The sequence below is a fragment of the Sinohyriopsis cumingii genome, chromosome 11 (genome assembly GCF_028554795.1).
Source record: "Sinohyriopsis cumingii isolate HCF-2022 chromosome 11, ASM2855479v2, whole genome shotgun sequence".
Taxonomy (NCBI): domain Eukaryota; kingdom Metazoa; phylum Mollusca; class Bivalvia; order Unionida; family Unionidae; genus Sinohyriopsis; species Sinohyriopsis cumingii.
Genome location: NC_142971.1, coordinates 74,350,242 through 74,494,420, shown reverse-complemented (window position 1 = coordinate 74,494,420; position 144,179 = coordinate 74,350,242). Strand labels below are relative to the sequence as shown.

General features: G+C 35.5%; 1 protein-coding gene across 1 annotated transcript; it reads left to right on the top strand.

Moving 5' to 3' along the window:
- The first annotated feature begins 33,086 nt into the window (after nucleotides 1-33,086).
- On the top strand, nucleotides 33,087-129,007 carry LOC149788755 (uncharacterized). The gene is made up of 14 exons (XM_089974842.1): nucleotides 33,087-33,198; nucleotides 37,732-37,887; nucleotides 60,814-61,581; nucleotides 67,939-68,205; nucleotides 73,387-73,920; nucleotides 74,446-75,035; nucleotides 81,496-81,744; nucleotides 83,171-83,292; nucleotides 86,864-87,027; nucleotides 89,662-89,789; nucleotides 110,120-110,701; nucleotides 111,674-111,698; nucleotides 119,645-119,872; nucleotides 124,421-129,007. The coding sequence occupies exons 2-14, from the start codon at nucleotides 37,821-37,823 to the stop codon at nucleotides 125,086-125,088; spliced, it is 4,392 nt and encodes a 1,463-aa protein (XP_089830968.1). The 5' UTR covers nucleotides 33,087-33,198; nucleotides 37,732-37,820; the 3' UTR covers nucleotides 125,089-129,007.
- The last annotated feature ends 15,172 nt before the right edge of the window (nucleotides 129,008-144,179 follow it).

Here is a 144,179-nt window from a genome sequence, read left to right as displayed (position 1 = left end):
AACTACTACTATCATCTGATTCATTCTATCACTACTACTGTTATATCTACTACTATCATCTGATTCATTTTATCACTACTACTGTTATATCTGCTACTATCATCTGATTCATTCTATCACTACTACTGTTATATCTACTACTATCATCTGATTCATTTTATCACTACGACTGTTAAAACTACTACAATCATCTGATTCATTCTATCACTACAACTGTTATAACTACTACAATCATCTGATTCATTCTATCACTACGACTGTTATAACTACTACTATCATCTGATTCATTCTATCACTACTACTGTTATATCTACTACTATCATCTGATTCATTCTATCACTACAACTGTTATAACTACTACAATCATCTGATTCATTCTATCACTACAACTGTTATAACTACTACAATCATCTGATTCATTCTATCACTACAACTGTTATAACTACTACAATCATCTGATTCATTCTATCACTACGACTGTTATAACTACTACTATCATCTGATTCATTCTATCACTACTACTGTTATATCTACTACTATCATCTGATTCATTCTATCACTACTACTGTTATATCTACTACTATCATCTGATTCATTCTATCACTACAACTGTTATAACTACTACAATCATCTGATTCATTCTATCACTACAACTGTTATAACTACTACAATCATCTGATTCATTCTATCACTACGACTGTTATAACTACTACTATCATCTGATTCATTCTATCACTACTACTGTTATATCTACTACTATCATCTGATTCATTCTATCACTACTACTGTTATATCTACTACTATCATCTGATTCATTCTATCACTACAACTGTTATAACTACTACAATCATCTGATTCATTCTATCACTACAACTGTTATAACTACTACAATCATCTGATTCATTCTATCACTACGACTGTTATAACTACTACTATCATCTGATTCATTCTATCACTACTACTGTTATATCTACTACTATCATCTGATTCATTTTATCACTACGACTGTTAAAACTACTACAATCATCTGATTCATTCTATCACTACAACTGTTAAAACTACTACAATCATCTGATTCATTCTATCACTACTACTGTTATATCTACTACTATCATCTGATTCATTTTATCACTACGACTGTTAAAACTACTACAATCATCTGATTCATTCTATCACTACAACTGTTATAACTACTACAATCATCTGATTCATTCTATCACTACGACTGTTATAACTACTACTATCATCTGATTCATTCTATCACTACTACTGTTATATCTACTACTATCATCTGATTCATTCTATCACTACAACTGTTATAACTACTACAATCATCTGATTCATTCTATCACTACAACTGTTATAACTACTACAATCATCTGATTCATTCTATCACTACAACTGTTATAACTACTACAATCATCTGATTCATTCTATCACTACGACTGTTATAACTACTACTATCATCTGATTCATTTTATCACTACTACTGTTATATCTGCTACTATCATCTGATTCATTATATCACTACTGCTGTTATATCTACTACCATCATCTGATTCATTCTATCACTACTACTGCTATAACTACTACTATCATCTGATTCATTCTATCACTACTACTGTTATAACTACTACTATCATCTGATTCATTCTATCACTACAACTGTTATATCTGCTACTATCATCTGATTCATTCTATCACTACTACTGCTATAACTACTACTATCATCTGATTCATTTTATCACTACTGCTGTTATATCTGCTACTATCATCTGATTCATTCTATCACTACTACTGCTATAACTACTACTATCATCTGATTCATTTTATCACTACTACTGTTATATCTGCTACTATCATCTGATTCATTCTATCACTACTACTGCTATAACTACTACTATCATCTGATTCATTATATCACTACTGCTGTTATATCTACTACCATCATCTGATTCATTCTATCACTACGACTGTTAAAACTACTACTATCATCTGATTCATTCTATCACTACTACTGCTACTACTAATTACTTTTAAAGGTGCCTCAATAATACAATTTTTTTTATCATATTTTCTCTTTGCTGAACAACAAAACAAACACATCACATAATAAAAAATGTACATATTAGGAAAAATGTACAATAAAGATTGTGGGGTCTCAATCTACTTCTACAGTTGGAGAACGTGTGTATAAAATAGCAGTTTTAAAAAAATTCTTGTACAGTCAGAGAAATTAGATATATCAATGTCTGCCTGAAGGTTGACATCCATTGAATGCATCCATCACGTCATTTCCCTGGCAGTCAGATCCAGCATTCCAGTTCTCAGAGCGATAAGACTGATGCTGCATGAGATACACAGGCTCGGTCCTATATATGTCAGAGGATTTGTTACAGTACATGGAGGGTTTAAATTAATATTCACCAAAAAGCAACAAACCCAATCCCTAATGCTAGATCCCAGATCATATCTATTTTGTATGTTATATAACAGTGAAACATCATCAAAATATTCCCATGTATTGTATTTTCTTGCCTGTAAAAATAACAATAAATTATAAGATAGCTATTGTTTCTCTGCTACAACATTATGATTTTCTGGTCCCCAATCCAAGTGAAGCATGAGCAAAATTAGAAAAGGTGTTGTAGCACAAACAGGAAGTGTTCCTTGAGATGTCGTGTTTCACCTTTTAACATTAGTATGACTCAGGCCAGGTACCTTTAATTCTGGTTTATAAAGGTACAAGTGTTCACTGAAATATGGTGTCTCACATATGAACATTATTATGTTAACATGTGACAGACATCTGTACTCCTGGTTTTTAAGCATACAAGTGTTCCTTTATATGGGTTTATGGCGCCTCATACAATTCAATGTAAACCAATTGCCTATCCAGTGCAGGAGACACTTCATTCCAGACTGTGACCTCATTTCTCTTCATGGTAACTGAAGATATGACAAATAACAAGTCTCATCATATTCACTAAAACTAGGAGTCACTGTGGCTCAGTGGTTAGAGTATGAGATTTGCAATGGACAGGATGTGGGTTCATATTCTACTGTTTAATTAATCTGGGCTGGCTAACATAATATACCCTTGTGCAAATTGCTATTATTCCAACTGCGTTGGGACTAAGACACATGCTTGTTTTGCCATTTTGTAAGCCACCAAAAAAAAAAAAATAGCCATAAATTGAAACTATAGTCAAAAACCAACTCGCGTTGCCTTGGTTCATGTGCTATTAACATCAGCCATAGCATGCATCTTTTTATTCCCTATTAATCACAGGCTTTTCACATGAGCTAAATGTTGCTTGAGCTTGCCCAAGCAAATCTGGTCGGTGAATTTGTAAAGCTCTGTAAAAAGAAGTTTCATGGTGAAATTAGTAGTTTGTTGAAAAATCCATGTTGATAATGACCATCTATTCAACAGTGACAATTTTAAGGTATTACTGCCCAAAAGAGTTTTATTTTGTTGCCTGTATACATTGTTATTTCAAACCTTAAAGAACAATGGATTACCATATGCCTCTTGTTAATGAGTCTTTGGGGCATTTAACTGCAAAACCAACAATTTGTCCTCCATGCCGCCAAAACCAATTATCTTGTGGCCAATCAACTTTTGAGACAATTAGCTCCAAAATATTAAAATACTTTTCAAACCAACAATCTTTCTTCCATGTAACTAAAGTCAATGGTCTCAATGTAAGACAATAGAGAAGGAATGAAAGAATATATATATATATATATATATATATATATATATATATATATATATATATATATATGTGTGTGTGTGTGTGTGTGTGTGTGTGTGAGCGCAAGTGTGCATGTATGTACGTATGTATGTCGCAATCCATGTGTTAATATGTATATTACATACATTTTTGTCAATCTAAACAACAAAAGTCACTGTGCGTTTAGATAGGTACAACTTTATTTGCTTTTGTTTAACCCTTTGACTGTGGAGACATCTATGCAAGAGTTCCATATTATATGTTTGAAGTACGTAGAGTACTGGGGTAAGTTTTAAAACATTATTCGTATTATCAAATTGTTTCTAATTTTCGATGGTAAGAACTTAAACATGAATACTTCTTAATTGATACAGCTGTGATATAGCAACCAGCACGAATCATAACTTCTCTTGGGGATTGAAGTGCAAAACCAGATTAGGAGATGTCTATAAAGAAAGGACCCATCGTTCACATACATTGGACAATAAATCTGAAGAAAGTAGAAATTCTCCTTGGTGTAACACAATGAAGCCTAGCACCAGTTTCAGCTATGAACACATTTTATGTCACTTATGAGACAATAACAAGCAGACAAAATTCTTTTCTACGATACAAACTCGTTTTAAACAAAACTCCAATAGTCGAATAGATTATTTTCTGATTCTCTTTTAATTTTTTTAAAATTTTATAAACTGGTTTATTTGTTTAATTGTAATGCCGATTTAATAATATTTTATAAATAATTTAATAATTTACTTCATGATCTGGTAGAAATATATTTTCATGTTGACGTAATTTGGTTCTTTACGCCACATCAACCCATGCATTCCCAGGCAATGCGAGTAAAATATCTGGCCCAAAACAGTATACCCCCATCGTGGATTGGTTACGTGCCTGTAACTATAATTAAGAGTCAAATTCTGTATTCTGAACTACAGAGAGAGAAAGAGTGGGGGCAATGATCCTATATTATCTGACATATTTTGTATCGTTTGGATGTACTCTCTCTCATTCTTGTGCAAATAAAGAGTCAACGAGACAAAGAGAAATAGATTGATATAATGTATGCCTTGGTTTGCATGAGACAAGGAAATACCAGTCATGGGGTTGCATTTTTGTTTCCCTGCGAGACTCTGTAACTCCGTGACTAAGATGTTCTTGTCTTTGTACAAACAGTGACATAATATAGATTTCTCTCCCAATTTGTTTCCAATTAAATTGCAATAACCCGTCATTTCTGCAATATATTCATCAGATTCAACACATACAATATTAGTCAGCTAATATTAATGCCTTCGCTTTATATCATGTTATCGGGTCTTGCACTCTTTTATGAAAATCTGAGTATTTATTTAAGTAGAATCTAGCTATACATACCATTCTTAGTAAAGGAAAAAAAAATTACAAGAAAAAATTAACAATTGTTATATGCTGGAAATATTGCAACATGATCTACTATGTGCTATTGTTGTGTGATTACCGCGCATTAATACGAGCATGTTAATGAGGGCTATGCGGGTGACCTGTCTACCCCAAGTTCACAAGTTCTGTGCATGAGAAAATAGAAACATCAGCCATTTGATATTATTACTGTACTATGACATTATTCCTGTACATTGGGAAGGTCCTTCAATTCAAGTATTATTGATTTTTCTTTACAGGTTTTGACTCTGTGTCTACCAGTAAATCTTGTCTCATTGACTCTGTGTCTACCAGTAAATCTTGTCTCACTGAAAATATATATATATATATATATATATATATATATATATATATATATATATATATATATAAACACATACAATATTACTTCAGATGAGGAAACAAGATGGCCGCTATCGCTTAACCGGCTTGAAGCAGCTGTTCCGTGTTTTTAGTGCCGTTTTCGCGATATTTGTGCTTGTTGCCTGTCGTCATCCACGTTATTGTGTTCATTATGTATTGGCTGTTCAATTCGTATGTGTTTCTTCCTCTCCTTGTTTTGGAAATGAGAACAAATAGACTTTTTCTCAGCTGTCTTGCTCCACTATTTTTGAACAAACCGCCATTACGTGATACTCGCCACTCAACCAGTTTATTCTATAATGGACCCTCATTAATTGCTTTAAATGATGACCCCATTGGCTCTCCACACAACATTGTGCTCTAGACTAAACGAACTAGGACTACATTCATTATTACCTAAATGTAAACAGAAGCGAAAAAAGAAATGTTGTTTCAAAGCTGGCCGGCGTAAAACAGGAAGAAGAATTCCATTTATCCCCCTTATTTCGGCTCAACAATTTAAAAAAAATTAGTCCATTAATTTATTTATCCTAATTCAAATCCCTATTAATTCGTCAATCTTTATGTCAACTATCCAAGAGATACCTCTGAGCATTGCATTATTCAATGCCCAGTCAGTAGGACCACCGGAAAAGCGCACATAAATAGTTCATTTTATCAACGACCAGAATATTGGCGTCTTTTACTGACAGAAACATGGCTAAAAACATCAGACGATGAGCCCAAGTGTGCCGATCTAACACCCACTGGTTACTCCGTCAAATCGTTCCCGCGTAATTCTGGCGGAGGTGGAATTGCTGTCATCACAAAAAACTCTATGATCAAACGTCTTAACCACACCACAACATTCAATTTCGACCACACATCGTTTGAACTAGTCCAAACCACACTCACACTGGAGCAAAGGTCACACCATTTTATCTCCCTCTACCGCCCTCCTCGTAGTAGAGAAAACAAGCTAGCTGAATCTCTCTTTTTGGAGCAGTTTCCGAATCTCCTGGAGCTTGGAAATTCGATAGGTGGCAACCTGATTATTCTTGGAGATTTCAACTTTCACTTTGACCGTCCCGGAAACCCAAACACATCAAAACTCATAGATTTCATTAACGTTTTCAACCTCAAACAGTTAGTTAACCAACCCACCCATAAACATGATGATAACATTCTACGGTCCTCACTAGTATCCCATGACCTTGCATCAGATCACCTCTGCACTATATGCCATCTTGATGTATCAGTCCCTAACCCTCCACCTTTATCTGCTACTAAGAGAAACATCCGTATGATAAATAGAACCAAACTAATGCACGACATCCAAGCAAACCTAACAACTTGCTTACCTACTACAGCAGAACAACTCGATAACTTCTGCGTTCATTGCTCGACAAACATGCCCCAGCTACCAAGTGCAGAGCATCAATTCAAAAGTGTTCTCCATGGTATAGCAGTGTTAGGGACCAGCTTCGCACCGCTAAAAGAGACTGCCATAAGGCTGAGAGGCTTTGGCTTTCCACCAGACTCACTATTCATAAGCAAATCTATGAAGCCGCTAAAAAGAATGTCACAAATATAGTCCATGCAGCGAAATCAGCCCACTACACTACTAAGATCATGGAAAGTTGCAGCTGCAAAGAACTCTTCGAGATTACTAACAAGCTAATGTCAAGGAACAAATCTACACCACTTCCCTCTACCTTCTCTCCAGTCGACCTTCCGGACATGTTTGCAAATTTCTTCCGTGACAAAGTACAAACCATTAGATATAAGCTTGACACCAGAATTTCAATTGACTTGTCGTCACCATATAGTTGGGATACAGAATTTCAGCGGCAACTATTAACAGCATTTGAACCTGTCTCTATGGATTTCGTACGTACAATCCTGATAAAGAGTGCACCAAAGTCATGTGAACTTGATCTAATTCCAACATCACTGCTGCTTGAGAGCTTAGATCTAGTATTGCCTTCACTAACTAATGTTATTAATACCTCTCTCTTATCCGGGGAATTCCCATCATTTTTTAAACTGCCATTGTAAAGCCTCTGCTGAAGAAACCAACACCAGACCATAATGACTTAAAGAACTACCGCCCAGTTTCTAATCTCCCATTCATATAAAAAAAATCTTAGAAAAAGTTGTTCTATCCCAGCTTGTTTCTCATCTGAATTCAAAGTCTTTTTAGCAATGTACAATTAGGATATCGCCCTTGCCACAGTACTGAAACTACTGTTCTAAAAGTAGTTAATAACGTTCTCTGTGCGTTGGATAGCGGTAATGTTACAGTTCTCACACTCCTTGATTTGCCTGCAGCATTTGACACAATAGACCATTATATATTACTTCACCATCTCCAGCATGTATTTGGCATTCATGATACAGCCTTACTGTGGTTCAGGTCCTACTTGGTCAAAAGGACACAAATTGTATCTGCAAATAGAATAAGCTCCAGCTCAGTTAATCTACGTTGTAGTGTTCCACAGGGGTTTGTTATTGGACCTGTTCTCTTCATTCTATACACTCAGTCGCTTTAAAGTGTCATAGATCATCATTCAGTGTCTCACCAAATATACGCTGATGACACCCAAATATACAAATCAAGCCATCCAACTGAAGTTGATGCCACCATCCAAGGTGTAGAGAGGTGCATTTCTGATGTGAAATCATGGATGACATGTAACAAGCTGCAGCTGAACGATGATAAAACTGAGGCCATTCTGATCACAACACAAAGACTTTCTCATTCACATCCTTTAACTCAAATAATAAATATCAGCAACACCAACATTAAATTCACATAATCAGTACGAAACCTAGGTGTTACTCTGGACAGTGCTCTCACATTGTACCAACATGTCATGAACATATGCAAGGCTGCATATCTTGAACTGAGACGCACCAGCTCCATTCACAAATATCTGTCAGTTAATGCCACTAAAACACTTGTGTGTTCATTAGTACTTTCAAGACTGGACTATTGTAACTCAATTATGTCTGGCTCATCTCAATATCATCTGCAAAAACTTTAAAAAGTTCAAAACACAGCTGCTCGGATCATACTTAGAGTACCACGACCAGAGCACACCTCCCCGCTTCTCTGTACCCTACACTGGCTATCCATTCGATCCAGAATCACAAAATTTGTGTATGTGCTACGTTTCACTGTCGGACTCTAGTCCAACATACCTATCCGATCTCACCCATGTGTACACACCAGCAAGATACTTACGCTCCTCTTCTGACAGTCGTATACTCATTATTCTCACTATGAAGCAAAGTCATATGGACAGCGTTCTTTTGCATACCAGGGCCAAGCAACGTGTAATGAATTGCCCACTGAACTTAGACACAAGACACAGTGATCCCAGTCAAAAGTGCTCTCAAACCTCACTTATTTCAACTGCAAGTACAAACTTAAAGACCTAATAATGTGTCCTACCTTAAATATTCTCAGCATGTTTATTTTTTTAATTATTTTTTCTAATTTCATGGTGTTTGTTTTTGTAATCATATCATTATATGTTTTCTTATTATCTTATAGGTGTTGTCTAATGTTGTAAAGCGCTTAGAGCCTCTAAAGATTAGGCGCTATATAAAGTCCTCATTATTATTATTATTATTATTATATATATATATATATATATATATATATATATATATATATATATATATATATAGATAGATAGATAGATAGATAGATATAGCATGTACGCTGTATCAGAGATATACCATGGGATGTATAAAAAAAAATTACTGAAAGGAAACCAGGCTTGCCCGAGTTTCTTTTTACTGAAAAATGTATACAACATGTGGTGTATCATTGATACAGCGTACATATTATACATATATTTTATTTGTACCACATACAAAATTTCATTTTATATGGGAGATAAAACTGACGGCCAGAAACAGTGCACTTTAGGGGGGTGAACATTTCACAACCCCTCGCATGTATGCACGCTCAAATAAGAAGTTCTGTCGTGATTCATAATTTCCTGTACACTTTATTCATATTAATTGCTGTATGTTTGCTTTAGCAATATTATATGAAATGAAAACACAAGGCTGATAGTTAACATCCAATTTTCTTTATAATAATGTGCATGCAAGCATTGAATTTGCAGCTTTCGTTGTCATAAACAATAATATGGCGTCCATTTGCGTCCATAGCAACACTACGATTCGAGCCAGAAACATCAAAATAATGAAGGAACAAGAGGTAATCAAACAAATTAACCATAACTACATTTCATTGATATCGTTTATATCCATATTTCACTATTCCTACTGAATGTCAGTGTCGCTTACAATAACTCTACGTTTCCACTGTGTGAGAATTCGCCCTGTTTGAGAATTCGCCTGTTGAAAGAAGTTGATCACGTTAGGGATCTCGTTCACGTTTTGCGGGAGGTTCATAACAAACATATTTTGTATGGTGATGTTTGATCCGTAGAATGGGTTGCTGATAATCTGATTCTGTTTAATATTACACATTTGGGAACATGATATACAAAAGCCTGTTTTTGTGCAGTTTGAAATTTCTTTGTTGTGGGGGTAAGGGTTGGCAGCATCATTACTTGGGTGACGTGTGTTGCTCAGGTAATTGGTGTACGTCTGTTGTTGCTTGTCACTAATGTTTGAATAGCTGTTTATAGACTGTACATTTTTGTGGCCTGAAATTTGCATGATATCAGTTGGGGGAATGTTTTTGTCTCTTCTAAATTAGGTACTTTCAGCTACTAGTGTTTGTTAATTTCTTTCTGTCTGTAATATTTAACTTTTCTTTCATTTTTTTCATGATGCATCTAAGTTTGTTAATTCCAATGACTTGTTTCCTAAGCCATTTTGGGTTTGTCGCTGAGATTGGCATAGTGTTAGGCGAAGTATAGAAACGATCTTCACATTGTCAAAAGTCTACTGGTCTTAGCTCAGGATACCGTTTGTAGATAATAAGTGGATCTCTCTCTTTGTTGTTTCTGTTTTCATACATCTTATGATTAATATCCCTGATGTCCTTGACATTGTCTCCTGTTCTTGTTTTTGTCTGCCTTTCTTTGAGTTCAAGATGCTCGAGGCCATTCACATCTTTCTTTAGTGTAACATCCCCCCATTTCAGATTGTAATGTTCAGTCACTCCCCTCCAACCAAAATGCACAGAGTTGTTAAACCAGTGTGTTAACAATGGCTTTAGGTGTTTCCATCACCAATAGTTTTTGCTATACAAGGCATTTAAAGGCATTTATTTTTTCGTCTGTGATTGGCTGATTCCGGTTGTTTTTTTTTTTTTTTTTTTTTTTTTTGTTTTTTTTTATCCTTTTCGTTTAGATTTTAAATCATTTTCCTTACCCTGAAGAGCTTCCCTTGTTAAAGCAAACTGTGTGTCTTTTCCTCTCACGATTGTACTTAAATATTTCTTGATTTTAAGGTGGCGATCAATGGAGCTGATGATGCTTCTTAAGCTGTTCGGTTCAAACTCAGATCCATCTTTTCTCCTAACACTGAGTATAAAACCAGCCAGGTGCTGATCCAATTCAGATGGGTGTATCTCATATAAATTTCTGAATTCATTTTTTGACTGCAAGAATTCTGTCACTAGCCTTACATCAAAAAGTGTTTTTATTTAAGTGTTTGTATTCTGCTTTATATAAATTTCAGTATATCATCAGACTCATGGCATACAAATCTGTCTTCCCTAGAAAGCTCACATTTGGACACAGAATGATAATTTTTATTTACAAATGTCTCAGCCATGTCTCTATCAAATTCTCCAATTAACTCACAGTTTAGTAGATCAAATGTTGCTTCATCATCTTGCTCCGTATCTGATGTCATTGTTTTCTTTTTTCCACAGAGTTGCAGTGTTTGATTTTTGCCAGTGGGAGAGACTGGAAACAGCAGTGTTGACAGAGATGACACAAGGTGGAGCTCAATAATATTTATTTCCTGGATTGAATATGGTTGATTTTTTTTAGGTTTTTTTTTTGTATAAAAATATTAGTTTCTATAAAAATATTTTACATCAAAATCATTTTCTTCTTTGTTTTTCCTTTTCAAATGTAATATTCCAAGAAATTCATATCATGTTTAGAGAGTATAATAACAATAAAAACATCATCATTATGCATATTCATAATCCATGGGCAAAATCACAATTTGAAATACCAATACTATTGGTATATTAAGTATACATACACTTTAAATGCCATGTTATTTTTAATGCATGTGGTATATATATATATATATATATATATATATATATATATATATATATATATATATATATATATTGAAATTTGATACCAAGAATATAAATGATAGTTTTCCATTCATAGATTATGTATACGCTTCGTGTCAGTGTGTGTACCATTCATTACAGTAGATCTTGTTTATATTGTTTAAGTATATATTGAACTTTTTAATTTCGTTAACCAAATTTTGGAAAATGCCAGTCTGAACATTTCTAGTGACGGTTATATAGGAATATCACTGCTTATCACGCCATTGGATGTGGGCACATTTTCTGAGGTAGATACGTATACCTGTGATAAAAAAACTTTTGTTGTGCTACGTGAAATGCTTACACACATGGACTTGGTTACATCTCATTGTGCCTTAAGCACATAGTGACGTGCTTATTTTGCTTGTTTGTACTCCTAGAGAGATTACTCTATAAGCATAATGAATGTGTCACCCAGCCCTCCTCGTACATTCTTCGTTGGCATTCATTGATCAAATCCTTTCCTTATCACAGAGCTTAACTTGAGCGCAAAGGATATTTCCTATGAAGTGGCAGTCTATACTACAGCTACATATTCCCTAAGTAAGCATCAAAGCAGTTAATTATGCCTCCTTAGATGCACTATGAACTATAGCCATCATGACTTTACTTATTTTCACTAACCGCTCCAGTGGCCTAGTGGTTAGAGCATCCGCCTTGGATGTGCGATGTCATGGGTTTGATCCCAGGCTGAGTCATACCAAAGACTTACACAAATGGTACTAACAGCTGCCTTGCTTTGAGCTCAACATTAAGAGGTTGGTGTTAGGACTGGTCGGCCTGGTATCAGGATAATGTGGCTGGGTGGGACATCATGCTGCATGTCTGCGGCATAATGTCCCAGTACTAGATATCATGATATACTGCCACACTGCAGACATCGTAGCGATATACTGAAAAATTGTTAAAGGAACGTTAAAAATCCAAGTCACACACACACACATGCTCACTTATTTTCATATCCATAAGTGTACTGTTTATTTTAGTCCGATTTCAAAACAAATTATTCTCTGTCACTCTATGCAGTATAGTTTGAAATGGTATCAAAATATATTAACTCGTAATGCAAAAGTAAATTGTATGGAACTATAGTAAAGTCTAAGGTAAAATAATTGTATTGTCAATAATTTGGACAATTGTCTATAATAAAATATTTTTTGTTTTTTACACACATAACTATTATATATCTTAATGAATTGGATTAGAATCTAATACAAAGTTTCGTCATTGCTAATTGTTCAGATCAGAGTCTATATTGGCATATTTATTGACATAAATCTTGTTGCAGACAGAAAAACCTAATCTGCCATTCAATCTACCTATAAATGACAGCTTTCGCCAGGTCTTCTGGAAGGCAGCCGATATATCATTATATTTATCTGCTTACAAACTCCTATAACAAACAACATTGCTTATTTACTTTCACTTCAATTTGAGCGGTAATTTGAATGCTATTCTACATTTGTCAAATTAATCATCGTCTTGTGATTTTCAATTTTGATTTGTAATTCTGTTGTAGACACATGTTGGAAAGGAAAACAAGAGTGGCACATTTACAGTGCTAATTGTAGTCGTTGCTGGCTGGACTTTTCAGCACTTTACAGATATTATCTAAATGATGCCACTGAAACAATTCTCTTGCCAAGAAAACACCATGGGAGCAGAACAGGGTTAACTACTAAGGCTCGTATTGTTGCTTGCCGTGTACCTATAAATTTACTACATAACACTACAAGGGATGGCCATTCTCACCATTTTTGAGCGGCCTAATTAAGAATCAAAGCTGACATTTCAAGCTACACTTCTTGCAGCGTGATAAATTTGATATTAATGATTAGCACAGGTGTTCTAATCTATGGTTACACAAAGTTTGACTTATTACTGCACCATTTCAGAATTGCCAGGCCATTTTCCGAGTTATCAGTAAGAGCACTACATCATTTTCTGTTCGTGTTTACGTTCTTATTAAGAGTGGCCAATCATGATTATGTTGACCAATAGTGTTGTAGCAATACCTGATGATTTTAACAAATGATATCGTAGTATCAGCACTAGTAGTAATATTAGTAGTGGCAGTAGTTGCTGTTGTTGCAGGGTTTAACGCTATTTTTCAGCACAGGATAGGCTATACATGGCGGCCAGTATTAATGGTGGATGAATAACCTGGAAAAACCCCGGATAGAACCACCGACCCACGAGAAGCTACTGGCAAGCTTTCTCACATAACCACACAGGCTGAACGTGAGACTCGAAACCACACAGGCAGAGGTGAGATGGCAGTGATCCGTAACTGTGAGCACTTTAGACCACTCAGGCACTCAGGGCCCCCAGTGGTACTAGTAGTAGTAGTAGCTGTAGTTCTTGTGGTAGTAATAGTAGTTGTATAAGTAGTAGTAATAGTGATTGTTGTTGTTGTCTTCGTATCATTAATAGTACATGAGAAAGTGTAAAGACAAAGCGGCATTAAAGGCAAAGGTAATATCAATAGTAGTTGGAATAATATTGCAGCATTAGCGCTAACAGTGAAAGTACAGTAATCTTATATAAGGGGGTTTCTGACCCAAAATCTTATTTTGTATTGGACAATAACGTCCGTTTTACCCCCTTCCATGCCCCCTCAAGTTAGTCTAATCAACTACAAAAACAACTTTGTTGAGACAAAAATGTTTATTTCGTTATTGTTTACCTGTCAAGAACATGTTATTGACTCGTTGCCGTCGTCAGATAAAATAGCTCTTGATTAAGAAACACCCCTTATACAAGACTACTGACATCTTCACTCAATATTTTACTACGTAATTTTTAGCGATTTTTATATCTGATATTTCACACAAAATTGCTAGTGATTCACTGTAGCAACCAACTTAAAAAGTCTACTTTGCTAAAATCAACATCACATTTTTTATATCCCAACGCGAATGTATTAATATCATCAGAACATTATCGTTTATCATCTAAATTACAAAGGCCAGACTTTATGATAACATCAGTCTCAGTTTTATGACAGTTAGATTTTAGTGCCATTAAAACCGTCTAACGCCGACTTCTAATTGTCAAATCCTATTACCTTACCAGCCACATTTCTTTTTATTTCCTTGGCTCATTTCGTAACCTTATTATTTGATAATCATAGAGAGTATATTTTGCCATGCAATCCAATGAACTTTTCATAGCAACCTCATCATTAAACTTTTCCATTACTTTTTATTATCATCGCAGTGAAATCCAATATTTGCTGGATAATCTGAAAGATCAAATAGATCCCGGTGTTCGTAACATTCTCTGCAAATATCATGAGACTCTGTCTTGAACATGAGATTATGTCAGTAAACAGCAATTTCGCATCTGGCCACATAACCTGAACAAAATCGTAATGAAATTTGTACATTAACGTCTTTGATATTTCAAGTACTGCCATACCAACATAAACTTTGTTTATCTTTCACTTATGTATCGCGACAAGATTTTCATCAAAAATGTTCATGCTAACAAAATTAGTAGAGGCTACAAGTTTATTATGACGCTCAGCGTTATTAACAGTATATTGACTTGCTTTCACATTTATTTTTGATGGTCTTTTCGAAGACGCTATTGTTCATGAGCTTAAAGAAGTTTTTCTTAAATTCTGTTGTTGCAGTTGTTCTTCGAGCAGTAGATGAGTCGATATAATCTTTCATCCAACGTGATAGATTAAACTTTAACACGCTATGAACTTTTCTTAGTATCAGACCAGCGTCGACTGCTTGTTTAAGATTTTTGTAATTCAAAATATATCTCCGTTTGTCAAGAAGATTTGTAACTAGCTTTCGAACAACAGATTTTTCTTTAGTGCTAACACTCGACGATTAATTGCGTTGTTGGTCTGATAGCAAATTATAGTCGCTCAACATTGAATCGGGACAAAATGGATAATCGTTATGATCATCATGTAGTTTAACAGATCAACTTCAACAGAGTAACTAATATCATCAGGAACAGTTTTATCAGTTTCTCTGAAAAACGGCTCCATACTTATCCAATAAAATGCGCCATGCGGCATCGGCTCAGACGTTGCTTGTTAATAGAGATTATGCGGGTCATGATAAACTATGAAGCCCAATGGCACTATCTTATCATGCACATATTGTTGGCTTTTGCATATTGTTTAAGTATATATTGTTTTGTTAGTACACTAATTCCACCTCTCATCTCACGTTCGATAAAGTTGAAGGTGTCAGGATCTGTCAGCGATTCCAGTTTTATTTTGCTGTGCTTGAGTAATGAGTCTCAACTTAATCCCGGTGCTGAGTAATACCAAGCTGGGTCACGTCCGTAGTTATTGAGCACTAACATCACTAAAATTATCAAATATATCTGTGATCAGATATAGGTCATGATAATCAATAAAGGTTTTACAATCAAATTCATTCAAAATTTACTTAGCGTAAGCATACTCGTCATCGCTGATGCTCTCACGATTTAATCGAGGATAAAATCTTTCCTGGTCAGGTAAACTTGTCCCATTAAATCTGGCATCAAATTCGTTGAAAACATTTTTTAACAACCACAGAGCAGGACTTTCTTCCGATGTTGACATCTGGTGGTAACGTTTAAAGGGTTTTGATAAACGTATATCAACAGCAGATAAAACGCTAGATGAAATAGATTTGGTAATATGAAAATTGTTAGTGAAAATTGATTATCAAATATAAAGCTGTTGTCAAATCCAGCAAATGATGTTGCAGTTTATTTTGGCTGATATTTTGTCACGTACAAATTTCGTTTTGCGATATCTGAAAGTTTCAACATCATGTGTGTGTTGGCATCCGTTAGTCTCGAGAGACGATGGAATTGCGCCCATGAGAGATGTCCCGGTTGGTGGTTGTGCAGCGTCTGCTGTGGCTAAGTAGTCCAATGTAGTCCAATGCGGGAGTGGCAGTCCCTGCTGCACTTGCTGCACTTGAAGGTTTTGTCAGGTGTTGGTTGGACTGCTTCTTCCTCTGCGATCGTCTTTCATCAGCTAGCAAGCGTTGCTTGTCCTCTCCGGCTTTCAGACCAGTGATCAGAGTATGTCGCCAGATTCATCTGTCTAGAGCGAGCTCTTCCCAGGTGTTGACATCGATATCAAGGGCTTTCATGTCATGCTTACAGACATCCTTGAAGTGGAGATGTGGCCGTCCGATCGACCTTTTGCCAAAGGCGAGTTCCGAATAAAGAATATCTTTGGGGATCCGTCCGTCAACCATCCGACGTACATGGCCCAGCCATCTGATGCGGCGTTGGCGGAGGAGTGTGATTATGCTGGGAATCTTGGCACGCTCGAGCACCTCGTTGTTTGTTACTCGATCTCTCCAGGTGCTCCCGAGTATGCGTCGGAGGCATCGCATGTGAAAGACGCTCAGTCTTTTCTCTTGTGAGGCGTACAGAGTCCAGGTTTCACGCTTAGCACGCATGCACGGTATACGGTGATCTTAGTGTTCATGGTCAGCATGCTGTTGTTCCACACTCACTGAGACAACGTGGAGAGAGTTGTTGATGCCTTTCCGATTCGCTTGTTGAGCTCAGCGTCGAGCGAGAGGTTGTTGGTGATGGTAGATCCGAGGTACATGAACTGACTCACCACCTCAAGTTCGTAGTTGTTGATGATGATACTTGGGGGTCCGCGTCCTGAACCATCACATTTGTTGTCTTTAGGCTTATGATTAACCCAAACTCATCGCATGCTTTAGCAAAGCGGGCCATCAGGCGCTGAAGCTCAGCTTCTGTCTGGATGGCTAGAGCATTATCGTCTGCGAAGAGCATGTCCCTGATGGTTACTTCACGCACTTTGCTCTTTGCCTTCAGTCGTGTCAGGTTGAACAGTCTGCCGTCTGATCGTGTGTGCAGGTAAATCCCTTCTGTGGACGTCCCAAAGGCGTGCTTTAGCAGGACTGCGAAGAAGATGCCGAAGAGCGGGGGGGGGGCTAGGACACAGCCCTATTTAACTCCACTGCGGATGTCAAAGGGGTCGGATGTTGAGCCATCGTACTGCACTGTGCCTTTCACGTCATCATGGAAGGACTGGATCATGCTTAGCAGCTTTGGAGGGGAACCAATTTTCGCCAGAATTGTGAAGAGTCCGTCTCTGCTGACCAGATCGAATGCCTTGGTGAGGTCGATAAAGGCCAGAAAGAGGGGTCTGTGTTGTTCTCTGCATTTTTCTGCAGTTGCCTGACAGAGAAGGTCATGTCGATTGTGGACCTCTCTGCGCGGAACCCGCACTGCGACTCTGGGTGAACTCTGTCAGCAGGTGTCTGCAGTCTGCTCAGGATGACGCGTGCGAAAACTTTACCCACAATGCTGAGAAGTGATATGCCCCTGTAGTTGTTGCAGTTTCTTCTGTCGCCCTTGCTCTTGTACAGGGTTATGATGTTAGCATCTCTCATGTCCTGAGGCAGTGCCCCCTCATCCCAGCACTGGCAGAGGAGGTCGTGCAGAAGTGTGAGCAGCACGCAACATCCACACTTGTTGAGTTCTGCTGTGATGCCCTCCTTCCCTGGGGCTTTATCTAAGGACAGTTTTTCTAAGGCCTTCTTTAGTTCATCTACAGTAGGTTTCTCATCCAGTTCGGTCATGAGAGGGAGGTTTTCAATGGCGTTGAGGGCATCATTGGTCACGTGGTTCTCTTTCGAGTACAGTTCGGAGTAGTATTCCACCCAACGCTCCTTGTTGTGGATGGTATCGCCTGTGGCAGACTTCAGTGGTGCTGTCAGTTTCTTCGTGGGACCCATTGCTTTCTTTATACCATCGTACATGCCTCTGATGTTTCCAATATCTGCTGCTGACTGGATACTCTGACAGAGCTGAAGCCAGTATTCATTGGCACACTGCCGTGCTAATCTCTGCACTTTGCTTCTGGTAGACCTGTATGCCTGTAGTGTCTTCTGACAGGGGGATCGCTTGTATTGTAGGTGAGCACTGCGACGGTCTTCTATGGCTGGCATGAGTGTGGCAGAGTTAGCCTCAAACCAGTCATTGTTCTTTGATTGCTTCTTACCAAAGATCCGTGTGGCTGTGCTGTATACAGTCTCTCTGATGTGATCCCATCTTTCTTTGGCACTGCCGTTGGGGGTTCTGAGTCAAACGTCTTGGAAAGAGCATAGGTGAATTCCTCAGCCTTGTCTGGATATGATGTCTTGCTCACATCAATGCGTGGTTGACCCTCTTGTCAAGAGCGGTGGATCTTCTTTGGCTAAAGCTTCATTTTGCAGCACACCAGCGTGTGGTCGGTGTCGCAGTCAACACTGTGGAAGGTACGGGTAAGAAGCACACCCTTCATGGCTAACCGTCTTGTAATGATCAAGTCCAGCTGGTGCCAGTGTTTAGACCGGGGATGACTCCAAGACACTCTGTGCTGTGGCTTTGTCTTAAAGAATGAATTAGCGATGCTGCATTCGTGGTAGGAGAACATTCTCATTCATCTTCCCAACGCCAAACTTGCCAACACAGGAGGGCCAAGAGTCATGATCGGCACCCACCCTAGCATTGAAGTCGCCCATTAAAATCAAGTTCTCTTCCTTGGGAACTTTGTCGATGAGCGAATTTAACTCATCATAAAACTCATCCTTGGTATCTGTGGAGGATCTTAGTGTGGGAGCGTAAACGCTGATCAGGTTGACAGGCCCGTTTGAGGTGTGGAGGCGGATGGATAGTAGTCTTCCATTTCCTTGTTGGCAGGGTTCTATCATCCCAACAGAGTGTTCCTGACAGCGAATCCAACACCAAACTCTCTGGCTTCATCTGCTCTCTTACCTTTCCAGAAGAATGTGTAGTTCTTTTCTCTGAGGGACCGAGAATCTCGTAGTCGTGTCTCCTGTAGTGATGCGATGTCGACCTGGAGCCTTGCACGTTCGTCGTTGATGACTGAAGACTTACGAACATCACTGATTGTCTGGAGATCATCTGAAAACCCAGTCAGCATGGTCCGGACATTCCAGGTGCCAAGCTTGACGATTGAAGTCTTCTTTTTATTTTTATTTTGTTATTTCTTGGTGCAGTAGTTGCAGTCCGCTTGTCAGGTACTCGCGTACCTTATGCCTTACGTACCCAGCAAGGCAGGGGAACTGTGGCGGGACAGCACCTTATTGGCTGGGGGCTGCCCAGTTTGAGGCGGGCGGTAGCTGTTTAGTGAAACCTGTTGGTCTCTTCCACCGTCAGAAGCAGCCCCTGGCGTCTGGTTCTACGCCAATCGAGCGGTGACTTATAACCGGTAAACTGCTGCATCCCGTGTTGTGTCGACGCTATGGAGCGAAGCTGGAGTGTCCTCTCCTGGGCGCAAGCCTTGGCAGGTTGATTTGGAGAATCAACTGTTGCCCATGCAGATGATCCCCCCTCTCCACGCAGCTGATGGATCCAAGGGAAAGGACAAGCCGATACGTCAGGGCACCAGCTGCGTCGCATGAGTTGCCGAGATGACACTGAAGTCAATGCCAAATCGCCTTAGGTCTCCGGATTTTCTGTTGGGGTTTACTCCCTTAGATATTTCCCAAGAGAGGGTATAGTCGCAAGGCAGCGAAGGTTTGAAATCGGAGTTTACCTTCTCCTACATGCGAGACCACCCAAGGTTAACGAGCCCCATCTGCCCGAAGCATCTGGTTTTGAGGCGCCAGAAGATCGCCTGTCATCCCTCCTCTAGTCAGTTTAAACAGGTTCCGCCACTCGTGAAGGTCTGGAGCCGATTTTGGTTGTCAGAGGCTCTATCAGACGCAAGCCATTGAGTTTCAAGGGTTGTCATCGCCGAGGGCGGATGTGGGAGATAAGCACCCACTTCCCTTGGAAATCTCCCAACATCATGTAATACTATGTTTTATATTTTTCTAATAGTACGATACTAAATTGCTAAAATACAGAAAAACGTACCGTTTATGATGGCAAATTTATACAACAAACCCATTATCATGAGTAGTCTTGCAAGGTGTCAGGAAATATTCTGGTTTCATCCAGAATATAACTTGTTCGCTGGCAATGAACTTGGAGTTATTATTAGCTTAAAACAAAAGCTTCATTCGGGATACACCAGCTGATTATAAGATAAAAGTAAAGTCCAGCCATGATGCTAAGCACACCGATATGTTTTTGCATGAATTTATCTGGACATTGTTCAATGATGATTTTTCAGCTTCAGTGTTAGTTCATCATGTTAATGATCAAGTCACCGACAATAACACTGCATATTTGTCTTTGAGAGAGGAAGTTAAACCACATATGATATATGATTTGTATTTGGCTTACAGAGGATGTGTTGGCAGGAACATTAGAACAAAAAAAAAGTTCTGGTCGTGTTGGTAATACCGGTTATTTGATGGTCAAGGTTAAAGGTACAAAGTTTTTCATGGTTTGATTCCTAGTGGCTTAGGTATCGATCATATCAACAAGAATAAAGTTGATAATCGTCTCGAAAATCATGATTTTGTTACCTCAAAAAAAAATAACAGGATAGGTAAAGGAAAGTTTATTTTTAAACAACCTGCCAAGCCTGTTACATCAACTAACTCTGTCACAGGAGATACACCATTATTTAAATCAATCTCATCAACGGCGAAGTATTTTAACATTAACCTAAAATCAAAAAAATATGCCCCTGATGGCGCCACTAAATCCGCATACTCAACAACAACTTTTCACAGTATTCTTTCGATATTCATTGACTGTCTTGGATGGCGACAACATTGCTTTTGGGCAAACAGCAGTTGACATGTTTGCTTAGAGGTTCTGTGTCATACCCTAGTCAGATCTTACCATAATTTAGCATGTGATCTTGTTCAATGCAACTGAACAAAATAAGATTAGTTTTTTTCTCGTTCTACTTCGAAACTGGCCATCGTATTAATATTACCATAAAACATGGTCCTCTTCAAGTTGATATGTGTTTACAACATTAGCTCGAGTAGCAAACCGTTCCATGTTATTCAACTATTTAACATAAAAGTGCTGATCACAAATCAATTTTTAGAATATCCGTAAGCTTTTCTCTTGTCAAGCCACAAAGAACCATTTCATGACAGTTTTCCTGTCATAATTGACAAATAGTTTTTCATCTTTATCAAGTTCCAATACCTCAGAATATGTTAATAGTACCGCAGAAACCGAGTAAGGATCGTATCCAACGATAAGATTAACATGCTTGAGATCCGTTTTCCATCGCTCATAAAAACTTTAACCGAGTCAAACAGCAGGATAATATTTAAGATTTTAGCTTTGACATAATCCTTATTTCGTCTGAAATTTTTATTATTGATATTAAATAAAAGTTTTATGTATAATGTCGCTGAAAAAAAATGATATCTTTCAACGATTGTTTTATCTTCAAGCTGATCTTGATAAAATTGAAGATTGTAATCGACTGACAATAGCGCATCAACATGCAGAACAATCACAATTTGATCTAGAAACATATCTGTTTCCTGATGATCAGCTTGTTGATTAACCAGGTATTATGCTTCAACACGAACAAGAATATATCACAGCGCAATCACAATATAATGTCAAGTACCACCTTGCCAAAAAGATAAAATAATTTGATTTTACTGTCACAGAGCTTAAGATATTTTGGGAAATGCTCAAACCGTTTATGTGTATTGGACAATTTGAGGTTTATATTCGTTAAACAATGTAAAATTTTGTTTTTATTTTTGTACAGATTTTATTCCATGGACCGGTATATTTATGTCCTGGCAACGTCCAACCTCCCTTTGGTTTTGGTTATTTGCCAATAATTTTACGTATATCCAATCCTTGGCCGATGGCAGCTCTCTGATTGCAACGCTGGCAATAAGTAACTATCTTATTGTGTTCAAGGCACAGATCTTCGTTTACGTCTTTGCACTTACATAATATTTATTTTTAGTCGCTTACTAAAATAACTTTATCGTCAGACGTTATTGTCGGAGTGCTAGCACTCTTGGTTTGCATCGCACAACCACCAGTGATTGTATCACCCGATTTTTTTGTTTAAGGAACATACTCTTTCTTTTACCATGGACATCACAGATACCTCTTAGCATTTTACTGTTCGTAAAGATCGTTTCTGTAGTTTCATCACTGTTATTGGTTTTGGTTCTGCATTTGAAACAATATGTTGTCATAAAAAATTAATGCTATATCGTTTACAATCCTTGTACCGCTTTACGATCCTTGCTGACATTAGGAAACGGGTCAAATTGCAGACTAAACATTAAAAGTTCACCAGATGACTAGGACACTTGCGTCCCCGACATCTGCAAAATAAACATAACGCAATAATAACCAGAAGTTGAAGTTCCAACTGGCTGAAGCTGATTAGACTTATAGGTTTTTGTAAATATATTTTCGTAGGATGTATTGCTTGATAACATCACTCGGACGAATACCAAACGATTCAAAATAATTGTTGTTATAAAGTTCTACCCAATGTGTTCCAGACTCATCATTGAAATCTTATATTGATGACACAGCTTTGATCAGCAGTCGGTGATCTATTTGCTAGTTTGTCTTTTGAAAATACTCTGATAAATCTCATGAGATCATTAAGTTTATCAGCAATCTCAAAATTATTTAACGCGAATGACTTCATATTCTAGCTCCCTGTAGCATCAGTCCTCAGCAAGACCTCAACGAGTCCGTCTTCGCATTGGTTATGCCTGCATTTCGCGTCCTATCTCTAACAGATTTGGTAATAAACTTCCCGCTCTCCCTGCTACCAGCGGGCCCATGAACCCGCCCCCGTTTTCGTGTGGTTCTTCTTTTTTTTCTCATAGGAGTTTTTCGTACTCGTGTTGTCGGCATTGTTATAATTATCGATCAGGTACGATTTTGATTTTATAGCGACCCCTGTTACAACAACTGTTTTATTCCGTCACCGGCGACTCCGTCACCGGATAAAGTAAAGTATTTGTATCGTTCCTGATATTGCACCTGAAGCTGCGGCTACACCTAACGTTCCTAACACAAGTAATATCTTTGGAAGTAATGTTCGTGCTAAAGTAGCTATCGTTGATCCGACTGATCCACCAAGGATAACTTTCGATCTAGGAAATGCTGTTATTTTTGTCACTGACAGACCATTTATACAAGGCTTACCTTTTAACAATGTGTTTATTTTCGTTATGTAAGAAGTAATCTTGTTAATATTCCTTATACGAGCTGAGTTTTGAAATCCATTTTTAGTGAAACTGCGTTTCGTTTAGCTATAGCACTTCCTAGGTTTGTATTTGTCCCTGCGAAAAATCATTTTCATGTAAAATATATTTCATTTTGTTATATCGTTTGCTTGGATAAAATTGAATGTTTTGTTTTAACAGTACACCTGTACAGTCATTCTACCTTTATCGGCGTCAAGTGTTATGTATCTGTCAGATTTTACAAAAGCATAAGCATACTATATTTTATCTGGAGCAACAGGTAACACTCCCAATGTCCATGTTACTTCGATATCAGATGTTGACCGACCATCTAGTTAGCTGTGCTTACCAACATCATAATGAAATTTATAGTAAAGAGATCGAAACTCTTCGAAATATATTTGAGATCCAGTATCAGCGTGCAGATATTTCTGCAACTCCATCAGATACATATGAGATACGTTTCTATTAGCATTATTTCCGAAGTTGCATTCGATTGCTCGTTCAGGATACTGCTTAGAATTAATTCTATCAGATATTCATCTTTCGTTTGCGTTATCAAACATCGAGTTATTTTGTAGTCGATTTTGCGTTTATTTTGTCGCTGAAACAAAACAAAACAAATATATGTCTTGGCAACTGTTCGAAGCCTCAATTCAAAGTTGCTTATGTTATTGCTAGTTTCATTATTATTAGTACCAGCAGCTCTTGATTCACCAATTTGAATCAGATATAGATCAGCAGTATTTCCTAGCGATTTATCATTGATCCATATCATATTTATTACAACAGTTCTCGAGTAATCATCGCTGAACGACACCAGTGAATTGTACTTGCTATTGGCATGTGCATAGAAATAATGTGCTACTGTTTGATTGGCGAGTTGACATCTGGCGCATTTGGCGCATTAAGCCAATGTTGACTAATGTAATATTTGCACCAGAACCAGCATCACCATCCGCAGCTCTTCTTAAACTTCAAGTACGTCTTTGTGATGCAGCAAAAACTTATCTTCGTCTCTCGTATTAAACGTTCTGATAACGACCTTGTTTGACTCATTAGAGTTTTGGTCGATATATTCTATATACTCAACTCCAGAGTCGTATGTGGCAAGGTCAATATAACTTTTTAATAAACATTTTTTATTGCAATCGTCTGACAAAATAGTGATTATTGTACACTCACCTAAAACGCAGCAGTTTCTTGTTTTGTTCTAGCTCGTGTTATTAACTTTCTAATAATATTTTCTCCTGCCGGAGACAACTTTTTTTGTTGTTATCATCGCACGTGCTGTTTCCGATGATCGTGCTATTTCAGAAATAACCTGTTATCCTTTATTGTTGCCAGAGATAGATGTGAGACCGCTTTGTGGTCCACCTTTAATTTTCTCAATGACTGTTTTTGTCCGACAGCTGTTCCTGTTGCAGATGCGATTCCTATTGCAAAAGCTTTTGGCACATCTAACGCGATTGGTGCTACTTTGTGAGCTATCCCAGCTGTACTTTCAGCTATCTTTGGGAGGATATTCCAGAAAAACCACCAATGTTTTTGTGAGCTATTTTCGCTGTTTTATCTTGTTATACAAATTGTCGGATAAAAAAATGAACTTGTTCAGCTACTGACACATAGATGCAGCTAGTAAGTCACAGTTTTGTTCTGGAGATCAATCTGACGACCTGATTGATCGGTTAGAGTCGTTGTGATAGGTGATATTTGATTTTCGACACTGATCAGATAGTATATTATTTGTCTCGGATTTTCTTGCATTAATGAATCATGGAACATCCTTATTAAACCATTAAATTGTCTATCTTTAGCTACCTTGTGCTGTGTATGAACCACTTGCAATATAACAGTTTGCCAGTATTTGCATACGTGATGATCCTATTGTGTATTGGCTACTAAGAGTAATAAACATTTCTTTTTTTAATGTTATTCTTGCTCGTAATGTGTTATAAATAGGAATGATCTCATAATTATCAGATGATATACCGTGGCTGCCAGCGGTTATAAGATAATTTATTGTTTTGCTGCTATATGTTACATTGCAGGCACCTTGTGGTATCTTAATAGATTTCCACTCAATCATGCCATTATTTTATTTTATTTGCCAAATGTAAAATCGTTATGGATGTTAGTTATAACATTTGCCATTGATTGCAAGACAGTACCAGATCTCATACTGATCAATTCCAAGTTCAATAAAAGGGTTATAAAAAAAACTGAAAAGTTTGCGTTGTTAGACGTTGTCTGAGACGATCGAAGTAGCAACGTCATCGACGACATTTTATTTATTATTCAAAGACAAAAACTATAAACACGGTGTTAGCGAATTAATTCGCCACGAATCAAGTCGCTGTGCAGCACATAATACTCGTCAGTCGTTAAACAGCTACTGGGTGGTAGAGGATAAAGTATTACAGCTATTTCATTGTCTTTTTCTGTGTTAGTACCTCCAGCTTCGTTCGATGAGATTATCAACATCAGTCGATCAACGATATCAGCTGCTAAGTTAAAGATCTTTAATCCTTTGCCAGAAGATATAAGTTTCTCACGGCTAGCTTCAAAATTCCATGTTTTGTAGTATGGTTGTGGTCTTGTCCTAAAAGCTTCAGATGTTATAATCATTAGATTAGCAATAATTCCTTCAAACATTGATGTAAAAAGTCCCATAATTTCTTTTTCGACATTTCCTTTTGAAAACAATTCCGCTTTTATACCATATTTATCAATTTGTTGCATTTTATCTTAAAAGTTTTCATATTTCCCACGTTCCCACTAGCATCATCATCAATTGTATCTATTGCTAAATTTTTGAAGTTCTTCATCTGATATTTTTTCTTCTGAATTTTTAAGGAAACTTTTATTTTAATTTCCAGTCCTAAAATATAAGCTTTGGAAATATCTTTATGTTTTTTTTTTAGCAATTTCTTCTTGACGTAACCTTATTTCATCAATTTTCCTTTCTTCTTCCGGAACACCAATTCACTCAACAATGTCAGCAGCAATTTGCGTTCTCCTTCTACAAGTAGCCCTCGCAAACCTTGTTCTTATAAGTATTTCTGTATCTTCCGGTGATACTTTGTCGATGCTGGGTTGTTTGGCAAGTAGACTCGCTGATCGGTTTGAAGAGTCTTCCAGTTTTATTCTGCTGTTTATTATTGTTCAGCACGTTTTGCTCAACTTTTGTCTTAAACGCAGATCATATTGCCACATATTTATTTAGAAGATTTATCCGCGCCTTGTCCATTATTGTAAATAACACATTAATTTGGTAACTTAGAATTGTGTTTATTTTTTATTACTCGTTCTGTGTCAACGTTTATTACGCTAATCATATAACACGTGCACAAAATTGTATCCCGATAATTTTATCAGCAGCATACAATAAACATGAGTTACTACACAGAATTTAGTATGTTTGTAAGTTGTTCATACGGTGAAATAACAATTTATCTCAAGACATCTGGTGACATAATGACCGGCAACATTATCATGTCAGAACAATGAGTGTTAGATCTAGAAACAATGTATTGTCCTGTCAACGCCAATAAGACACAAGCCGTTAGTTATAATCAACAAACCACAGCTGTATCTGAAAAATGTTTACTTGCCGGCGGCATAATGACCGACAACATCAACATGAGCAACAATAAGATAAAAAATATCAACACCTCATATCCGTTAAACAACGTTGGAATCACACAAGAGGTATTTTATAATCAGCTAACCAAAGAAGTATCTGATAAACGCCACTCGCAGGTGCGATAATGACTGGTGACATCAATATGACAGCTAAACGAATAATGAATCTGGAAATAACCTATCACCTATGTAATCAAAATCTTTCTCAGGCGGTAAGTATCAACCAAGTTAACACAGTAGCAAATTTAAAAAAAAAAAATTCTGTTGATTTTGTACCAGGTACTATTTCATTTATCAACGGTGGTAAGATAACAGACTACCAACAGACTTTCCTCCGAGCGGAGAATCGGATGCAGTATCGTATGATCAGCTGAAAGGATCATTACCTGAAACTTGCTGCAGGATCGATGACAGGTTTGTGAGACATGGAAGGAAAAGTGATATAAATATCAGAAAAACCAACATTAAATTCACACAATCAGTGCGAAACCTAGGTGTTACTCTGGACAGTACTCTCACATTGCACCAACATGTCATGAACATATGCAAGGCTGCATATCTTGAGCTGAGACGCATCAGCTCCATTCGCAAATATCTTGCAGTTGATGCCACTAAAACACTTGTGTGTTCATTAGTGCTTTCAAGACTGGACTATTGTAACTCAATTCTGTCTTGTTCATCTCAATATCTGCTCCAGAAACTTCAAAAAGTTCAAAACACAGCTGCTCGGATCATACTTAGAGTACCACGATCAGAGCACACATCTCCGCCGCTCTGTACCCTACACTGGCTATCCATTCGACCCAGAATCAAACACAAAATGTGTTCTCTGTGCTACGCTTCATTGTTGGACTCTAGTCCAACATACCTATTCGACCTCACCTATGTGTACACACCAGCAAGATACTTACGCTCCTCTTCTGACAATCGTTTACTCATTATTCCCACTATGAAAACAAAGTCATATGGATGGCGTTCTTTTGCATACCAGGGCCCAGCAACGTGGGATGAATTGCCCACTGAACTTAGACACAAAGACACAGTTATCCCATTCAAGAATACTCTCAAAACTCACTTTTTTATCTTTTCTAATTTCATGGTGTTTGGTTTTGTAATCATATCATTATATGTTTTTTATCTTATAGGTGTTGTCTAATATTGTAAAGCGCTTAGAGCTTCTAAAGATTAGGCGCTATACAAAAGTCCTCATTATTATTATTATGTACAACACAACTCGTTCGTTCTCCACTCTCCAAAGATAGTTGGGTAGCAAACGTGAGATTTGTAAAACAAAATGTTGTGATAAAATCCAGCGACACACTGACATGTAATCTTGACATGGGCGTCAACAATATATCATCAACTGCGTCTCCAATAACAACTTCAGATCTGATAAACAAGAACTACGTAGATGATATGATCATTGGTTATTCCGCAATACGAGTAGCAAAATCCGGAGACACAATGACAGGCACGTTAAACATGGGATCAAATAAAATTACAAAACATATAATCCAGTAGCCGCATTTGATTTGACAAATAAGTCTTACGTCGACGTGGCAGGAAATAATACAGTTGCTGTTGCAGGTACATGATCTGTGCTCCTTTTGTTAACAAAACAGGAGGTACAATCAGATGAGACATCGACAGGTAATCAAATAAAATAACGTCAACATACGTTTCTATTGCTGTATTTGATATTGTAAATACACTTTATGTTGATATGGTATTGGCAGCACAAAACGAGCTCGCAATAACGTCGGTAATAGTCCACATCTTGTTAATTTGACAGATAATTGTTGAGGTTTTATTGCAACAGCGTCAAAACAATATGCTTTGGATAATCCAAATAATGCTTTCGCGTTAACAGCGTCATATCTGGAGGTCCCGAGTGGACAACATATGGATAAACAACTAATTTGTTTTTATAAAAATACAATCTTCAGCAGCCGTTACAATTTGGAAGTGTCATTGACTAGGACGATTAAATGCTGGTGTCAGCCACATATACAACTTGACATCAGAGAAATCGACAGATAATACACATGGACAACTATGTCCAGCTCATCAGGTGTTTATATCTCAACGAGTCAACAGTTTAATATAGCTGATGCTAACACGGTTAACAAGTACATTTACTTTTGGATACATGTTGTAAACACAGAAACCCCTTGCCCTGGTTTGACAATGTTTCAGATGTACACGTTTACTGATTTAGTTTGTATGTAATTTATAAATGACTATTGATTCTCAGTCGATCAGATTTACAAATGAGTTTTACAGCGTTATATTTAATCTGGAATAGAACTATTGGTGGTAGCTATTATTGATCAACTAGACTCAGAGGATGCGGATGAGGCACGTGCAGCAAGTATAATTTCTAACATGAAAAGTATACCTGTAGAATCACCTGACCTAACATATGACGAAGACAATTATTTCAGAGTTGCAGGTATGAGAGGTTCACAGCCATAAAACTATCCTATAATTTGATATTATCAGAAAATACTGTCATCCATAGATTTGCAAGGAGCATAGACTAAACTCTGAGTCGCTGTTGGCAAAGACGCTGCTCTGGATTAACAAAGACAATTCAATAACTTTTAACAGATCTGACCTTACGCAAGACAAATCTTATAGTGGTAAAGAACCAGTACAAGATCGAATAAAACAATTCATGATGAACTTAATGAACTAGCAGAACTTAAAAAAATCGACTCACAAAAATATCGCAGGATAAGTGACCGTTTTGCAAAATATTTCGCGAGCTAGGTATGGACTATCCTGATAAAAATGCATTACTCGACGTAGCAGATTTTCACGATGACACTAATTCGCTAGCGACAACATATCTGATATTTGTTGACTGGTTGACAAACAGCGATTATTAAAAAATATTCTGAGCAACAGAAAAATGCGGCGCTGAGAGTAGTAAACGCAATAAAGTCAGCGCTTGAATCTTACAGCGATGCGGAACGAGATTTATTTGATCAAACACCAGATGTCATAACACGTGCCAGCAATATTATCAAACATGTTGATGTCGGAGATTTTAACTGTCTTACAATGATTTTACTAAAAGACAGAAAAATGAAGCTAGAAAGCTGCTGACAGAAACAAAATACAAAAATATAAAAGATTTGATTGTCTGGTGTCTAAATCTAACCGCAGATAATATCAACTTAATCATAAACGTGTACATTTGTTTCATGCAAAGGCATATGCAGTACTCGCACAACATGTAGCGCATAACAATGTTAAAACTGATCATTTAAGATCTGTACTAAATTACTACAAATCAACAAAAGATCTTTACCATGACAGTGTAAACGATACTTCCGAAACGTCAGCGAATTTTGATCCCACATTTGTTGCTGAACTTCATATAAAAGATTTTGATACCGATTATGAGGATACATCTTGTAAAGTATACAATGAATATAAAAATTTCTTCCTGGTCCTGCTGATAGTAATTTTTGTCTGCTACTTGATAAAGCTGTTGCTAATAAACCAGTTATCTTTTATGAAGAAATCAAAGTAAAAGATCCCTCATAATTGAAACGAATAACAAGAAAAAAATTGTTAGTGTAGATCAAAAATGACTAAAATGATGTGATCGACTTCAACCATATATCTTCCAGTCTCTCAGACAATGAGATTAATGAGCTGATCAAGTACTGCAGGTACTATAATAATAATAAAATTGTATCAGACGCGCCAGTAAATATTGCAGCATAATCATAAGCGTGTTAAACTATGTTCCAATGGTAGTAACAACAGCAGGAATAGCATCAGCAGGAGGGACAGCAAATCCATCATTGCTGATAGTGTTAGGAGCAGGTATTGCGTTATCAGCGATGACCAAAAAAATAATAGAGCCAAAATATGAAAACAAGAACGCGTCTTGTAAGATAGCAACATCAACTTATAATGAAATATTAAATCAACTTCGAGCTTATCTCAGAGGTGAACAGTTTAAAATGTTAGAGCAGATACAAGAGCTACGAATCAAAGACGATTTACTTGTTGATATGATACCAAATAGAGTTCTAAAATATGAGAAACAGCATTCGGTATATTTTGTGTGAATTTCAAATATAATGGAAGATAGTTTTCTAAAGAAACCACGTAAAATATGAAGAGAATTATCTTTCAAGGTAACAATATGACGATTGTACTTAACAACGAGAGGTATAGCACGTACTTAAAAAGTAGGAAAAAGATAAGATGTCTCTTGTTTGCAATCATTATTCATAATATTTTGATAAAGTTGCTTTGATCACAAAAGAACTCGTTAAAACTTGTATAATCTTTATAATCCAATATCGCAAAACAAATGCACAAAACGTACAGTTGATAAAGAGCTGAATAATGTTAGGTTAATAAGACAATAGTTCCTCATGGAAACTTTATAAAAATGTTAGAACCGGATTCTCTTATCAGCGGTAAATTAAACACGTACTTGTTCTGTCATGATATTGAGAGTTATATGATAGCAACATATGAGGTGTTAAAAATATCTCGAGAAATCTCTAGCAATTTTGTGTGAAATATCAAACATAGAAATCGCTAGCAATTACTTAGTAAAATATGTGAAATATATCAGTAGTCTTGTATAATGGGTGTTTTTGGATCAAACGCTATTTTGTTTGACGACGGCGACGATTCAATAACATGTCCTCGACGGGTAAACGATTATGAAATAAACTTTGTTGTCTCCACAAAGCTGCTTTCGTAGTCGTTTTGACTAACCTGAGGGGGCCATGGATGGGGGTGGGGTGTAAAATTATGTTGTCGTCCAGTGCAAAATAGGGTTTGGGCCAGACACACCTTTACAAAAAAACTACTAGGATCAGTTACATAATTTGCAGCATTAGATGTGTAGTAGTAACAATAGTAGATGCAACAGTAATAGCAGCACCAGTTTTTACACTATAAGTAATCTTTTTTCAGTAGTATTGGTAGTAACAGCAACAACATAGCAGTAATATTGTGTGGAAAGTACAACACACCTAATCAATAGTAGATAAATTTCACCATTAATACCTTATCATTTTGTTCAGTACTTCTCAGCAGTGGTTGGTTGCTTTTGTTTACAGCAACAAGACTTCGGCTGGATGATTTAGGCACTAGTATTTGGTATTACAGGGAATACGTTAACTTGGGAAAAGTACGTTGTAAGGGATTAATACGAAAGTCTGTAAGGATCAATCTCCTATATACATTAATATACTACAAGCGTTTCGTATAGCACCACAAAGTTATATATTAACAATAGTTGTGTTTACAACTGTGTGAACTCCCACCGAGTCAGTTTATTAAAAATGCTTTGTAATCACGTTGCCAATTATTGGATTTATTCATATCAAGATAAATGAACGCGAGTTGTGTAGATAATGATAAACATGTAACTGATTTCAATATTACATAGTTGTCTCACCTTCGTCACTGAATATGCAGATAGTTATACAATGACTCACACCTAGGTCGTTACCTGCGCATATTTGTACAGTGACAAAATCAATACTATTTTGCGCACGGCTGGAGGTATATTATGAGCGTGTTTGTGAACACAAACACATTCATACATGGATAATTTAAAGCTGAGAAAGGTACATTTTTCAGTGAGTCATAGAGGGTAAGTACCAAATGCAGTTTGTTCTTACAAGATCATTTAGTTTAAATAACGTTGTGCATTTTCTACGAATGTGATCATAAGGAAGTAACTGTCCAATAAACGTCGTTACCTTTAACTGTGAGTCAATTATGTTAGGCTAAACACCTTTAGTAGAAATCGTCCATGTAATATAGCCAACCACTAACGTCCCCATCCATATTATGCTAGCCAATAACCACAATATTTCCAACCACCACTAACATCATCATCAAATTATATTAAAGACGCATTCGCCCGGAGCGTATGAGCGTGTAGTTAATGTGTGAAGTTAGACTATTTAATTAGTTGTGGGGGACGGAATGGTGCCACAGCCCCCACACATCAAGCGAGAACTAATTAATTAATCCATCAAGTCTGGTTCAATAGGAATAACTCAAGGATCCCGGTGACTTGAATGTAAGGCTGTACCAGAGTGGGAATAGATCTAACACACACTCATGGTAAAAAGTTGGATTTCATTCTGCGATTGAATGCATCGAGTGTCGACCCAAGCCGTATGTAATGTCCACTGCGATTGGTCGCTGCGATGACGTCACAACAGGACACCTGGTTTTTGACGGGTGGAAATGGTTCCACATCTCCGTAAGTGTACGATGTCCGAGCGAGGGAAGATAGCAAGGAACTGGGCAAGCCGGCCATGGATATCGTGTACTCCCAAAACGCCATCCCGTTCTTAACCAAATTCAGTCCAGTTTTACTAATGGACAATAAAAAATGCCACTAATGTGTAAGCCACCTGTGCAATTCGATGAAATCAAACATGTCTTAAAAATTTTCATACTTCCTAATTTATCCATTTAATACTAGTACATAGTGTACATTTGGAATGCCCTACAAATTCCTAATTACTAATATGTCTGAGCGACTTAAAAAAGTTTGGTCACTATTAGGTAACATGGTTAGAATGTTGAAGCGGTGGTCTAAATGATCAAGTCTGTGTAATGGTTTTATCGAATTGGGATTCCAAGCCAAAAATGGAATTTCTAGGTAAAAGGTAATTTATTTTTAGTTCTAAGAAGGGCTTTTATGTCAGCAGTCGGAAGGTTTTATGGCGGTTCTCGTAGTCCCAAGTTTCTGCAGCCGTGTGTTGTTTCTCGTATGTCTCTTCGGGAAATGCCTCATACCCATATATTTGTGACAACTCGGCTGCATAGTCCTCAAGGATAGTAAGCGGGTATTCCTGGTATGCTTTTGGGTAGTATTGCGATAGGATACGCTGTGCAAACAACCATTGCTGGGGGTTCGGTTTCTTCTTTGTCCTAAGTGACCTCCACGCCATGTACTTAAATGAACTAATATAGTTATTTGCCTTTTTGGGATCACTTAGGATTTCCTGTATTCCTAACTCTTCATATCGTTGTTCAGGCGTAACCTCCTATCCATTGTCCTCATCAGAGTTTTCTTCTTTCGCTACTGCTCCTTCTTCTTCTGAGTTGTGATCTTTAGTTTCTGGCGGTATCTCAGTTTCAGTAGTAGCATCGTTTGTGGCTATATCAGTCTCAGTTTCTGCTTCCTTCCTTTTTCCCTGCTGAGTACTGGTCTTGGTGGATGTTGTTATTGTTGTTGTTGTTCTAATCAACATTTGGGGGGGTCAGTATCTGGTCTGGGTTTCTTGGAATACTGCTGGAATTACTAGCGGTCGTATCAGAGGGGTATGCCGTTCTCACTTGAGCAGCTTTCCTCCTCTGCCTACCTTTCCTGCTACTATTATTCCGAAATAAGCCTAAGTCTCCCAGTTATTCGATATTCAAGTCCTGTCCCTCGGTGTTGTTATCCCAAGTTAAAAGTAGAGTGGTTCTTTTTGCTCCAGCTCTCAAACTCCAGTTGTTAGCTTGTTTTTTTTTTTTTTTGTAATTTCCCTTAGGGCTGGAGCAGGAATAACTGTGATAGCGGGCAACCATCTTGGCACCACGCCTTGTTTTGCATTGTTGAGTTCCATCACGACGTGCACTGCTCGCTTGATTCTAGATGACTTAACCACCACTAACCTCCCATTCATAGTATTTATAACAGCCACAAGCCAGTCCATCCACAATATTTACATCAATCACTAACCTTTCCACCCACAGTATTTATACTACTACTAATATACAATTCACAGTATTGAAACCCACCACTTACCTTCCCATATACAGCGCTCTTCTCCCCGTCCCATCAAAATGGATGTACTAGTTTGTGTTATAAGCACTGCAAACATTTAACCACTTTTAGGCCCCACATAAAATCACCAATCAAATATACCTTTGACATGTGTATTCCCGTTAATTCTTCTATGTGTTGGTGACGTATATATTCAATTGCACGTTATATCATCATGATTCTCTACCTTTGCTCAATGTTATTATCAAAATAGGAAATAATGTTTGATGAAACAAATGAGTAGTTGTATTATTAGTAGTCGTAGTAGTAGTAGCAGTAGCAGTAGTTGTAACAGTAACAACATTAACCTCATCATCAATAAAATGGTAGTAGCAGTACTTGCATTAAAGTATAGAAGGAAGAACAGCCGTACAGAAGTAGCAATATATACCGTGGTTGCAGCCCCATTACTAGATGTCATAGCAGTACCAGTGGTTGTAATATCAGTAGGCGATGGAATTCCTTTAACATCAGAAGCACTGGAAAGACAAAATAAACAAAGAGAGAGAGAGAGAGAGAGAGAGGAGGGAGGGAGGGTGGCGGCGGTTGTGATGTTAAAGAATGGACATATGTTACAGCATTCAAACAAGAATAAATGCCATCACTTGAGTTTGTCCTCATAATTTGAAATTATTTATATTTCACATTTTTCTCTATCAGTCATAGCGTATGTAGAATTCAACGCGATGAAGGAGATATGCATATTGTATCTAAAGTCGTTTGCAAAGTAAAACACGGATAAACGTACCAGGTGAGGTCAGCTGTGAATGATTTACCTTGCGTTCTTCAGTACTTCAGAAAGTATCTGTCATCAATGGTTGGTTTTGTGTATAACAAAAGGATTGTGTATGGGCAAGTTAGATAACTGTTTGCCAATAACACATAATAGACCAGACAACCTGGGATAGGTATGTTTAAATGGATTTATTGACATTGTATAGTATCGATCTATTTTATACGACTATAAAACTACGTATATTTATTATATAACACTACAAAGGCATACTTTATATTACCCGTGTTCGCAATTATATGAACTTCTCTTCAGTAGTATATGGAATGAACGGTGTCCAAATTAATCGAGACGAACCGTTCGTTACCCATATCACGATCCCTGAAAGTGCGAAGAACTTTACAGGTAATCATACGTAAGGAATTGAGTACCAAATTTTACACTTTATCACAACTAGGTTATTGAATATGCTTAGAAGCTTATTCAATGACTGACACACATGTCATTGAATACACAGATTTGTACAATGATTAACATCTATATTATTTTTGCTTCCCGATCTACAGTAAATGCTAACCACTATGCTTTCCAATCTTCTGATCCAAAGTATGTACATCCACTAATAACATCCCCATCAAGACTATTCACACTCACCATTAGCTTCCTAATCACACACACACAAACACAATTATATACATGTTCCTATTGCAGTCATCACACTTATTTAACATTTCTGACGCCCACAGGATTTCAACAATCAAATATATGAAAAATGTGTATTTTCGTTTATTCGTATGTGTTGATGATTTATATATGCAATAGTACTCCATATCGTCGGGATTCAATAGTACTCCATATTGTCGGGATTCTTTACCTTTACTCCATGTTATTATTAAAATAGGAAATACTGCTTAATGAAAGAAATGATCAGAATTTATCCAACTTGTAGAGGTCGCAACAGCAACAATAACATTGGTCTCATCATCAATATAATGGTAGTACTAGTAGGTGTAATATAGCTTAGAATTAGGAGCAGCAGAACAGAAGCAGCAATATATGCCGTAGTTGCAGCAGCATTATTAGATGTCATGGTAGTAGTAGTTGTAGTAGTGGTGGTAGCAGTTGTAGTATCAGGAGGCATAGGAATCCCATTAGTGTTATGAACACTGAATATACATAATAAACAAACATAATCATAGCCACAGATTGACAGAGACAGAGACAGAGAGAGACTATGAATTCGTTACATCCAGATATGGAGTATTAAGTTCATTAACTTTTGTATAGTAATGGTTATCATTAAAGACCATACCAATGTCCTTCCCCGAAAAATTACAAAAGCAGGTACATGATACCTACAAAAACATCCATGTGTACTTCTCAAGTTCTAGGTATTCATTTGGCTTCACAGTATTTGCTGCTGCAGTCGATTAATGATTAACAAGTTTAACAATATTAGTTGTACTGTCTTTCCAATCTTTCAATACTCTTTCTTAGATAATAAATTGTACTTGCAACTTTTAAGACCTTTGTTTTACAAACTAGCTACTATAATATATAAAGTAATAGTAATTATGAATTTGAGAGGAATACAGCTAGAAATTTGATCCTTACTTTTGCAGCCCAGTCTTTAAGTCAGCGGTGCGTTAAGATGACAGCTATCACCACTTGGGATCAATAGATCTGACCTACAATCCGTAATAGCGATACCATGGCCACAGGAAGTAGTAAAGACATTACCTGCCAGCTGGTTAATGTCGGCACTCTGACACTGGAAGGTAAGTGATAGATAGGTTTCACATATATACAAATCCCCGTTTTAAATAACACAACAAAACATACCATTTTGCTCTTTTGGCTCTTTTTGGTGTACTAAATGCAGTAGAGGCAGAGAATATACCATCGTGAAATTATCAATAAGATTTTAAACTGATAGATAACGCCGCATCTCATTTGCTGCTTAAATCATGAAATTTAATGAAATCTATCTGTAAATATCTTTTCACTCTGCATACAGGCTGGAATAGCAATGTTTTTTCGGACAATAAAACCGATTGGACACACATCAAAACTGTTAGCGCTCAGTATGGAATCACTAAGTAATATTAAAGTATTATATTAATCGTTTTGTGTAATTGCTTTAAATCAAAAGGAATATAATATAATAGCACATATTGATCATATTACCAAAGAGTGGCTGGTTTCTGCAAATATTCATACCAAGTGACAATTTTAACGGAAACCAGTCACCTAATTGAAAAGACATAAATTCACTGTTCCTATTGAAGTTAACAAAATCATAACTTATCTTATATCAGTTTAATATTTAGATAAATTGGTAAACCTTAGCAACGAATCACAATATAAAGTATTCAAACAGGTTAATGCAAAAACTATAATATATCTCGATTTTCCGCGAGGAAGGAGACAAAGATGATTTGTATGCCAATTTTCTGTTTAAAACGTCACTCGTCGATATCAATACCTTCTCCCCTGTCCCACCCGCATCACCACCACCTCATCCACACCATATCGCTACCCTCAATCAACAGTATATACCTGGGAAGAAGACAAAGTTTAAATTGTGAAAATTAATTTGCGTATCACACGAATGCTTCTTGATGAGCTAACTGGTCTGCGTCAACCCTCACATATTTCTTTACACATTAATTCACAGTACCTGTCACCTATTTGTAGCTCCAGCAAAGACATATGTTCCCATATTCTTAATAATAATTAGCATATACACACTTGGTTCCTACTAGTTGTATTGCATGTTGGTACTTATTCTTTTAATGGGTCTATAGTGTATACCATCACCGAGGTCAAGGCAAAGGTAAAATTTCACATTTTTAAAACCTGTTCGACTTAATGAATTCACGTACTTGGTGTAGGATTTGTTTTACTGTATTAAACAATTTCCATATCTATTGAAAACATGTTGAATACGATTCCAACATTGGAGCAACGAATCATTGTAGTTACATTTAATTACGAAAGGGAAAGTCCTTTGCTAAATTATCGGCTGAACTGGAGTTTTACTGTACTTGTTTCTTCTTGAAATCTAGGTTTTAGTTGCCAAAATGTTATCGGAAAAATACACTCACAATCATGTGGTGATATTGACATGCGACTCTTCAATGTAATCCATATGTGTGTCTGTGCATCTCTGTGGGTGTGCTGTGTGGAATAGTTTGCTGCTGTACTATCATCACCCTCACCCACCCAGTCGCCTAAGAGTGGATGTTTTGCCCCACTGGCCATCTTTGTGGCCAAACATCTATCTTCGTTTCTAACCCCATAACATATTTAGCCCGCAAATGATCATTGGTATGTTTACCACTTTCAGTTTTGCACACATGTGACTATTCATCCGGGAAGAGTAACGTCCAGATAAAAAAAAAGCCGACAACGTTTTCCCCAAAAAGAGCGAAATCTGATATTTAATACTGTTCTTCTAATCTGCTTTGATTGTAAGCACGAAATCCCACAGAGTATTCTTATTTCCGACAAGCCTATGGTAGCGAGCAATTCACTCTGCTAATGTGTTTTCGATCAAAACTTGAGTTTTTCACAAAACTGTATCAGCTGTAAATCTGCGGTGTTTCTTTTTGTCAGTTGGTTTCATATTTGTCTCGTTTCTGAAAAGTCTGTTATTTCCCATGTCTTCCAGAACTGTTTCAAACTCAACTGCACTGATTAGTGTATCTTCGATTGAAACTGAATACAGTTTATTGGTCGTATTTGGGCTGCTCTGTGTGGCCGCAAATAATTCGGAATAGATGCGCATTCTGGAATGCAGCCGCATGAAACATTCACCGCCAGTGACACCAGTTTCTATCGATATAGCTCAGATAATAATTCCATTTGTTGCAATTCAATAGTTGATATTGTCGTTATTAAAGTCACTTAAAGACTCACAACTGCTGCCACAGAATCCCCGCAAATATCATCTCCGATCAAACACGTGCGTTTGTATTTCATGATCAGCATGGTTCTCATGGTAATTTCATTTCACAGCTGTTGTTCCGCCTTGCTTTTTTTTTCACGCCGTTAAGATTAAGGGTCCGTCATGGGGTTTCTAATAATAATTCAATCGCGTATTTTAATTGATGACAGACAGATCTTTTCTCGTCTTACCTTCATGCACAGGCGCAATACTTCTAGTCATTTTCCATTTCTTACTGGCACAATTGTCATAGAGTTATAAAAAAAGCTCATCATCGTGAATACTTAGATTTCCGACGATTGTGTTTTCTGATGGCTTGGAATCACACTCATGTAAAAACACATCGATTACGCTAGCACGTTTGAATGTTACCTTAACATGTGCGTTTTGCCGAAGCACAGTCGTTTTTTTATGTCTCAACTGAGCCAATGTTGGTATAAGATATTGGCTGGCAAACATGACTGGGGTGTATACATCGGCATATGCTTCTTCGCCATTCTAGAAACACTCCCAGAGTATTTTTGTACCTGGTGCTGTAGTTAAGGCTTGATAATTTTCACGTGCATGGGCGATGATTCCAAGCTGGCAGCGAGTTGCTTGTGATACACTGGGGTGATATCAAAGTTCAATTTTTACTTGGCCCTTATCAAAATTATAATACAGTTTATACGAAGATTAGATAATACAATTTTGATGCAGATATTCATCGAGAACTGGAGTAGTTTTATTAAATCGATGTTAACATCTGCTGCCAGCTGGTCCAACTCTCTGATGGAGGTAAAGTCCGCAACTTCTTCACCGCTGTCAGCTTCCAGTACGTACCTAATAATGATAAAATCTAATCTTAAACACAAACACCATATACGGTTAACCATCCATCCGGATAAACGTTTCATCCACAGTGATTATTGATGCATATCATGCAACTGTGTAAGATTTTAAATTATCTCTGGACGGACACTCAATAAATGACATTAGTATTTACGTACCAGTTTTCTCTCATCATCGAATAATGACTCACATGAAAGGCAAAAGTAAATATGTCTTGTACTTGCAATTCTATTTTAATTTTAATTGATTGAGCTCCCTGGCTGGATATGATTAATACTGGGAATCTGTCTTGCTTTGATCAATTAACACTTGATCAACGTAATGCCTGATGAAATATATTTTAAAACTGTGCCATTGCTAATACTTCAAGTATCCACTTATATATAATTGAGTTTCCTTTATACCACTGCATGACTGCTTTAAGACATATGTCCGAATCCACTCCCCATTGCCAGACTTGCAATAAATGGTAAAGTAATTTATCCTTTTCTTGATGTTGTGCATGTCATTAATCGACGTAATTTATCTCGAAGCGACTGACCTGACAACAAACCCAGTTTTGTTTTAATCCGCCGTAGTAACTGTAAAACTGTGCTGCTAATTTGTTTAGCGATTTGTGCAGCGCGCGATTACAATCTCGCAAGTACTTTTGATGCGTCTGCAAAAATAATCCACGAGCAATATCACCGAGCTCATTTCAGTAATGCTTCATGTTCACAGGTTTTTTCTCGTTAACTACGAGAGTGGGTTTTACACGTCCTCGTACGACTGACATTGTAATTGTTATTAAATGTCAGGTCGCTCTCTAATAAACAGTTTTATTGTCAATGTTTCAGCGGTCAGATCAACAACGTGTCCGTCATCTGGTTTCACAGTTGCTGGGAAGCGCAAAAAATAAATAACTACGACTGTCGTTTCGGACTATCTTTCATAACTACCACTGATAGCGCCATAGGTTAAATTGACTTGTGTTGTTGAAATAGTTCTCACAATGTCAGGCCCTACATTATATTCGGTTCCTTCAGGGCGGCACGCAAAGTTTGCATATTTTTGGGAAGAACTTTGAGCAACCCAATAACTGTTCTCTGCTATCCAATGTTAATCATATATTGTGGATATCTTCATCTTGTCATCCGTCCAACTACGGGATACGATGGTGTAACTCCAATGTAAGTTATTGTTTCGCCTCTTCCTGGCTTTCTTTTCAGCGTGCTTTATGTTCCTGTCTTACTCGGCTTTTTGAACTCCATATCTATTGGCCGTCTTCATGTCCTTCTTGCCGACATCTTTGTAACGCAGACGTGGCCGTCCAGTCGGTCGTACACCTTCTGCTAGCTCCCCGTATATCATGTCCTTGGGAATGCGGTCTATGTCCATTCTCTTGACGTGGCCGAGCCAGCGAAGGCGCTTCTCGCTGAGGATGGATAATACGGTGTTAAAGTTGTCGCGTTCCAGAACCTCTGTGTTAGGTTCTTTGTCCTGCCACTGGATATGCAGAATGCATCACATGCATCTCAGGTGGAAGTTGTTGAGTTTCCTCGCTTGTCTCGCATAAGTGGTCCATGTCTCACTTCTATAGAGAAGTGTGCTGAGCACGCAGGCGAGGCAGACGCGCAGTTTGGTCTTCTCAGTGAGGTTGGAATTGTTCCAGACCCTCTATTTCAGTTTGGCCATCACTACTGGTGCCTTGGCAATCTTGCTCAAGATAGTTCTCGACCTATCACTTTAGCTGTTTCCTCTGGTTTGTGATGACTTAGCCCGTCTTGGACTTGAGGGGGCGGTCTTGGAGATGGAGGGCCTGTCGAATTCTTGATACCCTCATACATGCCTCTTGCATCACTGGTTACGGGAGCTATCTGTACACTGGTGCACAGGTTCAGCAAGTAGGTGTCGGCTCAGTGGCGGACGGTCTGCTGGGCGTTGTTCCTGACAGTCCTGAGGGCTTGTCTTGTACTATTGTTAGGTGCAGCCTTGTATGTCAGGAGGGCTTTCCTCTTTGCCTCAGTAACAGGCTCCATCTTCTCCCACTTGACCTCATACCAGTCGGCATTTTTTCGCTCCTTCTTCCCGTAGGCAGTGGTGGCTGAATTGTACTAAGCGTCACGGAGGTGCGACCACATAGAGTCGACGGTGTCATCAGGTGTCGCTTTTGTGAGAGCTTCCTGCAGTTTTCTGATGAACTGCAATGTTTTCTCTGGGTTGCATGAACAGCAGGTATTGATGAGTGGGTGACCTTTCTTGGCGTGGTGTAGCTTCTTGTGAATTATTTGCACCTTGCTGGCTACGAGAGTATGGTCCGCGTCGGTATCGGCACTGTGGTAGCTGCGGTGGAGGATGACACTGGCCAGTACCACACGCCTTGTGATGACCAGTTCTATCTGGAGCCAGTGGCGTGAACATGGGTGTCTTCATGACACCTGGTGGATCTCCTTGCATTTCAAGAAAGTGTTGGTCATACATAGGCCGTGGGAGCAGCACATACCCAGTAGTCGCTGACCATTCTCATTGATCTTGCCCCTTTAGTGAGAGCTGAGACAGGTGGGCCAGGCCTCGTGGTCATCTCACACTATAGCATTGAAATCTCCTAATAGGTAGATGTCTTTAGTGTTGGGGATACTGAATATTGCCTGATCCTGAGCCTCATGGAACTTGCCTCGTACGTGGATCAGAGGGTTTGTGAGTACACGTTGAAGACTGGGTATGAGGATGTTGACAGCCATAGGGCAAGGATTCTCTCAGTACCTGATGACGGAGGTTCAGTGAAGGTGACTAGCGTGTTCTTTACAGAGAAGCCGACACCGTGCTGTCTAGATTCATACGAGGGCTTCCTTTGCCAAAAGAAGGTGTAGTTGGTTTCTCTGATGGTGCCGCTGTCGGCCAGTCGGGTCTTTTGGAGGCAGGCAATGTCGACATTCAGTCTGGAGAGTAATCTGTCAATGACGGCAGTCTTCCGTGCGTCGTCGATCTCCTCAAGGTCAGTGGTGAATCCAGGACACATGGTCCTGACGTTAAAGCTTGAGAAACGAAGAGGTGGGGGTCTTCTTATTTCTTCTTTGAGTCTTGCCTGGTACGGTATTTGTATCCCACTTGTCGAGATGGTTCTCTAAGCTCCACGTACCAAGTGAAGCAGGCATGCCGTGGAGGGCAGCATCTTGCAGACTGGGGGTTGCCCAGTTTGAGGCGGGCGATAGCTGTCCAGTGAGAAATGATTTTCTCTCCCACCGTCAGAAGTAACCCCTGTCGCCAAGCTCTACGCCAATCGAGCTTTGACTTAGAACCGGTAAATTGATACTTCCCGTGTTGTCCCGACATCTTAAGACGACGTTGGAGTGTCCTCTCCAGTGGAGCTACAAAGCATGGGCAGGGTAGTATGGAGAATCAGATGGTTCCCATACAGCAGATCCACCCCTCCAAGCAGCTGGTGGACCAAAGGGAACGACGATTGCCTGTAGAGTTTGGCACCAGCGGCGTCGCAAAAGTTGCCGGAATGACGTTGAAGTCACTGTCAGACCCCTTAGGGACTCCATCTTGGGATTGTCTGTCGGAGTTTACTCCCTTAGCCTTTCCCGTGAGTGGGTATAGCCGCAAGGCAGCAGAGGTTTGGAATCGGAGTTTTTCTTCTCCTAGATTATCTACCATCCAAATTATGAGTCCCATCTACCCGAAGCGACTGGTTTTAAGGCAGCAGTGGTCCCCTTGTTGCCTACATATATCCCTTCACCTGCTAGCTGGAACATGGCCTGCTGTAATTCGAAGCTAAGCCACTCGCGAAGGCCAGGAGATCGATTTTAGTTGACAGAGGCGATAAGAGACACAAGCCGTATGGGGAATTTCTGGAAGAGTGGGGAGCTTGTCTCCTACTCCCACCCCGGTAATGTCAACCTTGGACATTGTGGATATATAAAGACAATAACGGAGCTGATTGTGCGCTCATGTTCATAAAAAAATTTGGATTCCTTGCAAGTCAACACGGAAATTCTTCGTCGATCCTTATCGTTGATTGGGTCAGTATCATAAGCGCTTGTATGAACTACAATACTATCCCAGGTGGCATCATTATCTGACCAAAAAAAACACAGGAAATGTGTTATTTACGGGCAAAGCAACATACATTTGGGATCGAATATTAGGCCAACTGTAACACAATTGCAACACTGTTAGGCGATCTCAAGCGTGCAGCAGTTGCCGGTGCAAAGAAAGTCACACTTAATTTTGGTTTGGTGGATGAGATAGCGATCATTGAGGTAACGCTCTGGGCAGTATTTGCAAACACCTGCTGAATTGATGTATATATTTAACGCAAACGCAATGTATATCACCCGCTGTTTTTCCCCATGCAGCGTCTCAATTGTTTCAGGACTCATTATCGGTGTTGTTTATGTCATGAATATCTTCAACACTTCATGCAAAAACGGACGATATGTGTCTCTATCCATAAAATCTTTAGTGACAAGCGTTGACAAAACGATGCAGCTTCTTTTATTCCTTTGGGCGCATTGTTGTCCGCACGAATTTATCCTACGAGTATTTCTAAACGATCAGCAAGATCGTTAGAGTAGCATAATCTATTAAGGTCCTATGCTTCTTCGACTTTTTGTGTTGTTTTGCTTGTTGTTGCTTTTCTTTTCTTTTTAATTATTTATACCTTGTGAAATCTTCGTTTTTCCATTTCTTGATGCTTTCTAGAGGGTGTAAGGTTGTCTCTTTACTTTGTTCCATAATAGAAGGAGTTACGTGTTAATGTTTTTGAATTTGGATCTACAATAAAATGTTGTATAATATTATCTACGTATTGTTTAGCCTTTTCTGCACATATAAGTTTATAGATGTTAAGATTTCTTTTTCAATCTCCGGCCACATAAAATCGCTTCTGCTTTGTATGACAATTCTTGAGAGAGTTTTTCAAGGTAACTGTTACCTTTATTCGCTATTACTTCATTTTACAAAATTTTCTCAGTCAGGTGCCTTTCTTTAGGTACGAAAGAGCAAATTGTCTTTCTGTAGGTAGGAAAGAGCATATCTTATGAGATCACCATAAATTTCCGGCCTCGCTGGTTCTTTTTTTACTATTGGTCCTTAAATATTGATTGACAGTCTGGTGGCGTTTCTTGTGGAATGTGCATTAGCGTCTCTTCAACATCTTCTTTGACTTGAACCATTTTCAGCGACAAGCGTGTGATAGTAGCTGCAGTTGCTCTTGTTACACTTTTAATATATTTGGTGTGTTTATCTATTTTACTAACTGGTCGCATTTTTCTTCTGTTCCAATTAGGGATGCCATCCTCTCCACGGTTGTACGGATGGCTATCTTACAAACTAGACCAGGTACATTCTCTGTTGCAGTAAGCGCTGGCATTTCTTCCTCTGTAGCGGTTGTAGTTTTTTTAATTTCTTTGACACGTTGACGGCTATTTAGTTTGTGGGTTTAATCAGCGGTGCACATTTTTGTTCAAGCCCCGTTGTGAGATCTTTTCATTACGTCTGTCGCGACTGTAATATATGTTTTCAGCCTTCTATCACATTTGGAAGCGTTGCTGTGCAGTTTCATTTTTATCCATGGTATCACTGCTGGATATTATTTTATATTTGAAAACTATACGGATCCTTTGTGATCCGCGTAAACATGTTACAATATTCACCCCACGTGTGATGGGCGGCATACCAAGTTCAATTAATGTTTCGAAGACCATGCTCGTCAATGCCACGAAATATCATTAAAATGTAACAGTTGTTGTGGATCAGTTTAGGCCCTTGTGCTTATCGCTGAGTCAAATAAATCTCGTCTGAGTTTATGGGCTGACCTCGTTAAAATATTTATTCAACACTTACTTGATTTTCAAGCATCGCAATATCGTAAACCACAAGATTGTTTTCATTTGCAACCTTATCGTTAATGATAGGGTCTTAGTGATTGGTGGAAAATAAATCGACGTTAGCGTTGTTACCACTTCTGAATGATCTTTTATTATTCAGTGTTTTTCGAGCATCTTTAAAAACATTAGGGACGGTTGATCATTAGGTCGATGGTGCAATAATGTACAGCCCCCGGGTGACCCATGTTACAACCATATTCAGCAACAGTTGTGTTTCGTTTTTCTGTTTCAGCATGGCCAACGATTAGCGCACGAACTGAGTTTGGAAACACAGTTCCATCGCCATACTTGGACAAAACACTGTGACAGAAAAATATTTGATTTTTCGAAAATCATGTTAAAATTTTCTTTTCCATGATGCCATATAATAATTGTCTGTTCTATAATACGATCTTATCTTCATATTGTGCGCTATGTCACACAAAAACACGTCGCAAATCCAGCTCAAGTTCGAACAAGATGTGGACGATCTGCGGTTACAGACACTTGTGTTGGTCGTAGAGCAAGTAGGTGCATATTGAACAGGAATGCCGCAATTTTTATTTAAATTTGTCAGCTGTCATATCGTGGTTAGATTACCTGGATACCATTGAGTACATATCCTGGTGAAAAACATGATCCTGGATGTAATTACTGTGGGTCTGGTTCAAGTTTTGATCTACGAATCTATTCTAAGAACCATCATAAGTCTGGTGAAGAAGATATCAACCGTGTTGATACTTCGTGTTACTGACATGACCTGGCCGCCTAACAAGCATCCAATGATATCTGTGGACACCAAAGCGCTAATGCCGATCATAATAATGACTTAAATACTATTAATTTTAAAAATCCGTACATTATCCAAAATTTGCTTCAGTCGTTGTGGTTATTGGAAAAAGCAAAGCATACATGGAACAGTTAGCCAGTGCCGCCAGGTCACTCACTGATTGCTCGATCACCTTTGGCTAAACAAGCGCTGTAATAAGTCTATTTACCAGTACCAAGGTTAGATTTCACCGGCTTGTTTTATTGCCCCGACACCAAATTTAGTGCATAATGCAGATTTGTTGTTTGTTAAACATGAACGTGTCCGTCATCGACAAGGCCGATTACTCGCCAATATGTACGAGCTAACCATTGTTGATGTAAATAGCAGATGCAAAGAAGCGGAGCCGTTAACTCCAAAAGACTCTGCCAGTGTGGCAGATGCGATGGAGCGTAATTATGCACGCGGACCACTCACAAAGCCACAAATAGTACAGGTGGATCCTGAAAAGATTCTCTTGGATCCGTGGCTGTGATGCTGGCCAAACTACATGTACAAGGACGTCTATGGATTGCCAGAGTACCCCAAACTCTTGTGGAACGCTTTAATCGCACTCGAAGGATTATTCGGTCATCTTTGTGCACGCGAAGTTTTGATGAGGTCAGAACGGTCCGAAAAATGGGTAACATATCTTCCATTAATCATATCAGCATAGAACAGTTAAGTCTTACGCATAACTGGATTAAAACAACCCAATGCGAGTCGACAAAATACCGTCACTGTTACTCATAAAAAGATTACATAGCCAGCACCGTTACAACTACTCGGAGGCATGTTTTTCCATATTGACACCGGAAGAGTTGAATAAAAACGTTTTAATTCTAACCGGTATGGTCGGTGGATGTATAAACGATTTCGAAACGATTCATGCTCAAAGAAAACTAGCCAGTTACCGATTGGAACCGCCATCTGGTGAACAGAAATCTCCCAGGAATGCATATGTGCGAGCGGAATTGCAAGTTGTTCCAGCAAATACAGATCTACCACAGGGATTTGTGTTGCCACGTAGACATATTAACTAGAATCAGCCGTAAGTTTGTTCTCTACAGCACGATGACCAAACGTGTACGTGGTGATTCCATCGGGGAAAATTCATGTCTGGTATCAAGCCGGGACAAATTCATTTTAGTGCATAAGTATAAACCAATACGATGTTTCTTCGATTGGATCATACTTGCGATGTGTGCATATTCACGTCAGTCTTGAAGACATTCAAGGTGCAGTTCGTACTCGAGATCTTTTTCTTCAAAATCACCATTGGAACATCTTAGGCCTTTTGATGTTTTTGGGCCCAGCCACAATCGAGTATATTTTTGGTCGCTGTCCCACATATTATTCGATTAGTTTACCAGAGCATTCGTCTTTCAACGTGCCAACAACATTTATTATTGGCATTACTAAACAACATATTTATATTGGATACTCTCTGGTATCACATTCGTTGACCTGGTTGTGTGATGTCCGAGTACACATCATCGCTGGTGACATGCATCAGAAGCGAATCAATGTCTCTGTGCAGCGTTTTAAATCGATCGTAATGCAACGGTTAGATAGGGTCATAGTAACATTGGTATATGAGCAGCTTGGCCAAGTCCATCACGGACGAAATAACAAAGACTAGTGTTATCAACGTTAGTTTTGTAAAGGTCACAAAGTCCACCATCAAAGTTTTCTCTGGAGCAAAGGCTGGGTTCGCAGTGAGCCTTCGAAAATTGTCTTGCTTACTATCTCGGACAAGATCTACTCGAACTTATTTCGCAGATTTTGCATGGTTTTACCATGCCATGGCATTGTTCATGAGTTAAAACTAATCTTTTTCAAGGTCATTGTTCGCTTTTGACCGTGGGTCACTATCCATCTGAAGGTACGGAGCCATCCAGGCTTGCTCAAAATTCAAGCACGTGATGGATCTTATTTTCACGCAAACCCAACCGCAGAGACTACTGCAGATTTCCTACGTGTAATGCATAAACGCTTTCGGTTGGAAGAATTGGCACCAGTTTGGTGCATCTAGTATATTTGCATCCGAACTCATCGGCAATCGAACAGTGATATAGGGAACAACCAGGCACAGGGTACGACAGAGGTTCCGGGGCCAGAGGATTATCGTTATGTGCCTTGCGTAAATAAATGCTCGGGATATTCCAGATCAACTTGTAAAAGGTATCCGAGGTCACTGCTGATTTTATGCTCATGCACATATGTTTGAAGATCGATTCACTGAAATCCGCCAACTGGAAGTGATTGGATCATGATATATATATATATATATATATATATATATATATATATATATATATATATATATATATATATAGGTTATTCGCGTTATATATATGATGACACAGTCGGGGACAGTGGGGTCATGCCCTTCAACGTTTGGGTTGTTGGCCCGAGTGGGTCTGTGACTTTACATTTGTATTCTGCCAAGAAATGATCGCTAGATAAGCAGATGCTGATCAATGTCAAGGAACAATGCCAACTCTATTTTGGCTTTGGAAAAAATCCCAACCCATACCCGGTGACAAGTAATTATGCGCGGGATCGAGCTTGTACAAGTGCGTAGCACTAACACTAATTTTTCAAGCATATCAGCGACCATCGAAACATTAGTGCGCATATACCGATCATGATCAATGTGGTTTTGACCTCCAAGTCTGATCAAACTTTCTTTGCATGCTCTTAAGTTTCTTCTGAAATACCTTCACCTGTAAATGTTGAATAAAATTCTTCGATCTGTGGCAACTGAGTTTCTTCTAATTTGTTCCAGTCGTTTATGTTTTGGTATAGATAGAAACTTTTTTTTCCTAAGCAGGCCTGTATTAGTCGGTAAATATTGACGTTTGATTTTGAAATTCTCCGCCGTCAGCCTGTTTGCTAATTTGTCCAAGGACAAATTTATAAACTGTTTCGAATCGATAAACTGCAATTGACCAAGCCTAAACTTCGTATATTTTTACATGTTGTTTGAGATCACACTTATCGGTGATTTTGATGCCGTGACTACTTCTTGCATTATTAAGTGGCCATTGTACCCAAGCACCTTATGAAACACCACAAGCATTTTGGTTTTGTTGGGAAAATACTCGGGTGCAAATTTCATGCGATGAACAAGACGCCTGTGTACGCACCAGTAATATGAATAATCACGAATGTTATCACCAGTCATAATTATGTCGGCTGGTAGGTAGAGCTGCTGCCTAATCCAGTTTGCCGTAACTTTCATCGACTTTAGAAACACCACAACTGTATTTGAAGTACACTGGGCGCTTTACAGGACTGGCTGGTCTGTTTTTCTATCACATCGAACCAATAAGTAACAGGACCCGCATGGGATTTGTTCAGCGATCGTTAACAGACGCTTTTGTTTCTTTGTTTTTAGAACTTGACGTATAAGTGAATGTAAAAGCTGAGCTTTCTAATGAAACATTCAGGCATTCAAAATCTGCGCAGATAATATACCGGACTTTCCTCTTTCGTTGTACTGCAGTACATGTGACACTGTTTTTGCCCGACTTTGGCATATATTGTGAGCTGTGGTTTTCACTGATACCACCTCAGTTAAAATCAGTTCTTGAGCCTTAAATACATGAATGCAACGACTGAATGCATATTTTACCCTGGTACTTACTGTGTCTGTTAAGTTGCCGAGCAAGTTTCTTTATCCATACGTAGTGCGATATGGATTCTGATTCTTTCATTTAACTCAGCAACAACAAATCAATCTGAGTTTGGTCCTTTTCTCCAATAGGAATACTGCATATGGATAAAAAAAATTGTCTTAACTGAACTCGTTAACAGCGATACTTGGGTTAAGTGTTTCACATTTATTAAGTTTGGCTTTTCTAATCTGCACCGGAGATTCGATATCACCAAAATTGAGTTCACCCAGGTATTGATGATATTTCCAAGGCATATCTTGTCCTATTTGGTACATCTTTATGTTACTTATAATTATTGCTGCTGTTGTTGCTGATGCATTACCATCTGGTCGTGGTGGTGGATTCAGTACAAATACTAGTCAATACTTCAAGCATGTCTGCTTTTCTCATAATATTTTGGATGTATATTCTATGCTGCCGCACGTTTTTAGTTGTGGCACAGGAAGCATGTTTATACGAAGCGAAGGGTACTGTATCTTTCTAATTTAGAAATGATGTCAATGGCTTGTTTTACTTTCGGTATTTTATCTGGATCGGAAACTGCGATCGTTTCAGTCCTGGTTATTATTGTATTTATTTATGTTTATTTCTTGTTTTGTTGTTGAATATGTTTATACTTGGATAGCGATTGTGATTTTGGTTGATTTTACGAGCTTTATCGTATTCACGAACAGATCCACAAGTCTGACAAAGTTTATTACGTGATTTGACACCAATGTCATTTTTATGGCAGAGACGTGCACATAATCCATTATGTAATATCTGCCTATTTGTTTTACAGTACTCAAAAACACACGACCTGCCACAGAGTCTGTATGTTCCAAGGCATGCATCTTTGAATATGTTGCCTACCAATGCCACGGGGATTCCAATACATTCGCGTGAGCGTATTTAATTGAAACGACCTTGCTTGTAGCGCAGATTTGTCTCTCGCTGTTTCACTATCTCCTCCGCTGCAATGTCTTTTAGACTGGAAAACATTAAAATATCCATCTTCCAATATGTATATGGTACATCGAAGTTTTAAAGATGTTATTCTCAACAACAAAAATCCCATTGCTTTTGACATCATCGAAAAGATATTGAAAGTCGGACAAACTCATATCCATCTTAAATCCAGACCAACAAGATCAGATCACAAGTAACTGAATATTATACCAAACCGGGATGCATAAAAAGCCATGCGCAAGTATTCAATAACGTTGAATTTCCTGGAACGCAGGTAAATATAATCGATATGTTTCGCTTCGTTGCCGTTAGCAATATTTTCTAAAACCTGTTATTGACACTCACGCTTCCGCAACTCTGCAACATCGTATATTGCTTAATACAAAACTTTCTCTTCTCGGTTGGGACTCGATTCATTTTTCATTGTGATATATTTGGATACATCTAGGTCTGCGTGGTATTTCCATTGCCAATATTATTACCATTCTTATACTTATGTCCCAAAAGCATTTGCTTCTTTAGCCTACTCTGGAACATCCTCGTCACTGACCTCATTGAAAACGTTACCTGCTTCAGACATAGTGGGCGAGGTATGTTTCTTTTGAGGGTGTACTCTTTCATGTACAATATTCTGCAGATCTTTTTAGCTTTATTTAATCAAAAAACCTGCCCAAGTCTGTTTCACTCTGTTTCTAAGGTCTCTCCCAGATTCAACAAATTTATAATGTACTATGAATTTGCTTTGGAAATAGCGTACATCTTTTGTGCTTCTTTAATGAACCTGAATGATCTTAGTCTCTCATTCCAGTCATTAGACATGATTATGCTATTGTTACAGACTTCCATAAATTCCTTCAGTATGCTTTGAGAGTCCACAACTAGGCTCCCAATCGACGTTTGAATATAAAACTCAAAAGCTTTTCTTCAGTACAAAAATAGTCAACTAATATATTTTTCTCTCCCGTTGTCAGTAAAAACATAGCTGTGGATAAAATTCACTACATAGCTTTTTGTTGACAGAATAATATCAGCCTGTCTGTATGCAGCAGATTCATTAAGTGTGTGAATTGATCGCTACCACAGGCTTACCTAAAATGAGTACTCATTGCTGTATTTCGTTTCTATAATTACAACAGAGTAGTAGAGTAGTATTAAATGTCGAGTGTAGCCTATTTTAGGAAAACCTTTGAGGGAACTATCATTCGGACGAGAATCTACCCCCTTTGACTGGGTCACGTGTGTTCAAAAGTAAATTTGATAAAAATACAACGATGACATATGGGCAAAATATGTAATGGGGTTGGAGATTATGACATTTTGCAGAGCCACAAAGAGCGCCAGTGGTACAAAAGGACCACTCCCATACTAATCACCCGTTACTCTAGTTCCAAATCGGCACATATTATAGCGCTGCAAACAAAATAGATGTTAATGAAGCCAGAGTTTAAGCCAATCACGAAGTTGCTAGCGTTATATATTACCTGTTGAACGAAACGGGTAGGTAGCAGTTTAATTCTTCGGAAAGTCAGACAGAGGCTTATATGCAAATTCACTCATTCACAAAAACGAATGCAAGCAGAATTACAAAGCATAACGTACGCATGCATACGATACAGGATGATCTTAGCTTCCGTACCTTACAAAAGAACAAATTAAACTATTGTCAAAGAAAAAATGATGACTGCAGTTAAAATCTACTACCTAAGTAGAGTTATGTTTATCAGTACGTTTAGCTAACGATAAAGTTAAAAAAATAACATTTGTCAGATAAATAATTGGATGCGTGAAGATCATGTTCAAATTTTTATAATATGTTTAAAAAAGCGCCGGGTGTGAAACACACTCGGTAGCTCCATTGATTCACATAGGTTCATGTTTGTACCCCTTCCAAGAAGTAGGGGTGCTAATATTATTACACACATACATACATACATACATACATACATACATGCATGCGTGCGTGCGTAAGTGTGTTTGTGCGTACGTACGTACGTACGTACATACATACATGCAGACATACTTACATACATACAGACATACGTACGTACGTATACGGTCGTGTGTGTGTGAGGGCGTGCAACACTTTCGCTCTGAGTTACCATTTATCTAGCATGATTGGCATTATGAAAAGACATATACAAATATTTCGTGTTCGATTTGTCTTTTCTAAGTGCTTGAAATTAATGTTACATATTTTGCTACTGTCTGAGGCCTAAACGTACCAATCCATGTAATACCCTTAGAAAGTCAGCTCGAGTGTTGTTTGTTTCTTCTAGTTCTCTGTTCTCTTGCTGTTTTATTCAGTATTTTTGGAGGAGTACACTTATACTGAGATTTGTGATTTTCATTTACAAGTTTGGTATGTACATGTACATAACTGCAATGCCTGCCACGATATGGATACATTTGGCACTGAAGCAAAGGAGGTTAGCCCTATTTACCATTGTTACCGACAGTTAACATATTTTGTCCACATTAGCTGTGTTAACCCGTGTGTCTGTCAGTTTTACCATGACAGTTCTAGAGACACCAACGCATGCCACTGGTAAAACTCAACTAACCCTTTATTCACTGATTTTCTCCATTTGAATTTGTCATTTTGTATCGCAGGCGCCCCACTGAACATATTATTTTTGTTCTCTCTCTCTCTCTCTCTCTCTCTCTCTCTCTCTCTCTCTCTCTCTCTCTCTCTATATATATATATATATATATATATATATATATATATATATATATATATATATATATATATATATATATATATATATATATATCCATTTCTCTGTTGGTCGTTTAGCCTGTTATTGTTATCCTAATAGATCACGAAAGAGAGAGAGAGAACCTTTAGCAAAACTGACATACCGGCTGATCATCCAACAGTTGTGGGCGATAATGCGAGACTGACAGAGGGGCGGCCTTCAGACAGTTTAACATTTCAGACTGATTTGTATTAGAATCTTACAAGTTTTATAAAGTAACAACGAAACATTAACTAGAATATAGTATGTGTGTGCCGCCCAGTCAAGTAAGTTAAAATACGGATTTCTGGTCTCGGCATGCTATTGCAACTTATAAACATTGGTATCATATAAAACTAGAGAAAGACCGTTGAAAGTACGCATATATATATATATATATATATATATATATATATATATATATATATATATATATATATATATATATATATATATATATAGAGAGAGAGAGAGAGAGAGAGAGAGAGAGAGAGAGAGAATATTATGACTACCATGGTTCCTGACGTCTTAAAAGTTCAAGCTCAGTGCTGTACTCCACTGAGTATTTTGCCATCATTCCAGGATATTTAACGCACGATTTAATTGTATGGCACTTGGGAAAGGCTGAAGGTCAGCGTAACTTACTTAAACGAAATTTTGTTTCTTTGTTTGTTTTTCTTTATTTTAAACGTGAGGATTATTTATTTTTTCCGTTATTTTCTTATTTTATGAATGATTCATGAGTAATATTTGTCAGTGCTGTAGAGGATATACAAGCAATATCTCACTATTGAAATAAAAAAATTTTATGCGTACTCATACGCCACAGGAAAATCATATTTTGAACTACCAATAGTACTTCTATACCAACACTTTTAAAACAACCAATCATTCTTACTTTAAAGGTATTTCAACTTATTTTTGTGTTCAATGCACGAGTCAGAATACTAGTTTAGTTTTTGGTCATAATTAAACTTGCTGATACCCAGGTTTACAGCTGATATTGCTGTTTGTGGGTTTAACGCCATTTTTAGCGTAGGATAGGTTAGACGTGTGAGCCACTATACACTCCCCACCAAAAAGAGCAGCAATTAAAATCACTGCCTCTCGTACAAAATGGGCCATATTCTTGAAAAAGCTGAAATGTTATTGGTATCTACGCAAGGTTATGAAAATTTAATATATTGTGAAGAACATTACATTCACCTAAATGACAATTTTTGGAATAACGAATTAATACTTTATTTTTATTGAAAAAATATTTTGCACTATTATTTACTTAAATAGTTTTTGCCTTAAAGAAATAACGAAAATGTATCCTTGCTTAAAACGAAATAATATTTCGATTAATCAAAATTGTATATCTTTATTTCGAAATAGTTTTGCATTTATTAAAAGTATGAAATAAACACATATATCAATGGTCAAATAGTCACACGAATAAAAAAAGGATTTGTGCTTGATATACCTTTGTCTGGAGTAAAATATGATGGGTTAAACTGCAGTCCTAACACTGACCTCTTAATGCTGAACGCCAAGTGTGGCAGGTGCTACTTTCATGTTTTATAAGTCTTTGGTATGACACGGATGGGGTTCGAACCCACGCTTCCGAGGCGTACGCCTTAACAACTTAAGCCAACGGAGCGGTTCGTACAGAACGGTAATAAAATGTATGTGCTATCTGCGGGCACGTTGTGTGTGTGTGTGTGTGTGTGTGTGTGTGTGTGAGAGAGAGAGAGAGAGAGAGAGAGACAGACAGACAGACAGAGAGGGGGATACCCGCCTTTGAATAGTTTCAACTCTGTACTACCTCTTAAAGAGTGAAAACAATCAATAAGACTTAAATTTTCTATTTTACTCCCATTAAACATTAACTTGCCCCAGAAATGCGCCTTTCATGAAATAGTGACAATATATGGTACATCTTGAAAATAATTTGGTACATGAATGTTTGATTTAAGGACTCAGATTGAAGACTTAAACCATCAAAAATATCTGCAGTTAATTTTCATACTCGCACAATGGTCAAGTATAAACCGGTTTGAATGGCGTACCAATGTTAAAAATAAATTATTACATCCATGTTACAAGTATTTTTCATAACAGATGTGACACCCTCTGGATCCTATTTAGGACAATAGTAAACTCCATTATATACCAAAAAGAGCGAAAATCGAGTTTTGCAAAATTCAGCAAATTATTTATATTCCGAAAATACAAAGTGAACATTTACAGCATTCCGAATATTTTCAGATGTGTTTCTGCCTGAATTTTAATCTTGAATGTAATGATATACCAATAATATGGATTGTATTAATGTACATCAGTCTTGATGTATCACGGTAATATAATCCAAATGTCTTTGAATGAATTCAAAATAATCCTACAAACAACGTGTATGTTTGACAATTATTAATAATCACGTTGTAATTCAAAAGAATAATTCCTCTATGATTAATTCCTCTCAAACAACTTAAATTGATTTCACTAAGACTGGTTTTACGATATGATTTTAGTAATTCTGAAGTAATCAACATTTATGTAAAGTAATAAAGACAATAACTGAATCAGGATGATGATCATTTGCCATCGAAGTCGTAAACAACCTTTACAACATTCCTAATTTCGCACTAAAAGCTAGGTCTTAAACTCAACATCAATAAACATGCTTACTTTCTAATAATGTTGATCAAACAATATACTATTAAATCATATACATGCATTAGCTATGTAATATATTGTTTGTCAAAAAGACTCAAACAAAAACCAAACAAAAACCCCCAAACATTAGGCCCAACTCCTATCATCAATCATGAATTGCACAATGAAAATATTACTACTAATAATAATAATATTACTACTGCTATTACTACTACTAATACTAATGTTTATTTGTAAGATAGGCTATGGGCCCAAATGATTTGCATGTATTAAAAAACAAAACAATTATAAGATTAACACTCCGACTCTCTTTTAAAGCTTTTGCTAGATGAAAAGCAAAATTTTGAAGGATATTAATATCATTATTCTTTCTCTGGATAAAGTTATAATATATGATGCTATCTGCATTATAATGAACGCATTAAGGTACATAGTCCTTTCTAAAATTACCACAGTTGGAGCAGTATGCCATCAAATGAAACATATATTCCATATCTGCACAAAATGTTCACAGTCTATCAACAATGGGTATACTCTACATTTGGCAAAATAGGAAAGCTTATATTTCTGAACATCCTTTGCATACTAACACTTCACGAAGAGTTCAAATAATACATGCTGTACTAGTAACTAAGATTCTGCTCTTATCATGGAAGCGAAATATATACCTTAAATTTTATTATCCATTTAGTTCTTGTTGACAAAATATCTTTACAATGTTTTAAAAAAAATAATGTTAAAGAGTTTTTATTCACCCACCTTTGATTAACCCAAAGTTTCCTTTTTAGTATGAAAACAGTAGATTCTTAATTTTAATCGCCCAACTTTATTTACCCAACAGTAACAGTGTTTGGCACAAGGCTATTGAGGGTTATAATCTTGTTTTGGGAATCGATTACCAGTCATCTTTAAAAAATTGAACCTCTACCTAAAAATCCTTTTATATGTTAGTACTTGCATTGACATTATCAAAACCTTATTATAGATAAAAGAGTTTTTGTGTATTTTGTAATACAGTAATAAATCTGCAAACTGGCGCATGAACTGTTTCGATGGTATTTGCTTTTGTGAAAATCCCAGACTACCGACACATAATTCAAAATTGTTGCTTTTATATACTTTGAATAGAGCTTTAACATATAATTTAGGAATTAAGTCTCATCCTCAAACTATAATTAGCATTTGTCTCTTGTGTTGTTGGCGCTTCTTCTCTCGACACATACCATGAATTGTTAAAAGAGAATACACATCCAATATATCTTTATAAGATACTGTGTCTATCTATTACGCAATCACCAAAATATTAACATTCATATTTCTCATATATTTCTCTTTTTCGAATCACTAAAATTTTATTTTTTCCAGGTTTATCTTTTACTTTCAAATGATGTAGTACCCTTTAAGTTAATGTATAATTCTTTGAAGCTGAGTAGCATTTTCAGCAATGGCAATCGACATACAATAGTGTAGAACCAATTATCAGATTCTAATGTTGAAAGATTATTCTGTTCAGATATGTGTGCCTTGGAATCACTTAGAAACAATGCAATTCAAATAGGTGCAACCATGCCTTAACACAGCCGGGCCGATAAATAATTATGCCAAACCATTTGGCGTTTTCAAACAAGCTTCGATATTTGCATATCTTAATTTTAGTATTGTAATGATGTTACTGCTGACATTTGCATTTACTAATTTATGTGAAAATATGCTCATGTTAATATGATTCAAACGATCATTTTATAATCAAGAAAAGAGCGTAAAACCTAACGTTTCCTCAAATATTTACATATCAAATAGCTTGGGGTAAATATATTATCTACAGTGGCATATCCACTTTTAAATCTTCTACTCAGGACTCGTGAAAAGACCAATCCCGCTATAATTTTAAGGCATATTTATAATCCCATTTATGTGCAAGGGTATGATAACGGCTATGGACCAATACTTTGGGAAGTATCCAAGATCAAAAATGTCTTGAACATATATATCAAGATAGATAGGATAATATTTCCATTTGCAAGAAAGTTACTAAATGATTTTCCCCACTTTGTACTTTTAATAGGACGTTGCACGTCTGATTCAGGTTATTGTACCGTCCTAATTTTAATGGACAATATTAGCTGTTCTATTTAATTTGAAATTTTGGTCGGTTTTTTATTATATATTTAATAACTTTGGAAAGTACTGGAACCGTCCTGTGATGTTAACTATTCCTTGAGTGGTGCATATGCTTTTTAAAACTCTCCAGAAGCGTTTCGAGCATTTATCTGATAATTGTTTTTCAGCACTTGCCTTTTCTTTGTTTTGTATAGATTGTGTCTTGGACCTAGACAATTCAACCTTTGAATTAATTCCCAACTACACTTGAGTTCATTCAGAACACTTCATACTTCTGGACTTGAGATTTAACTTTTAGTATTATTTGTGGCTTAGTTCACCAATATATTACAATGGTATTAGTTCCCTTTTCATTTTCACAGTATAAAATACAGAAAAAATGTGCATTTTTATTTTGAATAAATTTTTTGTCTAAATTCGTTATGTCACTAAGTTTAAAAACATTATAACAACCCAAGATATTGCAGCTACAACAACTACTACTACAACTACTACTACTAATATTAATGAAAATTAGAGCGTCTTCGTTGGATCCATGAGGTCGCGATTTAGAACCCCGGCCTAGTCATAAAAGGGACTTATAAAAATGATAATAGCTCCTGCCTCGCTTTTCGTTCAGCATTAAGAGGTTAGTGTTAGGACTGGTTGGCCTGGTGTCAGGATAATGTGACTGGGTGGGACATCACGCTACATGTCTGTGGCATGATGCCCCAGTGCTAGATATCACTATAAACTGTTATACTGCCGACATCGAGCGATATGACTGAACAATTGTTAAAACCACGCTAAAATTATGACGATGATGCAATTACAAACATCATTTTGTCATTTGTGTGTTGTCCTTATTAAGCGCTTATCGGCTTAGGGAAAATTTATGTAATTAGCCTCGTCCCAAGTTAGCCATTTTCGCTGATGTTGTGTCTGTAGACACGCCGATGTCAACATAATACGATGTATGAAATGTCCAGTGATACAGATCGTTATGGTGATGGTAAAAAGTTATGACAGAAGAAATATAATGGCATTTATTTTATGTTGATGAATATAAGATATATCGCATTTAATTTTACGTTTACATGTCGTTATTGATGTTTATAACATTTTTCTCCACAGCGGGCCTTAAACCCTGGGGTATTTTTGTGTCTGGAGACATACTGATGGTCACAGACGACAAGGCAGATAATGTCCATGTTTATAGACTCCGTGACGGCATGTTACTTTCCATATCAGTGCAACTGGAGGCAGGTCCCCGTGGCATATGTTATGTAAACGACAACGAAATATGCGTGGCCCTATCTAACGGTACGATAGAAATCATGTCAATAGAGAACACAGGTGTAATAGCAATGGTCAGGAAATTGCACCTTAAGACAGCCTTTAATAGATGCTATGGAGTTGCCAGAATTATTGATAAAATTGTTCTATGTGGTGTCAGAAAGGACACAATATGCTGGTGTATAGTGTCTCTTCAAGATGGACAAGCTGAGACAGTTCACGAGATCTGTAATGGCTGGTATTGTCACTTGTCCACAAAAGACAACATGATTTATGTCGCGTGTAATTCTGGTCATAACGCACCTGGTCATGGTGTATATGGATATAATATTCGGAACCCAACTCAACAGCCATTTATTTACAAACACAGGGAACTGAATTTTCCGTCTGGAGTAACTGTTGATGGCAATGGATTTTTATTTATTTGTAGCTGGATCCCTCCCTGCATACATCACGTGACAGATAAATGTGAGTTAGTAAACATATACCGGGAAGGGATACCACTTCGTCCCAATGCCATATTATGGGACAGTGGAATTTTGTATGTCACAAGCTGGGAACATAATGTGATAACTCGATACAAACCAGAGTATTCACCTCACCAAGGTAATTATTATATTTTTTATATTATTGACATCAAACATATAATCATAACTTCATTATCAACATAAACAATTCATGCAGATATAAACTAGATTGAAAATTAAAAAATAAAAATAAAACATAGTATAAAGTGTATTCAGCATGGTGATGTGTATGAGTCTCTATTGGTCTTAAATGAAGCATAAGTAAAAAAAGTCTATCTAACTATATATTTATCTCTCTCTCTCTCTCTCTCTCTCTCTCTCTATATATATATATATATATATATATATATATATATATATATATATATATATATTGTTACGAGTCTATGCTCTTAAAATAAACAAAAGAAAACAGTGAAAACCATGAATCTTGTAAAATTCAACAAATAATTTATTTCTCTAGAAAATAAAATGAAAATGAGAAAAAAGAACTTTTGTTATTGCGAATCAAATCCCCAGATAATCCAAGAATTACAGACACATTTCCTAGTATTTTAAATTCCTGAATAAATTCCAGTAAAAGTCTAGAATAAATTCAAAAACGGAAGCCGATGATGTGTCTGTGGTAGCATATATAGTGTTGATGTGTCAATAATCTTTTGTTGAATCACATTAATATAATTCCTGATTTGCATTCACTATAAATTTCAGTGAATGTCTCTGTCCTAGACTTTTATCAGAGCACTTTTGTATTTCCGAGAAAATAATCACTACAATTCGATAATTTGAAGAAATTAAATTCAGTCTAGCTGGACACAACATATAATACAACTTTGAAGTGATAGATCTTATAGGACGACCGATAAACCATCTCATTTACAAGATGATATTGTTTTGTAATTGACATGAGGTCACAATTATCATTTTCTAAGAAAAGATATTACTTAAATGGAACATATCCTTCTAGAATGATCCTGAAGTTTGCAAAATAAAAACTTAAAATTGGATTTTGTAAAATACAGTACGGATATCCCTAAATCCAGACCTAAACCCAAATAAACATTTATTTATATTAATAATAATACTAATATATATATATATATATATATATATATATATATATATATATATATATATATATATATATATATATATATATATATATATATATATATATATATAGATATAGTTGCAACTCTGTGTTCGTAAATTAAGTAAAAGGAAACAGAAAATACAACGGGTTTTGTAAACTTTTATAAACGATTTATTTATCGAAGTTATCCGATGAAAATTCAAGAAGAATTTCCATTATCATAAGCTGAATCAAAAATAATCCCAAAACGTTCTGTTAAAGTCCAAAAGAATAAAATGTTTCGTATACATTTCAGATCCGGAAATGCACTGTGGTCCTCCAGTAATCGTCACGTTCTCAAAATAGCGTTGTCCGGAACTTCTTTGCATAATTCACAATAGTTCCAGAACAATATTATTGTCGTTGAGCACTTTCTTTTTCCACTGAACAATCATAACAAATATTCCCCTCAAAATTGTCAAATTTTCAAAGCATAATATTAAACAAATATGCATACATAATTAAACATAATAAGATTCCGGAAAAGAGTGAATCCAAAAAATGAATCAATCTGATTACTCACTTCTCTCTTTATTTACACAATATTATGTTCTTTAAAGTCTGACTAGATCTATTCACTGCTGTCAGAATTTCATGGTGGCATGTACAGGACTCAGGCTGTAAGATGACTAATTCATACATAACTTGCTGGAAATTTCCTGACATGAAATCAAATCAATTTGGATCGATTTAGTAACGCCAAACAGTGTAAAGAACTTGTGTGTCTTTTACATTATTATTGGTTTTAATATTACGAAAAGGTGTTACTGGACTATGCATCATCTTTTGAATTTATAATATAATTGTTATTGAAAAATTGTTTGCGACTACGACGTCATATTTTATACTGCTTGATTCAATTGTTATTACTATAGAAAAAGTATATTTATAATCCGTAGTAAGAGCTCATTCGCTACTGTGCAAGGGTTCTAAAGTGAAATCAGCAACCGAACGAAGTCAGAATGACATGCGTGTAATCAACGCAGGTCGAGTAAACTGGTGTGGGAATTTTATGTAAACCTGCCCTGACACAAGCGTTCCAGCATTTTTGGTCTAATGAGATTTGAGGATCACAAAGACTGCTTTGTTTACGATGAGTTTGAGTTTTTTTAAATCACAGGAAGTGATTGTTCGGTATTATTGTGAATTGAATATTGTTTATTGTAAACACAAAGGACACTATACAATGACGGTACACGCACCATATTTATTTTCTCAGTCATACACAATGTCTTTCAATGGGAAAATAATAATATACAGCTATAAATTTATTGTATATAGCAGAGCAGGATAATGATTGATTTATTCAGTCAGTCATTCAAGGATTTGAATAGCAATCTAAATTTCATAAAATTATGCGAAACTTTCATGGACTTCAGTGATTGTCTATCTTCATGGAATAACACTGAATCAAAAACATTCTGATTAATATTTCACGGTAATACACAAACACTACACATGGTAAGTTTGGAGTACCTTAGAACAATTTTCCGGATTATATGCAAATTAATAGAATATTTCAGGATTATTATGATTATCATGATTACATACAGTGTAAGCTATTTTTATCTTCTTCACTGTGTTTGATTTTATATTTATTTAAATAAATTAGACTGTTGGAAACTAGAATCCTTATTGGGGTCCTTGTACTGTGAATAACGATTAGGCCCCTAGACGTAAAAAAAAGCATGTCAAATTGCATACTGATGAATCTTTTCTTCTTGGGAATGGCAACAGGATAACAGGGTCACAACTATACAAACTAATATATCAAATTTTAGCAATGTGATCGCATCTTGAAGTTCGGAAATTGATCAGACATTTATTAGGACTGTGGTACTAAACTAAGCAATAGCAAAGAGCGCAACATACAACAAGTATTGTAAAATTCAACGAATAATATTTGTCCCTAGAATACAAAGTAGCATTTTCAAAAGAACTCACGGTATTGAGAGTAAAATGCCAAATAATCATATATTTTTAAAGTTGCCATTAAATATTAATGGTATTCCAAAATAAATCCAATGATGGAGTTGTTGATTTGCTTGTGATGGCATGTGTCATAGCAATGTGTGAACAGTCTTTTGTTGAATCACAATAACACAATCCGAAATATATCTTTATTTGATTTTCAGTATTAATCTAGGACTCTCTTACCAAGAATGTTTTTGTGAGGACATTACCTTTCAAAAGTGATTAACTTGAATTAAATAATATGAATAATGAAATCATAGCCAAACTGAAACAATGGATGCAACAATAATACAACCAATTATACTTCAATCTTGCAGCATGGATGAATAATTTCCAGACAAACAAGAGTCCTCTACTTTACAGATGTCTAAAACAAAAACGATTACCTAATGGAAAATTTCATTATGGAAAGTCCCATCTGTTTACAAGATAAAATCTTAATTAGAATTATATGGTCTGTCACCAATATTATAATATAAATTGTGGCAAACAACAGGTAGACCAGGCATTTCATTGGGTATTTCCAATGTTCTAGACCAAAAATGAGATAAACAGATTATTGACAAAATGAAAATCATTGATTAAGGACAGTTAGAAAATGACCTTGATTTCGGACAAAGGAATGTCCAAAATACAATTATCAATATAAAAATGGATTGAAACAATAACAAACAATGCAAATTAATTCACATAACACCTCCACTCATATAGAAAAATAATGATTTATGCAATAAAGATTTCTTTCAAATATTAGTCCAATGTACATGAGATAAATATTTATATAAGATTAAATCTTATGAATGTTACAAAGTATACATGCAACAATATATTTCTAAAAACGTCAAAGTGCTTCTGCTATTAGATAGTATTTTCCCTTGTTGTGCTTGATATCAATATTGTATTTGCTTCACCGTAATAATCTCTGAATTTCGTTTCTCACCCTGTAAATGAATATACTGGGTTGTGATCACTATATACAGTAATCGGAGAAGAAGGTGAGCTAACATACGCTTCAAAGCGTTGCAAATTCAATATCAAAGCCAAGCATTCCTTCACCATTGCGACATAAGTTCTCTAGTCCTTATTTAATTATTTACACACGTAACACACTGGATGATCTACACTATTACTGTCTTCTTGAATCAATAATTAACCAAACCCACCATCAGTTGTATCCACAGACAAATTAAATGATTGTCTGAAATTTGGAGCAGACCGAATAGGTGAACTCTTAAGTATGGCATCTAACTTATCAAGTATCTCCTGAAATATTTTCAGACCAATGCTACTTTATTTTTCTGATCGATAAATTTGTCAGGGGTTCGACAGTTATGGAGAAATGGGAACAAAATCTCTGATACTATCCTGCCATACCCACCAGTCGGATCTGTTAGGTTTTACTGATAGGCGTAAAGAATTCAAACGTAGCCTTGACCTTAGCATCTATATGAATAACTTGTCCATTTAGTACTAGGTGTCCTCGAACTGTAACCCAAGCACGGCAAACCTAACGTTTGGATAAATTAATTGTCAAATTTGCATCAGAGCCTCTGTCAAAAAAATTTCCGAATTGTCTCTAAGTGATCTTTCCACGTGTCGTTGTAGATGAAGACATCTTCAAGGTATTCATCACAATTATCTAGACCAGATATAATAATATTAATTAAATGTTGAGCGTCCAAAGCGTTCCTTTTATTCCTAAAGGCACGACGTTATATTGATAAAGCCCATCTGATGTTACGAATGCCAAAATTTCCGATGCCATTTCTTTGAGAGGAATGTGCTAGAATCCTTTCAAAAGGTCAAATTTTGGTGACATATTTTCCATTTCCAAAATTTATCAATGCAGTTTTCCATTTTTGTCAGTAGCAATGAATTTGTTTCGGTCACAGCGTTAACTTTTCTACAGCCAGTGTACACCCGTAAATATTATCTGGTTTGGGTACAAAAATGCAAGGTGAAGTCGTGACTTTTATTGGCAATTTGTTTTGGTTTTATGAAATCATTCTCCAGCAAATACTGAATTTCTTTTTCAAACATTCCTGTTCGAGAGGTTTCGTCCAGTACATATACTGTTTCATAAATTTGTGATCTACAATTTCAACAAACAGTCCACATTAAATAAACATAAAACATTAAAATGACGTCCTGAAGTTTGAAAATTGATCACACTCTATAATGACTCATGAAGTCTGAAGCTACAAGGTAACAAACACAAAATTTGAAATAACTAAATTTGGCACTATAACGACATCGCTACAGCGACATCGTGGAATTAGAAAATTGATCACAGATTGTTAGAAATTACGTAGGAATGCGATGGCTGTTCATCGGTTATTTGCAGGTCCAACTTCCTAACAAACTAAGATAATGTCAGCTGGCCCAATAACGTGTTTGTGACATGTAGGTGACATAATTAAGTAATCATATTTCATAACAAGCAAGTCATGTCGACCGATCCATACGTCTTACAGACATAAAGTTTCCACATTTTGTAATTATACTTTCCAACAAACCTGCCATGTCCAATGATCCATACAACTTAGGAATAGGAAGCGGGTATGGTGTGAAACATGCTTCCCAACAAATAAGTGATGGAAACCATACGTCTTAGTGATATGTAGCTGGTATGGTGAATAATCATTCTTCCCCCCAAAAAAACATGTTAAGGCATGTTAGGCGATAGTCACTCAAAAGACGAAGAAAAACAACGAAAAATACACTTATATTACATTTATTGATATTTAACACAATGCACACAATCACACGTTAAACCTAACATTACGTGTTGTGATGAAAAAATGTTAAATAAAATAAGATAAATATACATTGAATCAGTTCATGTGTTATTCACGTGTCTTTTAATTGCAGAATCCTATAATTGCTTTACATTAAGAACCCAGACAAGTCATTTTTTTCCAATTGTAACCTGGTTTGAATATCACTCCGCAGGTTGGCTCAATGAATTTACAAAGTGTTTCATCCATGAGTCAATATATATCCGTTTATTCAAAAGAGCCTTGATGAATATTTTTTTTTTGTAGTTCATCAGCAAACTTGATATATATTGTATTTGTATTAATCTTTATTATACATTGTATTTATTGTCAGTCTATGATCTACACGAAGTTTGTAACGTGGATGATGTAATGATCAAGGAAAAACCTTTATGCCTTACAAGAAGAATGACAGAATACTTTATTTTCGAGACTGTGAACTTTTATACTTCAAATGTTAAACTTTTGCCAACCGATAAGCCTGCATACCAGCTATTATCTTAGTTAAATGTCATTTTTGTCTTCTACATGTTCTTAAAATTTATAATTTCAGACCCTGTAATTCCATTAGAAATTCTTCGTATGGATGACAAATCCATTCAGCTGTACAGAAAGGCCCTGCAGAATGGAAAGGAGAAGGTGTATAATATCAGGGTGATGGTGGTAGGGCAGTATGGGGTTGGAAAGACAACGTTGATAAAGCGCCTTCTTGGGCAGAAGGTTAATATATCTGAAACGAAAAGCACAGAAGGAATCGATATACATAAACATTGTTGCAAAATCTCTCTGGACAATAAGGAATGGATATTACAAACTGAAGGTAGGCAATCCTTATCCACAGACACTTTACAAGGAAAAAGCAGGATTTATGTGATTTTTCATGTCTTAAAATGCACGAATCGTTTTGCAACATTCCTTCTCTAACTCGAATAGAGAATTTAAACTTTGGGATACGAATGAGGTAATTATGATAGCCCTATAAACATTTTGGGTTTAAAGGTCAGGGTATTTGTAATAGACAAAAAATGGTTTTCCCTTAGTCTAGTCCATCGCTTGCGAAATATTTTTTCTTCACAATAATTCGAATTATTCATATCTGAAGTTATCAAAGTTTGTAGATGCCAATCATCGGGCTAAAAAAGGTTCATATTAATTTTGGTGTCGCAAGTTCAAAGGTTAAAATCGCTTTAACCAAGAGAAAGCAGTGAATATTCCATCTGTTTCCATATTCGCTTATGTATATTAGCTCAAAATATCCATCATCTATAGGAACCACCTTTCGTAGATGGATCCCACTTTAGGTGAAGAGGTTAAATGTCAAGAATGCAGTCGCATAAATAAGAATATTCCGTTTATATCACATGCATGTGCCAAACTTTGTGTATGGCTTACACTTGGACTAAAAGTGAAACCTATTGAGATCAACGTATAGGTCACAGTGACTAAAAGAATAAAAGTAGATTCCACGTAGGAAAGTTTACATTACACACTTGAAGCACTCGTTGTTGATATTATGATAAGAAAGAAGTTTTAAATTTCTGGGTGAAAGGAAAAAGTCTGTATGTCAGGTTTAGACATTGAGGATTATTAAACATACAAAATTCATCTGAGGTCCCTTTCGGGGAACTCATTATACTATCTCTATGATACAATAAATAATGCCCAGTTTATATTGTCGATGTGAACTCTCTAAACAGATGTTTAACTAATACAAGCTCCATAGATAATTATCTTTTCATTAAAGCATGCAAACTATTTAATGAAAGTCTTTCATAGTAAACATGTGATATTAAACGGAAGAGTTATCAAAAACTTTACATGCATAATTTGAGAAACCCACACATGCTACTAACAGCTGAACTAGAATACAGTTACATGTATGAGAATTCTAATACAGAATGACAGAGGTCTGATGAAAGTGATTTTATAATAATAATCTTTGGTGATGAATGTATTAATTGCATGTCAGCGGGAGAGAAAGAGAGAATGAAAGATAAAGAAAGGAGGGAGAGAGGGATTGCTAACTGTTACCATTGTGTTACAGGTAAAAGTAAATGGTGAGTTTTTAATACCATGTTAAATTGACGGGTACTACAGGATTACTATACTGTCTTAACATTAAAAATATAGAATAATGAGCTAGCAATTTTTATATGCAGCTACGCGTAAAAAATGCAAATTCTTAATACTCCTATGTGAGAGGCTGACAATATCGGACTGTGAACATGATTGCTGAAACCCTGCTACTGAATGGATAGTCACACTGTCATAGTATTTTCATCAAAAGGCTTATAAGTGACTCTAGCTTGCTCCAAATAAAAATGGCACAGATCTGATATTCAACATGACTGCCATAGCGGCAATTTTTAAAAATTAAATTATCGCTACTCCTCTATCATGGCTACAATAATGACCATCTTGTAACTGTTGTTATATGCACCCTGGTGAATTGATGATCATACTGGTATGGGGTTTCCGCCTGAGAAACCTAAACGATTGGTAATTAATGCTAAATGAAAATGGTACCAGTTTCATTCAATACAGTCATCACATTCGACAAATTATAAATCTTATAGCTCCAAAAGCGGACATCCTGGAAATTCTTTATAGCCAGTGGAGTATCATACCCTGTAATCTTAAATGTAGGCTACCAGATCAAACGATGTATTCAACTGCGACACATCTTTGAAGCTGTTTAATGAGTATTTAGTGCATAGATAAAACAAGCTACTATTTAGATTGATGTCGTTCAAGATTGTTGCAGGGATGGGCAGGCGGAATTAAGATGTGGCTTTTCAATTGCTTACTGCTAGATATTTTTTCGTTCAGTATTTAAACAAAATTAAATTTTTATCACAGGGAATGGTCATATATTCTCCAAGGAGGCTCACATAAGCAAATATTTTCCTTTTAAAGTGTTGAAAGTGACAAATGCTGGTCTTTCACACAAAATAGTTTGAATACGACCTTTATCGATTCCAGAATCAAATAGTCATCAAATTAAATAATTTCCAGTATTATAATCTTTCTTAAAAGGTGGCGATGTTCTATCAAATACTGCTCATTAACAAAGAAAGATTTCACTTGAAAACGACAGCTAAAATACCCACTTGTGACATGAAAAGCCATTGATTGTGACCACTGTTCTTGCTGGATCCATATTGTGTGCACTGACTATATCAGCGGTGCAGATAACAAAAATCTCATTGCCACAGGAATCTCCGTTTCTTTTGTTCAGAATAAATGAGCGATCTCAGCTCTACCATTTTATGTAGATCCAAATGAGGGTTCTAATTATTGTATTTGTATCTTACCCATGAAGACCCTAATTGACTAATTTTAGGATTTCAAATGGAACAGTTCTTCTATTTTTGCTAGAAATGTGATTCCAACTGCCCCTCCGGGGGATCTACGTAAATACAGTATAGAATTTATATATTCCGGTATTCATTTAACTGAAGGAACATCAGTTGTCAATGGCACTTGTTATCGGCATTGAAAATGAAGTTAGTGTGTCAAAAGTTAGACTGTAACATTTTACAACTCAACTGCTTACATTAGTAATCTAGCACGAATATAACGACATGTTTTATGACTAAAACTAAGTATTTGTACTGAATTCAGTATTTGGGCATAAACACTTTCAAAGTACCATTAGACATGCTACATTGGATATCATTTTCAAGTTTGTTCCACAAGACAAGTATTGTGGGTGTCAAATATCATTTAGTAGATTGTATCGTCGAATTGCAAGTGAAAAATTATTTGAATGTTAAAGTTATAACATATTTGTTCGGATACTGGAGATGGGGTAATTTACTTAAATAATCCAGAGTGCTTTAGTTTAATTGCTTTTCGTGCAGTGTGGACATTCTGAAACTGTTCTTGCAACTTCTAGCTATACTGTTTCACAGTTTTGCTGCATCTATAAAGGAACATCTATCCCAGACCATACAATGGGTCTAATATAAACTATATACAGTTTGGATAAAATGTGCTAGGTTTATGTGCTACAGCTTCTAGAGTTCTATCATTATATAGTTATTTGGTGTTTGTTCGATATGCACTTAGAGTGTAATTTTCAGTCAACTGACAATGACACATTAGATTACAAAAACTAAAAATATTACAAAAATATTGCTAATTTGTTTTATTTGTTTCTGAATATCCTCAATTGAACCTGGAAAATAAGCAGAACATTCATATGAATATGAACAAATCAGTGAAAGTCTGGAAACTTGTTGTAAGTATATCCTTGGCAAATTATCTTGGTTTGATTTCTGCTGAAATTCAATGCCCAATGGAGAGCATATATTGTATCTTCATTGTTAGAGCAATACTCACTGTCAATATATAATGTATCATCATTGACAGATTATTTTTCAGGGAGAGGATATCCTCTCTCAACCTCAGATTAATAAACGATGAGAGAATATCCCGTGTCATCGTTGTCAAATCAACGCATATTGAGAACATATCGTATACCATCATAGCCAGATTAGAGAGAATATCACCGTCAGGTTAATATACGGAGACTAGATCCTGTATCATAATTGTTGAATCAATGCAAGTTTTGCGCAGCTTCACATGAGAGGTAGATATGTTACATTTTTTAGATTTCATTATATGTTTTGTGTTCGTGGAAAGTGATTATTATTCAGTGGTGTTCTGTTATCTAATGATAACGCATCGTAATCTCATGTGACTAAACAAAAGTCAGCTTCAAAATTCTTTGGATGCTTAAGCTGTGTTGTAACTTCCTTTTTCCCACCAGGATTTTATTGCAGCTGTGAATGGTTCTTATATTAATGAAGAAACCATCATATTTTATAGCGCTACCTAAGGATCGATTTTGTTGTTATAATAATTTTTTTCCTGTTATTGGATAACTGAAATTATCTCAACTTTAGTTATTTCATTAAACTTTCATTTCAAATGAAATATTTAAGTATTGAGGTGTAAGCCTTAGGGTGACTTAATTGGTTTAAAATGTCAAAAAGTACCGTAATATTAAACAGGAATCTTTAGTACTACACTGTAATTATAAACTCTTATGCTAGGGATTAAATTCTAGTTTGAAATACACACTTTTGTGTTCATGCAATCTTAATTAATTTATTTTACATGCAGGACATTATTTACGCATACGACACATACAGACTTATGTGAATGGGAACATTGAATGACAAGACCGATTCTCCTTTTCTAGATTTTAAAGGAGACAATCCATAAATTTACTAGATCCCAATCGTAACCTTGCTGGATGTTTACTGTATCCTCCACCATTGAATTACTAGCCGCTAACCTGCACCTGAGATGTCATGGCTCTCTGTAGTGATACTAATGTATATACTGTATGATTCTGTAAAGATTTGATCCAGAGGGGAGAAATGTAAATCAATATGCAGACGTATGTATGTGTGTGTTAGAGATAGAGAGATTCAGGAGCTGAACAGATGATGAGTTCGATTGAATTTCTAGGACAGTCAGTGCATGCACAATTGTTATAATTATTATTATTATTATTATTACTTGGTTGTTGTTGTTGTTGTTGTGGGGTTTAACGCCATTTTTCAGCACACGATAGGCTATACATGGCGGCCAGTATTAATGGTGGAGGAAGAATCCGGCAAAACCCCGGAAAGAACCACCGACCCACGAGAAGCTACTGGCAAGCTTTCTCACATACCATAATTGGCTGTTATTACTTGGTATATGTTACTTAAATTCACATCTTGCGATAATGTTCATTGAGACGAAAACTACTTCAGTATATAATGTAATCAACGAAAATGTTTATTGGTTCACTTCGTGAACAGAAAGTGGTCTCGATACAATTGTTGCCGAACCTTAGTGTTCAAAGAGGCTTTTTGTAGTGATATCTTAGAGCTTTCTTTGTACTTAAAATATAAAATATTTCAATAGCTTAAAGTTAGACAATAGTGTCAAAATTCATCCCTATCTTTAGCTACAAAACTATATTTTTCTGTTGTGTTATAAGATTCTGATCAACTGGACCGACTTCATCGTCTTGTGAAGCTATTGACTGATGAACGTGAGAGGTCAGAGGTCACTGGTGAGCAGGAAGGACACAGAGAAGAAATCAGTCCAAATCATCCTAGTGATAGTGATGATGAAGACTCACCAGTTATATATCACAATGATTTCAGCAGCAGTGACAATGATGATGATACACCAAACAGGTTAGAATCGGACATTCACCAAGAAAGTGATGCTACCGCTCTAGCTCTGGAGGCGAGCAGTATAAAGAGTAAAGGTGATGCAATGACAGAATTCATTCAGTTGGTGAATGAGAAGGCAGACAAGTTAACGAAAAATAATAGAGTAGAGTATGCGTCATTATCAATGTGGGACTTTGCAGGCCAATATATATTCTACACTACCCATCAAATATTTCTTACGCATCGCGCTATATACCTTTTGGTCACAGATCTCAGTCAACAAGTAACAGATCTTGTGAGAAATGACGAATTCTTCTTTGATACAAGGGGATTAAGGTTGTGTAAAGTGCAAGGTAAAGTTAATTCATTCATAAGACTGTAGTTTTCATTATTTTTGTGGAAGAAATATTAATGAACATTGCATATATGTGCGCAATCTGCAATTCAAAGATAAAGAATATGCATAAATAAAACTTGAGAGAGAATTTTCATGGGTCAATAAATATCATAAAAGGTAGCTTGTCCCAGGGCCGTAAGAGAAAATTTGATCTAGCCCGAACTGTATGAAAGCGTGATATCAATACTAAAGTGTTAAACTCAGGTAAACTGCTATATGAAATTTTTTCTTGAAATTGTTATATTTATTTTAGAAATAAGGAATATATTGGATATCCTTTTTCAAAGAGTCTTATCATTTTTCACCTCAAAGGAAATATTGGAATACAGAGATTTGTAAGCAGAACTTGTGATTAAGAGGGAACACTATAATGTTGTTCAGGTATTTGATTTAATACATTCCTATAAAGTGAAAGAAAACATTATATACAATATTAAATTAATTCATATTGATATTAATATCTGATTTTGCTCCTTTCCAGACCTAGTTGAAGTCTGGCTCAGTTCCATACAAAGCTGTGCCTCATTCCCGGCAACTAACACCCTAGTCATATCACGTGATTCTAGCATTGCTGTGACGTCCCCTGCAGCTAGCATTACAAAGACGTCCCTTGATGCTGGCACGGCATTGACGCTCACAGCAACTAGCATCGCAGCGACATCTGTATCAGCTGGTACCACTCTATCAGCGGGCATCATAGTGACACCCCCAAGAGCTAGCATCGCAGGGATATCATCTTCAGCAGCAAACACAGTGACATCCTCAACAACTGGCATTACAGTGACCTCCGCATTAGCTGACACCACATCAACAGCCTCATCAGTCGGTAACACAGTGATATCCATAAAAGCTGGTACCACAACATCTCATGCAGCTGGTATCATAGAGAAATCCTCTACAGCTAACATCACAATGACATCCTCAGCAGCTGGTAACACGTTGACATACTCAGCAGGTGACACTGCATTAGCATCCCCTGGAGCTAATACCCCGTCAAAATCTCCAGCTCTTGACATCTCGTATACCCCACCAGTCATTCTTGTTGGTACACATCTGGACAAAATAAGAGAGGTAGATATAAATTTGATTTAAAATGCAATAGTGTGTTTTTTGTTTGTTTAATTTGTCAGCATGGATTGATGTGTCACGTTTAAAAGTCAATATGCAACAGTAAAACCACCAATCAGCAGATTGTAGAGTTTATTTCTCAACTAGTTTTTAACCATCCAAGTTCACATGCCTATTTTGTAAAAATCATTTTTTTTCTCTCAAATTGTCCCACCTGCAGAGGTTTCCTCTCTCTCTGCAGTCATTTCCAAAGCCTACTTATCCCTCCCCGTCGTTAAGACTCAAAGATGGCTGATAAATATTGTCTTTAAGCCACATGCTTTATATGTCCCATTTTGCTTGCTTGTCTGAACATGTCTGAAATCTTAACAATATTCCATCCATTCGTTCCCATCGAATGGTGTTATATGTGTCTTCAATGTGGACTGTCTGCAGGACCAATCAGACTCCAACACGTTTGGTATAGTATTAATCTGTGTGAGAAATATATAGAGCTTCATAGGCTTAAGTAGAAAAGAATGCATTATATTAGACATTGCAACCAAATGTTGTCATGATACCCTCCATATAACCAGAGTAATGTTGTGCAGTTTGATAGACTTTTCCCTTTGCAATGAGTATCACATTTATAACCGTACTGTTACCACTCACTTGGCTTTGAGTTTGAGGAATCGAGACGTGGTCACATGAAATCAATGTATATAAAATGTTTACTGTGCAATGTGTGTAGCAGAATTTCAAATGAGCCCTACTTCTCAAAGCCAAGTGTTGTTATTCTTAAATAACTGCTAGTGTGATATTAATGAAAATTTTTAATTGAATTATTATTATATTATTCTCTGTAGAGATCAGTAATTATTTCCTTCCTTTTTTAGAGCGATTGCACACGAAGTGTCTTTTTCGATGGCCTGCAGTTGTACTTTAAGAAAACCCTTTAGTATATTTACTTCACTTTCGTATGAAAGATATCTTTGTTCCCTGAGTTATAAATTCAAGCAATAATCAAGCTAATAAACTTAAAGTCATTGAATCAACTTAACGCAGGACTTCCTGGAAGCACACAGCTAGTTTATTATACTTAAAATAGTACTTCTACCTCCCACCCAGTGTTTGACATTTACCAGCTTTAGAATATGGCTTATTAGTAAAACAAATTACATAATGATATTTCTTCATACTGTTATTTCGTTACTATAACATTAAGGATATTTATCTTTTCATACTTTTGCATCATTATTCTAGCGTTCACTGCATGTGTTTGTTAATGTACAAAACGTGCTTACTCAAGTAAGGAATAATCATATGTGTAATTAATGCTATTGTAATGAAACAACATTTCATATTTGTCACATGATTTACTGCATAATATGTATCGACTGCCACATATATTACACTGCAGTGGTCATGATTTATGTGTTAGTTCAACAACTTACCTCATAGCCATTCGAATAAGTGTAAAGTGAAAGCCTTGAGAAATTTTCTTATGAATATTTTTGAATATTGTGAACTTTCGTGTTCTTGTGATGTAGTTTTCTAAGGGCATGACATGAACACATTTGTGTATACCTGAATATAATTGTACTCTTTTGATTAGATTAGACGCAATCAGACACATGTGATCATTGTAGATTATAAATGTTAGTTGTGTTATCAACAGCAATTATTTAGCTTTCTATTCCATGAAGAGAGAATCAATGTCCATTTAATGTGAATCCATCTTCCTCTAGGATTGTCATTATGACGTAATCAACGTGTGCAGCTTGTTTAGTGACTTTGTAAGGCATTGAGCAAAACAATCACAGATATGTCTTCTTTATTAAGGACGTGCCAGATAAAATGTGCCTTCAGGAGCGGGTTTTAACTGCATTTCAATGTTTTATGGTTTTACGTTATCCGTACTTGGTAACATTTTTCCTTCAAGGACTTTGGTTACTTCGTGTACAAAAGTGTAGGGGCTAGACATATTTTGTTTGTCCTCGCTTCAATTATCATAAAATATCTAGGCACCGGTATGTCATTTGTGTGAAGGGATAATAATATCCTGCTACAACGAGGTTATATATGTCTTCTAGTTTGTCATGCTATACGGTATCATTACTAATTATTACTAATTTTCAATGTGTTGAATAGTTCCTTTATAAATCGTATGTCTTTCACATTCCTTTTGACCGCTTGGGTGGCCTAGGTGGACAGAGCGTTCACCTCGATCGTGGGAGGTCACGGATTGCCAACTCTGGCCGAGTCATACCAAGGTTTTATATATATATATATATATATATATATATATATATATATATATATATATATATATATATATATGCAAATATAATCCATCACAGTCTGAAGGGAAAATATGGCCACAAGAAAGAAGACCTTTGGAACATTCATCGAGACTGCATTAAATGTTCCAATTGCAAAACAAACCATTATTGTGCATTCACTAACATTTGGTCTTAATCGTCAGAGTCTGAATTTACAGGGGTGGGGTTCTTGCAGATATTGGGGGATCTGCAAGAAGCTTCAATGAGCCTTATGAACTGAAGACTCATTTAGTAACGTTATGCTGCTTTCCATATAAAAGGATAGCCTTCTCCTAAATTCTTGCAGCGTGATGTTGCCGGCCCTCCGTTCAGGAGGAAAAGCACTGCTGATATAATACCATGTTGCTGCCACCCATAGAATGATATGCACCGTTATTGTACCAAGTGCTACCTACCATTGTGGTTAAGATCCATCTCCTCCATCCTTTCGGAAGTAATGAGTCATGCTGTCCCTCGGAAGCTAGCAGCACCACGCAATTTTGAGTGATGTTCCAGTTGACGATTCAGTATTCTCAGAAAATTGCATTATGGGTTCACGATTCGGAAAAAGGATTCGGACCATGTTCTCCCCTTTCCATCTTCTGTCCCCTTGTTATGAATAGCATTGGGAGTCTAACCAGGTGGACCTGACTACGCTAGGTAATCGAATCGGTATTCCCATTTTCTTGTTATACCAGCGAATCCTTATGGAATGTGTAACCCTCTATCCCAATGTCTTTTTTCTTGTATTGCCACTTGGGGTTTTGTACCCTGACCTCATAGTAGATGGGGTGATGCGGCCAGTGCCCGCCATCACATCATCACAAGTTGGAAACATTTCGGCAGGCTAGAGGACATTTTCCAGGAGAGACATGCCGTAGTGGCCTACAAAACCTCCCAAACTTCCTGCAGGTCGGCACAGGTGGGGTTTTCAAGTGGAGACTGGGTGCATGTTTGTAACTAAAGTCATTGTTGCATTTGAACAGAAGCCAGACGACTTGTAACGATATCTTCTCATGCTGACCTCTTCACAACTGCTTTGTTTAGTATGCTAAGAAAGGCATCTTTAATCCCAGTCACCTTACAATGCATGCTGGAAGCTATAGCTGAGACGTATCAGCAATCACTATATATTACAATGAATCTGTTCGTGGTACATTTGCATATTCGCTTTGATGATGCTCAGGACTCCTCAAGCGCCTCACTCAAACACAGTGAAGAACTTATTAGGGATGCTCCGCTAGAAGCCGATACCTTTTTGGATGCTTGATTCCTACCGTGGCTTCTCAAGATCATATATATTGTTCCTTCATATCTACTTCTGTTCCAGATAACATGTGAATGGAAATTGCTCTCAATTGCATTCTGCTAAGTTTTCAAGCATATTCAGCCCTAGTCTAATACTCAATCTCAAACCAGACCTTGTCCGTCAGGCTCCATGAGACAGAATATCAGAGGTTCCCGACGAACCTTGAACGAAGAAGGGCAGTGTTTGCTCTCACTTCTTTTGTCAAAGGAGCGGTGGGGACAGCCCTACGGACTCAAACCCTTTGCTGCAGCAGATACTTTTCTCAAATATTCCCCTTGGTAATTTTAAAACGACAGACCTTGGTCGAGCTTCACTGACGATGGTTGGGTTCTTTTAATTGTAACCGAGGGGTGCTAACTCGTTTTTCGAACAACCTCTTTCCAGGACCCCACCCCCCACCCCAACATTCCTTACCAATTAAATCTACTGAAACAGAAGGATGAGAGGTATATCATCTTGCTGATAGGGTTTTGAACGATCAGTCACCCACCTTCTATTTCCGTATCTTCATAAATACCAAGAAAAGTGGAAAGTTTGTCATTATAATGAACTCTGTCTTTAAAATCTGTTCTTCCTGGGAAACTTTAAAAAATGGAGACCACTTCCTCAAAGCTGTAATGCTCTTCACCATTCTGACTGGACTATCTCTGATGATCTTCGGGATGCTTATATGCACAAGTGTATATTTCCGAATAACCTCAAATGTCTCAGATTTGGTTGGATCAAAGGATTTTCAGTTTCTGCTCATAACGATTCGGAAATTCAAACTCACCCATAGATTTCACCAGAGTTATAGGGGTAATAGTGGCTTACCGCCGGTTACGAGGAACATCAATGCTCCAGTATTTCCGTAACTGGACGATCCGCGATGTTCATTTCTAGTCCTTTAATCAGGTCATATTATCCTGTTTGTCTGTAGTAATTCAATTAGGCTTTTAACCCATTCTAAAAAGATCGCAACTCGTCCACCGTAAGTTTTTTGTGTATGTGGGATGAATTTCCCAATGACTCAGAACCTAGGCCTAGTTCCACGGGATCGGATAGATTTAATCCTACTTCTTTTAGACGCTTTACGAGCAAAAACGTCTTTATCCGCCTTGTACATATCCCATTGGGAACTTTGAACGTCGCCGTTAATTTGTTTCTGCTAAGGACTCTTACACGTCTTCCTGTTCCTCCTCCTTGTAATGTGTAATCGGTAGATTCTCTACTTTTATGAACAGCATTGTATTACCATTTGCAACTGCGGTTGAATAAGGACGTGTTTTTGATTGGGAGCAACATGCATGCATCACACTTACTCCAATATAGTCGCCTTTGCGATATATTCCTATTGAGTCTCTTATTTATAGGGTCTTTGTGCTCCGTATGAATCTTCCCTCTACATAAACAACCTAGAAATAAAAGTAGTACATTTAGCACTGCAAGGGTGCATCGAGAGAGTAAGGAGTCGATGTGTCATCATCTCCTCCAACAACTCTTCCATCATACTTTATCTTCTATGTCAAGTAGAAACGCATTCCTCTTCGACAGAATATCCCTTTGGTTTAGCAATCAACATATCTAGAAGATCACTGGAACACGAGCTCTGTGGCAGAACTTGAGGCAGAAGTCAGAATGATGAGAAAATGAATGCAGACTAAAGGCATCCACTGTCCATGATCCTTGATCTGTGAGAGGTAAAACGTTGGAGGAAGTCGGTTGGTGAGTTTGGCTGCCAATTGGGATTTTACCCCAGTATGAAGGGAAACTGTCATGGAGCAGTGAAAGTGATTATGTGAGGATGGCTCTGTCAGGGTTATTGCCAAGAAAGTCTTCATGCCCGGAATGTGGTGAACTATGAGTGCTATATTCCCAGAAGTTACCCAGAAAAGAAGGTTTCAGAAGTCTACACACAGAGAACATGCACTCTGTGTTTCACTTGAGGTTTCGTTACATTTGCATTAAAGTCCCAAATATAATATAGTATTTTAAACTTAAAAGTAAGGTTGCAATATTTGCCACCGGTTTGTAGAATCCTAGTATGCTTGTTGCATTTAACCTGTCCTATACAGGACTTTTTTTGTCATTTCAGTATTGAGAGTTCCATAGAGTGCTAGTATTATTGTTGTAGAACTTTTGAAGAATTTAGAGCCCTCAGCTAATTTTCCTTCATTTCTGTGGACCACATCAGGATAAAAAAAATGATTGACTGAAAATTAGTATCCCTGTTAGCCACACCAGGCTTGAAAATGATCAACTTTGAAAATCAGGAACTACCAGTCTTTGATCATTAGTATAATTCCATGAAATGAGAAATTATCGAAACGGAAGACTGACAGTGATCTTGATACCAACTGTATATACCTGTAACGGTAATTTTTACATTTTTATATTTAGCTATTACCTATATAGTATTTATTTTATCCATACACTGAAAGGAACTTAGTTCGCAATTAAAAGGGAGGTTTCCTTGGGAAAATTTAAATGTGTAGATGGGTGTTTCATGAGGACGGGTAATCAACAACATAAATGGGTTCATCATGTTAGTGGTGGATCATGCATATTCGTTTTATGAGATCTTCTGCACAGAATTAAATTGTCGTTCTGTAAACAGTTGGGAAATGTTAATGCGAGAGGGTGACTCTAAACCCAGCAACTTGGTCCATTCCATTTTTCTGTCCATTTTTTCCCAACTATTGTAATAGTACGATACATCAGAAACACAACATTACTCGTGTTTTGATTGATGTTCAATTCATGTCCATCACATGTATCGCTTGGTAAGGTTCAGGAAATGAATTGGATATTAATGCAATTTTACATGATCCTTGCTATTTATTGCTCATCCATCTTATGTCTTCTTTTGTTGCAGGATAAGCGTCAAGAAGTCATCAAAATGTATTTTCCGCAGATTTGCCGCCTTTTAAATGATAAGCCAGCCTTAAGCCATGTGGTGCAATTTGTTCCCATTGACAACACCCAGGTGGATCCTACGTTAGAGATCTTGAAAGACATGATTTTCCAAATCGCTTCAAAGCAGCCTTATTGGGGGGAGGAAGTGCCCTCTAGTTTTCTTCTCATGGAAGAAGCTCTCATGAAGTTTAAAGCTTCTGGTGAAAAGGTAAGCTAAAAGAAATATTATTCGAACAATCTTAACTCAGTTGACTCTAATTCATCCTCATATATGCAGCAAATGGGTAACGGACTGCTATTTGACATGCAGCTTGAAACTGCCATTTCCGAACAAGAACGAGAAGTCGTTAAAAAGTGAGATCCATGTGTACTTTGTGAACTTTTTCATATGCCATAATGAGGTCATCATACGCTCATTGACTCTGGACAGACTTTTACACTGTGAAAATGCAAATATTCCAATTCAACAAAAGCAGTGATTGAAATTTTATCGCACCATACTGAAAATTGATTTAACGTTTGAAATAAATGCTGGGCAAATTTGGGCATTGACGTTTCGGATTAAAGAATCGTTCTTTTTCTTCGCACACTTGACTTCGTGATGATATACCATGCAATTTACCAATGTATATTCGTATTGCTGTACCTTTTTGGAGGGTTTATATGTAGCGCAGTTCAGTTTTTTTAATATTACTGGCGCACATTTCATGGTCTATTAAATGATTAGCAGTTGTTTGATTTATACATATGGTGTACTGGTTTATTTTCATGACAAAATGGATCCCCACCCAATATCTCATCAGAACATGTTATCAAATTCTCCAAACTCACATTGTGAACAGTTCCACATATGGTAACAAAATCACTTAATGAATTGAGATCATATGTTCAAACGTCATAATTTTCAACTCATTAATATTAGTTCTACTTCGCAGACACGGGCTAAACGTGATGGCATTCAGTTTTGAATCAGAATAGCAAAGGTCAAGGTCACTATATATTGTCTTTGCACACATTTTAGGAAGTTACAAGAAGATAATTGCATCTGCTATTTAATATAATTTCATTCAAATAGAGAGGGGAATCTCCACCCCAAATATTTAATTCTTGAAGTTTCAACCTGATTCATGTTATGGCAATTATTTTAGTCGAATCTATTTCCAGCTGTTTAAACACAATGATAGGAATTTTAATGTTATCACAATCATTATGACTTACTAAAATCATATTGCGTTCTATAAACAAATTAAAAGATTGAAAGCTGCAAATCGGATTGAGAAGACTTCGTCCGTCAACATGACGATGACTTGTATGTATTAATTTCAGTAAGTCAAAGTTTTGAGTCTGTTTATGATATTATACGTAGATGATCTATACATATTTTCTAAGTTAAAACAATGTTTGCAAAAAGTACCTAAGTGTTCTGAGTACATATGAGTACACATTGTGACAAGTGGTGCATTACATAAACAAAATAAACTTTAATGAACTTCCAAAAAGAGGATGATTTAAATAAATTCACAATAATGATGCTCAGGCGGAACATGATTGATGCAAATACCATCTGAAAGTTTAATTATTTGTAGATTTTACCTCTAATAAAATCATTGGCATTAATTATTTATATCTGTCAGGTCATTCCAAGAAGTCTGATTGAAGAACTCAATGCGAGATCACCTATACCAATTAAAGATGCAGATCAACTGGATTTATTCCTGAATTTGCAGCATGAGAAAGGCGCAATTCTTTACTTCAAGTAAAAAAGAACTTTTCCTTTTCCTTTCCGTCCACTAACTGTTGTACCAAAGCTATGTATGACATTAACCTTCCATAATCTGATCATGATTTGAGGAGATAGTTGTATCACAATGCAAGCCACAATGTATTCAATTTTACATGTTTTTTCTACAGTTTTGTATGCTGTACACAGCCACTAATTTATCATTATGACACTCCATTATAATATGAATTTTGTCCTCACAAGATTGTGGCATGGGTCCTCAATTTCCTATATTTTTCACTATTTGTGAAATACGAGAAATAATGAGTTAAAAAAACGTACCATCATTTTTAGGGAAGAAATCGCAAAGCAACACTTTCTTCGCATGGCTCTTGAAATTTTAAATACGCGTATTCTTAGTGCACAATTTGTTTTTACATAAAAATACATCATATAATGTGTAATGAGCCCGATATCTTATTGGAGAATTGATCGCAAATGAGTTACAATTTAACAACATGGTGGAGTGGCTACTGAAACTTTATAAAATTCACTAAAAAAAATTTGTACAAAAATAAACATTATCAGAAGTACATGTATATGAACCAATGACCGGGCCTTCAGCCAAGTTTGATCTTCGTTGATCGTTTTATCTCATTGATTTGTGAAGCTCTGAACCGTAAATGTGCTTTGTACATTTTACTTGTAAAATGTTAGGAAAACATTGGACATCATATCACTAACACACCAGTGATAAATCGTAGCTGCCACTAGTTGTATCAAAAAACATTCTCCCTTTGGTTTAAATAGTCCTGTTGTTTTGAAAAATCCACGTGAAGAGTTGACAAGCTGTACACATTTGCTGGCTCACTTCACAGACGGCTGAGGAAATATGTGGCATCGGAAAATATTCCACGTGAAGAGTTGACAAGCTGTACACATTTGCTGGCTCACTTCACAGACGGCTGAGGAAATATGTGGCATCAGAAAATGTTCCATCACTTACATTTTCTTCCTGCGACTACATATTTTCTCAGATTGAATAAATTGCCGTCAGTTTAGTTTGCATGCCGATCTCAATGTCATAGTCACGGCTGACATCAAACACAGCTGACCAAATCATTGGAAAGGTCGAGATCCAGGTAATTAACGTTATGTTAATCAGAAGTTTAGTTTATTATTTCTTCTGTAGTTCATTGGTCTACCACTTAAATTCCATTTTAATGGTGGAGCACACCAAAACCATTTACAATGTTTCTGTGAAATGCTAGTATTCTTTGACAGGATAGTGATACTTCTCAAATGTTGATGCATTTAGTTGAATAGTGGTGTTGATGGTACCATTGGTCAGGATGGTGGTTTTCAAGTGACTTATTTACATTTATTTGGTTTCAATATTTATTATTTTTACCATTTTCATTTCTCTGTTTATTTGTCCATCGTTTGCTTTCCTTTCCTGAGCATGACCACAAATTCCATTCATGATATGTTGTCTAGTAAACCTACGCCGAAGATTACTGTCGGTATGTTAAACAGGTCTTATGATTTTTGTAGGCGACAACCAGTTACATTGCTCAATTTAAAACGGAGGCAGTTGGGGTCAGAAGAGTGGACCCTTTTTGTACCAGCCAACTGTAAATGAAGTCTGCAATCCATGTCTTTCATCCATGGATTTGCAACCTTGGAAGCATCCAAGGATACATTTCTTTTTGACTGGTTCGTAGCATAAACTGCCTATCGCTGTCACTTCAGTCCTAACATAGGCAAATACGATTGATGCTCGGTCATTTGGAAAGGGTTTCGGAACTAAACAAAGTTTCTGATACTGACAACAATCCACACAGTAAGGTTCAGATCTGGAATGTGGTCTTGAGGGATTAATACTTAATCTAGCTATTGATATCCCCAATGATATTTCAACGATTGTACGCCGTTAAATCATCCAGTCACAGGTTTACCATCCGTGTCCAGATTGTCTCCTCCTGCATGCCTGAAACCTGTAATATAGAATATGGTACATAAGGAATCAATCTCTATGGCCATACCAACAAGAATTCCTTCCTTGGCTCAATTCATAAATGTTGGAAAGGCGACAATATTACCACATGCAGGACTGCATCTCAAAGCTTGCCAACTTGTTCCACTGGCTCAGTGATAAGAGTTGATGTGGCTCCTGTTTCTTTCAAGGGATTCCATTCTATGATTTCTGGCAGATTCAGATATCATGGGAGAGGGAATTTTGTGCACGACATACATCAGTCATACACGGTGGCCAATTTTAACTGGACTCTTCCCCGGTGACTCGCATTGTTCTCTTGGTTGTGACATGCCTCAAGTCAAGTACAAATTCTTCATTCGACCTGTGCTGAGGCTGCTTCATTAGGCTACATATTTTGTTGCCCATTGTTTTTGCGTGGTTGAGGAAAGAATTGCATATCCTTTAAGTACATTTGAACTGGTTTAATATATGTAACCCAGGTGGTGAACTTGCAGAGTGAGTGGGAGGTAATTATAAAGGTATTGGAAAGGGTTTCTTCTCTTAGATGATATTCGCATTTTTTACATGACGCAAAGAATGAAAACAAACGTTTAAATATATTTATGATTTGTATTCAGTAGGTGGGGAGAAGGGATTACATAATGTTAGTATAACTGGAAATGTATTCTGGATAAACAATTTATGCTGAAATTAATACTCTTGAGCGAATACTAAGCTGTTACGGTATATGTCTGAAATGTGGTTCATATATTAGACTATTTGTAGGATTATGAATTTACCGTGCTGAAGCTGCTTTATTAAAATATATGTTTTTTTAACTGCATGCACGATTGATAAATTCGATCGGTTAATTAACAGTATTTACAATTGTGTAATTTCTACGTATGCCGTTTCTTACGTTTTGATCTGTTTCTCATTATATCCGTCCATTCACCATTCACATTTATTTTCCAGGGAATAAGTCCAAAATTATTCAATATAAATATCTGAGATTTTTTACTCATGTTAGACTAGTATTGTATATGTGCCTTTATTTGTTCATAATTCTTCATTTATTTTTCATCCATGCACTATTCACAGTTTTGAATCAAGAGCAAAACCTCAGGTCTGTAAATTCAATGTAAACATTGTAAAAACAAACTTCCTATATAAGAAACATTCGTGAAGCTGCAGAATTTTGTAAAGCAAGGGATATAGATGACTTAAACTTATTCTTACATATGGGACTTTATTCATGAAGTTTATTTTAAAATGGCTGCATCTACCGATAAGAAAAGACATTTGTTTTCATGCATATTTGAGGCCTATATATGATAACATTTTAAAACACAATGCATGAAACTTTGACATGACTGATTATTTAATTGATGTTTATTTCTCAGATTACCCACCGACTCAGTTAAGCGCTAATAAAGTATTGCTCAAATATAGGACCTTTCTGCCTAAAGTGATGGCTGCTTAATTTTACGCCGGTATAAATGCCAAATTGTGTTTCCACGGCTCACAGGAAGTCAAGCCAGTTGAGAATATTGTTATCCAGGTTATAAAAATTGCACAGCGAAGGTTCAAATGAAGTTTATGTATATTAATAAAAATTAAATTTTTCAGTATTGACGGGTTGAAGGAGAAAATCGTTTTGGACCCACAGTGGTTAATTGATGCCCTGACGTCCCTCATTACTGCAGAGAAGTTCATTCTTGACAAATACCCAGGTATCAGGAGCAAATGGTTTGAACTGAAAGACAATGGAAAACTTACTTATGAACTGATAGGTTGGTATATAGTTATTTGCCCTAATTAACGGTATTCGTGACCGGGGTATAGCATTACTTTAGGATGGTGCACGTTTTCTTTTTTAGCATTATTCTTGTTCTTGGTGTGTTATTACTTAGATCGGTCCTTGTTTTCTATAGTTAACAGTATTCTTGTCTTGGTTTACCTTTAGGCTTGAACTTGCTTGTTTGCTTTATTAACCATTAGTTTTGATTTTGGTGTAGTATTACTTAAGCCGGAACTTGTTTGCTTTAAATAAAGGTATTCTTGGTGTTACTGTAGCATTACTTAGTCAGATCCTAAATACGTTACAAAAGTTTCATAGGTGAAAGTCATATCAAGTTTTCTGTCGCTGTATGTCTGACAATTGCATGGTCCACATGAGACTGCTTATTTTGTTTAGCAAATTGTGTCTGGCCATCAAATGTTGCACATTTATTTTGTTTAGCAAGTTTTCTATCAATTTGTCTAACAATTGTATTCCCACATTCAATCATCAGTGGAAGTCATAGCAAGGTTTTATCACTATGTCGAACAATTGTATGGTCTATGTGACACCATTTAATTAGTAAATCGTTAGAGATTATATATGAAATCTCAAATAATATTGATTAGGGAACACATTATTTGATGCGTGGCTGCTGGTAACTCTATTAAAAGAAGTTAGGATATGACGATTTAGCATTCACCATTCAAACGCACAAAAACTTCAGATTAGTAGAAAATAAAATAAAAGGTAAGGGTACTGATATGGTGCATTTTAAATGCTTGCCACTAGTCAGATTGCATTTTGTCCTGACGTCAAGTCTGGATTCGGCACAATGAGACCGAGTACATTATGTTATGATATTCTGATACACAATCTGGTTTCCACGTCATAAAGATGAGTGCATTGCGTTACGATGTGCTCCCGTCCAATCCGTTTTCCTGACAATGACTTTAATGGTCCACACTCTGCAGTTACCAAACATCATGGATGGCTTGTACTTCGTTACACAGGAAGAAATATATTGAATTAAGAATCTATGGCCTTTGTTACTGAAATAGGAAAACATTATTGTGAAAGAACCTGATAGATTCCAGAATTACAAGATCAAAGTACATTATTTCTCTGACTTAAATAGCAACATTAGTTTCCAGGCAACAATATTAATTGTCTGCCATCTGTGGTTAACAAACTTTATGGATGGCTATCAGTTGTTATAGGAAGGAATCCTACTGATTTGTTAGTACAACAGTCGAAGGTCGAACGCCTTAGTCACTATACATGAAATAAGAAAGATGGTGTCAGGAGAACAACAATGGACTCCTGAACTAAACGTCTAAACGCCTATTGTTTTCAGAGTTAAAAGGTTAGAGGTACACGTCAGTACTCAAGACGATAAATGATGTATTTTCATACCATTTTGTTATTTACAAAGACGACTATTAAACATAAGAATTTATACAATGCGCAATTCACAGTACTCTTATACGTGTCTAAAATAATGAGTACATCAGTGAGTATGCAAGTGCTTTTGCAAAGGAACATGTATAATGTGAAAGGACAGAGATAGATTTCAATAACTAATACAACAAAACACAATAAACATATATCTGAATCGTTGAGATTGCTCTGAGATCAAGTGAAAACACAACATGTGTTTGTGTGTTTGTGATATAACATTTACAACGTACCTAAAACTACATTTTATTATGTTCGCTAGTTAAATAGTCACAGATGCTAGTATATACCATAGAATGTGAATATCCATGCTCATTTTATCAAACACCAAATCAACACTGTACCGTTAAATGCTTATGCTATAATATAAATGCCAGATCAGCCATGTCAAATTGAATGGGTACATAATAGTATAATTGCCGATTCAGCTAGGTAGTGCAAATAAATAAAGTAACAGTATAAAACTCTGGGTAGGATCAACTATGCAAAACTAAAATGCCAGATTAACTATAAGATTAAATGGTTATGTAATAAATACTGACATAGGCAATTACTGATTTTGATTAAACATGTATCAATTTGTAGGATTCAAATGAAAGTATATATACTTTAGATATCATAGTTCATTACCTTTGATCTTCTTACATACTTGCCTGCAACAAATTGAAGAGTAAAGATCGTATATAAGCTACACAAAATAGTGTTTAGTCTACCTGCCTTCGTATAATGTCTTCTTTAGAAAATCTTATAAGTGCTACGTAAGATGATGTATTTGATCTACCTGGATACACCTTATATATTCTCCGTAAAGAAAGATGTGTTGATTCTCCTGGATAAATCTTAGATATGCAATATAAAGACAAAAGTGTATCGTCTACTTAGGAAATATTTTATATATGCTACATAAAGAATGAAGTGTTTGATATAAATGGATTCATATCTTCCATGTTGCATAAAGATTACCAGGACTAATCTTATATAAGTTACCTAAAGAATAATATGTTTGGTCTTCAGAATTTTGTCCATTATTTTACAGGTCAGTGGCGCATTACAAAAAGTATTTCCTGTATTTGATTGGATACAATTATTATATGTTGCATATATATTTTCTATCAGGATTAGTTCAACTCTGAATAATTTGTTTGCAATTAAACATAGAATAATCATGCAGAAATAATTTTAATTATAGATACTGTCTGGTCTAAAGAAAACAACCCGGAATTCTATAAGAGCAAGGAACACTTGTTACTTGTGATGGAACAGTTGAACGTAATCGCCAAACCAAAGATATATATTGAAGACAGAGATGGGCTGAAGGTCAGTTTTTAGAACTGTATTTTATTTCAGAAAGTTTGATGTCTCTGATCGTTGTTGGGGAAATGGGCACAACTCAGTTATGAGGAAAGGTTTGGAATAACATTCGTTAGCTACCAATGGGAAAATGATTAAAAGTGAAATCCATTAGCTTGCAAAAGAATGGAATTCCCCCAGTGTCAGTGTCGATATCTGTATCCACATTTATGAAACACCTACATATTTACATGGGGCCTAAATTGAAACTTCATGATATTTGCACAATAACTATTTGGTAATGAGTTTCCAGTGCACTCTTATGACTATATAGGTTTTACTTGTATACCTAAATTCGTGACACATATGTACATGCTTGTTAGTATCGTTCATCATGGCATTTATGTGCATATTTGTATACCGAGAATCATGACCCTTTATTATCATGTTTACGTTGAATCATGACACGTGTACATGATCGCGTACCTAGAATCACGCAATTTACGTAATAATTGTGTAGTTAGTATCATGACACTTGTGCACATACTTTTTGACATACAAACACATTTCTCTCAGTGAGTGTATGTGTTATGAAAGTTCTACATTCATGTTAGAAAGATAAGTCTCTTTTAACGATGTTTATATTCACAGACTATTGGTTATTTGTTTATGTTTTTCAATTTCATATCTCATAAACTGTTCACATTAGAAGCATGAAACTTAATGATCGTGTACATATAACAGTGCCACAACCTTCCAACAAGAAAATGTCCGTTTAACCAATATGTCACGTTTTATACTTGTAATTTTGGTTTTATGTTAGGTAATTGTTTGCTATGTAGAAACTTTCAGCTCCATGACTATTCAGAAGTATTTCATCTTCGTAATTTTGTGACTTGTCTTCATGCAAGTTATTTTAAAATCTATAGATTTGCCAATCACGGTAGAATGTATTTGATGCAGGTGTTACAGAAGCATGTAATTTTGATAAGAGACTTAAATATTATTCTCAAACAAACGTTGACAAGCATGATTAGACTCTAGTCACAAACGTTGGTCACTGTGACACAAGCTTAATATTGTGCTGAGTTCAGGTAGCTTTGTATTTAAGCTGACTCCTCTAATAATGTTTATGTTTGAAGTAAGAAAATTGATCATGACGCATTTCAGTTAGTCGTTTAACACATTGATCAAACAAGTAGGCTGGTAACAACCATGTTGTTACACTTCACTGGATGTACGCTATATTGTTATGATCAATGCCCTTATGTAACTTTCAATGACCAAGGATGCCAATGTATTTTAACACTGTATCATCCACATATTGTTTAAAGAAATCAGAAATATTCTTGATCAGTAGAACTGTTGATACATAATATTGTCAAAATATTCTAGTGGCTGGTGAAAAGCAACATTCATAATTGCTTTCAGTCATGTTATCCAGCAAGTTTCATATCTAGCAAGAAGGAATATAAATTTTGAATTATTATTGCACTCTGTTCCAGTCCCCGAGTCTTTCACAAGGACGCATAAGGGGACAGCGACCATGTTAGCCTGATGCTTACAATTCCAAATTTTATTATGGTACCACATTTAGAAATCAAAATAACACTGGTCAGAAATTATTTTTTCGTCCCACATGACTTATCGCAACTCGTTACTGACTGTGCTAGCTTGCAAAATTAGCAACGGAATAAAGAGGGAGCTATTTTAAATGCTCGTATTCCTAATAAGTTAAGGTCACGGTTTAGCAGTGAAAGAAAAACTCCATTCGAATTACATTATGGAGAATTTTAAACCATTCTTGTCCAAATGTTTTATATTATTTGTTGGTAGTTGTACCAAGCCAATCGTTAAACTATTGATAGACACAGAAGATTCTGAGAGGTTTTGTTTTCAAGTACGTCGCCTTTGGCTGTTATGTCTTCTTCTAATTAAGGTGTATTTATTCTTTACTTAGATTCAGGCTTTGTTAATTGTCCGCTACGTTGTGTCCACTGTGTAAAATTTGCACCAGGATTAGCTTCAGGACCCATAACTGTAGGAGAAGTGACGTCTTACGCCTTTGAGGGAATCCATATTTCTAGGAAATAATATAACTGTATAAAACTTCATTCTTAATCCACTTGAAACTGACAAGCCTTGTTTGAATGAGAGACTGATGAGTTTGAGATAGAAATCGCTGATTTTATGCTGCTTTTACAGTTACCAAATCTATTGCAAAAATGTTTCTTGAGAATGATGTTCATAGAAAATTATTCCTTTGCTGGCACATGTATTAGGCATTCGTCCAGTGAGGTCCATTGTCCCTAATATTTATCAATCAATACATATTCGCATTGATTTATATTACTTTTAACAATTTTAATGTAAAATGCATACATTGTATAAATATATAAACATAGCCATTTTGTCATTAATTTATAATATCTCATCTGAATATTACATCGTGCCCCGTCACAGTGTAGTCTTTCTTATTTTGAAAATAGATTGTAGCTGTAGATGTGAGCAACAGGATAGTCTGTTTCTGTTTTCTTGAGCAATCTATTGTCAAGATAAAATATTTCCTATACCAAGTCTTCATGTTTCTATTTACAAACGCACTAAACAAGAACTGGTGTGGCTCTTATATATGGGTGTCGCTCCAAAAATTAGACAAAAGTACGGAAATATTTGGAGATTGATGAATACTGAACTTCATTTCATGTTTTGTAAAATGTAATCTTAACCGTGCAAACATGATGAACCAGTTAGTACAGCAATTTATGTTTGGATTAAAACGTGAACAGATAGCCGAGTTAGAGATCCCTTGGCGAAGATAAGATTAAAATTTATATAGTAATGAATGAAACGAAAAAGTAGTCATACAAAAACATATTAAACTGGAGAGAATTATACTAAGGGAGTGCTGTAAGAAGTGTTTTCTAAAGATAATACTAGAAATGTGTTGGAATGACTACTTTAATATATGTCATTTAAAAGAAAAAACCAAGGAAACTGTAGGACCGGCTATATTAATTGCATGGCATTTTTAAAACAAATTCTAGGAATGTGTACGAAAGGTTACCTTAATTACATGACATTTTTAAAACAAATACTAGGAAATTGTAGGAATTGCCACCTTAATTACACAGCATGTTTGGAACAAAAACTCAGGCAGTGAAGGAAAGGCTACACTTAGTCTTTTATATATTTAAAGTGTTATGTATATTTAATTAAATTTTTTGTTTGTTAGCTTTAATTTTTTTTATTCTTTTATGCTTTTGTAATATAATATTGTATGCTGGACTTGACTTTGTCCTGAATTGAGTTCATTTCTGCGTGACCTGATTGACTTTTGTTAATTTTATTAATTTCATTTATTCAACTAATACATAGCTAAATTATTATCTATGTGTATGAGCTTAATATAACAAGAAGAAATAAATATGTTTATTTGGGTCGGGGTTTTGGATATTCCAAAGTGAATTTTAGATGCTATTGTGTTGTAAATAAACCAGGTTCATTAGATCATTCTAAAAAGTTATTTTCCATTAGATAATTTTTTATATATAAAATTCTAATTGTGACTTGAGGTCAAGTAGAGAAATATATAATATTGTCATTGTAAGGATTTGGTCATTCATGCTTAACGTCTACCATATTCAAGATATATTATGTTGTGACCAGTTTGCGCTGAAGCTTATTTTCTTTAGATTATTGAATTCAAGTGATTATTTTCTCTTGAAAGACAAATGCGCTCGATAAAATTCTCGGATAAAGACATTCACTGGAATTAGTACAGAACTGATACCAGGAATTATATTTATGTGAATCAACAAAAGACAGTTGATACATCAACACTTCAATAGCTATCACATACACGTCATCCACTTCAGTTTGGGATATTTTTTTGACTTTTACTGAATTCTAATCAGGACTTTAAATTACTAAGACTTGTGTCTGTAATTCTTTCATAATTTTGGGATCTAATTCGCAATACCGTAAGTTATTGTTTCTCATTTTCACTTTGAATTCTAGAAAAGCAAATTATTTGTTAAACTTTTACAAAGTTTGTTGTCTTTCACTCTTTTATATTACTTATTTTAAGAGCATAGACTCATAACAAAAGCAAATACTACAACAGTGTAATAGAGACTATTTTGAAACTATGACAAATGCTGCGACAGTTAATTACGTGCTACCTGAAATCTGTGACAGTGTTCATAACAAATATTAAAACACAGTAGGAGCGACTACCTAAGTCTATGACGTTTTGAATAAATGCACGTAATGGAAAAAACTACTGCACATTCATTTGTTAGGACTCTGTAAATGTAAACAAATTACAGACAAGAACGAAAACCAAAACGTTTTGCAAAATTCAACAGATAATTTAATTCCTATAATACAATAAAGAAACTTTAAAAAGAAGATTTGTATTGTGCATTTGGTGCAAAACAGTTATATTACCAGTCCGAAAGAATGAAGTTCTAATTTAATCCATATGGTGTTTAAGATAAGACCAAAGCTGAAGGTGTTGTTGTGCCTGTAGGCTTCAGTGTATTACTGTATCTGTGTGTCTGAGGTGTGATGATGTGCTGACAGTCTTCTGATTAATCACAATGATATAATCCAAGATGTCTTTGTCTGAATTCACTATCTCTTCAAATTAATGTTCCTGTCAAAGAATACTATTTAACCTTGTAATTCGATCGAAAAATAATTTGAATAAATATATCCAAGAAAACAAAACTGAACACAACAAATGAGTTCAACTTCAAGTATTATTCTAGGAATAAATAGCTTTTCAAGTAAACAAGAATGAGCATTATTTTATTTCATAAAACAATATTATACTATGCAGAAGAGCTACAGCGCAAGTATAAGATGAAATTCGCAACGACTATCACCGAACTTAAACCATCCAAACTTTTGTATGAAATTTGCAATACGTGTGTCATTATTGGAGATGTGAGAAAATATGACAAAGTTCAAGTTGGCATTGTATTCAGTGATGGGTCGTTTGATCTTATTATTGCTGAGTTCTTTCCAATACCCTTTTTTCTAGCTCTTCAAATATTATTGACGAGAGCTGATTTACAACTTAGTGTTAATTCCGGAGGACTCCACGGGTATTCGAACAAAATACCACTGGAGGAATATAACAATAGACAAAAGATGTTTCAGCTCAATTAGATTCACCTCACTTATATAAAAGCTCGATGGTATTGAGACGCAATTAATGTAATTAATGCCATTGCGCCTGCATTGTAAAATAAGATTTTCGCGGCAGAACATGCCATTATGAATACTGTGCAAAACATATGCTAGTGTTACGTACTTGTCCAAGTACTCGATCCTGTCTCAAATGTGATTTCGGAGCCAAATAAAGCAGTCTACTTTGCCGCGATATGGATCTCTTCTTCGTTAGAATATCAGGTACATACAAAATCGATTCATGTGACTGTACAGACAGAAATAAACACAATACATACGGTGATAACGAGAAAATAGCAATGACTGAAGTGACTACAGGTTCTGATCCAGGTAAAATACAAAAATTGAATCATGTCTTTATTAGGAAAGCTTTCCCAAATCCCACCGTGCCTCATCTAACACATAACACACAACAGTATTGAATACAAAAACCATGTCCAATGCCACAGGAGGCCGTGCTTGAATTATTGGGAACCGATTTTGCATTTGAATAACCTGCTTCACCGGCTGCACCGGTTGCCGCCTAACTAGCAACAACAACGGTACAACAGTTTAAACAATATGCATGTTAGCATAATGTTAACAGTTTAAACAATATGCACGTGAGCATAATATCCGAATGGTATGAATTTCAAAAAAGCTGATATACTTGCGGTACTACACGCGTTTCAACAAAACCATCATATTGAAAATGAACAAAACCGTCTTCGGGATGAAAATAAACGGTCTTCGTGATGACAAAAGCGTCATCCATCTGTTATTGCTATTGAAGCGGTTGGGTATGTTCATGACCGAGAACAATAATCACATGTGCCTGAATTAAAATTTCCAATGCGTGGTCGTGAATTAAAAACTTAAAAGGCATGTAGGCTACCCACAGACAACCAAGATAAAAACGCGCGACAAGTATTAACAAATATCATTAATGGAATCCCATCAATGCTGCATAAATTTTGCCATCGGAAGTTAAAGTATATATTGTTCTGAATGTGTATTTGGTTATACCGCTAAGTAGGTACAAGGATGGATTTAAAGCTACTACACCATGGAATTAGAGGGGTGATCGTGTAATCCTGAACCATAATGACATCAGTGCCATTAATAATAAAATTAATACAAGCACTGGGGAGATTCTTGAAACGTTACAGAAATACATGCATCATAGCTATGGAATACTGAAAGATATGCTCAAGTCGAGGTACATATCTCACCACTCTGTTATATATCAATACCAAAGTAGATTCCTCCAAAATTAGTGATAAATGTAAAGAATTTAGGACAATCATGTGACTGTACAGACAGAAATAAACACAATACATACGGTGATAAACGAGAAAATAGCAAAATTCTATACACCGACACAGATTCACTGCTGATGCACATCACCGCGAATGTTTCGTACATTATATTTATGCATGCTAGTATCCAAAATAAACTCTTCGTAACACCAATGAAAAGGTTGTTGGTAGGTTCAGAGACGAATGATCAGGAATACGAATGAAAGAGTATGAGGGACTGCGACTTAAAATGTATCAAATCTTGGTTGGACAACACGCCTCTGAAGATAAAAAGAGCACTGAATGAGTCGCATGGGTTATTGTACAGAAATAGTTCAAACGCGACATGTACCTGGAATTTCTTTGAGACCAATGTAAATTCACACACGCGGCTAATATGATACGGTGCAAGAAACATCGGATGGTTGTTTGCCGATTCATTAAAGTCAGTTTGAAACCGCATGATACGAAGCGATGGATACTCCCGGGAATCACCACTTACGCGTTTAGCCATCATGATGTTGAGAATTAAACTTACGACTTCGAATTGCAAAACGTTTTATTAATATGCTAACACATCCTGGCAGCAGCTCTGTATTCAGTGCAAAAGCGTGCAGTTCCTCTCGCACATGTGTTCGGCTAGGCGGCCTTGCTGATAGTTCCTTACAGGTCCCAAACAGTAACGTGCTCGCTGCCTGGAATTATTAATCCGTTCTGAAATGGTACATCGACGGACCACACCGGGACAGAAGCACGATGTTGTCCATCTCCTAATTCCTCAGGCGGATACAGATACAAAACAAACTTATTACCGAGTTGTTTTATTAGTGCTGTCTGCAAAGTCTTTTTCTGAATAATTGTGACAATCGTTTTTCGATTTGCATTAGCTGGTATTAATCTAGTTGTGTGTTGTCTTCACTGTTTAATGCTCTTATAACTAGTATAAATCATGCTACTCATCCCTGAATGCGCTGGGACCCCATTAGTAATTCCTGCGAGTACTTGTGACGGAATAACCGTTTTTTGGCAAGAGTGTCATTAAATCATTCCACAATATCTTGGTCACCATGAATTTTAATAAGTCCAACATAAACTGATACTCGATGTTTGGCCAACAATGAAGTAACAAATCCGAGAAACCCTTTACCAGGATCGACTTGTAAAAATTGTGACCACGTGAGCGGTGGACTCTTATATATATGTTCGAGTACATCTACGACACTTGCAGAATCTATTGGTATCAGTGGCTCCGCTTTTTGTATCTGGTTGCAACATCGACAATCGTTAACGTATACTACTATACGCGCAATCGACCTTATCAATCAAGTTAACGGTAATGTGGAAGAATTGTTTGAACCTATTAAGTATTTGGACACCAAATATACCACGTAAAATCTTTCTTTGGTCTGGTCGGTAAATATGCCAGAGCACTTGTGTGGCCCTCTATTTTCGAGCTACCCTGTAAGCGAGCTTAATCTGGTCGTTAACTTTTCCACGGCGGTTTCACCTTTCTCTCTGGTTACTGAAGTGCTGAATATATTGGCGAGAAGCTCCGCCGCGCAAGCATTTACTGATTCAACATTAAAGTACGTTTAGTATTATAATAATTGTATATTAACGTTTACGAATGTTACTCTGCCTGACGACAAGGTACTGATGGGGATCGGATCCAATGCCACCAAAGTGGATTTGTCTGATCCAACTAGTAGTGTTGCCGTTGTTGTCGTTGTTGACCTAGTTGATCTTGTTATTTTTTTAAGATATTACTAGCAGACTATATACCGTTGACATTCAAGATAATATTGTCGCAGATAAGCTGGCTGATGTCACTGAAACAGGGTAATCAAAGATGCTGGTGTGTAGGTGGCATTTATCACAGCGTATGGTGATGATGTTAATGCTGCAAACATGCATGGAGGAACAAATGGTTCATGTGACACCGCCACCAATCGTGGTAACTTCATCATTCCATGTCATTAATCAAACACGGAAGGGAAATCGCAAATCCCTTAATCTTATCGAATGGTCATCTTGCTTTTGGTTATGTTTATAAAGATGGCTTCTGTAGAGCTCAAAGTCCCATCTTCAAGGTACCCGAGTACGAATCATACTTGTTTATTATAAATGGAAGTATAGGTAGATGGGGTCGATTGGGAATGTTGATAAACGGCATGCGTTTTTTCAATAATGGCGATTGTGATTATGTATCAGTAATAGCAATATACAACAGGCTGATCAATGCTGCTATCATTTGCCCTACCAGCATCATTAGTTACCTTAATGAAATTCAGTTAACATCACTCAAAGTTTATAAAGACGGCCAATTAACCATCTTTGGTGCTGGCATTAAAGATTAGATTATATCATTATATACAAGTAATGGATTCTGATCGCGGTGATAAAGCATAGAAATTTAACGATTACCGATGGGATGATGGATCAGTTGTCAGCTGATGCGGACATCGATAACTGTTTTGCTCCAGTTGTCGATGATTTTCTGCTTAAAAGTAGCGTTACCAGAGCCTCATATGTAATGTCATATAACTTAGTAAAGGGAAATGTATAAATTCCTCTTTTGAATCACCATGATGCACTAATGCCAAATAGATGCCTAATTAGAATCATCGCACAATCAAACACTCACGCGTAGACTGTAGCATCAGATGCAAGCGCACTGAGGGATTTTTTCTGTACTTACCACTGTGCACCTGTAACTGCTTGCACAAAGGCAATCGTTAGATAAAAAATGTGCAGGCGTAATCATGCGTTTTAAAATGAAAGCGATGAAAAACCACCAGAAAGGAGAGTAAACGGAGATTTAAGTATTTCCAAGGAAGTTTTATCTAATTCTACGATAATTGTACCCATAAAAAAGAGCGAAATCTAGAAGTGTGTTTGCCTATTGCGCCTGGTCGTGGTGAAATCTGGCATGGTCTGTCAGTTGTGAAGTTGTACGTTGCAATTGTATTATTGAAAGAAGAACTATGATGAACATTCAATGTTGCCAACGTGAAAAAAATAATCGAAACAGAACAATATCTGTGAGATGACATTACCAAGAGAATCGAATAAACTGTGAAACGCAAACGCATGCGTTTGGTTCTAGATGCGGACTGTGGACTTGCTGTGAAAAGGACTGTTGGTCTTGGTGCGAATGATGTCGCAATCACATTAACCATCCCAGTTGCATTTATCGGAAGTATCCTCGTGAATATATTGAGAGTAACTGGTGTCTTTGGTGGTGCTAATAAATTGATGTCAATGCGATTCCATTTGCGACTGCGCGTCATTTCAGAACTGCTTGAAGTGGCAAAAAGCAGCATCAGCACAATTAGTAAACTGTATTTGGTGGAAAACGAGTAGAAGATAATCAGAGCTGTTAAGTTCGTGACTATGCTGGCGAAATTGGAAAATCACCCACAAATCTGAACACGAATAAAGCAAATCGTGCGATAGCGAATTTACAGATGATTTTCAATGATGATTTACTTACTGTAATTGAACTTGGGTCTCTTGCAAATAAGCCTGTAGATTATCCAGCTTCGTGTTTGGTTCATTTGAAAGAAAAGATTACCTATGCCAGATTTTCGACCAGATTACCACCTGCATTGCTTAGATTAGGAAGCAATGGCCTTCAGAAATTTACAATAGCATGTGGAGATTGTCCTGTAGCAGCAAAAATGGCTTGATCATACTATGTACAAAATAAGTGCAGTAGAAAACTGTGTTTGCTATTTTTTCAAGTAAATAAAATATTATGTTTCCACAATTAAGGGCAATATGGCAAAAGTTTCCACACACTAGTTGTTATGGGGTTGTGCGATCTCTTCCGATACCCGATACTAGCGTTTATCAGTTACGTTGGGCTTGTGAAACTGGTGTCTCATTGATGCCCAATGTTAACATCTATATTGGCGTGAACTACGTAAGACAGAAAAAGCGTCAAGATTTTATAATTAAAATAATAAAGGACTATACTGAATAAGGGCCATTTTCTGCATCCTCTCCAAATGTCCTTATTATGTGTATACTGTTACATGTGAGGAGATGAAACTTTATTTCTGACATCAGTTTTGTGTTCAAGTGTCCATTGTTATGGTTACAGGGTGTGAAAACACTAACAAAAACGACAAGAAAAGTAATCATCTTTTCCATTTACTTCTTACAGATACTGCTTTACCATGAGCTATTCACGCAGTTTTCATTGTTATTTATGCTTTTATGTACTTTTATCCTTATATTTTCATGGCTACATAACACACACACTACTGCATTTCTATCTTTAGAAGAAAAAATTGTCTTCCACTTCCCTTGAGGTAGCCTATAGTCAAACTATAATCTATCTATGAACTATATATTCATACGTAAAGATATAATATTCACATTAATATGGAAATATGTTTTAGAAGCTATGCATTGGATAATACAGGAATGAAAACATCTATATGTACTGTACTCTTTATATCTTTTGCCTCCATTTGTAAACCAGCTCGGGGTTACTGGATAGCACTGCTTGCATAGTTTTCTGTGAAATGAGAGGATGTACTCGTTTATAAAGAACATATCCATATAATGGACAAATGGAAACACAATCATTTTATTATTCGTTTAGCAATTATTATTTACCAGCGCTTTGAGTCGGCCAAGATGGTGATTTTTACATCGAGCAAGATTCGGAAATTTATAGAATGAATGGAACTTTCGAAGAACTTTTGGGAACAAGTTTGCACCTATACCTTGATGAAGAATGAGTTAAAGTAAGTATTTATGTTTACCTTTTCAATAATTAAAATAGCTATATATGACTATTCTCTCTCTCTCTCTCTCTCTCTCTCTCTCTCTCTCTCTCTCTCTCTCTCTCTCTCTCTCTCTTCCTATGCACATATAGGCCTATATTCAATTCTTTGTAGAGATATCAAAACTGGGGCCGTCGATGGGGGCAAGGAAGAAATTCAAAAACGTATAGAAATATCTTGACGAATAAAATAACGTTATCTGAATATGTGTTCATATGTACCATTAAGGTATATCTAGTCTCATTATTACCTTGTCTATTATAATTTAACAGTGATTTCGAAGGCAAATTTTGTGCATAAATATTTAAATACTGTATGTATACATGTAAGCCGACATTCTTGTCTGTATTCCTACGCAAAAATCATGCGAATAGAATGCCCTAAGGCTTTTTATATAACTGGAGGTTCAAGGAAGTGTTAAAATGAAAATATATGCAAGCAAGAGACAACGAAGCTTCTGATAAAAGAAATGCATTCACTAAATACATAATACCTAACGGTAGCAGTAAACCCAAATTAATAGTAAATCCTGATGATTGTAACGTCCCCACTCATCCACCCACAATATGGCCCAGGGGTGATGCACTCATGCTGTACGTATAGTTGAGATAAGCATCTGTTAATGTAATGACAATTTTTTTGTGTATTAAACCTTTGACCCCTTAGATTCATTGGGAGGTGACCAGACAAATTCTGCAATGATTGCACAGTGTGTGTGTGTGTGTGTGTGTGTGTGTGTGTGTGTGTGTGTGTGTGTGTGTGTGTGTGTTTGTGTGATTTAGGTTTTGTAACGTAACTTTAAAAAAAAATTCAGTCATATCGCTACGATGTCTGTAGTGTGACAGTTAATAGTGATGTCTTGCACTGGGGTATCATGCCACATATATATAACATGATGTCCTAACCAGTCACATTATCCTGACACTAGGCCGACCATTCATAACACTAACATATTAATGCTGAGTGCCTAGCGAGGTAGCTGATAGTACTATTTGTTTAAATCTTTGGTATGACTCAGCCGGGATTTGAACCCGCGACCTCCCACATCCGAGGCGGACGCTCTAACCAGTGAGTCACCGTAGCGGTTATGAGTGCACATTCATCAAATATAATAAAAAGGATTAAATATAAACTATTCAGTCCAACATGGACTTAAAAAGTCAAATTGTTAATAAATATGTCTTACAAATATAACTTTTCGTATTCATTTTATTAAGGTATGTACATTGCCAGATTACCATTAAGCATACCAAGCACTTGCTTTAGGGCACCAACCCGACAGGGTCACCAGAAAAAAATGATAATTATTTGCTGACTATAAAATTGAATGAATTATATATGATGATTTCGATCTGCATGTACGAGTATTTTGACTTGGAACGGTGGCAGCACTGGTCTTTTCCAACCTTTTTTAACTTCTGATATCTGATTTTAAGTTCATATCTAGTAGTGGGGGTGGAGTGCAATTGTTGTGTATTATCATTCTCTTTCTTCATCAACATCACACAAATAAGAAGCCATTATAATGAAAACATCATGAAATGGAATGATTATTCAAATTATACAAAAGTATCATTTATCATATTAACATAAAAAGAGCCAGATAACTACTGACGAAAGTAGTGGTCACAGTGTATACAAGCAACTCCTGCTTTGATTCCCCATTACTATATTCACATTCTGTAATAGATGATGCAACCTTAAGATGACTAGTTAGTGATGTTTTCTTTGCCAACTCATCATTTACCCATCTTTTTCAGCCAATAAACCATAGAAAACGAGACACATGGGCACAACACCCAACAAACCCAGCAGCAACCTTGCAGATATAATACCATCCTTTGATAGAGACCTTGGAATAGTTCGGCTTGTATTGGATCAACATAAAATGAATTTTGTATTTTTGGAGTGGCTAAATTGGATCATTACATGTAACAGACCTGGAAAATCCATGCATGCCATAACCTCTTATTGCCCCTCCTCTGTGAGATGCTAATTTTGTATACTATGGAGTTTGTTTGACTTGATAAATGCTCATAGCGATCTCACAAAGTAATCAACTAATATCATGGGGAATTCATTTAGTTTCAAATCGGATGCATCCATCTTGAAGAACAATTTGTGCTTATTCAGCAAGTTCTACTCTTGAACTAGGATTTAAACCTTATTCCGTTACAGGAATTGATTCAGTTTCAAACCAAAACAGGTGGAAATATTCATCGTCGAATAAGGAAGAAGGAACATCAAAGTTAAGATACGACTCTGTTTTAATTAGTTCACTCACATTTTTTGCAAAAATGATTTAATACATTGAAAAGTTTTTTATAACTCTTTTGCTCCAGTGATAGATCGCAGGGATTCATTAGAGAAGAAGGATATATCGGGATGGAATTTGCAACATCTACTGTTTGACTTAATAAAAATACTACACTCTGCAAAACACTGGGTTATGGCTCACTTTGGGACATTTGCAAGATGATTTTGATGCTGATCAAAATCAGCATTTACATGCAACACAATGTCTGTGAGATATTGATGTCGATGAAATTTGAAGTTGAATTGATTGTGGGCCTTTTATGGCATCATTTGAAGAGTTTTAGACCATTCACCAAATTGACATATCTAACATAAAGTCTCTTAAGTCTCATTTGTTGATTAATTTTAATATATTTGCAAGTATTAACATTGACAGATATATTTAGTCTATCATGATACATAGAGCCTGCGAGTTCCGTTTAATTAGTTCTTGTATGGATGAAGCCAGAAACTAATTTTATAAACATAATCTAAAACGAAACAAATTTGCTTATTATAAATTATTTATCATAATTCTTGTTTTATATCACAAATTATTTTGCATCCATTATGCCATGCTACATCCTCAATTTTTTTAATTTCAGAATAGTTTTGGTGTGAATATGTTGTATGCTTGATATGTTTCGTGGTTTGTGTCATCCACTCCAACCCACCTACCCCGTGTTTGTTTCCACTAGAAAAAATAGTTAGATGAACATTCTTCTAGTATTAATGCCGTTATTATTATTATTATTATTTTCAGTACTAGTAGTAGTAGTAGTAGTAGTAGTAGTAGTAGCAGCAGTAGTAGTAGTAGCAATTTAATAGTAATAATATTATTCATAGTAGTGGTACTTGTATTCAAGCAGGATGTCCTTTGAATAAAATAATTTCTTCTGTAAATGTTATTATCTTTATGATTTTCTGTTGTTATAATCAGTAAGTGTATAATTTATGAGGTTATCAATTAATGAAATAAAGAAAATATGCTATTGTAATAAATATGCAGCATTGAGATAAATAAATTGAACAAACTTGTTTTGTTTACTTTTATTTTTTGCTGGTTAGAGGGTATGAATAATACCATTATGCTTTCAATAAACAAACCATACACCAATTCAGCTATTTTAGCTGCCATCTTGACTACAGAACATGTTTCCCACAGTTTGCAAGTAAAATGTGTAGTTTATAATTTCAGTAATTGCTTGAAAAATCATTGATTTAGTAGGCAAGTAGAAATGCATGTCAGCCCAAAACAAGTTTTTCTTGATTTGGAGGAGCGATTAGGAAATTGTGATTAAAAATGATTAGCATAAATAATGATGTCTACATTTTTTATAATGTATAACTAGGTAATAATAATTGCTTCACAAAACTGGTTCCACCAGAATCGTTTCTGTTGCAAAGATTTTTGGCAACTCTCTTTTAGTTTCTTTTCAGATGAATATGATACCCATAAGAATATTACACTTTAGAAACAAAAATAAAATGATCCGAAAATAATTGAGGCTCAGATAATTACTGGTTTTTGGGGCAGAAGTAATGCAAATAATATTTTCAATGAAAAATTCATAAATCAATTTAGTTTATTGACTTCCATTGATACCGTGGACGTGATTCTCACTGTTTGGAAATATTTTCTAATATCTGTATTCGTTAAAAACATCGTTGATGTAGTAAACAAGTTTTACATTTTGTCATTCTAAAACCAATTGTTCTTGATGTGGACAAGTACACCGAAAAATGTGACAAAAATTCAGTATGCAAAATTGATTATAAATTCACTTGTTTGGAAGTTAAACTAATTATGCAAGACTAACCGCTTCACAACACTGGTTCCAATATAATTATTTTATGATGCAGACAGGATTGGCCACCCATGTATAGTTCAATTGTAGATTAATAACTTATTGATAAAAAAATGTTACCTTGCACGACATAAAAATAATTGATTTGCTAATTGCGCATTCTTTTTTGTTGGTTTTGAAAACTGATCAGTTACAAATTTTATTTTAAACCTGTAAATTGACAGCTGTTGATATTAAAGACATTAATTCTTAAAAGGAAAGAAGAAAAAAGAAGAAAAAAGGGAGCTTTAGGCATTCGAACTTGGTGGGGTAATTTGGCACAATAATGCTATACCGTTTCAGCTAATAAAGCTTCGGTGGTTCAGTCTGTATATGATGCATATGATACATTTCTTCCAAGCAGATTTATACAACTGCAGACGACCCTTTGCTGTTTGCCCAGTTAATGTTTTAGTTTTAAATAAGTAATATTGTTACTAAATGAAGAAAGACCCAGTTAACAAAATTTAAGGGAATAATACGCTGGCTGTAACTATTATTTCCATCTGGAAATTGACAGACTAATTTAAAGATTACATGTAGGGAATTACGCTGTAATATTGAGTGAATTAAACGTAGAAAACGGTATCGTGATGAAAATGAAGAAATAGCCATGTTATTTATGCATAAAATAAATAATATATTAAATAATATATACGTACGTATCCTATTATTTACAGCATATTTTTGCCAAAAATTGGCAGCGTTAAAATATAATGCCATTTAATGTTTACTCAACGTAGTCTTTGTTTACATATAGTTCCAAATGCCCCCTTCAGCGCCTCTTAGACAAATCGTGTCCCCATGGCAATTTATATAGAATGAAGAAAGAGATAAATTAATGGAGAACATTACATTTAAAATATCTGAGTTGTTATTTTTTCCGGAATTTTTTAAATATGATAATGAAGGAAATATTATAGCACATTCTAAAAATGTGGGTCTAATTTTTCACGCGTAGCGATACCTAGGCAGCTACTGAGCAACAAGGAAAACAACAACAGTGATCCATAGACAGCAAAATTCAAGAATTGTTTTCATTTTAAGTGATTAGCGCAAATGTAATCATATAAGTTAATATGAAAACAAAAACATTTTCATAAAAATTAATCAATCAGTGTAAATACCTCGTCTGATCAAGACTGCGCTGTGATCTTATTTCTAGTTTCAAGTTGCTCAAATGTAGCATTTTCTCTTTAATTTCCAATACCATCCCCTGTTCGAAGGTCGTGTTTAGGTATGATAAAGAAATTTATCTGTATATTTAAAGCAGAATAGGGTGATTTATACATCAAAAAATACAATGAGACACAGAGTTGTGATATTTTCAAGAATTTGCTTCCCATAAAAACGCGGACAGAAAGTGGTCCTTATCCAATATAGTCCTTTCTTTCTCAAGAACACAACTCGAAATAATTAAGAAAACTCGCAGTATTTAACAAATGGTTTAAATCCTAAAGTGTGCTATTAATTTCAGGTATCCGGACATAATCAAAAGGTATTCGGAATGGTAATATGACGTGACTAAGTGTCAACACTATAGAGGAAACACTATGTTTTAAAATTCTAAAATATCTTCGAATAAATAGTTGATCCGTTTGAAAAATAAAGTCTCAAAATATTTTTGGGAATTTAACATTAAATGTTTATAGAAAATAATTCTCCAAGTCTTTGAATAAATGTTTTTTTTTTTTATCCGCTGCAATTCAAACATATGATATTAATTTCGAAAAGCAAATAAACTATTTAATGAACTCATTCCGACTCAGATGTTATGTTCCAGAATGAAGAATGTTCTGGATTATATCTTCATATTATCGGTTAATGTACGTTATATAATCCTACTTGAACTGTTGCATTACTCATTATTTTATTTCAGAAAACTGTTTTGATGTAAACAACGTCGGCTGTTTCAAACTTATTAGATAGACACAACATTGTGTTATTTTGTTCTACAAATCTTTTGAAAGGTCATGTGTGCCTATGCTTCACATGCGATGTACAGTTATTTACATGTCTGTAAGTTTCATATATCTTCCATATTTCCTGTACATTTTCTGTATGAGTGTTACATACACAGTGTACAGTCATTATATGTGCTTATACTTCATTGACACTATACGATTATTATATATGGTTATGCTTCAAACATACAGTACAGTTATTGTTTGTGATTTTGTCCCATACACACTTTAAATTTAATTTTCTGTGCTTCTATGTTATATACATTACGCAGTTATTTCCATTTAGATGTTGTACATATTGTACAACATTTTCTGTTTCGGGTCTAATATTCCTTCGCAACTCTATCTTTTAAGATACTGAAGATGAACGAATGCAAATTGTTTTTCATTCACGTCACTAAAACTATGTGCACGGAAAATTACACTTGGGTCTCCTACTTCTAAGTACAGGTAATGGGTTTATGATTAAAATATTTGGTCACACATTCCTGCAACTACGATTTTAAAAGATTTTTCGATTAAGGGTTGAAATGTATATAGATGTCCATTTTATATTTTCTGTCATACTTTCCTGTCAGTCTTATAGCTTTAAACTTAATGGATATTATGGGACGTTCGTATTATACTTAAACTTACTCAGTGAAAATGGATGTTACATACACAGTTAGGAGCCCATCTTTAACGTTACAGTTAAGGATCATTTTTATGTTCCATTTCGCTTTTTCCTTTCTACTTTGAGCCGTGCTAGATTAAGTAATAAAAGCATTCCAATAACATCTGTCACCTACCAAGTTTTGAATTCCTCACATCAAATCAGTGTCTCTGATCATTTTTTAAATCGTTAAACCACTCGTTCATCTACATCACATAACGTTTGATAAGATAACTATATAACTCAAGTAGCGGGTCAAAGAATAAAGCTCACGTTTAAGACTTGTTCAAGATTTTCATTTTACTGTTGCATATTGAACAAGCGTTTAACGTAATGCAATGAATCATATTACACTTATGGTTATTCATTTGATTACATCTCATATCGTACAGTCACCTAAATGCTTCCACGACACGCAAATGCGCAATGCATGCAAAACATTAGTACGAAATTCGTTCACTAGTCAGCAGAGATTTTCGAGAACTCCCACATATTAAAATCGTACATGTTAAGCTGTAATTTGTACATGATTATCAATGTTATGTAACTTAAGTGACTTCCATAATATAGGTCGCACCACGGGTCGAGTTCAATTAGTCCTTGTAACGACATCTACCATTGTTTAGGTAGGCAACTGTTTACGCAGCTTGGTATTTCAGCTGTCAGCTTGACATAAATGATTGTTCAGCTGAATTTCGAATGGCACATTGGACCCTGAAACAAGCTGTTGATGTTTTAAACGTGCATACAGTAAGGACTGCTTTTGATGCATTTTCAAAATAGTTTCTACCTAGAAACATCTGGCTGATGACAGAAATGATGACAATGAAGTTCAAGATTTGAAGTATATCAGATTATTGGTACTGGAAAACGGGCTACCTGTAGCTGTATTTTAGTGTTTTTGATCCTGAAAGTAATGTTAAATCCGAGTCCGGTGAACAAATCGGGGTTTAAAAAAATAAAATCCTCAAATCCTTAAATCATCTTCGCAATCAATGTTATATTTTCAATAACAATTTTGCTAAAAATTTCACCCAACGAAAAGACAGTAGAATGTTTTTCTGATGCGATGTGACATGTATTGATAGGTGTAGAAAATCATTGTCAGTGCTGACTTTTCGCATGTCTCTTACATTTACAGGTACGCGAAGTTTAAATTGGTTCACGTCGGAGATGATTTTTGTGTAATTGCAAGGAATTGACCACTAACGTAATATTGCAAATACATTATGACTAGGAAATAATCGACAAAATATAATGTATTATTATTAAAATTACTATTGGACAAAGCTTACCTGAAGGGTTCCCTCTCTTTCATAACTTTATTTATGCTGCGCAAACAATAACTGTCTTGTTTTGGCAAAAGGGAAATATATTTCTTGCCAGGATATATTTTTAAAAGACCCCAAGAAAATGTTTATTTTCGCTATCTCCATTATTGTTACCGATGCCTTCAATGTTGTATAGGCAAACTTTGTAATTGTATTTTTAATATTTTTATAATTGTCACTGATGCCTACATTGTTTAATTTAGAGTACTTGCTAAATTTCATTATCACCATTTAAATCATTGGTACTGATGCCTATATCAGTATATCTTTATATAGACTTGATAAAAATTTTCATTGCCATTTCCATTAATGTCTCCAAGGCCTTCATAAGGCAGTATGTCTTACTGGAAACTTGTCGAAGTGTAAATCATATCTTTGTTATTAATTACTACACAGTATCACGATTAGTGCATTTAATTACCCATGCAAAGTTGTACACACAAACACAAGGCAATCCGAATGCAGATCTTCATCTGCTTTTATATCACACGCATGTACTCATTGCAAATTTCAAATTTGTAGCTCCATCCATCTTAAATGAATTTAACCAATGTAATCAACTGTTCATTGTAGTTATTAAATACAGTATGTAATTTTTAATGCATTTCGTCACCCATAAAATGTTTGCACGTGCAAACATATTCTTGTATTCATAGAAGGATGCCATAATATAGAATGAAAGTTTTAATCAATTGCGTTACTCATTATGAGCTTGCACATACAAATGTATCCAATTCAAAGAAATCCCAAAGCAGATCTCCATTTGCTAGCATATCACATGCATATGTTCATTGACGACTTCTGCTTTTTTGGCCTCATCAGAGATATAGATTTGTTCAGGAAACAGTACAAAGCGAAAGATATTATTTATAAATGATTATGAATTCTGTGTTAGTTACTATACCGAACAAAATCCATTTATATATATCACAAATTAATATTTGCTCAGCAGATCGGTCAATATTGTTCAAACTGTGTACTGTATATTTATTGCAGATTAAAATTGGGAATTACTTCCTTGTCCCATGTATGTTTCGGCAAAATACTCCAGAAGAGGTTGTCTGCCCAAAGCCAAATGATCAGATGGGGAAGTCACCGGTAATGTGTTATGTATTCGTGGACAAATTGTTACCATGTCCGGTCTTTCATAGACTTCTTGCTGCATGTGTTGCTCAGTGGCCAATAGCCACAAAGAAGAAAGAGGAGATACAAGAGTATCTGATCTTCTGTGGCTGCTGCGTGTTTGAGCTGGACCAGTATCACAAATTGACCCTATACTTTAGAGAATATGTTATCTTTGTGAGGGTTACAAGAATGGGAATTAGAGACAAGACTCCATCTTCGAAACTGTGTATTGAAGTGAGAGAGTTCATCACTAACAACCTTCTCAAGATCATTGGATATCTGGCCAAGAGACTGAAGTTCGAGTACTTTATACAATGTCCTGAATACAATGGTGTCAGTATCAACAGCCTGATTCCTGTTTCCCGCCTCGAAGAGAATCCAGAAGTACTCTGTGATTTTCATGATCATATAATTGACTCAAGCAAACTTTTGAACTTTTGGTTTAAAGCTCAGGTGAGTACTATAAAATGAAGGTGTTATAAAGAGTTTTATGGTTATGGTGGTTTTTAGGAGGTTCTATTTAACACTTGAAAATGCATTGTATTATGTTCTCTCAGTGTACAACACTTTAGAGGTTATGGTAAATTTTTGAATCACAAGAAAAGGGATAAGGGAAAAGACTCCATCTTCATAGCTGTTCCTTAAGGTGAGAACGTTTATCACTATCAACCTCCTTAAGATCATTGGATAACTAAGTCAGAGACTGAATGTTGAGTATTTTATACAATTTCCTAAATTAAATGGTGTCAGTATCGCCAGCTTGATTCCTGTATAATTTCTCAAAATAAAGCAGAAGTAATTTATGCCGGAAAGTATAGCTGCCGCAAGGTCAATCCACTTAAATTACACTATGAATATTCACAAAACCATGCGGTCTCCACATAAATACTTCTTATGACACCTTATTTGTTTTAAAACTAAATGGTGGCGACCTGATTTCCAATATGGCTGTCATGATGAAAATCTTGAAAATTTTCACCACTTCTTCGAGATGGCTGCTCTTAATGACATTGTGCTTATGCCATTAAGAATCCGCATAATTTATAGTTGATCCAGAATGTATATCTAATATCCCGTCTGACAGCCATTTCAAAATGTCTTGAAAATCTTACTATCATTAGTTTTTCAAAAAACAAAGTCATAAAAATATTGAACTTCCACCGAAAAGTTGTGTTGTTTTCTTTGCCATTAGAATATCAGGCCCACTTGTTTAATAATTGTCGATCATCCAAAGATTACCATTTAGATTTACATCTCCCTTTATCCCAATCCCTTTATTTGCATATATATGTTTGCAATTCCACGGACAGTAACAACATTATATAATATGACAAATATCAAATGTATATGGCAAGCTGTAACAATGTGTATATAATGCAAATATCAAATACCTATGTGTAACAATATGAAATGTTATAATTTCAGGAACAGTCTAGAAATGCTGATATTTGTAAGTATGCTACATTTTCTGCTTGATAATAATTGGGAATTGGTATCGACTTTTTCAGAATAGTCATCTGCACCTTGGTTTGAACGATCAGTGATACATTGTACATCCCTTAAATCAGACAGTGATTTACGTTGGTAGATATCAGGGGCTCAATTTTAAATACTTTTGCCTCTTTAATGATAAAGGTATATGAATTTGTTACATTGAAGTTGATATTATTAGTTCGGGGGAGAGACATTTTGCTGAGATCGCCTGAGGCATGATGCTGATTTGGATCATCTATTTTATTCACGCTTAAAGTGAATATTGTCATAAAATAGAACTTGGAATCATTATGACCTGTTCTAGATCAAGATCATATATTTTAGTCTCGCCTGTGGTGAATGTAACAAGATATGAGACAATGTGAAAATTTGTGAGAAATGTAGTATTAATATCAAATTTTCTTCGTCAGGATCATCAATTTTTGTCTCACCTGCAATCATTTCTATAAGGCGGCCATATTCATCCAGGATAACGTTTTTGGGAGTTAAGTAGTCTTGTGTAGAGTAATAATGCTTGTTTTTCACCATCAGTCGAGGATAGGGGACAAGGTTACACAAGTATGCATCTTAGGCCATTGAAACACCTGTGAAGGAAGTCAATTAATGTATATGTATTTGAGCTCACCTTACAGTTGGTCTCTGGCAGAATGGACGCATTCTACCGCTCTACATCTACTTTGTGTTGATCGTCATCTTGTCAAGACTTGACAGCCTTTTTTCACAGAATTACGATCAAATTTTGCACACAATAAAATGAATGCACATGCAATGATATCCTTTACGTCTTGAAAATGTTTTATTAGAAGCAACATATTTAGATATTCATGCTTATGACTGGCTTATTTGGCATGTGAACTCTCTATTTCTCTCTCTGCTTCAGTTTTAATTAGGGACAATGATTTCTGCATGCAATTATAAAGATATGGTTTCAATTGATTGTGTTTTCTCTAGGTCTTTGTATGGTATCTCGATATCTCGCAAGCAATTGGCCAGTTTAAACAAATTTCAGAGGAAGACTCTTCCTAGAAAATCATGCTGCCATCAAGTATGGCTTCCATAAAGTCCTTCTGTCTTCAGATATGGCTGAAAAAAGTACTTCTGCCATTAAGTGTGACTGCCATATAAAAATATTTATAATCTCTAATTGCTGAAAACCGCTACAGGATATTGTGGATATTTGACATATACATCTTTAACACATTCTACACGATCTTTTTAAATTGAGCAGATACATCCTGTTGCTATGAAAACCATTAAACATGCATTTTATAATAAAATAAATATTCAGAACAGTTTGACTAACTGAACATAAATCAAACCATTTAATTCTACCCAAATGATGCTGATCTGCAAAACAATTAGGTACCTATTACAAAGTCAGAGAACGGAACGTATCCTGGTATAATTTATTCAATTTAGCAGAAAGCATGCTGGCATAAATGTTTTGCAAGTTTATTTAAATCGTACAGGTTTGATCCTAAATCTGGTTGCTTGTTTCAAAATAGAAGTTGAAAAAAAAGTCTTTTCAAAATTGCTAACAAGGGTTTGAGAGAATTTCGCCGAAATTATCCTAGCTTAAAAAGTGTTCCAACTTTGTATAAATAAAACAAATTAATGTTCGTTATGTCTGGTTTCATTAGAAACATAAAGTAACATTTTAAATAACCTTAGAAACTTATTACGAATAAAATATAATTAGATTTGTCGAAAATGATCCTGGTTGTAAAAGTATTTAACATTTGTACGTATTTTATTGGTCTATTATCACATCTTAGTATGTTTTCTTTGAAGAGTTTATCTGTCAGATTTAGGTTCCCCGAGTGGCCGAGTGGTCTAAAGTGCTCTCCGTTACGGATCACTGTCATCTCACCTCTGTCTGCGTGGGTTCAAGCCTAGGATTCGGCTAATGTGGGTATGTCAGAAAGCTTGCCAGTAGCTTCTCGTAGAACGGTGGTTCTTCCTGGGGTTTTCACGGGATTGCCAGGGTCTTCCCCCACCATTAATACTGGCCGCCATTCATAGCCTATCGTGTGCTGAAAAGTGGCGTTAAACGCCACAACAACAACAACAACAACTGTCAGATTCATTTGCTACGCTATCAAACATAATCATGTACGTCATTAATGATTGAATGCTTGATGAAGTAGCATAGAGTAATATGAAAAAACTGACAGCAGTTAGGAAACATCTTTTCAAGCTTGTTCTTTAACAAACATCAGTTTTCGATTGAACAATATGATTTTGTCCTTGTCGATATACACATAACATCAATTGATTCTTTTAAAATAGGATAACTCTACGATGAAGTTTTATAACTTTAGTTGTAAGACATGACATTTTAAATACAAACTAATTAAACATATGAAGATTATTAATATATATATATATATATATATATATATATATATATATATATATATATATATATAGAGAGAGAGAGAGAGAGAGAGAGAGAGAGAGATAGATAGATAGATAGATAGATATATAAAGTGGAAAAATGTAACATATCGCTTCATTCCTTTTTGTGTTCTTTCAATTTCATCTGGAACAAAAGCACTTGAAAGACTGTTTTATTATGATTTATTGTGCTAGATTTGATTAATCATGCAATGACTTACATCAAAATATAAATAGCCTATAAATCAATTTCATGTTCCCTTATCGTGTACATGTTGATCTTAAAAGCCATTATCACTGACTTCTAGAATCAATTCCATGATGTGATCAAAGCAATATTTTAGACGTCAGATCTAGTCCAGTGACTTTCATATGTTTCAGCCCTTCTGCTCATACGCGAAAATAGCTTATAAATGGGTCTTCGTGCTTCATCCGTTCTTTATCACGAGTGAGTTATTGCTACTCTTTATAGACAAATTGGCTGATTGCCATGAAAATTTCAACACACATTCATCCCAAAATGAAAATGTTATTGTTCAAATATAAAACATAGCCTCCAAAGCGGTAATATTGAAACTTTTTTTGACTGCTAATACCCTTGAATGAATTGTCTTATAAAACATTTGGTTTTAGCTAAAATACTCTTTGCTACAGCGCTCATTATACATATTCTTGTTATTGTTACTTCTAAATGAAAAAGTATATTGACATGGCGTTTTCACATAAAGACCTTTTATGATGTCAAGCTATTCCTAAACGAAAACAGAGCTGATATGATGGTCAGTGTGGTCATCACAGCAGCGATGATGACAATTTTGTTATCTATAGTCCTTAATAACGAAAAGTCGTATTGAGTTCAGGCTTACCCTTGATGGCGTCTTAAGATGTGTAAATGGTCCCGATGTTTCTGCCGCACAGGGCACAAGGCACATTGAACATCTTGTTTCATTACACGCCTGAATGGATCATGATGTCAACATGCGGGTTTTTTAAAAACAAAAGACGTGAAAGATGTGTTGTTGACCTTAAATGAAACTGTCTCCAATTATAATCTAAAGTGGATGACATGACTAGTAGTTCTCAGTTGTTTTAGTACAACATGTTTGACCTTTTTTCAAGCTGATCCACTTGATCAAATGCAGAATTAGTCTTGGTCACCACGGCCTCTTCTCACAATGAATGAATGCTTTCTAAACATCGTATTTCATGTTTTCACGAAAATTTGGAACCCATGGCGACCGTTTCTGTAAAACAGAGGACAAAGTACAATTGACTTGCGCAAGGTATTTTTATATACAGAAAACCGAGTGTAAGAACGAAGATCGCTAACAAACAGATCATAATATTCTACTTACTGCATGTGCAAATCAGCAGTACGTCCACAGGCACCTGTTCCTGTCTGTTAAAATATAATATTTTGACAACACCCACTCTCTTTGAGAGTAGCATAGTTACTATAACTAGTCCAGTTTGAAATCTACCTCCTCGCCAGTTTTGTGCTAACTTTATTTATCCCGCCGGTCAATGATGCGATTCCCCGTCTCAGTCTTATATGTGTTTGGTATGACCCAGATGGACTTCTTGCTGAGTTTGAGTCTTTAATGTTTTATTTGGTTTCATGGCAAGGCTGTAATTCTCTTCCTTCCTGAATGGTCATCTTTCTTCTTGTTAAGGGTTTAACTAATATTTCATCATTTTCATATCAACTGTTCTCACTATCTAAAAGCTTAACAGTCCGAAGCTGTTTTGTATGAAATTTGGAATTTGCTACATCATGGGCCAAATTGAATCAGTCCTGACTTTGGATGATGTAATAAGATCAAGTCCAAAAGAGTTAACATAGGGATACAAGGTACAAGAAATTATATGTAAATACAGTAACCCTGCTTGAGCTAAGTTGACAGCTAAGGTTCAGGTTTCAGTTCCGAATACTTTTATGTGCTTTAAATACCTAACCACAGTCTGCTTCATTTCCGTAATAGTGACTATGTCTAGGACAGTCTCGCATAGTCTCACGCAGACATATAATGTGAACATTTTATCACTATTTAACTTAATTTTGACAAATAAGAAATTAATATTAATATTTTAAATTTAACATTGTAATTTTGATATTTGTACCATGGATTCGCTGACTCTCCGTTTCTAATTTAGCCATGGGCTGTCTGTCAGACTGCTGACTCTTGAATTATGGTTTTTCAAACTGTTTTGTTGCATATCACAAATTGTCTGGCGAGTATGTGCTAACTGCTAAAAGATCAACTTGAAATATTTTTTTTGACAGACCTGTATTTGGAAATAAAAAGCACTCTTCACGAATGTCAATCTACCCGGATGATTTTGTTCAAAACATAATGTTAAAGAGGCGTTTTTGATATGTTGTTGATATTATATTTACGGTAGATCCGAAAATTACTCCTTTGCAGGCAATGAAATGGACAACATTACGTTTTCTTAAATCATTATCAAAAGTCGGATCTTGAAATAGTTTGATTAATGTCGCCAATTTTAATCTGTTTACATGATAATTGTTAAGTGTTCAAGAGTCCTTTAGTTGTGAGAATATCTTTGAGTTGTGAGTATAAATATATCATTACTGATTACATTATCTCTCTCTCGATCGATTTAATTCTCTCTCTCAGTCTTAATAATATCTCTATTTCCAAAATCTTTGCTGCCTTTTCCTTTATCAGTCTATATACATGCACAATATTTGCTTTTCTGGTACAACTATATATGTGTTCACAATCTTTCTAATCATCTTATCTATCAACGCGCATATATTCATAACTTTTTTCTCGATAACTTTAATTATTAGTATATTGTTGAGGGGGTCAACATATATGCAAAGGAAACAAAAGTTTGGATAAATATAAAGCGATCCTTTTACAAACGACATGGTTTTTCTTGTTGCGATGTTATATTTGAAGCAAGTTCAATTTTTCAGCCAGCTTGCCCCAGGCAAGCTGAGAATTATTAAATTTGTGTAAAACCTAGCATAAGGTGCTATGACTTATCTCAAGGGTTTACCAAGCTTCTTAGTCATTATCTACAGTATTGTTTATAAGGGTTTTGCGTAATTTAGTACGACTCTTCCCTAAAACAACATACTTTCGTGTTCTTATATTTAATGTTTTCCATTGGTTCACTACTAATTTAAGAATCCTGTTTGTATTCATCCTTAATACCGTGTACATAGCTTGTAGTATTAGTACATCAATTTTCGAAGTTTTATAATGTTGGTGTCAAAAGACACAACAACTTGTAAAAAGAGTAAAATGTATAAAGTAGTTGTAGGGGTGTCATTATTGTTATCATTATTATTATTATTATTATTATAAACATTCAACAAAATTTAAAAGTATCATGATAGGTTAGTATTGTCATTATTTGCTGCATGTTTATTATTAGTTTCATTTTATATCTTCACTGATGGAAAATAATATAGAGATTTTTGCTTGTTTTGTAGCCGAAAGCATGATTAGTTCATAGTTTGAACTATAAACCCTAATTATATAGTCTATTTTCGTTAGGCAAGCATGTTTCTTAATTGTTTAGTCCACAGTTTAAATATAAAAATATATAATCCATGCGATGTATGTACATCAAACATTTATATGAAATCACTATTAATACATATCTGTATCACATAATATGACAATAACAAAATAACAACAATGAAAATGTATGGTTTAAGTAATGCTTGTAAGTTTATAGAAGCAGTGTATGATAGCTACAAAGTGTGATTGTTTGGTGCTTCATGGGAAAATAAATACAAGTAGGTTATGTAGTGCCATGACAATTGGAGTAATGTGATTTGACCAAGGACACACCACTCGACTGGTCCAATGGCATGTTAACTACTGAGTAGTATAGGATGTAACATTCATGCAGTGAAACTTTTCACAATGTAAGACGATGGATTGGAGGTTGATAGAATGACATTACAAAGACTCAGTAACTGTGCTCTGGAAAAATGTAAACACGCTTTCCGAACAATAAGATATTTGCTATAGTGTAGACACCATTATCTTTTAGCATATGTCATTAAAGACATATTTCATAATTCTAACCACAAACATCATCTGATATTTTTTTAGTAACATATACTCTAGGTAAGTGAATACGTAGATTATGGACACTTTGATTTTAACATAGACATATAGTCATGTTTCCTGTCAGTGATACAAACATTAATGGTTCTCAGTTCACATTAAAATCAGATATAATAATGGTGAGTCGAAATGTTAGCAAATGATACAAGTTTATGGCCGAGCTAAAATATTTGTGACATTCCCCCCTCCCCCCAGTATTGTGATTGAAGACAAACGCTAACTTACCATTGAAATATTGGATGATATTTGATAGGTGAATAGCAATAAATAAATTCAACAAGTGCGTGTCCAAATATTTGTAAATTAATCTTCCCTACACAAAGCATGCGGGTCCGGAAATTACATGAGAGGATCGTCGGTAATGTTTTTGGTGTATGTAGCCTTTATATGTCAATCATGTTACTAAAATTTAAGTGAGAGCTCTAGGGAAATGCTTCATGCTGCTTGCTTGCTGAATTTGTATCAACCATATCAGTCGACACCAGCAAAATACCTCCAGAATGCAAGAGAATTGATTCATATGGTATACAGTGATAGTTAATATATCCGTTATAGAATCTCCACGCGACCAATTTACATGTGTTTTGTGTATTCCGTGGTATGCAATGGTAGATAATATACCCATTCTAAATACTCCATGTGACTGATGTACATGCTTGCTGTGTTGTCCAACATAGGAGAGAAAATCAATGTAGTTTTAAGTTTAATGTTAGGAAATTAAATTGCATTTCGTTAATTTGAATAAATGTAGCAGTGATGGTCACCAGTTGTATTTTTCTAGATTTTATGCTTAATTCTTTCAGGCATTTCAATAAATCATTCATCCGTTTGGTTGATAGAAAATACTTGATTGCCTTAAGTCAGATTAGCAGTTGATAGGGAGGCTGAATTTTACTGCATTTTCCTATACCACATCAATGGATAGGAAATGTTATACGGTATCTAATTATCTTATGTCACATCAGTTGACAGGGAACGTTGTACTTAATTTCCCTATGTAACAATATGGTGATAGCGAATGTCTTATCTCATTGCCCATTATCATATCATTTGATAGGGAAAGTTGTATTTTATCCCAATGCCTATATCGCACTAGTTGATGGGGAAAGTTGCATTGTACATGTATCCCATTGCCCTATATCACAACAGTTGGATAAAGAAAGCCACATTGCATCCCTATGCACTATTAGTTGATAGGGAAAGCTGTATTTTATCTTGTTGCCCTCTGTCACGCCATCAGTTTAGTTGATGATCAAAACTGGAATGATAAAGTAAGTTTTCAATTCGTTTGTTTATATATCACCATTATATCCAAGGACCTATGTATACTGTTTGTTAAAACACAATCATCATGATCTTACTTCATCACCTTTATGTTTTCTACAAACAGGGAGGCATATGAACCTTCAGGTACAGGGTGAAACCCAGGTGTCTCAGGCAGGGAATTTGAAAGCTGATGTTGACCAGACTGAGGCAGTGTTTGTCCAAAGACAACTAGTACAACTTGCCATGTCTGTTGGTATAATACGAACACCCGACACCAATGGTACTGGATTTCGTGTTGAGCCGGATTATATCATGACAGCAAGACATGTTGTTGAATCTATAGTTACGAATGGTGAGTGTCATGATATATTCATGGTTAAAAGCAACATACTAAAACATCATATTGGATACTGCCTTTTCTGAAAAGAAATTACCTCCATTAGTATGTAATTTGCTGAATGGTACAAAAAACATAACACATTAAAGATCTTTATTTTCCAGTTTAGGTGATAGCTCGTTTTATAGCTGCTAGTAGCTGTGATTTAACAAGCAATTGAAATCTACTCCTCCCCACGAGTCTAATAACAACACTGTTTTGGCGATAAGCAAGTTAAACACATGTAGCACGTGGCCCATACAACAACGTTACAAGCTGATGAAAAACAAATGTAAATTTTATTGAGGACCAGAATTATTTCAAGCTTCTAGTTCTAGAAGTACCAGGATTTTTTAAAACTGATAGTCCTCTGGGCCGTTGTGAAATTTAGGAAATGTTATGGCAGACCAAGACTATTTAAAACTGCTATTCCTCTAGAAAGGTTGGGAAAGTGGGATCACTGGACACATTTATACTCAAACGAGTATATATCGAAACCTGTGTTGCATCTGGTCTCTCTTATAGATTAATGCTCCTTAATGTCGTGAAAGTAGATTAAAATATGGAATACATACATTCAAACGTACATACATACGTAAATACGTACGTACGTACGTGCGTGCGTGTATGCGTCCATCCATCCATCCATCCATCGATTCCTTACAGACATACATACATGCATACATACATACATGCATACATACATACACAGAAACCAAGACAGAGACAGAGAAAGAGAGAGATGGATATACACTGTCACACATACACACACACAGGTGGGTAGAACATAAATTAATATGGTCAATTCGTCTTTAAAATAGATAACTCATGCAAACAGCTTCTGGAATGAAGATCACTATTCAGTGTCAATATTAAATGAATATTAATAATCTATTAAATAATAGAAGCACCAATCATACAGGGTTGATTATCATGTAATACTACCTGTAGGGTGCATTCTCGTTCTTAAGAATATCCTTGAAAAGAATGATCTATAAACTGACTTGCAGGAACACATTGGAGGAGAATGAAAAAAGCCCGTAAACTTGTAATATTTATAACAGCTGGAAGGTATTCTTATGCCAGGGTGACATTCCATTATGTGTTGCTGAAATGCCTGGAAGGGGTCATATGTGAGATGTACAAAGAGGCAGTGGATATTGATATGCTCCATCTGTTTCTTCATATTTCTCTTGCCAAATGTTGTCAAAAACATTAGGTCAGTATACATGAAACTATGTAGTCATTTTGTCCTTCTGGTAATCATTTACTCCTTGGATTGCCTAATAAAAAAAAGAAGAAGTATACAACAATCTCAAGAACAATAAACATAAACATAAACTATTACATTTAACAGAATCATCCTGGCATAAAGACCTTGTATAATTTGTAGATCTATACACCATACCAATTCACAAAAAAAAAAAAAAAAAAAAAAAACCAAAAAAAAACAAAACAAATACCAATAACATTACTATAGATGTAAACAGTTTTAGAGAACATATCAAAACTAACACCAACCTTAGAATTTGCCATAAGGTATCACATGAAGATCTTTCTTATACAAATGGTGCCGATCGATCATTAATTATTGCCAACACTAATAATATTATAAACTCTTATAAATCACTTCTTCTGAGTAGTAATGTTTATGACATTTATAAATGATGTGATATTATAAGGATCATCAGACTTTTTTTGAAATGTGGATATTAGCACTGTTTCTTAAAACAGAAAAACCTTTAAACACCGTCACAAAAATACTAAAGAGTATTTGACCGCATATGACGGGAAGTCTTATCAATTGAATGTTGTTAAAGTAGTGCTATAGGTACTACAATAATGCCACTCCCACTACAAATGTATGTCAGAACGGTTTTTATTTTAAACATTGCTATAAAGGCTTTTCGAGAATTTGACTGGAAACAATGTGCCTTGCTTCCTACTTCTTAATTTCAGTTGCTAAAGTTTTGAACAGATATAAGAGGAGATATTTTTGCATAGAGTTTTCCAACGTTTAAATGTAAGGTATTTAGGTTAAGCAATAATTACTATTGTACTAAAATAGCGTTGAAAGGTAGTCAGGGTAATCAATAATTACTATTGGACTAAATTAGCCTTGAAAGGCAGTCAGAGTTAGCAATCATTATTATAGTACTGAAATAGTGTTGAGAGGTAGAAAAGGACAGCAATAATTAGAATTGTTTAAAAATAGCATTTAAACGTATTTAGGGTCAGTCATAATGGCTATTGGGCTAAAATAGCCTTGCAATTGGCCAGGGTCAACAATACTATATATTGTACTAATACAGTGTTGAAAGGTGTAAGGGTCAGCAATAATTAACATTGTACAAAAACAGCAAAAACATTAAGTATGTAGTAAAATATCCTTGAAAGTAAGATAGGGGCAGCACAATTTATCATTGTACTAAAATAGCTTCGAAAGCTAGTCAGGGTGAGGAAAAGTTACTATTGTGCTAAAATACCATTGAAAAGTTGTCAGTGTCAGCAAATACTACTATTTATTTAAACACATTTTTATATGTTGTCTAGAATGTTTAGCGATATATAATGCTGAAACTGGCATAGTTTTACCGCTATTGTTAGTATAGTTATTTAGGATGTCAATTACATCATTTTAGTAAAGGTTTTAACCTTCTTCAATATTATTAAATTAAACTTCTCTATTTGTCTTTTGTAAACAAAATGCCCTTCAAAGGCACAAAAGGCACAAATGGCCTTGTAGTGGATTTTTGGCAGGACATCTAATAATAGATTTTTGTTATGATACAAAAATGGCCTTATAGTGGAGTTTTGGTACGATTTTGAATCCTTTAAAAAGGATGGTGTCACTATGACGTTGGAAGGGTATATCCCTGTCCTAAAGCTGGTATTACTATAAAGCAATACGAGTATGTTTCTGTCATAAGGCTGGTGTCAATATTACATTCTAAGAGTATATTCTTGTCATTAGGCTGGTGTCAGTATATAATTGCTAGATTATTTTCTTGTCATAAAGCTGCTGTTATTACAACATTATAATATTTATGCTTTGTCATTAGGCTGGTGTCAGTATAACATTGTAAGATTATATTCCTGGCATAACGTTGGTGTCATCCCTCTTCACTTAATCCCTATCACAATTCATTTATATTCATTTCATCCTGTACATCCATTCACCCATGTTCATTTTATCCTCTACATCCATTCATTGATCTTCATTCCATCATGTGCATCCATTTCAGCCATCATTTCACCATGTACATTCATTCATCCATCTTTATTTTGTCCTGTACATTAATTATTCGATCATTTAACCGTGTACATTCATTCATCCATCTTTATTTCATCCGCACGTCCAATAATCCATCTTCATTTATTCCTGTAAATCCGTAAGTCCATATTCATTTTATCCTGTTCAGATATTCATCCATCATTTCATCCCGTACATATTTTCATCCATCTTCATTTCATTGTGTGCATCCATTAAATCATATTCCTGCTACATTAGTCAATTTCTCTGATGCCGTACTATGTAAGGTAATCAATTCTGATGAGAGTATTTATCGTGGAGAGTGCTGTTCATACAGCAATGATTATGGTATTTATATTTACCAACCTTAAGTCCTAGAACATTAATGCTATAATTTTGAACGTGCATCCATATGTGCCCTAATTCATTTCCACAAAATGATGGCCGTTACTTGGATAAATGAAAAAGACTTGTCATACGTCAAGGTCATTATAACTGAAAGAAGAAAACTTTGTTGAGGTGCAATAACATTGATTGTATATCATAGACCTGGACCCAATGATGTTCACTTGGGGTCAATAAGAATTACGTAAATCATAGTACAAGCTTTTCGTGATTGACAGAAGAAAAACAAGGTTTTTATGATTGTTTTAGTGGTAGGTTACGTACCGTGACCAAACTGTTGTTTGGACCTGCACTTTGGCATAAAAGACACCGGTTGATTGGGAGCGATAATGTCAAAAAGCAAGGTCATTGTGTCTCAGAAACAAATATCTGTTTTTACAGAATTTTATGGGTCATTTGAGGTGTAAGGCTTTGAGGTCAGTGCAGATTTAAGTATAGTAAAACCACGGTTACGCCAAGTACGTTTAGTCGAAGGTTCCATAACGTGACCAAAATTTAAGGTCATTGAAATTAATGGATTAGTTATAGCTACTGCCAACTATGTACAACTAGTGTCTACATGGAGGGCTGGTAAATGTGGGGAGGGTGTATACTGTACTGCTGTTTTAATTTGCCTATATTACCTAATACTATTGATGGGCTATATTTATACGTAATTTGAATCGCTATAAAGATTTTTATTGTGCTTATGCTTTCAGACAATGCACTTAAGGGCGAACATTATACATCAATATTTTGATAATAGTCTTGCACAAATTGCATATTTTAGAGAAATTATTAGAGTATCATTTGTATAAAATCATTGCTTAAAGTTAAATCATTAGTGTTTAATACTTTGATCTATCAAGAGTGATCTTTTTTTTCAGTCCCTGTTTTCCATCAACACCAGATGCAGCTACATAAACGTCACATAAATAGCGCCAGAGTGTACATCGATTTTTCCTATGAACGGAATGATGTACTACCTGATCCGAATCTTGTGTTTTACTTTGAACCTGAAATAGTATATGAGAATGCTTATCTGGATACAGTTATTCTTAAGCTCAAACATGATTCGAGGTCGTACCCACCACCCTTTACAAATTTTTATAACGTTTTAGAGTCCCCGCAGGGGAGAGGTCCTGGCTACTTTATTGGTCATTCAAGGGCTGATATAAAAAGGACAGATAAGTACCAGCTTGTTAAGCTGGAACCAGTTGATATTATAAATCTTAAGAGTTGGAGCATGGAAATTGCTAATGAGGATGGATATCTTGGTATTGATAATGAACATCGTATTCTCTTTCACTGTTCATTTGAAAAAGGTGCATCAGGGGCCCCAGGTTTCTTTATCAACCCTGCTGATGGTCAAGCCCGTCTTGAGCTGATGTTATTGTGTGGATATCCAACATGGTTTTATGACAAGTATCAAGGACAAAGTGGTATCACTAAAAGATACCTTTTAGAGCAGGGTGTTTCCCTGAAGTCAATATATGATGCCATGAAGGCAGAAAATGAATCTCTTTGCAACGAAATATTCGAAATAAGGAGATGAAACCTTAGGAACCTTTCTAAAAGTCAATTCTCATGTACAATAATGCATACAAAAGTACTGTGGATGGAAACTTAACAGATATTATATGATGTACCATATACGTAAACCTCCTGGACAGGACGGTTTCCTCCCGAAAGGAGAGGTGTCTAATATTCATGACTAAAATCTCCATTGCATGCAAAATTATTTTTGAAAATGTTTATTCTTTCCGATTTCTTTTACAAACATAGCTTCTATTCCAGTATATTTATTGTAACACTATCTGTGATAGCATGACTGAATTGGCAGAAGTAGTGCAATACAATTTAGCTGCCACATTCAATCAGCATACAACAATTAACATCCCTTTGGTTTTGTTGGCAGGGTAATGAGCCCAATCAGCATAAAATAGGGTCGGTTTGCATTTTGTTTCAATGCTACATTATCAAAATCTAAGGAAGCAAAATATCAGATGAAACTCAATGATGGATTAAAAAGGAACTTTCAATGTTTGTAATAAAGTTCAAAGGGCATAAACATGCACTTCTACGTTTCCCATAACGCTGGTTGTAAAATCTGCAACAGTGGAAGAATGCGCCATCACTTGTCATGCAGCATATTAAATCATATACGCCATCACTGAAATTTATGTTTGCAAAATCGGAATAGAATGTGGATAAAAATGAACCCGCTGAGATACTGTTTGCCAACTTTATAGTAAACATATAATCTCTTTATACCGTAGATAATCATATTTTAGATTTCGTCAAACTAAGTTTCCTTGACTCGGAAATAACACAAACTTTTTCATGCAAACGGACAAAAACTACTCACATAGAGTTCCATGTTTTGGATCATCATACTGGAAAGAAAAGTTTTAGACTCGTTGCGCAATAAACAATTTGACAATTTCGTAGCAAATTCTCTATCTTTTAAAGTTGAAATGCGCAGTCAATTTTGCAAAGCTTCCATTTTGTCCTGAGCTGATCCTTTTAATTTGAGTGTCATGTGTAAGTTATACAGTGATAGAGGAAGTAAAGAAGTAGCAAGAATGCAAAAATAACAGACTTGTGCTTGTGAATAATGATTGTAGAAATAACAATGCGACAGACAAGAGGTCACGTACAGTGATTTTGAAAAGTAATGCTGATGGACACTTCGCAGACATAAAGTGATATACAAATATCGTTGAAGTCAAAAATATAATGTGAAAGGAAACTTGACCAGCATGTTGCTATGTACATTGATTATATACGTAAACGATTTAATGCGTATGGAACCGTTTACAGACATGTGATTTGGTACAAAGATTCCAGAAATCAGAAAGGTAATGTAAATAAAAATATGACAGATATCAAGTTAAATACCGTTATTATAAGTTTAAAGTAAAGTGGGTGGGAATAGGACATATATGAGGTGTTCGTTAATTTTAGAAGTCAGAAAAGCAAGGTGGATGTCGGGTATATGGTGTATAATGGTTGTTTAAGTGAAAATAGTAATCTTAAGGAAAAGTTGTCAGCCATGAAGTGATATACAATGCATGGTATATCACATCAGCTGGATTAACTAGACTCTGTGAAGATTTGAAATGAATCAAAGGAAAATTTTAGAAGTTGATTGTTCAATGAAACAAATACAGGAATTATGACAGGTACCTTTTAATAAAGCATTTCATTAGGTAGATGACATCGTTCTTATCTCAAAATTATATTGCCATAATGGTTAAGACAACATCATACAATGGTTCACGTTACATCTTAAATAGAGACGTCAGAAGGTACACAACAAAATTTCTTCTGTGTTGCATGCTAATAAGCACAGTTCTAAATCCAACCAAAATTAATTAGAGGCATCCAGATTTCAATTTTATAAATGCAACCATTAAAATAATTCTAACCGCACATTCCAAAGATGTCCATATCCAATCATTATTTACAAACATATTTTTCAGATGCATAATATATTATTTAAAGTACAAAGGCATAAATACTTCTCTAAACGTTCCATGAGAAACCGCTTGTGAACAGATGTTTAAAATTGTTAACATGCAAAATCATTGGAACCAATGCCAAACCTGGTAATAGTATTCAGGAAAAGCATTATAAGATTCTTTCCTCGATATTATTGGAATGCTTTATGTTTAGCATGAAAAGCATACAATGTACAATTGTCTTGACGGACGGATAAGAGGCGTTGTGTTTTTTGTGGTCACAACTGCCAATATGGTTTGAAGGGTGAAATTGCTGTTCAAGAGACAAAATTTACTAAGGTAAGTAGATTTATATGTTATTCCTTTTTATTTGACATAAAAATCAGTTTGCGATAGTGGCACAGGTTAAGATATGTTTTCTTGGTAAATGTACTCCATTTGACCTCAGGCCTTTGAAATCTTACAAAATAGAGCATACAAATATGAGGATATTTGAGCAAAATAAAAATAAAAACAAAAATATGAAAATCTCTATACAGATCCTAAACTGGGAAGAATATTCTTAATGTTCAGACATATGAAACAGATGTCTTGTTTCTGACTCTATTCCCCCTAGATAGTTTCTCTGTATATATGGAGTGGTCACTGGCAATATGTGATTGCCTTTGGTGATGATAAATAAGAGTAATAAAATGTTTGGGAATTTGTTAATGGTAGGTATAAGAGCTGTTGTAAATTTTCAGTGTGCTAGATAACAAGCGCAAAATTACCCTGTAATTGATTTATTAAAATTTGTTAATATTCGCTTCTGTGTTTTAGAAACGTTTGCATAACCAACAATAGGCAACATTAATAGTTATGTGTAGTTAAGTGTTATATGAGAATTTCATTAATTAGGTACGTAGCTTCGTGCCATGGAACTTGTAGAATTTCTTTACATTATAATTTGCAAAGGTGACCACCAAAATGTCAAGACATCAGATTGAATTATATGCACAAAGATGTTAGTCATGACTGTGAGATCGCCTAAAGTTGTTTAATGACCAAGACTAATTAATAATAAATTTAATGATATAAATGTTGCTGAGTGAATTTTTGTCATCAAGTATCATACTTTCAGATTCGCATAGAATGTTCAAAACATGTACCATTAACGTACATCGCACATTCAGCACTTGCACCTGTAGTTTAATTTGAAAACGCCATCATAAATTTCAGACTTACGACATGAGCAGTAAACTAGATGCCGAAAATTATATTTTTGTGGGTAATTTCAAAGTATTTACCAATTTTATTTGACATTCAACAATTTCATTTCACATTTTTAGTCAGTTTGTTTGTGTTAAATACACAAAAAGGCCGCATATAAAGCTCTAAGAAGATCAAATTTATCTTTATACGAAAAGGGATGTAGTTTGTTAAAGCCCTTGACTACTGAATTTTCCATCGGAATTTATTTTCGTGGAAACTCTGGGGTTTTTTTTATTCATTGCAGCGCACAGAGAACATTTATTCCAAAGTTCCATGCAGTTATATCAATTTACTATTTTTATCTAGTCCAGTACATGTATATTATCTGCCTCTTACTTTATGCAATCGAGATCATCTCAGTGTCCCATTCTCAGTATGAATATAATGTTATTTCGTAAACTGGTACTCAACACAGTCCCCATTTCAATATGAAAATCATGTCATTTCGTAAACTGTTTTAAGCACAACCACATTCAGAAAATAGTTTCCCTATTCAGGCTTTACCTTCCTTACGTTTGAGGTAGCACATCCAGGAACATAATTTGAGCACAGAACGTTCCGACAACACTTGGAAAAACACCATCTAAAACCAAAAATGACATATTCTTCGCATATATAATGGCATGTTTCTTTTTTCAAACATGAATTCACTCTATAGTATTTTGTTTTATTCGAATAATTTCATAAAGGTATAATGAGTTTTATATGATTCTCTTTTGCAATGAGTACTTTGTCATGTGGATAAAGTTTCTACCATTTTCTGGTGATTTTCTCCATTTATTTTATATAAATCCATTGAAGTGTCTTGCTCAGATTGACAATTAGCCTGAACGTAAGCAAAAGTATAGTTATTACGCGTGCGTCAATGTTCTCGGTTGACATTCTTGGCACTTTCCCAACGCGAACATTATGTCAAGGCTAGGGTAATACAAGAGCCAGAAACGTGATGTGCATAGACTGAGTCAGAAAATGACTTGTCCATAGCAGATGATAAATATATAACTACTTTGAAAAAGTGGTAATCTTTCCTTGACTGAAATAGCCTCATGCTTGGTTAAACAATTTATCACAAAATTTCTTGGCGGCTTACTGCTAATTTCGAACATTAACACCAAAACTCTCTTTGGAGAATTTTGTGCCGAGGCAAATAACCATGAACATACAATTATATTTTCTTAGGATAATCTACACAAATATATAGTGAATACATTTATATGTAATAACGATACATGTGATAGAACCAGAATCTCACATCAGTAGATTTACACATTTTGATAAGTAGATTGACTTCGAAAGCAGTTGATTTTGTATCGGCATAACTTGTATTCAAGGTTACTGAAAACAAAAAAAATGCTCTTCACCATATGTATTCTCTTCGTAGTATAGTAAAACTGCACGTTTTGAACACAAATTAGATTTAGATTCTGATCTTGCTTATGTTAGTCAGTATATTGTCAATTGATAAAATAGGAAGAGTTGTTTATATTATGTATCCTCTCAATAGTTGTATAGTCAAGTTGTCCTCTCCCTGTCGGCATTAGAATCCTGTATTGACAGGACAACTATGATCAGCCTGCTAAATACTTCTAGTGTTTGGTTTCCTTTTTACTCTTATTGTAATGGTACTGGTTACACTCCTATAGTCCTGCAGGTTAGGTCCTCACCACGGTGATAGTTCTTGACTTGGCCTTAAGCTGTATATTTCATCCTCAATACCTCTATCTCTGATGTGTCAGATCCAAACATCCTTTGGCAGGATTCACTAATGTAAATTACAAACAAAGAAATACTTTATTTAAAATTTAAGTAAACAGTGATGATTATATGATGTATGATTTTTATGAAAACTTCATCACAACTTTAAAATCAATTATCTTGTAATAGTCAGTTAAATTATAAATTGTATACAAGAATTACGATTAATTTACATGACTGAAATCCAAAAGATGCATACGTTTGTAACACATAATGCAAAATCTGGATCTTTATAACTCACCTTCAATCACGTAAAACTCGGACATCCATAAACCGTTGAATTTTTTAGATTTCTTAGCCGGTGGTTTCTCTGTATTTTGCTGTGACAGAAGCAATGCAAGAGCTATTCTTCTAAAATAATCTTGAACACTACAATAACCGTTACACATGGCAAAAGAAATATATATATTGTAGCGTCTCTGAATAAATAGTTTATTGAAATGGTTCACCGATTTTTATCAAAGGTTTAGAAGATATTATGACCAACTTTTATTCCATAACAACTAATAACACTTCAACAAATATCCCGTGTTTTGTATTAAACTGCCCAGATTCTAACCATAAGGTAATCCTTTAACAGCTTCGTGTGTGCACAAGTAGGCTTCTTTTGAATAGTTAATCTCTCAAGCATCATTGTATCGTTCTTTGTAATGGTGGTACATTTCCAGAACTCAGTAGACTGTTTATGGCTTCTCTAATATGTTGATAGAACACGAAAATATATAGTTTGTTGAGGATTTTAATTATTGTGTTACAATTCGTTAATTTTAGAATGCGGTAGACTTCATTTGTAAAACGTTATTATATGTTGTAGACGGCCTTGGAAACAAGATGTTTGTCTCCGATGTCCTCTTGGATGTTAGAGTATGGACTTGGTTCTTTGTCTTGATCTTGATGATTCAGGTCAATACCCCGATTTATCATGCTTAGTTGTTCCAGCTGACAAACAGCTGGTCCAGCCGTCCATTCATCCATACAAACTGTACAGTGACAATTAAACCGTCGCTTCGGCAAGCTATATATTATATGAAAGAATATGTCGATCTGAAACATACCATCTAGCTGGCCGCCTGGCTGACACACATATATGTCAGCCATAAGGCAACTGAGCTGACCGTCCTTGCTGGCAATTCGGCGGACACACCATCACCGGCTATATGTACCAGAAATACTCGCTGTGCCTTTTAAAACAGCAAGCCATATTTTAGGGCCGATTCTTCGGTACCCCGTACTTACTTCAGAGATTATGATGTTTCATCTATGTCGCCGGAAATGTTTTATATAAACCATGGATGTTTGTCATGACAAGGATAATTCACACAGTGAAAGTACAAATACCTCACACGCCTTAATTTACTTAGAATCAGTAATATAATGAACCGAGGTTTGTTTCAAGATATTTACAGAGGAAATCTACAGGGTGCTGCCGGATTTTCAATATCCTTTACTGCCAACTGCAAGTGCACGTCAGGCCTATGAAGTCATTGACAGACTTAGAGGATGCAGTGGAACATCTCCCCTTCAGTGTGCTGATGCAGTCACTGCAAATAAAGGAAATTTCAGATTATTTGTTGGAAAAAATCAGGTACCCATAGAACACAAAAACATAGAATGACAACTCACAATTTTATTTTCAGCACACAGGTACATGACACATTCGGATTGTGTTACCAATGAAGTTTCTATAAGAATATTGCCGTGTTAAATATATTTACGTCACGGTTCTACAAGAGGGACAAAAGTGTGCTTCATTCCACCTTGAAGCTCGTTTAGAAGAGAGTACAACATAATCGATGTTAGAACTACCCCAAGTGAGCAGTGACCACACTTGGACTCATGAGCAAGACTTGTTTAAAACGTTGCTCACCATTTGATGATGAACACTCTGATGGCTTCTGCCAAAGCTGTATTGGTGAGACGAGACGCCTGTCGTTCCTCGTCATGACTCAGACCACACCATGTTCTGACATCCTTTGCAAAACCTTTTGGGTCACCCATATTATTAAATGGTGAGAAAGAGGACGTCAGGAGACAGCTAGCACAAGAACTGCTCTTGCAATTGACTACTGCTTAGACAGCTAAAATCGGTCTCAAGCTTGAAATTGAGCTGATTCATGGGATATATTCACGTGGCTCAATACTGTCCACAACAGCAACAGTTTCCTAAACAATCCAAATTTAGGAGAAAACAATCTCCCCGATATAATAGCAGTTTGATAAAGCTGATAACCATTTCTCTCTTGTCCCAAGCCTCCAAACAGCCAACAGGCAGCTTAGCAGTTGAGTGCAGATTCCCAGACGCTTATCCCAATTTATTCTGGAACATACCGAAGTTTTTTGTGTTTTTTTAAATCCGAAAATTCCAATTTTCTGATTTTTACCCAAAATTCTGATTTTGAAAGCGGAAAAAATACATTTTGATTCACGATGCCTGAGCTTCCTTCAAAGGGACCCAAAAAGACGCAGATATCAGCAAGGAATACATTATAGACATACCGTGAAGATCATGTTTTCCATTTTCATCTTTTATGTTGATAGTTAAAGTGTTGATTGAATGGACGCTAAATATCAACATACAAATGACTGTAGCATACGTTTGTCACCATATGTAAAAAGCATCAGACAGCGGATATGTCAATTTCTTTGTAAAGATTTTGTAAATAGATGGTCACAAATACTGGTCTTGGTATTTCGCCAAATCCTGATTTTCACTTTGGTATCCTGACTTTCATTCCTCTAAAGGTGCCATGTCTGAATTCTTTCATCTGCATTAGCGTTTGAGCAGACTGAATGAAAGGTCCACCTCTACCGCTGACCTCTTGACCCGCCATAATGGATATTCCTTCAGAGTTGGAAAAAGGTCATTACCCAACAAGCTTCCGCGGAGATTGTTTTGAAAATGATTCCTCTATGGTTATATTTCAGGCTCTTATTTATGTTAAAGGACAATGGAAAAGTCTAGGTCATCATGCATCTCAACAAGTACATTGCATCGCCAACGTTCAAGTTGGAAAAATCTCGCTTTGTTAACACTTTCATTTAAAAGGGACCAACGCATAATTATAAATTCTTATTCATCCGTCTTCATGAAACTTTCTTCTGAATTGCTATCAAGGTATAATATATCAGCACTTTCTTTCATTTTTAGCAAAAGCCCAAGGGCTTTTACAAGCTTTACTAACAGTGACATTACTGTGTCGGTTTGATTTTATCAGGAGTGTCAGTTGTGTAACTGGATAACATCCTTTATAAGTAAGCAATACGTTCTATTCGAACGATGGGAACGAATAATTGTAGATCCCTTCTAGGGCTTTGTAGTAAACTGCGAAACATCAGATATTTAACTTTCCCAGTTTGTTTTCTACCAATTTCAATATTGTTAAGCCGGTGACATAGTAGCGGTGGGCTACTCTCTCTCAAGTCACCCTGTAATGGCTGACTTCATCAACGGTAACTCCTGCATGTCTGGACTATATCCTCTAAAAGCACAAAATACGTTCTATTCCCGTGACTGGAATGAACAATCTTCTGTACCTTCTAGCCCTAATAGCTTTTAGAGTAAACTGCGCATAGTAAGATTAGTATATTTTCGTCATGCATGACGATGCACTACTAATTATATAAAACAACCAGTCCGAATGAAATATGAGAAGAAAACATGATCGTTTGAATAACAAGTAAAATATTTTGGTGCAGTTTAATCTGAGGCAGAGCTATATAATGAAAATTTGTCTTTAGTATAGTCAGGATCAGTGTCAAAAAGACAACAAAACACAAATAAGTACAGTATTCATTGCACATTAGATACTGCTGACATGCATATTGCCACCTACACAAAATAGTATATAATTTGTATACCTTTACTACTAGGACGTTAAATATACATATTTGTGTCTGGTGCTATATACTAGCCATTACTCGATTATAATGATTTATTAAAGTCTTGCATCAGCATAGCGTGTCTTACAACGCTTATGTTATTGTTATCTGAATTACATAACTACATTATTTAAACTTGTTCGTAATTGACATTAACTGCGAATTTTGCATTTTGAATGGGTTTCTCCAGAATGTGTTCTCCTGCTTGCCGCAAGAAATATACCCTAATATGCTGACATAATATTAGTTTCCGTAAAAAATAAATGGTAATTAGATTAAAAGGTACTCACATATATTGCTTTTCAGGGAAACGAATTAAAAAATATCTGAGCTGAAATAAGAGCTCACTTCTGTTACAATAATGACGGGCTGAGTCTGGATGTGACTCCCAGTGATCAGGTGACTTTAGCTCTGATGCAAAAAACAACAGGCAACATATATATGAACTGGCAATGAGCACCAGAGGGCATACGAGACAAAGAACATAACACTGTGAAAGACAGACCACGGATCTTTAATATTTTCTCGGAGTTTATTTACAATTTTACAATATTTCATTTGTAATGTATATGTGTTTCGGATTATCAAGCTCACAGAGTCTATTTCCAAAAGGAACTGATTGCATCTCCTCAGCTTTCTCAGTGAAAAAGCAGACCTGATTCTGCTTGGCTGACTAATCATGCGCCTTTTGCAGATAATCCTGCTTGCTCATTGGCATAAAGCATGGATGCAATCTCAATCAGTTGGAGGACGTTTTGAATCTTCTCCTACCTCATCCCCACCCCACCCTCGATTCCGTCCTGCAGCATAAGTGCCAAATACCGAGAATAATGCAGTAATTGATTGGTCAGAACTGCAAACTGGACCTGATTGCTCAACAGGGGTAAGAAAGATCCTTGGTCAATGGTCTACCTTATCTATGTAACGATGTGACCAGGTAAACCCCAGTGAAAAAGAATTTACTTAAACAGCTATGGTCACATATATTTCGTCACTGTCTGGACGAGCTACATCTTCACACCTGTCTCTTGCATGAAGAGATCTGTGGTTCATAAATTGCCAGCGTATGAATAAGGAGAGAATCTCAAACGCAAAAAGGCCCTCTACTTCAATCTTGTACTACTGATACTATAAACAGTTTGATGATTACTAGGCATTATTCATTGGAAATAAGATGGAAAATGTATTATGTACAGGTATACGCATTCAATTACGTTCTTAGTTCTTCATTGGCTTTAAAAATGTATAACAAATTATAATTTTCCACTGATTACACATGCTTAATATAAAAAATAACAAATTAGTCTGTTGCAATAACCTTTAGTTTTCCTTATTACAGTTGCATGCCCAGTATCCAGCAGGAAATGACCTTTACTGCGAGAAAATGAAATTAACAACTCTTATGCAAATAATGAAACAGTTTCATAAGTTAATGTAAGCAGAGAGGAAAATGATACTGAAACGGATATGATAATCGTAAGACTTAATGCAATTCTACCTATTGCAACGAGAGAAAAGACTATGTGGGGAATGGCACAGTGATTAGAAATTCACAGTTACTATACCCATGAGTTTAATGAATAAATGCATACTTACTGTTTAATGTTTGTCTACATATAATCAAACTTATTAAAAACCTTGAAATACTTGCTCTATTGTCCATCCACCAAATTATCTGCAACTCCATATATTGTTTCATATGCAAAAGGTTACATGATTGTTTTGGGCCCCTACCCAGAGATCTCTGGGAAAATTTCAGATTGTTTAGAAAATTAACAATAATATTTTTTATCCACACTTATTTTCACATTCCAAAATGTTTTAAAAGTGTATGAATCATTCAGACAAAGTAGCACATATTATTGACCAAACTTGGCACATGTATCGCTTTGAGGATGACAAACAAGAGAATGCATTTGGGATTGCAACCTTTTGATCACTGCATGGAAAGAAAGGGATGGGAAGGACATGCTATTAAAAGGTATATAAATTGGTCAAGGAACTGGATAAAGTTCAATTTGTAAAATAATTTATTTTTTGTATCTTACTTCATTTATCCTTGAATTGTATTCATTATTTGTATTTCATTATCATATCATTATATAACGTCAAGTGCCTTGAATTGTGAGAAAAATTCCATCAACATCTTTGTGTTCAGACAAACATAAAACAAAGAAAATGCATAAATAGATTTTTAATTTGAGAATTTTGAAACCCAATTTAAACTGCAGTCATTCCTTAATCATCTCTTATGCGCTATTATCAATCTATCTATAGTTCCCAAACGTTTGAGAATGGCCTTTAGTTGCAAAATAAATGAATACTTTTACTTCAACTCCAAACCACTTTTGTATTTCGCAAAGAAGTGCTGAAAAATAAAATACGTAAGTAATCAAAACATACATGTGGTTTGAGAAGGTTTGTATATAGAGATAGCAGACACATTTTTAATGTAATTTATGTATATTGTGTTTCTACTGCAACATTTAATTTAATAGTTTTGTACTTAGTTCACTAATATGTCTGAAATTATAATTTCATGCCTCGTTTATCTTTAAGATATCATTGAATCCTGTTGATTCATTGACACAATTTTAACACAGATAACAAGAATTGAGAAGTGAATATACTAGATCAGAAATACATTTTCCATATCTTGAAATTAACCCCAATCCCATTTATTCCATAATAATCTTGTCAGTCACATATCATCCAATCCAATAAAATAACCATGTTATATCCTGTTGAAGCAGTTTTGTTTACTATCTGATTTTATTTTATTGATATAATGTGTTTATGAATAAATTCATACGACGAAACACATGAAAAACTGATCTGAGATGTGTTCTCATTATTTGCAGCTTACATGCGCTGAAAGCATTTTTGAGTTGTGTGTACCACTCTGTATGATACCTTATAAAGAATCTACTTGTTTTCTGTCTGATGCTTGTTGAATAAGTGTCATCCATTGTGGTTATGGCTTGCAAATATAGTATTTTGATTTACAAATGAATATAAACTAATAACTTTACAAATGAATATAAACTAATAACTTTACAAATGAATATAAACTAATAGTTCATAATGCAAACGTGATAGCCAGACTAGCCCCACAATGTCTGACGTATTACCATAAAACATGATAAATATTCTTGTCATCGCATGATGATGTACATATCGACAAATCGTTTTGCTACTAGTTATGTTGTCGGGTTATTGATGGATTATCATGAAACCTAGTCAATATTATGTTTGTCACCTGAAAATGTGCATATCATCAAATCATCGTGTTTCTACAATTTTGGAAATAATTCTTGCCCTTTTTAATTTACAGCAGCATTTAGGAATGGAACTAGTTTAATAGATTTCATTGAATCACCAGGAAACTCAAACAATTAAGAGCATCATCTGAAGATATGTATATCCCTGTGATCTTGCATTTTTATTTAAAGTCATTCCCTTTTTTGACATGGATCCTAATATATAAAATAGTCTCCCAGTTTCCAATTGATTGACACGAGACTTTGCGCATTACTAAATATAGAAATTATATGCATCGATGACTAATAATTGTATAAACGGCTCAATATAGTTTGAATCAATTTCACAGCAGCCATTCTGAGGGCGTTAAAATTTGTACAAATTATGCCATTTTGTCATAAAATATGAACGGAACTAAGCTTAGATCAGCATTTAATTTCAGCTACACAAACACTTATCAGAATTATCCAGATTTGATAACAGGTGCTCTATCTTAAACACCTTCATATTTGCAACAACAAAAAAAAAATGCCGTTCCGTAATCAAATATACCGTAGACTATGAGCACGGATACAGTTTCACAACTTAATGATAAAGTTTATCTTCTAAATAAACAAGTACAAAATTGAATAGAATCAAACCAACTGTGACAAACCATACTGGCACAGGTACAGCTCAAATGTTTACAAATGATACTGATATCTTATTTATAAATACACACATCTGCCTGTGTCTCGCAATTGCCAATCAAGAGGTCGCGATTTCTAAACTCGTGTTGGCGTCTTAATTTTTCTCCTTGTTGGTGCTTTTATTAAACAAACATTTAAACCCACATATCCCAATTTTTTATTTGTTTAATACTTTTTATTCCCGTCCTAGGGCCATCAATTAACATTCTTTCATATATAAAGTATGTGTGTCCTGTATGCCAAACAGGAGCTCGCGAGTTGTTTTACTTTTCTCAATGGATGGGCAATTAACCTATACTTATATATAAACACAAACAAGTGTCTTTCTGTGTGGCACAGATGATGAACATGAGTTCCTGAGTTCGAAAATCGCATCGCTAGCTCAATGTTTTTAAAACTATTTTGTATTGTTTGCTCTTACTTTCTTTTATATCAGCTCATCTTTATTGTTATATTATACGTTTTTATTTCCTTCTAAAAAAGAGTTATTATTATCATCATTGTTGTTATTTTTATTGCAACTGATTGTCATACACATCCACATAATTATATGTTGACTTAGATTGTGATTTAACTTGTTATCTCATATGTGTTCATTATTAATGGTGGTACTTTTTACCAGTGATAGGTACTCTGATAATTTTCCCTGTACCGTTAGTTAGGTAGTTCCCATCAGTAAGAAATATATGGAAATCACCAAAGTAATCTTGTTTTGAATTTATTGATATTAATAGCATGCTTTCCTTTTTCATACATAATATAATATTATTCTGGTTGCATGATAGTTATATTTTATGACAAATTAATTTTGAATAATAAAAATATAACATTATTTAGAATTATTATATCATATGTTTGACAAGTGTCATGTATACCAAAATGGTATCTAAATGGAATGTTGTGAAATATGTTCAGGCCAAATCCGAAATGTTTGGAAAAAGATTTTGGGGGAAAATTCACTTTAGTTACTCTTCAATATACGTTGATGTGTTAAACACATATGTTCATTTTGTATTAATGAATTATCTTATGATTTTCAGTAGGTCAATTATTTTTCTCTTTAAGTTTTATTCTATTTCTCAAGTCTCCTAAGTATTATCTTATTGTTGAGTCACAGGGTTTTATGTTTACTGATCCTCTTTGCTAAATATTTTGCCCAGGTGTTGGGAATCTAAAGTTTCCTTGCCTCTTATAACAGTAGTGTAGCTAGTAAATTGCATGCCTGAAAAACAACTTAATACATGAACGTGATTGAAAGCTATCTCTCTCTATCTCTATCTTTATATATATATATATATATATATATATATATATATATATATATATATATATATATATATATATATATATATATATATATATATATATATATATATATATATATGACACGTATGTGTGTCTGTGTTTGTGTTTGTGTGTGTATACAGAATTTCAGAGTGATTATTATTTCTTGTGTATTGATATAGGAAGTTACCTCTTCACATCTCTACTAAAACACTTTTTGAATTAAAAAAATGTGGTTTTTCAGCTATTTACAACTAGGGTGGAAATGAATTATTTGATTCTCTATATAATCTTCAATCTCCATTCATAAATAAAAAAGATGCTTAGGATTTAAATTGTCAAAGTTGATTTAAATAAAAACTAGAAATTTACAAACATGGTAATGCTAGCACCGAAGAAGTGAAAATTTCAGCCCTCCTATAACCAATAATGTCATTAAAACAAGTCTCAATAGAGCAATTTAAATGATTTAGAACATGAAGAAATTCAAATCTTTATAGTTACTTACTGTTGTTCCAAGTCATTATTGTGCATGAATTACCATGGCTACTGATCCAAGTCATTATTGTGCATGACATACCATGGCTACTGATCCAAGTCATTATTGTGCATGAATTCCCATGGATATTGATCAAGTCATTATTGTGCATGAATTCCCATGGATATTGATCAAGTCATTATTGTGCATGAATTACCATGGCTACTGATCCAAGTCATTGATATTGACCATATGATTCATTAGTTTATCTATAGACTTTTTCTATCTCCTTTATTTACTTTCAGTTTTACTATCATAGGTAATGGTGAGGAAAACGAATTTTCGTATCCACTTTGGTAAAACTGACATTCTGACTGATCAAATGAGATAATGAGAGAGACAGAAAGAGACAGAGATAGACAGAGAGTAATATTAATACCTCTGACCTGCTTTTGGTTTGTGCCTGTGACATGAATTTTTGCACATGCTTTAAATTATTACAGGAAACTATTAAAATCATTATACAATTGTCAACCTTATTTATTCATCATCCAAAAATAACCTCTAAAGCATTTTCTAAGCATGTTTACTTGTGTATCTTTCTGAAAGTTCTCTCATTGTTGATATACATTGTTAAAGCAAAGCATCTTAATATTTTTCAGTTTGCTAATATTAAGCTAAATCATAAAAATCAATAATTGGAGTGTGTCAATCTTAGGTCAATGCATAGAAATCAATCATTTATGATACTCGGAATGATTATTAGTGTCTGTATGTGAAATATATTTTATCATTTTAAATGCATATGTAACTGCAAGAAAGCATTTATAAATAATGACAATAAAATATTATTTTTGAATTCATTTTTCTCAAGTTATCTCCTTTAATAATATTATTTTGATATCTTGAAATGTAAACGTATGTTCAAGTTTTCATTTTGTCTGGCTTTTTCACATGAACGAATTTCATTTATGAAAATATTTTAATGAATAATTATATAGAGTATTGTTTTCTATTTGTTGGTTTTACTGGCAACTATATTAACCTAAATCTTATAATGCCTGAAAATTTTATAAATCTCTGATCTGAATAATTGCTCTATACTCATTTGGTAAATGTAGATTAAACTAATGTTGGTTCATATTTTGTTCATGACTCAAAGTAAAACTGTCACTGTGTAAGAAGGTACACAACAATACTGATGCAACCATTATTCGCACTACATGAGCAAATCAAAAATGAGATATCAAAAATACTGGTATGTCAAATTGATTTATTCCACAAAAAATATAATACCCGTGCTATGTTTAGTGTATGTGATGCATAAACATACATACATACATACATATATATATATATATATATATATATATATATATATATATATATATATATATATATATATATATATATATATATATATATGTATATATATATATATATATATATATATATATATATATATATATATATATATATATGATCGCTTACTTAATTAGCAGATAAATCTAATATAAATAAACAGTTGATACCTGTATTATTCAGATGTATCAGTCACTGAAAGACGGTTAGAGTAAATGTAATATCAAGCTCTTTGTTTATTATTTCTTAAAACATGTAAGGTGTTACTGATTCCATAGTGTTGAAACCAATCCCATCACTGCAGTTACTGCATTTTCATCAATGATTTGGCTACTTCCACACACTGGTATTTCATATGTTCATGCTGCGTTTGTATTATGGGTGCAAACTTTAATTGGTACCTCATTTTTTAAATGGATGGAGATACGTAAATAATGTTATAATATTACTTTCATTTTCGGTAAGTTTTGATTTATTCAATCACCCAAAGATGTTTGCACTAAACAAATAAATCTTAGGGTCCATATGTTTGTATATTGATCGGTCTGACTCATAATATGCCTCTCTCTCTCTCTCTCTCTCTCTCTCTCTCTCTCTCAATCTCTCTCTCTCTTTATTGTTCTGCATCATCATCATCTGCCCTCACTTCATCTGTCTGCATCATCACCTGTCCCTCACTTCATCTGCCTGCATCGTCATCTGTCCCAACTTCATCTGTCTGCAATATCATCTGCCCCTCACTTCATCGGTCTGAATCATGATCTGTCACACACTTCATCTGTCTGCATCATCATCTGCCCCTCAAATCATCTGTCAGCATCATCATCTGTCCCTCACTTCATATGTCTGTATCGTCATGTGTCCCTCATTTCATCTGTATGCACGTTCTTCTGCCCCTTCCATCATCTGTTTGTCTTTCCATCTGTCCCTAAGTTTGGCTGCCCGTATGTTCATCTGCCCTAACTTCATTTATCTGTATTTTCGTATGCACCTCTCTTCGTCTGACAGTATCATCTACCCCTCTCTTCACCTAACTGTAGCTTCATCTGCCCCTCTATTCGTCTGTATCTTCATCGGTCCCCACCTCATCTGCCTGTATCTTCAACCGCCCCTTTCATCTATATGCATCTTCAACTGCCTTCCAGTTTATCAATATATATCTTTAACTGCCCTTCCATTTAAATGTCTGAATCATTGATTATCTGTCTGCATCTTCCTCTGCCCCTCATTTTCTCCTTCTGTATTTTCATCTATCCCTACATCCATCTGTTATCATCCTGTTTTGAAACTAATGTTTTTGCATTGAAAACTATCTTGTGATTAAAAGAGAAACTAACTTGAACACAAAACAGTAGAGTTACTCGTATGCAAAGGAAACATTTTGTTATTGCAAATAAATAAAGCCACATACTGGGCAGAGACAAAAGCACATACTGGGCCAGTAAATCCAATTATTACTGGGCAGCAAGGCCATATACTGGTCTGTGCACCAACTAATTGTATAGATATTCAAAATGTATAATTTATATTGAGCATAATTTATTTTCATCATTTGCTGTGTACTCATCAAAATTCTTCACAAGATGTACAAATCAGGATTCACGTCTGTGACTGTACCATACTTGATCGTTTTTAGGTTTGTTTCTAAACAGCTATTTGATTAAAAGATGTAAATTTATTATGTTTTTGAAGTGTGAATATATATTCATTCATATTTTGAGATGCTGATTAGTTTAATTTTACTTTGTGTTGATCATCCATTGTCAAGTTGATATAGAACTCCGTTTATGTTTTATTTATTTATTTGCCTGTTTATATCTTTACTTACTTTAGGTCAATTGATCAGATGGAAGCATTAACATAAGTGTATGTATATCTATGTAACCTATTCAATTTTAGTCAATATACTTATTTTAAAGGTTCAAGGTTTTTATTAATCTCTTTCTACACTGAAGTGCGATCAACCTCCAAGAGATTCTTTTTAAAAAAAACACCCCAAACCATCACCAAACCTACCAAACATACACTATCACATTAGCAAGGGAAATGGATATTTACAGTCACAAATCTAAACCTTACATACAAACACACACTCACACTAGATAAGGGAGATGGGGTGGGGTTAGCAGAAAAAAGACACACACACCAAACGCCTTCTGTTAGCTTAGAATGTAAGAGGAGATCAAATATCACAAAATATACTGTACCATACACCACAAAAATACTATCCATCACAGCAACATTTAACATCCCTTAAACACTAAATGTCTTGTGGTGTAAGGGATCGTATATTTTGTGATATTTCATCTCCTTCTCTTCCATTCTAAGCGAACATAAGGTATTTTGGATAGTGAGTATGATACGCTAAATAGCTTTTGTGATGGAAAGTATTTTGGTGGTTTAAGGGATAGTATATTTTGTGAGATTTCACCTGCTTTTCCTATACTCTAAGCTAACACAGGACTTTTCTTGGATAATGTGTGAGGTTATAGATGGTGTAATGAATATCATTTTGTAAAATGGTGAATGGTGTGTGATAGTATGTTTTGTATGCTTTCGTCTCCCCTTTCACTGAACACATGACGTGTATTGGGATAGTATGTGTGGGTGATGAATGGTATTGATAGTGTAATGGATAGTATTTTACGGGGTATTGTATGGTAGATAATATGTATGACTGTAAATTTGTTTGCTTTCATCTCCTCTTACATGCTAAGCTAACAACAGACGGCTTGTGATAGTGTGTTCAAAGGGTTTTGAGTGGTCTAGTTGGTGTAACTAACATCTACAATGAGTAAACCCTGGTAACATGACACATTTATTTCCATCAATTAATCGATTGACATGAACATATACTATGGAAAGGAATTTTCTATTACTTTCCAATAATTCATTAAAGGGATTCCATTGTCCAAACAGGGCAAAAAAATGAGTCTTCTAAAATGACTTTATAATACACGACTGTTTTCGACGACTTATCAATCTAGGCAATATCATCGTTTTCTTGAAAATGTTTGTACATGCACACCAAAATAAAAATACAAAATAATAAATTCACGTTACTGTATTCGTTATTGAAATCTTACCAGTAGAATAAACGGAGACAAGAAAATGCTAACATTATGGTACTAACAAGTCACAAACAAACTTTGATAAAGGAATACCAGTTACCAGGGGTTCAACGATCGTTCATTTAGGAAAAAGCTTCATTGGGGACGATTGA

Excerpts from the sequence above, each read along its gene's own strand:
- LOC149788755 (XM_089974842.1), top strand. The coding sequence starts at position 37,821 with ATGGCCACAGGAAGTAGTAAAGACATTACCTGCCAGCTGGTTAATGTC. Across the intron at positions 37,888-60,813 it reads CGGCACTCTGACACTGGAAG|CGGGCCTTAAACCCTGGGGT; the intron begins GTAAGTGATAGA and ends TTTTCTCCACAG. Across the intron at positions 87,028-89,661 it reads ACTTACTTATGAACTGATAG|ATACTGTCTGGTCTAAAGAA; the intron begins GTTGGTATATAG and ends TTTTAATTATAG.